General features: G+C 39.5%; 2 protein-coding genes across 3 annotated transcripts; one reads left to right on the plus strand and one right to left on the minus strand.

Annotated features, from left to right (window-relative positions):
• Positions 1-56940: 56940 nt before the first annotated feature.
• Positions 56941-59585, plus strand: LOC146693744 (uncharacterized). 2 transcript variants are annotated; one of them, XM_085429597.1, is made up of 4 exons: positions 56941-56983; positions 57817-57972; positions 58206-58301; positions 58471-59585. In XM_085429597.1, the coding sequence occupies exons 2-4, from the start codon at positions 57901-57903 to the stop codon at positions 58708-58710; spliced, it is 408 nt and encodes a 135-aa protein (XP_085285723.1). In that variant the 5' UTR covers positions 56941-56983; positions 57817-57900; the 3' UTR covers positions 58711-59585. The 2 variants fall into 2 exon arrangements, with proteins under 2 accessions (XP_085285723.1, XP_085285722.1); XM_085429596.1 differs by lacking the exon at positions 56941-56983 and having other exon boundaries at positions 57846-57972.
• Positions 59586-67848: 8263 nt separating this feature from the next.
• On the minus strand, positions 67849-114298 carry LOC146693745 (uncharacterized). Its single transcript, XM_085478807.1, has 7 exons — positions 114243-114298; positions 89925-90121; positions 89702-89810; positions 89008-89425; positions 88181-88340; positions 85951-86004; positions 67849-68051 (listed from the first exon to the last, which is right to left on the minus strand). The coding sequence occupies exons 1-7, from the start codon at positions 114296-114298 to the stop codon at positions 67915-67917; spliced, it is 1131 nt and encodes a 376-aa protein (XP_085334933.1). The 3' UTR covers positions 67849-67914.
• Between the last annotated feature and the right edge of the window lie 29881 nt (positions 114299-144179).

Consider the following 144179-nt stretch of genomic DNA (forward strand, 5'->3'; position numbering starts at 1 on the left):
ACCATTCAGCTGACTCCTCAGGACTTGCCTGACCCTCTGCAGGTACTTGGTGGTTGCAGCTTTTCTAGCGGCCTCTTCATGGTTCCCATTCGCCTGTGGGATCCCCAAGTACTTGTAACTGTCCTCTATGTCTGCAATGTTGCCTTCTGGTAGTTCAATCCCCTCAGTTCTGACTACCTTCCCTCTCTTTGTTACCATCCGACTACACTTCTCCAGTCCGAACGACATTCCAATGTCATTGCTGTATAGCCTGGTAGTGTGGATCAGTGAATCGATGTCTCGTTCACTCTTGGCATACAGCTTGATGTCATCCATGTACAGGAGGTGGCTGACAACTGCTCCGTTCCGTAGTCGGTATCCGTAGCCAGTCTTGTTAATGATCTCACTGAGGGGGTTCAGGCCTATGCAGAACAGCAGTGGGGACAGAGCATCTCCTTGGTAGATCCCGCACTTGATGGTGACTTGTGCTATGGGCTTGGAGTTGGCCTCTAGTGTTGTACGCCACATCCCCATTGAGTTCCTGATGAAGGCTCTTAGGGTCCCATTGATCTTGTACAATTCTAGGCATTCCAGTATCCAGCTGTGGGGCATTGAGTCATAGGCCTTCTTGTAATCAATCCAGGCAGTGCACAGGTTGGTCAGTCTGGTCTTGCAGTCTCGGCTGATTGTTCTGTCTACCAGTAGCTGGTGTTTTGCGCCTCTGGTATTCTTGCCAATTCCTTTCTGTGTCCCGCTCATGTATTGACCCATGTGCCTGTTCATCTTAGCCGATATGATGCCTGACAGGAGCTTCCATGTAGTACTGAGGCAGGTTATTGGTCGGTAGTTGGAGGGGACCGGTCCCTTCTTGGGGTCCTTGGGGATCAGGACCGTCCGGCCTTCAGTTAGCCATTCCGGGTGTCTCTCGTTAACTAGCAGCTGGTTCATTTGTGCTGCCAGACGCTCGTGGAGTGCAGTCAGCTTCTTCAGCCAGTAGGCGTGAACCATGTCGGGCCCTGGTGCTGTCCAACTCTTCATACTGGAGACCCTTTCTTGGATATCTGCCACTGTGATGGTTACTGGACCCTGTTCAGGGAGGTCGCTGTGGTCTGCCCTCAGATCCTCTAGCCACTGAGCATTGCCGTTATATATATATATATATATATATATATATATATATATATATATATATGTGAAGGATTTCTATCTCTGCGCCCCGCTATTTCTTAAACGTCAGACATTGCAGACTATTTGAATATAAAAGAAACGATAACACAAAAATGAAATAATCAGATACAAAATGGCTCAGCAATCGTTCCAGTGTTCTCAGAAGAGAGAAATATCTTTTATCATTTCAAGAAAAAACAGTTAAAACCATCATGACCAGTTTTTCTGAATCAGTTTATCAGCACATAGATTTGCATATAAAATTTCTTGGTAAAACATGAAAGATAGGAACATTACTTATCACAGACATTTGGCTTACACCTACACTTCCATGGTGGAAGCTTAAGCAAAATCCTGAGTTCATCATTACTATATTTGCCACCTGAAACTTTCTCATTTTTGACATACTGTAAGTGCACCACAGTATATAACAAGCTCTAAAAAAAAGAAGATATTTTAATGTCATTAGAACACAAGTAGAATTTATGGACGGAGATCATTCCTGATGATGAGACCCAAATGCCTAACTTTGGTCACCATATTTAAAACGTTTTGTCCCAAACTGAATGAGGTAAGAGGCTGAAGATGTGGGCCAGATCGCTCTCTCGGGCTGACTCTGCTGGGTACAATGACGTTCTGTCAATGTTTGCTGTGCGGCAGGCAGGATGCAGGACCCAAACGCACGACTCATACACGGGAAATTTGATTGCAAGCAGCAGCTTTATTGCTCGAAATCACTACTACAAATACAAAATAAATCTTAAAACTAGAAACAAGAAAACCCAAACTAAAACACACCAGAAAATAAACCAGGAAAAGAGACCTAGGAATTATGGAGGGAAGAAACACGACATAGTGAGGGTACGACGCCACAGTGACACTGAGACATGACTGACTCGGGAACAGAGAGAGCATAGAGACAAGGGTGACTAGACATGAGTCGAGGGACCAGGACGGGCACCGAGAAAACATGGGAGCAGAGGCTAAACACAGGCTAAGAAAAATACAAAGAAAAGAAGAACTAAGATCACTAAGCACAAACGAAAGATAAGCAAAACCAGGAATATAAATAATCAAAGAATATTAAACCAAGATTTAAAACACAAATACTGGGTTGCAGACCCAGTACCGTGACACACCTGACTAATACTGTGATGGTCTCCCTTTTGCTGCCAAAACAGTCGTTACCCAGAAAGTTCGACACACCTGAAGGCATCCTCGGCACCAAGAAGTTGGCAACAACCCCCCTTAAGTCATCTAAGTTTCGAGTTGAGGTCACCATGGATCTGACTCGTTTGTTACATGCAGACTGCAGGACACAAGGTTTCCCAACAGCATATTGCCTAAACTACAACACTGACTCCACTGGCATGGGCTCTATAGTGTGTCCAGGTGCCAGGTGTTCCCCAGGTAAGTGACACACACACCTGGCCATCATGTGATGTAAAAAAAAAAAAAGGGATTCGTCAGACCAGGTCATTGTCTCCATTGCTCCTATGTCCAGTTCTGATGCGTCCATTGTTGGTGCTTTCAGTGGTGGACAAGGGTCAACATGGGCCCCCTCTGTATGGTTTGTGGCTGTGCAACAAACTGCTAGATCTGAGGGTGTTTCTATCAGAACCAGCATTAGCTTTGTTGACTAAGTGAGAAACTAATCTACTGGATGGGTTCAAACCAGCCAGTCGTCTAGCTCTCACAATCTGGCTCTTGTAGGACTTGCACAAATTCTCACGCTTGCCCATATTTTCTACTTCTAACACATCAACTTTGAGGACAAAATGTTTACTTGCTCCCGACTAAATCCCACTAACAGGTACCATGATGAAGAGATGGTCATAATGTTATGCTTGATCGTTGTAAAGTCTTGTCTCCTGTTCTTGGAAACCTCTTTCAGAGCACTGATGCACAAATCATTGTTGTGCTTACTTTTAAAATCTAATTGCCGTGGTTGTTATATATTATCAAAGCCAAACCCAAATAATTTGTTCTAATATTATTGACAGTATGTAAGCCAAAGCAACTGGCCTGTAAAAACACTTAGTTTTCAATGCTGAATATTTTACCAGTTTTGCCTTTGACTGGAGGCACCAACAGAGCATTTAACACAGTTCAATAGGATGCCATCTTTAATAATCCAGGAAAGCACAATGCAAGTGATACTGAGATTCTTCTCCAGGCAAATGGCAGACGTTTAACTGTTATTCCATAATGGCCATGTGTTTGGTTACTGCCAAGTTCTCAGCAGTGCAGCTCACTTCCTCCAGCCTAATAACAACACAGATATTGTTTGAAACCTGAACAACATTGAACTTATCGCTTAACACAGTTGAAAAGACCCCTGTAATGCTTTCTTCACCTTTAAACAATATTTTCAGTGACCCCATCGATACTGGATGGCAAAGGCATTGTTACGATTTGCTTCTTTCCAAAATTCATTAAAAAATGTCTGCAGCAGCTATTTGGCCATGGACTTAGCCCTCATGGTCTGCCCATTTCTTTTAATAAACCACACAGATTATTTAAATCTTGCATTTCCCTGGGGGAAATTATTTTTTGTTACAGTGCTCCATTTTAAACCAACATTAAGACAAGACAGACAATACGCTAACTAAGAATAGTACAATATATACATATATATACATACATACATACATAAGTCACTTATAAATAAATATTTGGAAAAGAAACATGTGTAGTTGTAGCAGTAACCAGTGTGTTAAGTGGATGCGTTGTACAGGGAGATGGCCACAGGCAGGAATGATTTCCTGTGTCGTTCAGTGGTGCTTTTCGGTAATCTCAGTCTCTCGCTGAACGAGCTCCTGTGACTGACCAACATGTCATGGAGTGGGTGGGAGGTGTTATCCAACATTGTCTTTATCTTGGACAGCATCCGCCTCTCCGACACCACCTTGAGGGAGTCCAGCTCCATCCCCACAACATTGCTGGCCTTACGGATCAGTTTATTAAGTCTGTTGGCATCTGCGACCCTCAGCCTGCTCCCCCAGCATGCAACAGCATAGAGGATCGCACTGGCCACCACAGACTCATAGAAAATCCTCAGCATTTTCTGGCAGATGTTGAAGGACCTCAGTCGCCTCAAAAAATAGAGACGACTCTGGCCCTTCCTGTAAAGTGCTGTGGTGTTTTTAGCCCAGTCCAGTTTATTGTCAATGTGTACTCCAAGGTATTTATAGTCCTCCACAATGTCAACACTGACCCCCTGGATTGAAACAGGGGTCAAGTGTTTCCTGGTCTTCCTGAAGTCCACGATCAGTTCCTTGGTCTTTGCCACGTTGAGCTGCAGATGATTCTGCTCACACCACGTGACAAAGGAGTCGACCACAGCCCGGTACTCTGTCTCATCATCCCTGCTGATGCATCCAACCACCGCAGAGTCATCAGAAAACTTCTGAAGATGGCAGGTCTCTGTGCAGTGGCTGAAGTCTGTGGTGTAGAGGGTGAAGAGGAAGGGGGAGAGGACAGTCCCCTGTGGTGCCCCTGTGTTGCTAATCACCTTGTCAGACACACACTGTGGGAGACGTACATATTGTGGTCTTCCTGTCAGGTAATCAACAATCCAGGACACCAGAGAAGCATATAGAGTTTGTATATAGAGTTCAAAAGCATATTTATTCCACTCTGGATTGGGATTAACTGTTTTACGGAAGAGTGCTTCATTGGCATTATTTAAACATTTTAAAATATAGATCATTATTATGGCTGGTTCTTACCATTAAAGTTTTCACACATAATATCTAATATCTATCTAATATCTAATGGTATATTGCTATTACTTAAGCTCTTATCAATCAGTAAATTGTAAAGCCATAGATCATTTTCTTGTAGAGTTTGTTCTGAACACTTCCTGTTCATTACATGAAATGTAAATGTATTCACGCATCAAGGATTTAATCTCTGGATGCCTTCATATTCTCTGTCTTTTTCTCTTTGCATGTACATATGTGCATGTGTGTGCCATCTGCCCTAAGGAGTTACACTCAAAGAAGGAATTTCATGTTTCCATCCTTTCTCAAAGCACCCGCTCACACTTGGTTGACAGTTGCTTTGAGGTATTTGCCGCTTCACACAAGCTCACAAGCCAGACCAGACCGATTTCCAGACCTCACACACATGAACACACGAATACACAAATGCACACAAATAGATGCCAACACACACTAATCCTAGCTGGGATGTTGAAATTGCAGTAATACAATTCTATAGAATTGCTCAAGATGGCAAAATTGCATAAATGCAACTTGGGAGAAAACCTTTTCACCGTTCCGGGGATTAAATCTTCCCTCTAAGCCCAGATCAAATATCTGATTGTTCAGCCTGCTGCTGCTTCAAGGTGAAGCCCAATACACATACACACATAAATGCATACACACATTTTGATGATATAGATTAATCCATTAGATTTTTTTTGGCCTCATATTCCATATTCTCAACTTCCATTGCAATATATTTCTCTCACTGCAACAAGAAAGCTTTAATTGCACCTGCAATTAAACGTAAGCCAATATCTCTGAACAAAATCCTCTTTAGTTGGTATAATACAGGTATCTTAATGCCTGTATAGAGGAGGAGGAGGTGGAGAAAAGTAGGATTTAATGAGGCAGAGATGATTAGAGTTATTTCTCATGAAAAAACCTCATAGATTTAACACTTGTCTCTTTGTCCGTCTCTCCAAGTCTCCCTTTTCATGGCTTCTTTTGTCTGTATTTCTATTGCTGATTTTTTTCTCCCCATATAATTGTATCTTTGCTTTCTGCATTGTCTAACTGCTACACAAATCCTTATATTTGGTATATAATAATGAACATTTATTGGAACAACAGACACTACCATTCTTGGGCAGGAGACAAAATGTGTAGTCTTCCTGTTCCATATTTTATTACCCTGAGAAGTTAATGCACTAACATACATGTGCCCTCCATAATAATGTTAAGTGTTCAGTTAATTCTACAAGACTAAGAAGAAGAAGAGTTCTGGCTAAGAAGGCTAGACAGCAATTTCCAATTCTGTAACTCTCATTATTCAGGCTTAATAGAAATATATATATATTTTTCCCATTTTCATATCAGCACCAAGCTAAATTACACCACAGATTAAACCCAGAACAGAGTATGAGGTCATAAGAAATAGGTCAGCTCTGTTTACCCTATTAAACCAATAGGCAATTGCATCATTGATTTTAGATTTTTAACTTCTGCTGGGGGGGATGTGACTGTCACAGGGCAATAAACTACTGTACTCAAAAAGGGACTAAATTAAATATTAGACAAAAATAACGCAAGTAAACACACAAAAAAAAAACAGTTTCTAAGTGAAGGTGTTTTTCTTATTAAGGGGGAAAAATCCAACCCTACATGTCCCTGTGTGAAAAAGCAATTGCCCTCTGGACCAACTGACTGGTTGGACCACCCTTAGCAGCAACAACTGCAATCAAGTATTTGCAATAACTGGCAATGATAAAAAATAAAAATAAAAATAAAAAAAAATTAAAAAACAGCAGTACTGGAAGAGATTCAGGGTCCAGTAAAGCAGAAATTGGTGAAATGTAAATTAGTTACATGTAGTTACAATATGGGTGTCTAAAGGAGTCTATGCATTCAAAATCAATACAACTAAGTCTTACTAACAGCACGTATCCTCTAAGGTACACTTGTACTTGCACATATTTTTTCAAGTCATTAGCAGTTAGGTTTTTCAGAAATCTAAGAGAAGTTGCCTCTTTCTCTTTTTTTCTACAGGACTGAATTTGTCTCAGTCTTAATGTAAATCCACATCAATTTAGGTGAAGTCAAGTCTTTTTTTTTATCTCTTTCTAGACTAGTAATTCTCTTTTTCTCTGAAGATAGTTCTTCGAGTCCCTAGTTATATGTTTTGGGTCGGTGACTTTTTTGGGGAATGACTGGACATCATCTGCTTGTCAAACGATGCCATGTTGATAAGCTCCTATAGTGTGCATTAATCCTGTTGTATTTTTAAAGTGTCGCATTGCTGTGTATCTTGTTTTATTTCATATAAACAATCCCCTAAAATCCCCTAAAACTGATCATTATTGTATTCTCTATCTTTTTATTACCACTATTCCTCTGCAGCACACCTTTAAGCTTAGTTCTTAAATTCTTACAGTGTAGCTACAGCCCATGGGTTCATGGTTTGCCAGAAACCAAATATTTGAAAGGTTTAGAAAAGAGTCACTCCAAGGCTAACTAAGATCTCAATGGTAACATGAAGCTTGGGATCTGGAATTTCTTAAATTGAGTCATCCAAACCACAAAGCAGCATATTAATGACTAACCTTGTGTTTTGGATGAATCATCTCAGATTTCTCTTGATTGATGTTAAGTCCGTTGTCAGTGTCCTTTCCCTGCCATATGACTACATTTGTTTCTGCCCAGTCTCGTGTTGACTTTTATTAAGAGGAAAAAAGTTTATCCTTATCCTCCATCTTCGCTCTGCTAAAGTCTTTATATTAACCTAACCATAGCTCTGTAGGTAGCCATGGGGTTCCACACCATTATATGCCTACTGATCGTCTTTACCATGTTTCATTATTGTCCACAGACCACTTATTGTTGTTAAGTCCTTCAGCTAATATATTACCTTCCTTAAAGGGCAACCTGGATTTTATTCAGTTTTTTTTTTTATTCATATATAATATATATATAATATTTCTTGGAAATGAATGTTTGAAAAGCTGATGGATGATTTATGTTTAAGAGAAGAAGGCTAAAATTCAGATGACAAATTGAATTGCGGCTCTCTTAAAAACACAATACACATCACACTGTGTTAAGTAACTGAGAAGACTCTATGCTCTCTGTCTCTGTCCAGTAGTAGATGGTAGTGAGTTTGAGTCCTGTTTTCTTTTTTTTTTCAAGTATCTGTAAGTAATTGTGAGTAATAATTCATCACAATGAATTACTGTGTGTCCCAGTAGCACAAACTTGGGCCTTACAGAGCATTAAGTCTACAGCTTTTCATGACAGGAAGAAGAAGTTGTTTTTTTTCATGCCCGGGTGAATTTTGTGCATGTGAGGTGATGGGACACTGCTGCATCTGCCACAAACAAAACATGCGTGGTGCTCATTTTAGAAAGAAGGATTATGTTAGAGATATGATTGAGTTCTGGATGGGATCTCGGAGCAAGGACTGTGCAGCATTGATAGCTGGTGCTGTTTCTTCTCCTTCACTCATAATTGTAAAGCTGTGTGTCGTATGCATACTGATTTTTCAATCATCTTCAACGTCAAAGCTACTGTTTGCCTCTATATTTCTACTATGTAACATTGACCTTGCACAGTTTCACTTTCTTTATGTAACCAGGTTCTAGGTTTTTGAGCAGGGGCTTTAACTTTGTCAGAAATACAGCTTTTATCTTGTTTAGATTAGATTAAAAAGAAAAACTTAATTGAGGAAAATTCACTTAGGATCTAACTAACTAAGATCTAAATAACTCCAGATTTTGAATTTTCAGTCCAAAGCAGCTGGTCCCATTTTCCACAACACGATTTGTGTGTGTTTCTTGGTTTTGCTGCCGTTGGTTATTAGGCTGCACAAAAGTCCTTTGTTAACCTCACTTCTCCAGACTTTATATAGTCCTAAACTGGATTTCCACAATTTACCCAACTCCAAGGACCGCTATCTAGCAAGTGGCCTGTTATCTTGCTGCTTCTTCAACAACAGAGCATATTTCACGATTTGCAAACAACAGTGCAATCCAAAATATTTTTGCTTACTGACAGAAAAGGTATGCAAATAACACACATATAGCAACAAATTTAAATACATCTACACAGCCATGATGCACAGTACGAATGTGGGTGTAACAACATGGAGAGTGGCAGGAAACTAAGTTCCCTACTGAGAGAAATAATGAACAGGTGTCCAATGTACAAGCTTCAATTAGTGTGTGTGCATGCGTGTTGGCATGTCTGCTTGTGTCTCTTCATATGGATGCTTTTTTAGTGTCCCAGCATTTGCTAACAAATTCTCCTCTCAAGTCTGAGGGAGTGCAGGCCTGTTGTATTGTTCTTGACAATGAGGCAGGGTGACCTAAACTTCCCATTCACATTCCAAACATGATTAGTATGCAGTCAAAACAAAGGCTATAAAGACTGTCACAGAGTCAGAATTAACAACCAGTATGACAGAGCAGTCACCTAACAGTGGAAAGATTGACAGCCTTTGATTGCATTATTATGCATCAATCACATATTCATCTCCATACACAACTTATTCCAATGAAAAAGAGAGATATACATTCATACAAACACAAATGCTACACAACCTGGCACATGCACATACAATAAAAAGGACACTAAGCATCCACGTAACGTCAAATGCAAACACAATTATGCAGACTCAGTTGCTTTCATACTTCTGTGTCTCTGCCTTCTGCCTCTTGTACCTCCACCTATATTCTGTGATCAGCTAAGTTCTGATGCCAGAGTACTAGTAGTGGCAAAGTTCCCCAGTGCATCAGGCTAGAATTTAGCCAAATACTGACACCTGACAAATTGTTGTTGGCACTGGTACCAAGAGACTAAAAGAGAAAACTAATAGTGTCTGTAAATCAGTTTTTTGTGGGCCATTTTTGTGTATACACTTCAGTTTCTGTTAAATCTGCCAATATATGGTCTTTGAGTTTATATCTAAAGGTAAAAAACATGGAGGTGTATTTATGTAAGTCGTATAGGATGCAGGCATCATTATTACTGCTTCAGTCTGTATCTCTATAGCAATACATTTTTAATACCTATCCAGCTCTCAACAGGGATAAGATATGTAGGAAAGAGGATTATGAAATGGTGGTAAATTATAAATCAGGGATGTTCAAAGTCATCACATTACATTTTGTAATTACCTCTTTAATTATTTATTAAATCCAAGATTGTCCACACACACATGGACGAAACTGAACATGGGGGCGTTTTTGAAGTACTTAGCAAAGGGACAAATTGAGGTGACACGTTTTAAAAACACACTCAAACAGGCACATGGAGGCTCCTCTGGTCAAATTGAGATGTTGAACTATCTTGACAGAGAAAATAAATTGAAGAAGACTCAGAAATTATTTTGGAAAAAGTTTGTTGCAGGTCTCCATTTAATTACTCTCCCTTGGGATAATCTTGATAACCCATAACAAAATTAAATTACTTTTTCCAATTGACTTTGCCAGTTTGGATCTGGGGACTGATGTCCAGCAGTGAAAATGCATATTTAGTACAGAGTCTATTCAGTACCAGCTTAGGGGACTTCCTTGGTCTTGCTAAACTCCTGCAGTCGGCAGGTCTTCTTATATTAAAGGAAAGTTAATGTATGACTCTTTGCAACTGTGTGAACAGCTGTTCAGAGAGATTGCTTTTTTTGGCCTATATTGGACCTCGTGAAAAAATTCACTGAATTCCGATATAAAATGTATTGTGATCCAAGTTACCGTGTACTCTGTGTCTGCTTCCCATTAAACCCACAAGTTTTATTCTTTTAACCACCAGGATCCGACATTTTACACATTTCACTGGTTTACTCCTCTCATTAAGTTTTATAGCAATCATTTCAGTTAATAAGCTGTAAATCATGAAGCAATTTTCTGCTCCAATAGAAGAAAAAACAGAAAAAGGAGTGTGTTCCTCTCGTATCACAATGACGTTATGGGTGATGTCAAATTATCCGCATTATGTAGGTGTGTTGGAACAGACTTGATGGACTTTCATGAACTTTTGATTAAGAGCTTGAAAGTTCAGGTTACTGTATCTCCTTTTCTGAGCTATAGAGCATATCACTAATTCAGATTTTCCAGATACATATAAGGCATGGAATAAATTAAGACATGGGTCGTTAAAGAGGTGGATGTACTGTAGTTGGAAAGAGTCAAAGGTTTAATGGGTAAAGCGCTTAAGAAATGATAAAGTAAACCCAGGCTGGCTTTAATACATCCCAAAATGGAAGGCATCAAAAATGATAAAAATGTCACTTAATCAAGGTTTTCAGATGTTGCTCACCTTTAAGTTTTTCTTAAATCTTACTCCATTTATGGGGAATTAAAGAGTAAAAGTAACTGAGTATGTTAAAAGAGAAAAAAAACTGTATGAAACCATTTGGATTTCTAAAGGAAGCTGCACAAATTCCAACAAATTGCCGGCCCCTAGGGAGTCACGGTTGGTTGAGACTGAAGAATACAAGTTGAAAAATGAATGAGAAATTTGGATGTGGAGTGAGAAAGAGGTGAGCTTACAAGCACACTCCAGCCTACTCCTCATCTCTGCTTGAGGCCAACAGCTTCAGGCAACATTAGCCGCTACAAGCAGAAAAGCCCCAAATCTCTGACTCAAGTAGGATTGTGGGTAATGTACGTGGGATGTTTAGACAAGAAAAAATAATTAATGGTATGAAAAGATTTTTTATTTTATTTTGTCAGTCAGTTTTGATTTTTTATGCACAGTGTCACTGCTTCTTACACTACATATGGCACTGATATAGAGCAATGCAAAATATTTTGTAATACACTGAATGAAATAGTTACAAAAGCACAATACAAAAACAATTCTGATTTCCAGTCTACTTAGTAAAGGTCTATATCTCCTATTTATTGATAACAACAGCATCACTAGTAGATGTACATTTACGTTTAAATAAAAAACAGGCATTACTTCTGCACACACAAAATAGTACTTTTGTTATTGGAGGGCAAATAGAGAAAAAACCCTAATAAGGAAAAAATACTATATGTTTTGCTATTGCAGCTAAAGTAGAATTACTAAAACAAGTCCAGAAGGACTTGAACAGCACTTTTCTTTTTTGTTGTTTTTAATACCAATTCCTAATGCAGTGCAGTACATTATTAGTTGGGCTATCATATTATCATGTTATGGGCGATCTGGCAGCATCCAAAATCCCATTTAATTTAATGAATTATGAGACAGATAACAACGTAACCAGTAGCTTCAAAACATCGTTAAAAATACCCTCAAATCAGTTATTATTCAAAACAGTCTCTAACATATTTATTCATCTTCCTCTCTTGCCTCCTTTTTTACTGTCAATTTCTAGGAGTGAAATTATCTTTCCCATGTTGCTGTCTGTGTTTATTGTGCTATGGTGTGTTGATATCTGTGCATTCCCGTATTATCCTTCTGTGTTACACATTTCGATGTTTGTTTTTTTTCCTCGCTAGCCTGACCTGTCTCCCCAATGTGATGTTTGTGTATTGTATGTACGGTCGGCAAGGTCTGTCATCTCGGTTGTGGGCAAAAGACCTGCAACTGACAAATAAAGGCTATCTTATCTCATCATCCATTAACACATTCAATAATATACTCTACAGAAATACTGTACTTTGAAATGGCATCAGGTAAGCAGAAGTGTAGCACATGTTGGCACATGAAACCTAAACAAGAGCGTGAAGAATCTGCAACCGATGTCTCGAAGCATTCACTTCCAGAGAATAGACCCAGTTATTACTATCTTACAGTCTGAGGCTCATTTTCACCTCATTTTGTTTCAGCTTGTCACTCCACATGTACAGTCAAAACATAGGGTTTTCGGAGCTCATAATTTGTGGCAGATAACAGCTAGTGGCAGGTGGCTATTAGTCCTAATAAATTATGAATCAGCTTTATCACACTTACTGTCTGTCTCCCGCAGGAAATATTTCATTCTTGGGTGGCTGCGCCTTTAGACTGTACACATTTGTGTATGTAAAAGGTAATTTTTTATTCACTGAGTGATGGTATAATTGTGCATGTTTTTCCTGTCTGTTTGAATTCCTTTAAATCTTAAAGTGTGTTTGAAAAGTTGTCATTGTGAATGTTGGTGTTACACGTGTCATGAATCTAAACTGAAGGTTGCAGCTTGACCCGGCTGAAATTGCACGTGTATATCTGCATGCCTTTGTTAGGCTGAGAACCTAGACGGCAATGGCTGTCTCCTTGAGGGAAATTCTGATTGTGTATGATAAAGACAAATGAGCTGACAGCAAAGAGCTTTTCTCAAACCACTAGACAATATACACGCCTCCATCTATTCTCTAATACAGACACACACATTATATATACACAAACACACACAAATGACACATTTACCTTGTGCTAACCAGAGTCCATGAGAGAAGAGCAAGGTGGGCTCATATAAAGGTCTAATTAGAAGACACAGTTAAAAGCACGGGGGGAAAGTACTAGCACTGAATGTTAAACTTGTTTTCCACTGAGACCTTACTCCGTTTACTTTGTTTTTTTCCCTCAATGCCATTTTCATTTTTAATCAAAGTCAAAACAATATTTGTGGCATTGTAAATGCAGTGAAATGGTCTGTACAGATGTTTGTGCCTGCTGCATTTAATCTCAGAGACCTGACTTTGATATGTTCCATCAAATTTCATTTCGATGATCTGATACTTGCTCACATTCAGAAAACCACAGATGAACAAACAGGACAAGAAATATAATAACCAAAATGGGCATCAGCATGTTGGCATACACAGTGGAATTGCTGTATTATTAGAACAAAGTCAAAAGCATTAGTCAGATTCAAACACTGGCATAGGTGCCTCTACCTTTTTCTCCTCGATTCTACAATTTAATTTTTGAATAGATGTATTCTTTTCACCATCAAAGGTATTCTGGGGGTCCACAGGCCCACAGCTGTATTTTCACAGCTATAGTAGTTGGATAGAGGCTATTATGAGCTGAGAAAGAGGCAAATGGGAATTATGGAGATACATAAGAGTTCCCTCATGTAGGATGGAGCACATATGATGGCAGCAACAAAAAAAAGGCAATAGTGAAAGAGAGACAATGGCATCCCAGTCTTCTAAATATGCAGTCAGATTTTCTCTGGTACTGACTACGCTCAGCAGCGCTCAAACCTATGTCCATCACTCCTCTGTCCATTTGCCCGTTTGCCATTCTGTTTATTTTCTGATACACTGTGGGGAAAAATGTAGGTATCGAGTGGCATCAGATGATAATTCTACAGTTCAATGGCAAATGCTATCTGTCGGCTAAATTGATATCATCACTGGGGGGAAATTGCTATGGGAAGGTAGATACAGCTGCACAAAAATCGCCTCACAGAAATACGCACACACACATGGATTGAAGTGATTGCTCACTCAGCTCAACCCTGACCTCCGCAGTAATATCTGGTCCTCCTGCCGCCCACTTTCTCACCATGGAGACGTCAATCACAGGGTTGCATGGCGAGAAGGTTAGAGACTGTCTGTCAGTTCCACAACTTTAACTGCCTACAGGCACCAAGCGTGTACAGACATGCAATGTCGCTCACACCACCCAGCATGCTCACGTTGGCTTTTCCAGGGCCCAAATGCAAAATGTGCAGATTCCCAACTAAGACAGTGTATACAGTGCATGATTTTAACTCGCTACACCACCGTAGTGGCTTTCACATTAAACATTTATTGTATGGTTGAGTGCAGATTTTCAGCTTTAATTCAAGGGCTTTAACAAAAACATTTTATTTTGCTGTTTAGGAGTTAAAGCAGCAGGTTCAAAATTAATAAAACGAATAATATAATTTTATTGTATGGTTAAGTATGGTTTTTAATACATGGATGAAAATCCTTTGCAGTCAACGATTGCCTGAATATCACATTTCTTTATCTTGAGAAATTCTTGGGTTGCTTTTGCTGTATCCTTTGGGTCATTAACCTGCATTTGCCTGAATCTGAAAAGAGAGTATAGCCCTGTGTACATCAGATTTCTATCTGGAGCCACGTCATGAGTAAACACTAATGATTCAGTTCCTCAGGCTATTCATGCCACAACATTGTCTCCATTTTTGACAGATAATGTTTTGTCTGTCATGAGCTGTTCCTTTCTATCTCCCTATTTTGTTTCCCTCACCAATCTGTTAATCTTGTTACAGTTACTCTTTTCATCTATCCAAAAATTTTATTTTAAACTGGACACACTCCTTAGATGTTTTCTGACTTTTGGTAATGATATGCCTTCCTTCTTGAGAGTTTTCTTGACTTGGCTTTGTGTTGCGGAGGGTTTTTATTAAATACTTCTCAGTTATCCGTGCTAATTGTCTTGTATGGTCTTTGGTGCATTTTGGTGCTGCTGAGCTGCACAATGCATTGTTTCTTCTGACTTAAAAGAACTATATGTATACTTAGAACTCATATTCTCATATTGCACGCTCTTCTGGTATAAATACCAGTTTATGTGTATAATGAATTCAGGCTTTTTGAGTGCACACATTATTTTTCTGTCTGGTGCTTGGTGTCCATGGTATGATTTTTCTGTCAGAAACAATTACAGAACTTCATAAAAAACTACATTACATACAAATAGCACTGAAACTACAAAACACTAAACTAAAGCTAAACATTTTCAAACTAAAAAAAAAGCTAAATTGAAACACGAAACTCCACTCTGGAAACCAACTGAAACTAAACTAAATTAACAACGTGCAAAAAAAGTCCAAAAAATAATAATAATAATAATTACAAAATACAAAACTCTAAATACCCATACAAACAAATGGAGATATTTCCTAATGTACAGAAAACGTTTGGGGCATTAAAAACAATTTTTAACTTTGAGTAATAAAGATTTTTTGTTTTTGCTTATTAAAAAGACATTGCAGTAACAATAAATATCTCATATCACACTTTGGAGACAGTATGGGTTCTTCTAGGTACACTTGAGGTACTCTTGCACACAGGTTTTCAACTTAGTTTGGTAGGTGCTATAACTCCCCCCCCCCCCCCCCCCCCATATCCCTTTCTGGTATTAGGTCCTTGAGTTTACCTCTTTCCCTTCATAGAATCCCACACTGACTTCACAATGTTGAAATCAAGGCTTTTTGGAGACAGTATTTTACTTGTTTTGTTATGTTTTTTGCTGAACTCACTGACATGAGCTATATGACTCACCTCCCTCACTGTATTGCTGACTGATAAGAATTTAAACACCGACAAGGACAAATTCAACACAGCTGCATAAATACTTGAAATCATGCACACAGAGTTTCTTTAACCATTTTTTTTTAAAAAAACTATTAGCATTTCTCTCAACCCCTCTGATATTTGCATGACTAACTAGTTATCCTCCCTCCACTTGTTCATTGTATCATGAGGATAATGGTGTTGTTATTATCTGCATCTTCACATCCTCTCATTTACTATGGACAGTCTTCTCTGTAGTTTGCACAGGAAAGTACTAAAATGGAAGAGAGCTTGCCAGAGGCAGTGTAGCTTTTGCAATTAACCCCCAGAACTGCAAAGTAAGTGAAATGAGACTTTACTTCAGCTTTAATTACAAAACAGCAGGAACTTCTGCATGCACGTGCTGATAATACACACATATTATACAAACAATGTGCACACATGGACAGGAAACACAAACGCTAATGCATTTATGCTGTGTTCATGTTGGCAAAAAAATAGTATGGCAAATATCCTATAAATAATTAAGCAGCTTTAATGCACAACATAGAAACACATTCCACCAAATCACTGTAATGTTTAATTTAAAATAATTTCTAATTTTTTTTTCAACAAATTACTCAAAAATGGTGCTTCGGTGTAAAGTCCCAGATAAATTTGCACAGACACATAATATATTCATTCTGAAATATTTCAGCTCCAAATGAGACACTGCAGTTTTAACAAATATTGGTATGCATATTTCATGTTTTGATTAAGGTCTTGGCAAGCTATATCTCAGCATCTTTCAAAGTCCTAAAATGCATAAATATTAATAAATGTAAGCCCACTGTCTTCGCTTTGCTCTTTTTGCATTGTGAATGACATCACATAACATTAGGTTGCTGGGTAATGATAAGAGAACAGCGGTGCTGGTTTGATGAGTTATGCATGAAAGGACTTCTTTCAACCCTCCCTAGTTTCAGTCTCAGCAAAGCTCGTTTGCTTAAAGCTATTTTGATGTGGGCCTTTGTGAGACCTTTGTGTGGGCCTTTTTGACTTTCCAAACTTCAATCTCACAAATTTGGAATGCATTTACTTAGAGCTTATTTTTGCTTGTGCCACGTCACTTCTGCTTAAGGATGCCATTCAGTGGTTTTGCATAGTACAGTGTTTTGCTTTGTTTGTTCGTTTGTTATGAATCTGTGAATTGGCACTCACTATCTTACTACTTTATATACGAATACATTCATATGGTAATGCTGAAGATGCTGAACACAAAGAATAGGACAATGTGGCTGTTTATACTAAAAGCACGTGGTGATGTGTGTGGTTGTTTGCCGACAGTTTTATTTTTGGCAGTGTGAAAAAGAAAGGGTCTGAGGAAGCATTCAGTTCACCACATAAACACTACAATTAAAGCCTTATGCCTAAATGCATTGGCAAACCCATCATATTATCAATCAATAAAACGAATTCTGATATAATGCCATGTTCTCTACATGACAGTGCAATGATTCAAATTTTCAAATATGAATATTTGTGCCAAGAAACTATGAATGCTAAAATCTTAGCACAGAAGGTCTATTACAGTCCCCGCATTTGCAAGGCTGGCATCAGTGATTACTACTACTAAATTAGTATCTAAACTCATGTGGAATCCATTCACAAGATATTTCTGAATAAAGGTCCAAATTACATTATAAAACATTATGATAGTGCAGTAAAGATCATTTTTAACCTTTTAAATATAATCATGAATTTATTCTGTTAGACATTTCCATGATTATAAGGGCCTAGCATGCCTGTAACATGTTTTTCTTACAGAGAAAACAGCTACCTCGACACTTGACTGCATGTTTGAATCCATAGGTGAATGTTGGTTTGAGCTGTATTACAGTATATTACCTTCAATTACGAGGGTAATTGTACTGTCAAAGTGTCAGGAATACACAGTAAATTGCAAAGCAAATGCAATATCTATAATGGAAGAATAAGCAGAAATAAAATATTCATTCAATTTTAGTAATATTTTAGTCATTTAATCTGTTCTCTGATTTGCTTCCCCCTGCTGTGTGCCATGTCTGAATTTGTTCTTCTTCACTCCAAGTTAGTTAACTTCCTTTCAATACCCTAATTGATTTGATATACGCCACCATGAGTCATGAGGTAGTGATTCTGGATAAATGATATTCGTGGGGGAATCCATTTAAAGTGCCTGCATGTTTAGATAAATATTCTATCAATAACTGGTGCCAGTTTACCAATAATGTGTTACAAAAGGAAGCTCGCATGATATATTGTTGTGTTGATATTTCGCACCACCTGTAATCACAAAGAGTCGTTTCTCCAATTTCTTCATCAACAGAGGCCTTAATTCACATCCTTTTGACTAATTATTATGATAAAATTACTCTCCTGCGTTTATTAATTGAGTCACAAATTAGAAAACTGATGGCAGAGAAAAAAAGTGCCTGATCACAATGTAACAAAATGAACATGCAAACAAAGAACATCTAATAGTGTGTTAGAATGTTTTTGTCTTTTATATATTGACAAGGATTTGACAAAGTTCATTATTCTGAGACAAAAATGCCATATCCTGAATTTGACATATCCTTCTTTAACCCTGTTTTAATTAAATTTGTATTATTATTATAGCAGTAGTAGCAGTCGTAGTAATACCAGTAGTGGTATCCTAGTAAAATAGTAATAATAATGGAAAGGCGGACTTTCTTGTGTCTATGAAATGCTGGTCCTCAGTCTCATGACCTTTAGATCACAATTTATTTCTGCCACCACAATAAGGGTCAACGTAGAGATTCTCTGTCTTCTCTAATTCACTCCTCTCTGTCTTCCTTCCTTCATTTACTACGACCTCAAATCCCAGACAGCTTATTCTATCCCTTTCTCTCTGTGTGCATCCGTCTGTCCTTCTCTTCTTCAGCCTTTCTTTCTGACCTCTGACCCTGACTTCTCAAAAGTTGTTAGAAGTTTCAACTCTCCACTTCCCTTGTCTTGTCAAAGATAAGGACTCGGTGTAATTTTCTCTTAATCTCTTCATCCCATCCTCTCCGGAAAAGAGCTCTGTTACCTGCAGACGAAGAAGGAGAGGGGATGGAGGGAGTAGGAGGGGTGGGGGACGCGGAGAAGAAGGCAGGTAGAGGGACAGGAGGGTGGCCTGTGACTGCCCCTAATCAGGTTTCCCTTTCCGTTCTGTCTTTATGTTCTTTTTTCCATCCTTTGCTCTTTTGCTCCATCTTTCTCTTTTTATCTTGTTCTCTGGATTTGGAGACTTTGCTTGGTCTTTGATTTGAAGTGCAGGGAAGATGCATTAGACATAAGAAACAGAAATTAAATGACATAAAACAGCTGCGGTTCATTAACGAGAGTCCTAGAAAGATTGATCTTCACCTTTTTAACTACATGTCAAATTAACTCCACTCTTTTCTTCTTCTTTTAACTTCAGATTAGCAACACTACCAAGTCTGACGAGGAGAAAATGAATATATATATAAGAACTGAGAGAGAAGAGAGAGTCAATATGATGGACATTAGCTGAAAAGTCTGGCCTTTCAGTAATTGTGCCTGCTGCGGAGCAGAGGTTAGAGGTAAATGCCACACATGAGTATGTCCTACTATAATGAGTGGAAGAGGGTATGACACATTCACAAACACATTACAGACACACACTCACACACGTGTCATTTTGTAGAGGTATTAGCATGCAAATGTATTCAACTACAAGCGCACAAACATGTTTTGCAACACACAGGACTGCCGAGGTTATTTTAGAGGTGCACACTATCACGGATACTAGTTACCTTATCAGGGCTGTAATCATTAATTTCCTCCAACACTGATAATATATTTTGATATCTGCCAGATATATATTGTGTATATTTGACTTTCTCTAATAAGTTCAAGTTATTGACTTACCTGAGCAATATGAAAGAGCAGTTTGTTATTAAAGACGGGATTTTTCTCAAATAGAGTAAACATGACAAAAGCAGGAATAGTTGTTCGTCTATGCGTATATGTTCTCATAAATTATCAGCACAGGTTCAAAAATGGAAAAAGAAAACAAAAAGTCGCAGGAATTATATCACTGGTTTACACAGAGCATTCATTTCTGCCAGATTTTCTAAATTGATCAGCTCATAAGCTTAACCCTTGTGTGGTGTTCGTATTTTTGTTACTCAGCCAGTGTTCATGGGTCTGGTGGACCCACTAGAGTTTTGGCTTTCCAAATTAACACTATCAAACAATTTTATGTTAAATTACTCAACAGATGTTTACTTCATCCCAATTACAAGACATATGAACAGCAAACATGGTTAATTTTTTCCCTTTACCTTTGTTAGATCATATTTATGAATTAATGTGCTTCTCATTTTTCTTTTATATAAAATGTTATAAATAAATCAGTTATAATCAAGTGGAGTGAGTGGAAAGACACAACACATTTACACGTGAAAAAATAATTAATTGTTTAATTTTTCTTTTGAAAAAAACTGAACACGGGTCTCACAGACCCGAACACCATACAAGGGTTAAAGAATGAGTAATTCTTGGTTTTGTCTTTGTCTATCATTTTACTATGTTACTCCAGTCATTCTTAGTTGACCTTTATGTTGCAGAAATACATTGTACAGAAATAAAAGTCAATTTCTCTTCAAAATAAAGTATATATTGTGACTGTGCAGGTCTAGGATATGATAAAGCCCAAAATCAACATGTTGTATTGGGTTTTTAAGTATGGGACCAACAGCATATGCTTTAAATGTTTTCTCTCACACACGTCATGTGTTTACACATGCAGATTTTTTTTTTACTTCACATGATCACATTCCCAATTTCTCTGTATTTTTGTCTGTAATGATTAGAACAGAACACATTTTTTTTTATTTGTTTGCTTTGCAGAACAAATAAATAAACATATAATGAAAAGCTGCATTCAGAGCACAGCAAGCATTACAGTGATGCAGAGTGATGCCTAATAATCTCTGACTTCCAAATGCAGCTGCACTTACTGCTACAGTATGTATATTATTCCATATTAATGAAGGTCAGATGAAAAAAATAATGCTGCTCACTGTCGATATTCATGCTGCACCACACATTCACCAACAATAAAGCTGGGAAATAACAGCAGACAAAATAAGGAAATTGTGTCTTTGACCACCAGACTGTTTAATAATGCATCCTGTCAATAGTAAGTCATATACATGCACTGATTCTTTATTTATGTGAGGGTCCAACCAGGAATCAAGCCAGAAGAATAACTAGGAGATAGGCTGAGAGAACAGTCAGGGAACTGCAAAAGAGTGATGAGATCATAGTAACTGAGCCTGATTACTCCCACACAGGCGTCAACAATCTGGAGGAGAATGGAGGTTCCAGCCGGTCCTTAAATCCAGAGAAGTAATGAGTAGAGAGGAACAGGTGTACCCACTGGACCCATGAGGCAGGAGCAGCCTCACCCACTGTAAACCAGAGCCAGAGCCTCTCCCAAATGCCAACTGAAAAAAAGATAAAAAGTGAAAGAGACAGAGACAGAAAGATAAAAAAACAAGCGCAAGAGGGAGAGAGAAGCAACATCTGCCAGGACCATGACATGCTGACACGTTTTTTGATGAGGAAAAGCTAAATCACATCAGCAGTCTCTCTAGCCATGACTTTATTTTCAATTCCTCCTAATGCAAAATAACCGTCTTACAGTTCCTGTCGTCAACTCTGGTTGATGTAAACACTACTAGTATACAAACACATAGATGTAAACACAAATACCAGTTTAAACTGCAGCTGCAAAAGTCAGTAAGCTTAATCAGCATTTTGTTAGCTTGTCTGGCAAGCCACTGGCTGTAACAGACATTTATTGATATTTTTAAAAATTTCTTCAGTGCAGCGTAATAAAAAAAAAGAACTCGCACAGCAGTGACATGAACTGTTTGTCCACCCTCCAACTCTGAGTTTTTAGCTGACAGTCAAAAGCCCTCTCACTCTCTTTTCATGCTTTCTGCCTTTTATTGTGAAAATGCCAACTAGACTCAGGAGGTAGAGGTTGATGGGTCGAGTGACCCCAGTGGAAATGGCAGTTTCACAGATGCCAATGTGTTGTGGCAGGTTTAAAAATATGCATATTAGCATGCATGCGTGCCTGTCCACAGCATGTTTAGGGTTGCTTTGCCCCATTTTTGTTGTACCTATATAACTTCATATACAAATTTTAAAATCAGGTGCCAACATGAGCATTCATCTGTGCTTGGACTTTGTGTGTGGTCCAAACCCCCTGTTATTTTGCCAGATGCTACCTCCTCTTTATCCAATATGTTTCCTCCTTGGTGTCTTTTTTGTCACTCAGCTGCTACTTGTCATTTTTGTCTTTATATATATATGAAGACATTTATGAAAGCGATATATAAATATATAGGCAACCGTTCTACCCACTGAACATGATTGACATATAGTATGGTTATTTTCCGGGTTTGTTTTATTTGTGATGCTCCCTGCACATTGTGTAATGTAAAGGATGGATGGGTGTGTGCTATAATCAATCAATCCATGAACCATGGTTTATATTGCAAACCCTCCTGTTTCTGTGTGTTTTCATGTCAGAGCTCAGTGTTGCATATCCCGATGTTAGTAATTTAATTATACCCTGTGCACAGTTCATTCAGCAAATATTTAATTCAGCAGCAAGTATATAGAAGTATATTGTCTCACCATACCATTTCATAGTTGTAATGATTATGTAGTACCAACTGTTCTCTGGCCCACACGGACTGAATCTTTGTTGCTATCAGACACAAAATGGCTACTCTCATATGGAGGTCAACTGATATGAGGGTAAGCATTCAGGCACAAAATGACCACTGTTGAAATGTGGATAAGTAGGCTGACCTTAGATAAATTTGCTCCCGGGCACTAGCTTTCTTAGAATATTTATCTGAGGATTGTGGAGGACACAAAACCTTGGTACAAAAACTCAGAGGCACCCAGCATAAGTGAAAACATTCAAATACCCATCCTACTAAACGTGTATAGGATGTATTACAACTGCTATTGTTATTCTGCCTGGCTCAGTTGGTATTTTTCAGTCATCCGTGGCAGCAATAGTTGGGGTTGGTACCCCACTGAGGACAACCTCAGTTCTCCAACCTGAATGACAAAATAAGCTGTCATTTCCTTCCAAAATGACCCATATGACCCATAATAACCAGTGCTGTCAAGTTTATTGTGTCCTCACCTGGGGAGTTAAATTGTAACCTTACTAAACAAGTGTCAACAGCTGCAGTTTGACTCAGGGGGATTGCAAATAAGTGCACTGATATACACTGGCAGGGAATTTATCCCCAGAACTAACTTGATCTGAGTCTGCATTTTTGTGCTGGCACACTTTTCCTGAAGTACTTCTTAGATTATGGTCCCGGAAGTCCACTTTTACTGAAATGACCTGAAATATGATGTCTTATTAGATGCCAAACCACTGCGGAATAAAGTTCACGTTACAAATATAACACAAGTGGTAGTTATATTTGATTGACCAACACAGCATGTTGGCAGATTACAGTGAATTTTGCAATGCACTGCTGCATGACAGACCAGATTCTACACAGCCAATGTGGTGGCTAATGAGAGGGCTGTGTCATGCAGTGCTGTTGTGTGAATCTAGCAAAAAACTGTTTTATTTATTTGGGTGTCAAAATAGTTTTTCTTGCCCTGGTGACAACAGTAGCTGGAGACATGTTTTTAGTTGGGTTGAGTCAGTGCTTCGAAGATTTCAGATTTTACTTTGAAAGTTGGGCGCTTGTTCAGTCAGTATTGCTACAGCTACTTTTCTTTTGGTTCACTGATGAAAGGCGGAAGGATACTCAACATGGTTTTGTGAAAGTATGGGAATGTTTTGGTAAGTGACCATGCAGACAGGTGATAAAATTATAATAGTCGGCCATTAATTGTCAGGATATGCTGAAGTTTAAGGGTAAAAGCTAAAATGCTGTGCACCAGTTTTACTGCCAAAGGAAATACAAGCCTGGTTCCTGCAAAGATAAGACTGTGTCTGTCTTTGGTTCGCCTTCATTACTACATAGTGAACCTAAACAGTAAAGGTTACTAATGAGCTAATGAGCAAGGCTAAGGAAGATTATGCAGAATTATGAAGTGTTGAAGAATTTTAGAAAGGTTACTGTAAATGCAAACTCTGTGAAGAAGAAGTAGATTATGATTCAACAACAACAAATAACAAATATTGAAAATTACTGAAAATGTGTAAGTTGAACAAAATTTTTTTGAGAATTGTATGAATCTCAGCTGATTTTTTAAAATTATTATTATATTATTTTTTAGCCTTTATCGAGAGAGGACAGTGTAGAAAGGAGAGTGAGAGAGAACAACAGGGGGAAGACATGCAGTAAAAAGCCTCAGGGCTGACTCAAACCCAGAACTTGTAATACAATATCCTACTCAATCCAGTACACTATACCATCACATTAGTGAAGCTAACTTTCACATATATCAGCCCACATGCACTAAAGCGAGCCATGCTGTGTAGAGTTTGCATGTTCTCCCCATGTATGCATGGATTGTCTCCAGCTACTCCAGCTTCTTAACCCAGTCCAAATACATGCATGGGGTTAGATTAATAGCTGATTTTAAATTGGGTGTGAATTTGAGCATGAACCATTGTCACTTTGTGTTAGCACAATGATAGACTGGTAACCTGTCCAGGGTGGCCTGTGACTGATGGGATAGGTTCCAGCCCCCCTGCGACCTTGAGTTAGATAAGTGGATGAAGATGGTTGGATGAAAACGTGATATATGTGGTGTATACTACTGTATTGTGATCCACTGTGGAATTCCTACACCAGTTTATGAATTTGTTTCCCCCATGGTCATTAAAGTTGTTACATAAAGTGTAGAAATGAATCCTTGCTTTTTGAAATTTTTTTTAGATCTTACACTGATAATCTGTTAAACCTGTTTTACAACCTTTCATTCAGTTTCATCACTTAGTGAATGAGTCTTTCTGTATTCTCTCTTTTTGTTGGTTGGTTGATTGTTTGGCTGGTTTGCAGGAATGGAAAATAACTGGCATACATGTTGACGAAATGTGAGATAGATAGCATTTAATTTAATCTTCATCCGTTTTCTTCCGGTTAATTTTATCGATGCAATAAAATATCAGTTTCATCTAATTCCTAAGTTATCACTTGCGTCCAAATTAACCATTAAGCCTTATAAGTAAATATTTCATTTTTAGGCACGTGTATCGCCTTTGTTTGCAACATGATCAGATAAACTAACTGTGAAAAGAAGCAGACTTATTGATGTGAAAGAGTAATAAAGACTCTAAATGCCAATCATAGCTACAGATTACATCAACATCTGTTGTCTTTGGTCTGCTCTATAGTTGCACTCAATATAAGAAAAAACCTTCTGTTGCAACACTCTGAATGACCACTTCGTGTCATGTTCATAATCCAGTGAATTAGATTTAGCAAAAAGTATGTAAGATCAACCGGATAAAAGAGAAATATAAAATTAGAGTTTGGCTCAATAAATCAATTAAACAATAATAATAATAAATTGATCACTGATAAATCACAAATTGAATTTATAAATGTTACATGTTTTGTGTCACGTGTCCACAACAGGACCTCACTGTCACTCATGTGTATAGGAAAATAACGTGTACAATATCATCAATCCCATGTGCATTTTTTTCCCCGTTACTTTCAAGAAAAACAAAAGGAAGCACATCTCTGACTTTCAATCAAATCAACTTTTAATGAAACTGTAAAGTTCAAAAGAAACAAGGGATTTTTTTAAAGAGCAACTACATATCCATATCGTCTCGGAGCCGACTTAAACTCTATGCATGACTGCTCTTCTAAAATCTCAGAGGAGATATGGGTGAATGGGAACAAGTCTGGCTGACAGAATGGCACAGTGTAAAGGAAAAGTGAAGTGTGTGTGTGTGTGTGACAGGGTAATGTAATTTGCTTTTGTTTAACCCTGAGCTGTAGGGTCTCTTGTTTTAATAGAGTAGTAGATTAGTTTTGCAAACTCACATAATTAGGTAAGTGATAAAGCATACTCTGGTATTTCTGTTCTGCCATTATAGTGCTGTCTCCCTCTCTCTGTCTTTCTCTCTCTCCCTCTCTCTGGCAGAAACACACAGATATTCATACTCTCGAAACACGTATATATTATATATATTCAGGAGATTATGGGAATAAATATATATTGTTCTTGCTTTGAGCCAAAATATCATCCTTTATCTCCCCCAGTATCCCATGATAAAGGCTGGGTGTTGTTTCTTGCTCATTAGTTTTCTTTGCTTCTTCCTGTACGTCCTTCTGCTCCATTCCTACATCAGTAAACAGTCTGGGCATAAATCCATCGTCCACAATGTCTACCGTTCACAGGCAGACAAATTCACATCTGCTTTTTTTAAAAGGAAATTGCAATTCTGAGAACATGCAAGTCTATCACACTTAAATTAAATACACATGCTATGCCTTGCATTAAATTCATTGAGGAGTAATGAGATTTGCCAAGTAATCAAATAAATGCTTATGTTGCAAATTTACCATAAGAAATGCACTCAAACAGACACAAATATGCTGTATGAGAGCGTTTAAGCATTTTATTCTACATTATTCATAGTACTGAAAAAGGTAATCACTTTAGAGAGAAAAGAAAATAAAAGAAAATGAAAGAGAGAGAGAAACAGAGATAACATTGCTATGGTTATTGCTGGTATTGCCCACAAGCACCATCTGCTAGAACACAGGGTCACAGCACACCTCCGCTTAGGTAGGCTCCCAAGGTGAAGTGTGTGTGTGTGTTCCCTTATATATTCACCTTGTGCATGTTTGGGCATCAGGGTTTACTTTACAAATCACTATGAAATTCATAAATATTGAGTTATTTAGTGCAGTGTTTCTCCATAATAAACAAAAATTAGCCAATGTAACTCTTCTAAAAAGAAGAAAGGTTAAGGTAAGGTTAAGGTAAGGTTAATTTCCCTAAATAGACCCAGATAGACATTAGTTTGATAACAATCAGGGATAACTTCAGAACTTACATTTACCAGTACCACAGAAGAAATTTCACTTGAATTTGTTTCAGATACCAGTATGGCAAGGTCATTTGCTAGTGTCATTGGCCATGTCATTTCCAGGCTTGCAATGTTGTCTGAAGTCCAACATAGTATTGGTAGTTATGTGGCTGCATCCATGTACGGAGAACGGGTACCGAGTAGGAACAGTTATGAGTAGCACAAACGGTTAATACCATAAGAGGCAGACAGTGAGAAAAGAAGAAAAAACAAAAGAACACAGTTTTGTCTTGTTAATACATAACTGACCTCTTTTCTTCCTGTTTGTGGCTCCATGCAGAACGAGGGTAGAGGGAAAATAACGGAAGAGAAGCAATGTATGATTAAAAATGGAAGTAAGATTTTTTTTTTTTTTTAAAAACAGTGAAAAAAAGAACTGAGTGTGAAAAAGGGAGACCAACCAGGCTGGCAATCAGATAAAATGATGCAGGCTGCAAAATGACCGGTTTCAGATATATTCATAGTTCATCCAGTATATGGCATGCTTTCCAAGTTAAGTATAAACACAGCTGCAGAGATACGTATGTGCGCGCTTGTGTCTACATTTTTATGTGTCTGCGTGTCGCGTCGATGTGACAAGGTAAGCTGGGACATGAGAGACATGAGAGTCAGCAAGCTCAGCGGGGGTGTGTCAAGACATCCCTACTCAAAAATCAAATCTGTGTTTTAAAGGCATCAAGTACAAATGAGTTTGATGGAGGGGTCACAGCTGCATGAGCACATATGCATTCCTATACATGCCAGCACACAAAAACTGCACATTGATACAAACACACACATAGAGCTCATCTGCTGAAAGCTCGTGCAGCTGCACTCCAGACAGCAGTTTGCTGGAGAACAAGATCGGAGAAAACTTTATCTTATGTAAGTTGTCTGTGTTACTACACATTCATGGGCACACAAACCCTCGAGCTGAACTTGAAAATCATAAAATGCACTTGAAATGCTGTCAGTGTTAACAAAACAACATAATATCATAAAAAAGTTGGCTTTGGAAATTTGGCTTCAGAAAATCCCTAATCCATACTCTGCTGGCATTCTTTTCAAGTCATTTTAGAAGAGATATGCACCAGTGTGCCATGCCAACACATAGAAACGCAAGGACTTGGGGAAAAAAGCAACAACAAAGGAAAACAACCAATCCTATTTCTCACCTCATTTCTCACTATAATGCACCATGAAGATAACCTTGCAAGTTGCAAGCAATTGATGTTCATGTGAATAAGAGTGCCGTTCAAAGAGCAATTAATTTTCTCATGAGAAAATGGTTCATAATTAGACTAGCAGTGTGTAGGCTTGGGTTATATAAAATTAACTTCACAAATATATTTCACTTTGCTAAAATAAAGTACTTTTAGCTAAACTATTGCTGAAGTATACTAAAGTAGGCCAGTGTTTCTTAGTCTACTTCTTGTCTCTTTTAGCCTCTAACTAGCTGTCTACCCATTTCTTATAAGGCTGTTATGTAGTTTTTCACTCTGGTTTCATTTCTTTCTCAGTTTGCTGAAGTAGCTAAAAAAAAGCACTTAAAGTTTTCACTGAGTGAAAATAGCCACTTATTGACAATTTCATCCAGCTAGCTGCTGCCTCGTGTCTTTCACATCCTTTTTAACAAATCCATGTTATTTTATTTCTGCTTCTCCTTAATGCATAGCCCCCAGTTGTCACTTTTAATTTTGTCTTTTATCCTACTTTTGTCTTTTTCTTTTCTTTCACCGTCCGCATTGAACAGGAAACATGACTGTCCAGTGTTTCCAGAATTTCTTTCACGGTATTACAAGAGCGGCGTACCCTGACTTCAGTGTTAAATCCAGCTGAAAAAGAAGCGTAATCATATCAGTGCTGAGCAGCAAAGTGGGTTATTTGACAGCAGAAAGAGAGACTGAAAGGGACAAGAGCCAGCCTCATTGCTGCTACAGGGAAAAGCTAATTCTGCTCTTTCAAAGGGCATGAAAAGAACGACACAGGAGAAGAGAAGAGAGTCGGTGAACAGATCTGTTCAATTCCATCTTACAGTCTACACCGGACATGTGCAAGAGGGATTAACCAGGATAATAAAGGGTTGTAATGGTGGAAATTTTAGAGAATCAAAGCATGGGGCTGAGTGTGCCACAGAGGACAAATAGACTGAAAGGACAGGGAAGACAGATGGTTAAGAGTTTGACTATCCAGCTCAATCTTCTCTGCAACTCTTATTAAAAAGCTTGAGTAGGAAAGATTCTGGAGAGTAGAGCCCATTCTTCATTTTGCTGCAGTCTCAACTGAACGGCCTTCAGTACAACTGTGCCTCTAAGCCCTGATCCTTTGGTGAATAGACTGAATTTACAACAGCAGACATAATTAATACCCAGTTGAACTGACAGGAAAAAAATATTCTTGAAAGAAAAATAATAAAGGTAAGTAGAACGACATGAAGGATATAAGGTTGAAAAGTTGCATTCCAGTATGTTCTGCTGAGTTGCACACAGTCAGTGCAGTCTATTGATGGAAGGAGGAACGCTAACTAGCTCCATATCATCACTTTTTTAAATTTGAGGTCAGATACCTAGAGTTTGGGAAAATTGAGAAAAAAAAGTTGAACTACTGATTAGTGAGTCATATGTATAATTGAAAAAAAAAACATGAGAATCCCAGTTCTAATTAATAGCATTAGCTGAAAATGTAAATAGATAGAACTAATCAATGGACAGAAAAATTGTTTAAAACAGCCTTGCATTGCGAATTTGGGAGCACAGATTGTTTATAAAAAATGGATGTTGCCTCAGGGCCTTGGAAGTAAAGCCAATGTGAAAAGTGTTGAATTGTATAAAACCCTATGAGAAAATTACTCTACTATTCAATTGATCTATGGCCCAGGTAACTTTTTGCTGATAAGTTTCAATTTTTTGTTTACTAGTTTGAACACAACTTGATCCTTTGTTCACTTATAAATTATCCCAATTGGAGTAAATTAGATAACAAAGCAGGAAATGATTATGACTGACAACCTTTTGGCATCCTGTTGTAACAGTAAAACAGGTGACACTCCAGACCTGTCACACACAAACACTGTGTCAACAGATTTTAAAAAAATTTATATGCACCTTTTTTTCTGTTTTACTGTAGTAAGAAACACTACAAGAAGATATTTGACACCGTCAAAATTATTTTTTAATCACTTTTAACCTTTGTTTTAACAACATTTCACCAAATTTACCTGTAAAGTAAGCACTCCTTAGATAATATATATCGTGTAATTGGATTCAGCGCTGTTAAATTTTCTGCCCCAACAGAACCCCTGAGCTGGGAAGAACTTGATGGGAAAGGCTGGAAGGGTTTCAGGGTTTGATATAATAAATCTACCACAAATTATCATTAGGGCTGGAAGGTTTTGCTTCAACACATGTTTTATTTACAAACACAGATGATGTAAATGAGCACATCTGCCAATGAATTAATTTGACTGACTGCAGACTGCCAATTAAGTCCTGATGGTGGACTATGTAAAACATTGCACATGTCTGGAAAGCCAAAGACTTCTTGGGATATATATATTTTTTTACTTGTTTTGTGGTTCTGTGTAGCTAAACTGTAAAGAGCATGTTTAATTCTTGCTCTCTGTGGTTTTAGTGTCATAACACTACAGAGGTTTCTTAAATTTCAGTGCCTGAACTCTAACTCTTGCCTTCTCTGTCTTTTTGTCTGATATAATGAAACAGTTATGTATACACAAACAGCTCCCCCCCACCCCCCACTAAAATCTCTTGGATTTCTGTCAGATAGTGTTGGCAACCCTAACTCCACCACACTAACAATGTCTGCTATGAATAGAAATAATTGCCATGCCTACAACAGTGCCACAAATTCTACACCTGCTTCTCCCACACCTTAAATCACAGATGCAATTACCTGTGCTACGGTGGTCGGTCAGCAAAGATATATCACTTTTAGCAGCCATGCATGCAAGTTTTGGTTTTCTTCTTCTATTTTTCACACAGGCACATCTAAAGCTAAAATGTTATGCATCTTTTGTTGGTTGTCTGTCATTTTTGGGTAATGTTTAACTTCACTATTAGGCTGCTATTTAATCAGATTTTATCATTTTATAGCTAGGCCTGAATCTACAGCAAAAAGAGATCAATAGATTTTTTTTTCATCTTCAAAGCAGGCAGGAGAATCTTTACAATGGTGTATCATCAACTTTTCAAAATATGACTATATGAAACTTGCATCATTTCATACTCATTACTGTTGAAAGAAGATATGAGAAGATGGATAGACTAAATTGGACAGGACACAAAGAAGATGTGATTTTTAACTATATTAGAAGTGACTTCAGAATAAATCTGAAACAAAAGGGGGAACTAATGCTATTTCTCAAAGAAGTCAACAGCGGGATGGATATTTCAGTAGTAATTATTTTACACATCTTTGCAGCTGATTCAGACACACAGAACAGAACACCATTACTGCACAAAATCTTTCACAAACCTGGGACAGAAGTTAATGACTTGCTTCTGGAAGAAGAGAGGGTTGGGTCTTTTCCTGAGACGGAGACATAAAGTGAGGAATGAGAATTATTAGGAAGGACAGATTGAGCGAAACTGAAATGGCAGCAAGAAGGTGAAGCAGGGACACGAAAAAAGAAGAGGAACAGTGATAAACACATGAATTGTGGGAAAGAGACAGGAGAGACAGTCAAAGAGAATGATTATATATAGATGCAGTGAAGGGGCAGACAGGTTGGCAAAGGAAAAGACAAGAAAAGGAGACACAGTGAATGAGCGGTATGCCTTCTCCATGACAGAAATAAATATGTGGTGAAGAAAGCAGATGAACAGCAGACATCAAAAAGCTAGTTATGCAGGTGAAGATCTCTACTAATCATTAGAGTGCAGTCACTCTCACACACACAAAACAGCATCTCTATAACAAGCCCTGTATCTACAAATCATTAGCATGTGTAAAATGGAAGAGAACGGGCGTTTAGGACAGAGAGAAAATACAGACGTGCATGTCAGGTCAGCTGTTTCATCATGCTCAGTGTTTAGTTTGAAAGCAAAAGAAACTAAAACTAAAACATTTGTTTTTATTACAGACAAAAGGACTGTACAGTAGCAGTCCCAATCTCACATGCTAGAACTTACTATTATTTATTTTTCATTTTGTTTTGTAGGCTTATATTTTCTTTGAATGTTGAACATTTAACTCGTAAAAAAATGACAAGGCTAATGCAGTGCTTATGTTATACTTTTGTGAGCTATTTGCAATGTTGTCCTTTCTGTTCTATTAGGTTCTCTGTTAAGCTCACGTGGAAGGTGCCCCCTAGTGTTACCAGTCAGTTTTCAGAGAACCATTTTGAGGACGCTCCTCATTTGGTTAAATCAAATAAATGAATAGATGAATAAATAGGGTCTATAGAACAAACTATTTTATCTTTCCTATGGGATTGTTAAAAAAGAGTGGGACATAACTTTAATTTTAAGGAATGGAGGCAGTATGTTTTCATATTTATATCCTGTATATGATAGTTGATTAGCATTCTGCAGTTTAATTATCCATTATCATTTATGTAATACATCAGACATCAATTCAATTCAGTTCAGTTCAATTTTATTTATATAGCACCAAGTCACAACAACAGTTGCCAAAAAGTGCACATCAATACACACAGACATATTTGCCACAAGACAAATGAGTACAGCATGTCTCAAAGCCATATGAATCTTGTCTTTTGACCATGAGACAAGGCCTTGGCACTTGTTCACAAAAGTTAATGAGCTTTAACCCACACTTCGTCAGGGCTTCATCAGCTAAATTTGTATGTATTTTCAGGCTGTTTTTCTTCTCTAGCACCAAGGCTGACCTGTTCAAATAATTACTTAAGTGGTCATAGCACACCAACAGTCCAAAGACAATTCCCTTTTCAATTGTAAGAACAAAAGCTACAGGGACACACCAGAAAAAGTGTACAGTCTGGAATAGCCAAGCAATATAATCTTGTGATTAGTTTGATAATGTACTGTAGATGAATGAATTTTAAACTTTCCTAACAGTCCAATTCTGCAACAGAAACATATGTGAAATAGAAATAATTTCATTTTATATTAAAAAACAAATGATTAAAATTTAACTAAAACAGTTCGCATGAAATTCTCTCCAGTACTTGTCAGAGTTAGTACATGCACTACTCTTGTGCATGTTTGCATCAGACTGTATATGACTGTTTAATCAACATATTCCTACTGGTTTGCTTTCTAGACATGAATCATAATGTTTTTAAGTGACCTGGATTAAGGATTTTAGTTAGAAGGAATGATTTTAATTAATGCTAGTAAGAACTTCTGAACTTCTATAACAAGTGATAAGATTGATGAAGATCCTAAAAGAGTATGAATGTTGAAAATCCGGTTGCAACTACAACTAAGGAGAAACAAATATACAAATAGCTCAAACTGAGTGTTCATTCCAGTACCACTATTTCAGCCTCACTGTCTTGCCTGATTGTAACTCCATGCTCTACTTACCCATACAATTAAATCAGGATCAGTTCTCACCATTAAAAGCAAATAAACCTAAACCTAATTTAGTTTTTCCTGCACAGACAGTCTCCAGCAATTTAAATGTAACTGTACTGGACTGAAGCAGTGTGCAGGTTTAAAAATGTCACTGTAAAATATATCTACATTGTTAAGGCTCAAGGTCATTGCACAGACTCCCACGTGTCTATTTTGCAATCTAATTATTCTGTGTAGCCTGTTGCCTCAATTGACGCCTGTACTTGTCCTTCACCCTGAATTTCACCCCTGGATTGCTCCTCCTTTGCCCCACCGTTAGATACAATCAGTTGGACACATCTCCAGTTGTTTGCACCAACCAGCGTGCAACATTTTTTACCACAGCTGTTATGGTGATGAATGTCAATTTGTTATTTTTAGAATGACCAGCTCCCTGCTGTTTCTCTTCCTTGTGTTTTTCTGCCTAAAAGAAATAGCATTAATTGTGTTTGGCCTGTGACCTGGCTGGTTCACTCATGTTCATTTATTTAGACTTTGGTATTCGTGTAACAAACCTGTGACAAACAAGAGGTGCTTGTCTAAGTCTGGAGGCAAGTATAACTCACTGCACACACCGACTTTTGCAAAAACTTTAGGCTGTGACTAGATTTAGTAGCGCTACTCTTCTTTTCTTTGTTTTCTTTTTTTCTTATTTTCATGAAACATCAAAAAGTAATATTTCTAACTCTAATGGCATGTTTTATGTAATGTGTTTACTGGCTATGACTTCCAAAAAATAATCAGCATCCGCCCTTGACATGTGAAGTAAAAGTTCTTGTATTTATAACATATTTATTAATGTGGTGTAGCTACAAATCCCCTGGGGGTTGCTTTAGGATGGACATTCATTGAAAAAAGCTACCAAATCAAACATACAGAGCTACCCACTGTGGGGACGCTTTTGGAATAAGTGACCAGCTAAAAGCACCTTACTTTTTTCATTTAAGTTTTGTTAAGTTTTACAATTGTTCAGTTTCTGTTATTTTACATGATTACTAACTAAATGCTTGCACGATCTATACTGTTTCAAAATAGTCAATTTACATGAAGTCAAAACGAGTGAGCTCTCCCATCTACTTTACATTTGTACAAACTACACATTAATTAGTATGAGGAACCAAACCCTTTAAATGCTTTTAGATTCTACATACAGGGGCTACATTCATTAAGTTTCATAAGAAACAGTAAATCATAATTAATGTCAGGCTTATTTTGACTGCTTTATAACATATTCCTTAGTTCTGTTGGCAATATGCTGCACTAGGGATGGCACAAACGGTAGTAACCAGACCGAAAAGCAGCGCACATTTCGGTGCTTTATTTCGGTGCTTTTTTTTCCTGAGCTGTGATACACTTTAGATTCTAGCCAATCATTTTACGTTTCCGAGAATAGTAGGCGGGTCCAGGTACGTACGTTCTTTTAGAGCAGAGCTACAGATTAAAATGCCCAAGGCGAAGCGGTCAAAAGTCTGGCTGTACTTCACAGCAAAATATGCAAACTCAGCAGCCTGCAACAAGTGCTTTAAGCTGATACTGTGATTGTCACAGTTTGCCGGGGCAAGCCGTGTGGAGGTGGAGAAAGGACCCAAAAGGCGGCAGCTCTGGTGCAGGTGAGTATTTATTTACAGGAGTGGGTACAAACAGCAACGGGGTGTGAACATGAAACCGAAAACCTAAACTGGGTAAACTAACAACACAAACCAGGAATGACGGTGCAGGGAGATCCGGGGAAATACACATGAAGAGACGCAGGGAGACCGAGGGGAAACAACACAGACGAACCAGCAACTACCATGACAGAAGACAAACTTAAATACACTCAGAGAACACAGGGAGATTACACACAGGTGAGGAACACAGCTGAGAGTGATTACGTGACGAGAGTAGGGAGACAAACTGAAAACACTCACATAAGACGCAGACCTTCACAATAAAACAGGAAACACATACTAGCAATGACATAACACACCAACTTAACACAGACTGGGGGACACAGAACATATGAACATGAACTATGAAACAGAAGAGTATAAACACCCAAGGTGACCAAAACCACAGAATACTAATAAACTAAACATAAACACGGAGTCGCAGACTCCGGATCATGACAGTGATACTGTCAAAGGAGGTAACACCTCAAATCCGATGAAACACCTGGCGACGTATAGCATTTTTTTTAAAAGCCAAGAAATGCGCCGTATTTGATAGCTTGCTGTGAGACCTCACACCGAGCGCATCTACTGCGGGTGGGTTGCCTGTTATCGGACCCGGAGTTAGCAACATCCCCAAAAACCCGAAGAGTAGAGTCCTGGCCCCTAGCCCTGCCAGTGTAGCAGAAATGATGACGGATGATGATGGCAGCAGCAGCCGTTCTTCTCTGCATGAGTAGCTTAATGTTGTTCGTGTGTAATTTACGTTGAGTAGGCTAACCACGTTATTACATTAATGCATGTAAGGTGAACTAGCAAACATCATCATAACTACATGCAGCTGTCTTCTTGTTTGATGACAGATACTCCCTTCACTCTGGCCAAAAAGGCTAAAATGACCAAAGAAAAAGTGGAAAACAGTTAAACATGAGAGGTTTTGGACAAAGTTTGTGTTTTTTCCATTGTTTAAGCACTGCTTCCAGCCAAGAGTGATACCATATATGCCCCATAGCGGCAGAAAAGGCTAACATTGTTATCTTTTTACAAAAAAACAGCTGAACATGAGAGGTTTTTGGACCAATTTTGTGTTCTCCATTCTTTAATCACCGGTTTGAGCACCGTTTAAGCACCGGCACCGTTTCAAAAGTACCGGTTTGGCACCAGTATCGGATAAAACCTAAACGATACCCATCCCTATGCTGCACTGATTACAATGAGAGAAAAACTGAAACAGTATCCCAGTACTGTGCTTTAATCAGTGCTAACTGCTCCAAATCTGACCCTGTTGACACTAAAACAATTCATCAACTTATTAACAGATGTATTTATAACCAGTAAGAAGGAAAATACAGTTTTCTCACATGACCTTAAAAACATACCATTATACAATATATGCTACCTCTAGTCCTCCTTTAAAACTGATTGTCAGTTGATCCGTGATGGACTGGCGACCTGCTTAGTGTGTCCTCTGCCTTTGGCCCGCTGTCAGTCCCCATGTAACTTTAACTGGATAAGCAGAAAATCCAGTTCAGAAAAGAAATTGATGGATGGGCGACTACTACTCTCAATATATGTATAGTATGTGTGGGTGTGTGAAGGTTCATGTGCATACGGACGATTCTAGAAGTATTTTATGGGCTTCATCCAACACAGCGAGTTCACTGTATAGGTTACTGAGGTTCAAGCTTATATCCTTGTTAAATGTTTTATGAGAAAGGCCGAGAAGTCACGCGTATCACCTTCACAATTCTGTGAGTAAGAAAGACTTAGCCATCTATTCAGCTGAAGATGGGTTCCAGTTTCTCTGGCTGCTTCTTCATTAGCCAGAATAACCTAAAAGACTATGCATTATTTGACTTTGCTTGTATCCATATTTTTTCATGTTTCAATTAATTGATAGGTTTGATAAAAAAAACAAAACAATCTTTTTATACCATTTTATCTACAGTTTCTACCGTAACAGAAAATACTGCACAAATGCATCAGCTGTAATGTTGGTAGTCCATCCATCCAGCCATCGTCCAGTATTCTGAATGCATAAATATAATGAATGTACTTGTTACTTTTTTAATTTTTTTAATTTAAATTTTTGTAAAACTTTTTTTGGGTTAGGGTGCTTTCTGTTCCATTAGCCCTGTGGGAGCCTAAGAGTTCAAATGCTTCTTTTATGTCCTGAAGAGTATAAATTTATTTTATTTCAAATTAAGGAAAAGTTGGAAAAAAGAAATTTTATTTTGATATTTTATTTAAAATGTATGAATTTTACTTTATTGTTTACAGAGACCCCAAGGTCCAGCAGGAGTTATACTGATCATGCCTCAAGTCTGCTGCAATTAAAATACCACCAAACCATTTACACAGTGAACATCACATGACTGCCCGTGCGCTTCTGCTAGTGACTCTGCTTACTCTTAAAGCACAGTGAGTGTTTTAGTATGCCAGATGCAGCCTATAGTCAGCCCACAGCCCTACAAACCTTTAAAACAAGTGAATGGCAAAAGAGCAAAAAGGAAATGGTTTTGTGAACAGTGAAATAGACCCGTATGAACAGAGTACTTGTCCCTCTCCCTGAAAGCTAACAAACACTGGTGTTGCTGTGTACCCAAACAGAGTCGAGTATACAGACATCAGTGCTCTTTTCCAAATCAGAAGAAATGTGATGCATCTCTTTGTGCAATTTTGACAGAAACTTAGTGAATCCTGATGAAGTTGGATTAAATAGATATCAAACAGCATTTACTGACTGTAACTAAAATTACTGCCTTGCATGAAACTGAAAAAAACATTCAGAACCAACTAAGTCTAAACAGAGAAAATGTACACAAAAAATTAAAGACTTGTACATATTATACTTCGTTTAGAAAAGAAATCAAGAATCAATATCCCTTGGATATATTGATTTGTGTGTTTTCACTGCATTCTGCTACCAAGCTGGCCATTTACACTTGTTGTGGTCTACAGTGCACCATTTAGTAACACTCCTGGAGAGGTGCACGTCAGGCTAATTTGATTGGCACAGAATCAAATACATCTGAGACTGATTGATCTGCCACCGGTCATGGCCAATCACCTGAAAGCTGTCGGAGTGCAGTCACAAGCCAATTGATCTATATATGTCAATTTTATTTATTTATTTATTTATTAGCATGGCTTCAATCCAGCTAACCCCGCAAAACATAAGCTAAACGATTATAAACACAAAGTAACATTATATAAAATAAGAATAAAATGATGACAATAAAAGTTAATGTATATGGATACATCCACAATGAAATGGAGAAAATGATGTGAAACATTTAAAGCGGAACATAAGAGAGAGTGAGACGGCTAGATTTTTTTTTTTTTTTTTGCAATAAGACCCATATGAGAAATTTCTTTTCTTGCCCTGTGTCCTTGGCTCATTAAAACATATCACTACTCTTGTCGTGGCGACCCAGTAGGAACACGTCTGTGGCCTATTCAGGTTAGTGACCATTAAAAATATTAAGCTAGAAGAAAGGACAGAAGAGGCAGAAGGGATGTTGAGGCAGACATGCATTGGATGAGAAAGAAGTCTGCATTTTATTGCCGAGCCTCATCTATCTGCCTCCTTCAGTCTCCTCGATTCTTCTCCTCGTTTGCTGCCATAGGGGGTAATGTAGCATGAAATATGTACTTAAAGCCAAGCTCAGGTGCTGCCATAAAAAGAATAAGAGACTGTCTGGGTCCACGTGTCTGTGTCTGTGTGCGTGTGTGTGTGTGTAAGCAACTCTACTGTGTGTGTATATGCATATGTGTAAGCACTGTAGCATGTATCTAATTTCCTCACATGATTTGCATAAAGCCTGTGTGAACGTACTGCAGAGGATTCAGATGTAAGAAACAGCAGCAGTAGTTTTGCGTCTGTGTTTGCATATGCGCATGTATGTGTCCGAAAGCATATGAGAAAAAGACTCCCCCACCATTTCTCATCCACACGTTACTCCTCTGTGTTAACGAAAGATGTGAAGGCATTAACATAAACTGAAACACACATACTCGGGTGTGAAATTACCTGTTTTTATTGCAATTCAGTGAGGAAGGTGAAGACAGGCATTGGCACAAATTTATGTTCTGTCACCTTCTGTGAATAAATTGAATAAAGGTTTTTGCACTGCAATTGCAGCAAGTGTCAACCTTCTAAAATTAAGCCAAAATGGGTGTGCCAAAAACTGTAGTTCCTCAAACGGCCACTTGAGGCTGAGTGTAAAAGTGAGCAATCTACAAAGACACCAGTGTTAAAATGTAGTCATTATTTGGTACAAAAAGGTCTCTACATCTATTTTTTTTCTATTGTTAACTCTACTACCTTATTTTGTTTTTCTTTCTGAATACTTCTTCTTTCAGCGACTCCCTTTAGGGGATGCCACAGAGGATCAACTGTCTCCATCTTTCTATCCTTAGCATCCTCATCTGTCACACCGCCCCTGTACATGTGTTCTCTGTGGTCTTCATGTTTTCCTCCTGCTTGGTAGCTCCATATTCAACACCTTTTGTCCAATATATCCTCTGCAAGTGTTCAAATAATCTAAGCCTTTCCTTTCCAACTTTGTCTCCAAGCTGCTCAACCTGAGCTATCTCGCTGATGAACTTTTTTCTAATGCTGTCCCTCTTGGTCACTCCCGATGAAATTCTTACCGTCTTCACCTCTTCCTACTCTTTTTGTTAGTGCCACTTTCTCTAAACCATGTATAACCATCTTATAAACGTTCCTTTTCACTCTTGATGCTATCCTTCAGTCTACAATAACTCCTAACACTTGTCTCCACCTGCTTCACCTGTCCTCTCTTTGTCACTGCACTGCACTGTCCGCTGTCTTGGATGATCCCAGGTATTTAAATTTATTTGTTTTTAACTAACTCACCTATTTAAGGTTTGCATTATTATATTCATTGACACTTTGACTGACAAACAGATGCTGACATAGGCAGTTATAGCCAGGATATCTCTGTTAAGGGGCGTCCACAGAGGAAGTGATTCCCTCAGATGTATTTATTTACACCACTGTAATGTATCAGCACCTTTCACTCTCATTGATCACATTCCTTCCTGTTGAGAATAGTGTAACTCGGGACCTACCCACTTTGCATCGCCAGTCTGTCGTCACTTGAAATTGCTGAATGTTATTGACTTTCTAGACTTTGCCTCAAGCTTACTGGAGCCACTAAACTGAACCTTTTAACTTTTGGAGAATCCATCCATCTAGGGAGTTTAGAAACCATTGAATCTTACAACACGCCTTTGAAGTGCAGGAAAAAGTCAGATTACCTGAAGGAAGGAGACACGGAGAGAACAAATTCTACACAGAAAGGCCTTTGGTATGAGGTGACAGCACTCTATTTTTGGTACATTCATCTTTATATTTGAACAAATATTTGCAGCTATCTGTGTCTGCCCATGCACACATAGAGTCTATATATCTGCCTTGTTAACCAAGCATGCTAACGTTAGCTGATAATTTGACAATCCACCCCTTTGTCCAGATTCAGTTATTTCTACTGTACATTACAAAAAAAGATGGCAGTGGTTAAAATGATGATGGTTTGAGGCTTCAAAAACACACCATTACAAACGTGTGGGTGATGTCACGGCGACACACTAAACCTGAATGATCACTTTTAGCATCTTAACATTCACTCTGGATTGTGTTCCAATTTATATTTGACTTAAACAGATTTGTGAAAACAAAATTTTACCTTTTGTGGGGGGTTACATGTAACTATTATTGCTTGGCAACTACACTGTAATGACAAGATTTCCTAGTATTTCTGTTGGTTGCCTGGCAACTTCATAGAGGTAACTAGCTCCAGGATGTCAGTAGACATAGAGTGAAGAAAATATAGCACATAACTCCAGATAAAACCACAACATGTCATTTTCAGAGGTTTAGAGCTGCTTGCAGGCATATTTTTTTTAGCTCTGCTGTGAGCCAGACTAGTTGTTTGTAACTGCTTTAAGACTGAAGCAAACTTAAGCTAATGATCTGCTAGTTCCACAAACATAACAGCGGTAAGCTTATTTATGTTCTCGTCTGTCTGGGCCAAAACAAGAAAGACTTATTGCCAAAAAAATATCAAAGTTTACTTCACAAAAGAGTGTTCAGATACCTATACATAATCTAAAATAATCTTAGACGTGACAAATGTTTTTTTTTTTAATGTCCTCCTTTGGAAAGGCAAACAACCCATTCTTATGTAGAAATAACAGCACCTGTTGCAGCAAAACCATGCTCTGTGAAACTTTCTGTGAGAAAGTAAAGACTGACTCAGAATGACCCTAATTGAAGGTCAAATTCTCCAAGACATAGGTACACCTCCAATTCGCCCATCACCTTCCCACACCGCCACCCTACTTTGTCCTCCTCCCACATCCAGTTCCAGGAACTTCCTTTTAATAAACTGCTGCTGTCATTTATCTTTTCAGTTATCCATCCATCTATCCACTAATTTATCCAGTCCTCTTCTCCATCCTTGCTATCTGATTTCCAGATAGCCTACCTCTTAGATTGCTCAGACTTGACTCATTCCAGCTACAAAGAGAAAAATCCAAATCACTATTGATTCCACTCTCATGAAAAATAAATTTTGCGCATTAGGATTCAGTCTCGGCCCCCTCTTTCTGTATGCCCACTGCGTCTGGTCATATCCTAATCTCCACCCTCTATTCCTCCGCCCCTCCTATGCCCTCTTCACAGTAGGTGAGAGGTATATTTTCCTTCCATACATCTGCCGAGACTTCTGTCTTCTGATCGATCTCTAGCTTCAGCTCTCCAGGTCCATTAGGACGAGTGTTTATGCTGGAAATATCAATACTTTTACTCCTCTGTCTCCGTCTCTGTCTATCCCCCTATCCTTTTTATACTCAACTCTTTCCCTCCCACTTCTAAGTTCCCTACCCTCCCTGGTTATACCCCTCACCATCATGATTTAATTTTCCCACTTTGACACTCAGAATTTTATTTCGTCAAAATAGCTTTGCCTCTATTTCCCTATTTTTTCTTAATATTACTGTCTGTTTGTTTTCTCTGCTCTCATTCAGCCTAAATTGTCTAAAACTGTTAGTACTGAAATTGCTTTTCCCCACAAGGGGCTGAAAAAATAGATAGTGTAGCTTTTGTCACAAACTTTAACTCTTTCTATTGTAATCGAAGACTGACCAAACATTCATAAAAACACAAGCACAATACATATGCAGTTTTCTGTATCCCAGCAGCTGTTTAGGATGTATTTAGCCTGTCATTTCCATTGGATAAGCTTGTTTCTGTTTGCTAGCCAATTTGTCCTGGCTTTTGGTAGCTACATCCTGTCTCTATATCTTTATGACACTTCAATTTGCAGTGTTTTTCCAATTCCTGCATGACTCCTTCCAGAATACAGTCATACTGACTATTGCCTTTATAAATTCCACCTGCAAGCTCACCTATGACGAAGTAAAATCACATATTAAACATGAGAAGGAAGAGCAGTATAAGGAAAGAATACATATGAGCTCATATTAGAAATCTGCACATCCACACACAAAATTGCTGTCCACCAGTTTTTCATCGTCAGCATGTTCTTCCTCTAACATTCAGCTACTATTGCAGTCTTCAGGGTATAAAAAAGCAGTTTGTTAAGATAAAGATAGCTCCAAAAAAGACACAGAAAAAGAGCTACCAAAAAATTACAATAAATAAATAAAAATGGATGAATAGTACCTGAAAGTAATTTTGTAAAACTGTTCACTGAAGCCTCATCAGATATGGTCTCAGTGGTAGGATGGCTGTCAAGAAGCCATTCTTAAGGAAGGATAACAGAAAAGGCTGAGATGTGTGTAAAAACTGGACTGTCTTGGTTGGGGCTGCATTTCAGCCAGTTATATTGGAGATCTTGTTATAATTGATGGAATTATAAACTCAGAAAACTACTGTCAGATTTTGATCCACCATGCAGTACCATCTAAAAAACATCTGACTGGCAACAGCTTCATTTTTCAGCATGACAATAATTAGAAACACACTCCCAGTGCAGTAAAAGCGTGCCATATACAAACACACGATGGACTAGACTCCCCAGAGCCCGGACCTCAACATTACTGAAGCAGCGTGGCATCATCTTGTGAAATTGTTCCTTTATACGCTTTGTAGATTTATCCAAATTCTGTTTGCACATTTTCAATAAATCACTGCATCCATTTCCCATTTTCCAAGAAAAACATAAAGACATGGGGATGGCTCAAAACTTTTGCACAGTGCTATAAATTGCAGTATGAAAACAATGATTAGTACAGTTTGCTCTAAATGTGGTTTAGGTAATAAATGTGACTTTTATGAAGCGACTATAATATCGCGTAAGAGCCAAGACGGAAAACATTAACAGAAACGTTCCTCAGTGTGTAAAGAGGTTCTTGTGGGATGTACTTGAAAGAAACTTTTGTTTGTTTGTTTGCTTGATTGTTTGTATATTTGTTTCTTTAGTTTGAGCCCTTGTAGCCTGCAATTTAAGGATAAGTGATAAGTGCCACAGATGGTTTAGACATGCACGTATTCTCCCAAACATACAATGGCCAACAACATTTATCTCTGTCAGAGTTTCTAATTGCAGTATTTATCATCTAATCACAGCAGGACATCAGGAAGTGACAGGGCTAGAAGCACAACAAAAAGCCCTCTTCTTTTGGCTCTCTGTGTTTGCAGTCACACGTGATTTTGTTTGTACCGAGTGAGCAAATGCCGTAACAGCGCCTTCATTAAATATAATCGAAATGATCAGAGAACAGATTGAAAAAATTTACATGCAACCATAGGTGCCAAATATCATCTGAATGTAGATCATCTGGAGCTGTGGTGATGGAAAGGTTAAGAAGCCTGCTGGAATATCTAATCCAGCCCTTCCATTTTCTACCTATAAGTTTATGTTTCCAGTGCTTATCATGACATACATAAGGCTCCCCAATCCATCTATCGCTGCTGATATCGGCACACCATTTTACTATACAGAGATAGGATCAAGTCTTTTCTTTATATGTGTCCACATGTGCACAGACATGTGTTTTTGTGTTTTCCTGTTTACAACACATTTGGCTCCTCCAGTGTCAGACCTGTCCTTATCACTGACTGGAAAAACAACTCTACAATCCTTACAGTGTAATAGAAAGACAGACATCAGGCAATGCACAGGGAATAGTAAAGGGAAAAGACAAAGACTGAGAAGTAAAGAGACAAAATGAAGTTATTTCATTATGTCTCTGAAAGATTGCAGGGTATTTTTTTTTTCTTGTTTCTTTTCTGTTTTTGTTTTGTTTGCCATTATCCTTTTCCTATCTAGCTCGCTGTGGATATTAAGGGCGGCTCTAAACCCCTGGACATGAATAAGGACATAATGTAACCCTGCTGTGGAAAATACATATTCTGTTGTAAATTGGCTATATATGAACATTTTCGTGGAAACATAGCTGCACAGGGAGCAAGTAAGAGAATGTGTGTTCTGCTGGCTGTGTGTGTGTGTGTGTGTGTGTGTGTGTGTGTGTGTGTGTGACTTCAGAAAAAGAGCGAGAGAGAAAAAGAGAGATATAGAGTAGCTTTGTGACAAGGACAAATGCATCTACGTGGACTGACTTTTTTCACCTTTTTCTCGTTCCATTTATGACAATACAATACAATTTTATTTATATAGCACATTTAAAAAAACACAGGTATGCCAAAGTGCTTCACAGAACGCTGTGCATTGCCTGATGTCTGTCTGGTTTATATTGTTGATTGTCATTTATGCTTAGAAATATCTACTCATATATGCTTAGAAGTATATAATCATTTGTAGATTGAAAGAATGTCTCATCCTAGGAGGTCTGTAACAACCCTGTGTAGCATGAAGAGGGGGGTGCGTTCACTCCTCTCCAGAGTGTTCTGGCATAGATCACACACCTCTTGGGATCATGAGCAAGGTTGTATCTTTTCTTGCTGATATATGGTAAAGCAAACACATCTATATCTATTTTACGCTAAGTGCCATTTGTTTAGATGAACTGCTGGACTCCCCCCCCCACACACACACACACACACACACATACTTACACAACGCACAGGCAAGGTACTCTTTGTGTGTATGTATACGTCATATGTTAATGAACCTATGTATATTCATGTAACCTCAATAAAAGAGCAGTGTTACGGGGGAGCGGATGAGAGCAACTGGGGTCAAGCGAAGGAACGGCGTTTGTCCAGTTCTCTCCCGTGCACGAGAAACATAAAGAACTTTGCCTACTCATGTCTTGCTTTGCTGTGTTGTTAAATTGTCTTGAACGTTCCAACAAATAGGTTTATGATACAAACCTATCAATAATATTCAATATCTATAAATTTAATGGGAAACGTCATTTTTGTCTCTATTTCCTAAGATCTCACAATCCTCCCCCCAGCTCCCTCCAAGGTTCTCTATCAAAATTCATCACCGACTACCGTCTACCTTTTCTACCTTCTCCCTGTAGATCTCCTTCTCCCTCCCCACAATCTGTTCTTGTGCTCTGTATCCACTCCCCCTCCCCTTCTGTTCTCCCAGTCTATAAGGCATAACCAGCCTCTTGTGTCAGGGTTGGCTTGGCTTTGGTGTTCTGTTACTTGTTTCTCCTCTTCCTTCTCCCACCGCCTGGGTTTTGTTCCCTCAGCCTCTAATCGGCTTTTCTGGGTTTGGGTTTGTCTCTTCCTAACTTTACCCTCTCTCGTTGCCACAGGATTATCCCTGTCAAAGTGGCTGGAGTTCCTGGCTTGACGAGTGAGTCTATCTGCGTGTGAGGGATATTCCTGCATGTGTATGTCCACACGCATATGCATCTTTGTTCTTCTTTTTTGTTGTTCTTGTTTGTGGGGGGATTTCCCCCCCCCCCCCCTTTTGCAACCCTGATCCTCTGTAATCACTGTGAGACAATCCTGTAATACCCCATAGGTTCAAAGGCTCATCTGTAAGTGTGTGAGAAATAGACTATGTGTGACAGAGATGTTTACTCTTTTAACTCTTTTGACTTTGAAGCACCCTTCAAACATATATTCCATTAAAAAGAAAGTATGCAGCCATGCTAGTGGCATCATGTCATAACCATCCTCATGTGGCGATGCTTTGAGATAAACACTAACGTAAACACCACTAAACTCTGGCAAACTCAGTTTACTAAGTTGGCTTACTATTTCCAAATTAGCACTGAACATAAAGTAAAGCTGGAGAGATAGAATGTCTACAGCCTTGCCGTCATTTAGGCATAAAACACAGCTTTAATTAAAACACTGACTTAGTGATGGCTGTAGATGAGAAGTTGGAGGATCATCAAATTTATTCCAATTAATCATCCAGGGAACAAGGCAACCATGATGCCCCTGCACTGTTGACACCATAATCAAAAGGTAATGCTTAAACTGAACAGACAAAGGGGTGGTCAAATAATTGTAGCAGTTTGATCTATGCAGCTGATCAACCACATGGCACTACAACTCTGAGCCGGAAGAAAACAGAAGGGTTGGCAGCCATTTGGGGACTGGCATTTAGTCTCCGCGTCTCCCTTCTTCTTTTGTTCCTCTCTTTCAGCTCATTTCCATCCCTCCATCCCCTCTTTATTTAACTGGCTGTCTGTAAAGGTCCTGCTGTCAGCCTCCACCTGTCCCTGTCACCATAAACAAAGACAACCAAGAGACACAGCACTCTCCCTGTTCTCTCTGGTGTCTGCTACCTTTTCTTCCCTGTCTTCTTCTCTAACTTTTATTTTCTCCTCTCTTGATTTTCTCTTCCCCTTCTCCCCTTCTTTGCCTTGCACCGCCCCTTACTCTTTATTACTGTCCCCTTGTTTCTCACTCATAAAAATATCATTTTTGGTTTTTCCTTCATCTTGGCCTTATGACAAATATATATATATATATATATATATATATATATATATATATATATATATATATATATACACACACACACACACACACCCTGTCAACTGGCTGCTTTCAATATATAGGAAAAGCCGTTTCTGTTCACCTCCTTCTGTCCTGTTTATCTGTCTCTATTTGCAGTTACCAGACCACCTGAATAATTCAACAAGTCCTTTTCTGTCCTTATAAGTTGTGAAACTGACCAAAAATATAATGAGCTTATATGTGCATAAAAGAAGACAACAGTGCATTCATCTCAGTCGTGCCCTTTTTCTGCTGTTAAGTCCAGATTTTTATATTCTGGCCTCCTTTACCACGTACAGAGCCTCAGCAGACTGCAAATGTCTGCATTATGCAAATCACTTCCTGCCCGCACAAACAAGCCGGGACCAATCAATGTCAATCCCCATTCCCTCGGCCAATCAATGTCATTCCCTCTCCTACAAAACTGGGTCTAATCGAAAGGCATTGTTCCTCAGGTCCTGCATGCTAAATTAGGAGGGCCAGCGTGTCTAAAATTCTCACATTCCACACTGTACCACATAACTTCAAGAGCCATCAGTGTATAACAGGAGCAGATGAGGGAGAACATGATGCCTTAAGACTCTGAGACAAGAGACAGCAATCCAGTTTTGGAACCTTTTTCAAATACTGGCAAGTAGGAAATTATACAAGGACATCCAGGGGACAACCTTTTTCCCTAGGGTGTTAATGACACTAGCACTGGTGTCAATCAAATCTATACTCCCAGCTCTATTGCATATATCACACAACTTTTGTAGTCAGGTGTTGATTTTGTGTATCAAAGTGCATTACGATTCATTACAGGCAATTCGTGTCTTACTCATCATTGCATCTTCTGTTTAAAGGTGTATCCTTCCAATTGAATCAAAGAGAGAAGACATATATGGTGTCTATTTACAAAACTCTACCACAAAGATTGCTTACTAACTTACAGTGTCAGGTCACCGGACATATTAACATTAGCTATACCTCGTTATTCACACTCGACTTGAAAAAAACTGTATATAAGTACACTGCTGCCAATGAAAGAGAATGAAAGAGAGATCTCAATGTCAGTGAGATTACCTGTTTAGATTATGGATGTAATGTGATAATAAAAACTAATCATAATAACAAAAACAACCAAACATAATTTCTCCTTAAGCACAGATCCAGAAAATGCTGCTCAGACCCAAAGACACTATCAAAGAAGTAGGGAGAAATTATTAAATAAATTATTTTATGTATTATTGTTTCCCCTTGAACGTCCCATTTGTTTGTTTGTTTGCTTGCTTTGTTGTTAATGCCAGAAGGAAAATACGCAAAGGTTATGACAAACAAGGTCCCCTTTGCTAAAAGTCCAGCAAGGACATCCAAATACTGTTCTTAATGAATATCCATACGTTAAGAAAGTTGGAAATACTTTAATCTTTACTTTTATTTATCATCCGTATCTGTAACCGGAAGGTCGCCGGTTCGATTCCCGGGCTCTCTGTCCTGGTCGTTGTGTCCTTGGGCAAGACACTTTACCCTGCCGCCTACTGGTGTGGGCCAGAGGGGCCGATGGCGCGATATGGCAGCCTCGCTTCTGTCAGTCTGCCCCAGGGCAGCTGTGGCTACAACCGTAGCTGCCTCCACCAGTGTGTGAATGTGAGAGTGAATGAATAGTGGTGCTGTAAAGCGCTTTGGGTGACTTGAAAAGCGCTATATAAATGCAATCCATTATTATTATTATTATTATTATTATCTTCTTTTCTGCTTTTAATCAAAAAATATAGAACTGGATAAGATGAGTTTTCTTTAGACACTTAACTCTGAGGGTAAGACAGTGTATTAGACCATCCAAAGAGCAGCTACGTATATTAATTTAGAACATCTCTACTGGATTTTTTGACGGGCACAACTTTACTGGGAACGCAAGCCATTGCCATGTCACACACATATGTCTTACTAAGGCACTAATATTCCAACAACGGACAACATGGAAGTGACAAACACCGCAGTTCCTTAAATAGTTAGAAACAATCTTGAGAAATACCCACAGGCCCCTGTGCTAAATTGCCCAAATGTACAGCAGGAACATGTTTACAGCTTGGTACAAGAAACAGCTCTGGGCCCCATAGTTAGTTTCATTTGCAGTGCATTGCTTAAGTTACTGCCTATCTTGTAACAGCATATAATGAAGTATATTGCACAAGAACACTATTATATCCTTTTCCTTTCAATCAACCCAAGCATGGCTTTGCTCTAATTGGCTTCACGTTACGCAGTGTGCACAGACAATACATTATTTTGCAAGAAACATACCACCAAGCATGTACTGTACTCACCCTCAAAGCTCTCTCCCTTCTAAAACCTCATCTCACTTTCCATATTTTCTTTAATAGTCTTGGGGTCCTTTTATCTTGTAAAGTGGTGGAGCTCATGCAGTCTGTGTGGTGTCATTAAAGTCAGTGAAGCTGGTCTTAATTGTTGGCGAATTGGTCTTTTATGACTAATGAAACCTCTAGTATAGGCTGCTTGTACTATTTAATCAGTCATCATGTACTCTGTACCACCTACACACTCTGCACTGAGATAATGGGAGTGAGGGAGAAAGTGTGAACTGAAGTATGGGAAGGGGGATGGAGAGAGAGAAGCAGACAGAAGATAGATAGACAGATGGTCCTTTGGTACCTCTGACACACAGAGCTGCAGATTCACTCTGTTTCAGTGCAACTTACATTTTTAGCTTCAGAGGCTTATAAAAAGCTACTGAGACTCTCTGGCACCATGTTGTACCAGGTGTTGTGAATAAATAAGTTCCTAATACAGAAGAAAATAAAACAGTGTATATTCTTTTAACTGCATTGCATAGATGATCATTAATGACATAAAAATGTGTCGATCTCCTGGCCCACTGGCATAGTTCTTGTCCGAAAGGGGACTTTTTCCACTAAGGCATTTGTTTGTTTGTGTTTTAACTTATAATAATAATTTGAATTATTTCCTACCAAAGCTGTACATAAAATAACTGTTATTTTTTTTAATTTTATTATTAGGTGATGCAAAACTCACATACTGATTTCTTTTAGTGTAAACTCTCCAGCAAAACAACTAGTAACAATTCACTTCTTGCTTACAGTGTGTGTCGCTTTTTTGTCTTTATTTTCCATATTTTCCATCTCCATCTGCTGCATAATATACAGGAAAATGGAAATGTCATAAAAATGATTTTACAGTTTCAAATGAATAAAATTCAAAACTCTTGGGGCAGACGGTCACCTATATGGCAGTTCAGCATTTGCAGATCACTTCAGTGCACTTTATTGTTCTTATGGGAAGATACGATTACAGCAGTAATATAACTTCTGATTTTATAATTGCCTAACAAAAGTCAGGTCTTATTTGTTGAAAGTGTATCTCACATATTTTATAATGAATGAAAATTAGTCTGTTTTCACTCCTTGTGCACCCTAATTTGGTTTTGTTAAAGTCAATGGTGTCCTTTAGGCTGAGTTCTGTAATGGCCTGTATGCCACAGTAAGTCACTCCCAGCTCATCATATAAAATTATGAAGACCTTTTTCAGCCGGCTGCTTTGCCAGCCGTGGACAGCTGGCAAGCTTCTACTGCAGTTTGCCTACAAACATTTGTGTACACACTACATTTTAATGTATTTGAACACTCAACAATAAATAAGGCATAAAAAATTGATATGTGGCTGCTTATTTCGCAGTATTTTACCTTCTTATCTCTGAGTCACCTCATCTATCCTAAGTGTAAACTGTCAGTCTGCTGTTTACCTCACCTGTCAAAGTGCCAGATGTGAAGCATCCATGTGTATTTATTCTTGAAGAGGCTGTAAAAATTTGTGAAAGGGGTCTCATAGAGGTTGTTGAGTCAATGAAGCTCACTTCTGCCTGCTGACGGTGATCGTAATGTGACTTGTTGAGGATATCCTGAACTTTTCTGTCAATAAGCAGTGTTGTTTTTACAAGCAGACAATGGCGCACATTAAACCATGTGATAGTTCATGCTGACAAAGTGATGACGATTATTCCGACATAGGAAGTGCTTTGATTAGCTGATTAGGTTGACGAAGCATGTGTCTGGATTATAACGTTTTTGTTGTTGCATGTGCTTTGTACATGACTTCTGCAAACCCTTTACTGAAAGGAAACTGCGGACTGGGACCTGTTCAATACATTATATGCAAGTGGATCTCCTTCTTTGCAAAACTAATTATTGATATAAGTTATTAGGTTGCAATCCTACAGGGATTTAAAAACACAAACTGCAAAGGGACTGCATTCAGGCCTAGTTGGATGAATATTAGAAATATCCTGTCTCAGAGTGACGCTGAAAAACTAGTTCATGCATTTATTACTTCCAGGCTGGACTACTGTAATTCATTATTATCAGGATGTCCAAAAAACTCACTGAAAAGCCTTCAGCTAATCCAAAATGCTGCAGCAAGAGTACTGACAGGGACTAGAAAGAGAGAGCATATTTCTCCTGTTTTGGCTTCCCTTCATTGGCTTCCTGTTAAATCCAGAATTGAATTCAAAATCCTGCTCCTCACATACAAGGTCTTAAATAATCAGGCCCCATCTTATCTCAATGACCTTGTAGTACCATATCACCCTATTAGAGCACTTCGCTCTCGCACTGCATGCCTACTTGTTGTTCCTAGAGTATTTAAAAGTAGAATGGGAGGGAGACCCTTCAGTTTTCAGGCCCCTCTTCTGTGGAACCAGCTTCCAGTTTGGATTCGGGAGACAGACACTATCTCTGCTTTTAAGATTAGGCTTAAAACTTTCCTTTTTGCTAAAGCATATAGTTAGGGCTGGACCAGGTGACCCTGAATCCTCCCTTAGTTATGCTGCAATAGACATAGGCTGCCGGGGGATTCCCATGATGCATTGAGTTTTTCCTTTCCAGTCACCTTTCTCACTCACTATGTATTAACAGACCTCTCTGCATTGAATCATATCTGTTATTAACCTGTCTCTCTTCCACAGCATGTCTTTTATCCTGTCTTCCCAACCGGTCGCAGCAGATGGCCGCCCCTCCCTGAGCCTGGTTCTGCCAGAGGTTTCCTCCTGTTAAAAGGGAGTTTTTCCTTCCCACTGTTGCCAAAGTGCTTGCTCATAGGGGGTCATATGATTGTTGGGTTTTTCTCTGTATCTATGAAGCGCCTTGAGGCGACTTATGTTGTGATTTGGCGCTATATAAATAAAATTGAATTGAATATGGACTATTTTGGATTTGGATTCAGAGTCATACAGCACTACCTGTACATCCATCCATTATTCCAGACCTTCCCAAAGTGTGGTGCCCGCCCCCATTGCAGGGGGGCGTGGTATGAAAAAGGGGGGGGGGGGGGACAAAACGCTTGGACACTGCTAGCACAGGGCGCCCACAGAAACGCAAAGCAGGAGATGAAGCATAGCTGAATATGTTTCCAAACCAACTTCATTCTAAGCCAAAGACTAGAAAATATGGTGAAGCATATCTTCCCTTTGGCTTCACCTGCACAAGTGCCAAGGTAGGTCTCCCCTGCAGAATTGGTTTTCGCTGGGCTCTTCAAATCACGGACAAACAGTATCCCACATTCTTGATTTTTAGTTCAAACACTTGTTTAATGACTAACTACTCCTGACATTTTGGAGATGTTAGCTCTTTATACAGTAAAGTTACAGTGGGATACAAATAACATCAGGCTGATCCTGCCATGATTTGTTCCCCCTGTCTAAATCACGGACTAACAGTATCTCACAGTTGTTTCATGTTTTTAAACCTATTTTGCACAGAGAGGCATTTTTTGAAAATGAATTGATAGCAATGCTGAATATTATTACACAGGAAAAAAAAAAACAACTACACGTAAAATAATCGCACCGTGACGCCTCAGCCTTTCTAGAGGGACAGTAGCTGCGTGTGTGTATGTAAGCCTGTAAAAACCGTAGATAGTCAGATTAACAGTATTTTGTCTCTATCTGCCATTCTGCAATTCATCTCATGTAAACAATAATGTGGCAGACAGCGTGACATGGAAAAAGGCACATACCTTTGACGTTGCATGACGAACTCTGTATTCCTCGTCCACACGTAAACGTAAAAAAGGAGTTTTAAAAAATCTCTGTTTTTGGTGATTCGAAACACCGTTTACGTGTGGACGAAACAGCTGCGTTGTCAAAAATACTTGTGTAGATGTGGATGTAGCATAAAAGAGTTAGTAGTTTATTTTATTACTACCTGTAATTTATTGCAGATTACTTGTATTTGCTTAATTGTATTCTAAATGTTTGAGTTGTGAAATAAACAGCAATGGAGCAAAATAAGGGTGTGTGTGGTTGGAGGATGTGTTTGTGCGTGTGCATGTGTGCGTGCACGTGTGTGGGGGGGGGGGGGGGGGGCATTTTTCTTGTAAAACAAAGGGGGCCTAGCAAAAAAAGTTTGGGAACCACTGCATTAATCCATCTTCTATTGCTTATCCAGGGCCGAGTTGCTGGAGCAGTGGCCTAAACAGAGAAGCCCAGCCCTCCCTCTCCCTAACCAATTACTTCAGCTCATACACAAGAATACAGAGGTATTCCCAGTCAGCTGAGAGACATAATCTCTCTAGCGTGTACAGGGTTTACCCTAGGGCCTCCTCCTAGTAGGATATGCTCAGAACACCTTGCCCAGGAGGCTCCCTAATCAGATTCCTGAACCCTGTCAACTGGCTGCTTTCAATGCAGGAGAGTAGCAGCTCTACTCTGAGTCCCTCTGAATGACTGAACTTCTCATTGTGTATTGAGGCTGTCCTTCTCCCTGGAGTGGGCACTCCACCCTTTTCCTACTAAGAACCATTATCTCAGATTTGGAGGTGCTTATTCTCATTCCTGCTGCTTCACACTCATATATGAACCACTTCAGTTCAAGCTGGTGACCACCACCATGTGTAAAAAGCAGAGACAAGATCCTGAGGACACCTACTTACACCACCTGCCTCTAGTTAGAAATTCTGTCCATAAATATTATAAACAGAATTAATGACAGGGAAACTCTTGCGAAATTCAACACAATAAGCCAGATACCCCATGACATTGTAGAGGTGTGTCAACCAAGACAGCCCTACACTGAAAAAAGTGATATTGTCTCCTTTTAAATATAGCATATTATATTTTGGTATATCTTTTCAATTCAAATGAGTAATTCCTGTCTACATATATAATTCGAGTAACTCCAGAATACATTCCCTGCGTTTTAATCCAATTAATTTTAGTTAATTAAATGTAGCTCAAAATGCTTAAGTATGTTTTTCATAGCCTCCTGCTGGGCCATTTTGCGCATGCGTTAGGACAGGCCACCATTTTGCACGCGGACTGAAGAAGCGGACTCTTTGTGTGCTGCAAGCGGGCTCAAGTTAATCGCACAACTTCATATAAAGGTGGTCTAGCTTCGGTAAGTAAACCTTTTACGGTCGTTTTTGTTTTATTTTTTTACCTCAGTCAAAGCATGTTGACTCTTTAAGACGTGTGCACATGGAGAAAGAAGTCTAAGTAGTTGTACACCTCTGAACTTTGTCATGAATTTGACTTAAGCTAGCTATGTGCTCTATTAGCTACTGCTCTATTAAAAGAGTAATTGTATTGATGCGTTAAAATGTCATATGTTTTTAGCTTAGTTCTTGTGGCACACTTTGTACTAACAAATTATGGAACGAGGCAATTTCTCTGTAGTTAGCTGTAAAGTTCACTGTACAGTCGCCTGCAGTTTTAAGTGGAGAAATCGTCCCTCCCGCCACAACATTGGCATTAAGGAATAGTCGGGCGGGGGAGGGGGCTTCTGAACGCACCTGCACAGTCAGGGGTGCAGTAGGAAATAAGTAGGATTGGCGTTGCACAACGTCTTTTGTGCAGAAAAAAATAATGGTTGTAAACTGTGGAGGAGAATAACTCAGTGGTTGCCAAAAATGTGAGATCAAAAGGCACTGAGAGTGATGTTTGTCAGAACTGAAATTAACTCAGAAAAGAAGTTGCTTCACTTGATAGAGCTGTTGAGTGCAAGACCTGTCAGCGGTCTGGTTTAGCATTTAAAGCCTCGCTACGTGCTTCCAAACCGCTGCATTTAATCTCAGAGAAAACTAACACAGAGAAGTAAAGCAAGTGTGTAAGTTCATCTCTTTATGTTTGCATAGTATTTCCATGTTGAGCTTAACAACCGATGTATGGAGCCACAGCTGGACTGGCTGTCGGAGTTTTGTATTGAGGGGGAAAGGAAGCGATTTGTTTTATACTTCAGCTAGAATGAAAAAAGACACAAAGCTGGAGTTATTCGGTGTCTTCATGCTGAACAGCTAAAACTTCTTCCCTCATTCTCCCCCCTCCCTCTCCTGTTGCTACTTCAATCATGAAACTGATCGATTATCAGGTGATCGGCTTTTCTGTCGCTAGTCTCTCTCATTTGTTAGTCACCCAGTTTGCGCTAGAAAGAGGAAAACGGCAGATAAACAACAGCAGCACGTTTAAGCTTGATAAGCTGTTGCTAGAATTTTTTTAATATTACTTCTAGTATCCGCTTATGTTTTCTGGAGCCACAGCCGTAATAGCTGCTGGTCATGATAGTTTGGATATGTGGTGAGAAGGAAACATGAAGGTGAAACCAGGAGAAGTTTTTACTGAATCATTAGAGCTGAACAGGTAATGAAGAAACAGGTTTACATTTTAGGTCACATGAATGAGTTGAAGGGAAGTTATGAACTGTTTATGAGAGACAAATAACACCAGGATCCTTTTCTATGTAGCTGACATCTGGTAACTGTGCAGGGGCGGATCTAGCAAAGTTTTGCCAGGGGGCCAGGTAGGGCATTAACAGGGAAAGGGAGACACAACGACATAATTTTCTTTCTTATTCTCATTTAAAATGTCTAGCTTTTAATAAATAATTATTCTAAATCTTACTACCAAAGTGGTGATCTGGTTAAATGTATAGAGATCCATTATTGTATGTAGTAAATATTAAGTCTAATATATGCCCTAGTAATAGTAGTACATATAGCACTTTTTCCTTTGGGAAGGTACGCTGTCTGCGCTGTCTGCAACTGTATTGAAGAAAAATGTTGAATCAAATTATTATAGAAAAATAATTGATTTCTGTGCATTAAAGTAGATTACGTCAATTAAGCATTATCAGGCGAAGGGTGCGGGGTGGTTTCCTAATATTTTTGCTGGGAGTTGGCAGTCCTATTAGTTAGTTTAATATTTCTATGTACTGTTTAGAATACCTGAATAAGGAGGATGGTGTAAGTTTTTTAGGTTGATCAGTATTGCTGAAGTATAAAATATTTTGGGTGCAGTGTATTTTTTGCATACAGGTATAACAGAATAGCTTTAATGTTTTGTTTTTAAAACTGAGTATGAACTTATACAAAATGCAGCAAAATATTTATAAAAACAGTTTTATTTATTATAAAATACACTATATCGGATTCATATCGGCATCGGCAGATAATCAAATTTATGATATCGGTATCGGACATAAAAAAGTGGTATCGTGCCATCTGTAGTTTGCACAGAGGCACAAGTAAGATTTGTTTTGTTACAAGGGAGTATCATGAAGTAATGCACTAATGGCTTGGAAACGGTAATTGTTTGTCTTTCTAAAGTTTATTTTTTTTTATTTGTCTTCCTTTTCTGGCAGATTTTCTTCCCCTTATGTGTTACTGTTTATTCAAGAAGATGGTGTTATTTTGGTAAGTACATGCAAATTCCTTACATATTTATCACAACAGTATTTGTCACAGTATTGCAGGGACAAGTTTATCTATCTCATCTTAAGGGTTCTTGTGATTATTAATATTGATATTAATTAATATCAATTAATATATATGATTAAATTTCTTTTATCCAGGACAAAAGAAAAAAAAAACTTGCGAAAGTGAAATGAAAAACAGGAATTTAGTTCTTGTGAGTTAAGAGGATGCAGAGCATAGGGTTAGATGGAGGTGGATCATTCACTGTGGTGATCCCTGAAGGAAACAGCCAAGAGAAAAAGGATCAGATTGCAAAAAAAAATGTGGTTTGTTTGCATACATGAGTCTTTACGGTACCCACAGGACTCCTGAAGTATAAGTACTCTGAAGTTTGCAGAGCAATTTCAGAGATGTTTGGGGCTTACATGGCAAGCATGTTTTTAGTTGCACATCTAAATTTTCTCTGCTCTCTGTTGCTGATGGCAGAGTTCTGCCCCGCTGACCTCACAGGTGAGACACTCCCACCAGTGGACAAAGAGCACAGGAAAATGTGTTGCCAACCACCTGAAACAGACAAATATCTGCTTTTTAAAACCCTTTAAACCCGTTAAATGGACTGATGCCATTCATTTCTTCTTTGATTAACAGTAGTAACATCCTTCATGCACTGTATACTAACCCATATGATAATCATGCTTTATGAAGTGATGGCAATTGCATTGTAGCATTTAATGAAGAAATAACAAAATAATCATACCAATGATTAAGCACCAGTCTTCTTTTTTTCTGTGTGTGTGTGTGTGTGTGTGTGTGTGTGTGTGTGTGAGATACAGGTAAATGCTGAATTCCAGTGTATTACAACACTTCAACTGGAGATAACCTTCGCGGCACAGTTAGACAGAATTACACCTCAGTTGATGACAGTTTTCCAGAAGAAGGGCGGTGTTTCTGGGCAGAAACTTGCCCACCACTTGCAGATCATGCAAGAGGTAAATCTGAATATTGCAAATTCTATTTGGATTTCTTTTGTCTTAAGTGGCAGGTCACTGGTGAGTCCAATAAGCCGTTTTAGGTGACCAGCCAAGCAATCTAAATTTTGAAATTTCATATATAAATTTTATTTACTATGTTTGAACTGACATATGATAAAATTTACTTATTGCGAATGTCAGACATTGTTCTTTTTTCCAAATTGGTTTAATCAGCAACTCTCTTTAAACAGGCTGAAAGTGATGTTAAAGTGAAAAGGGAAGCAGTTCTCAGGGCACTTTGCCTCTACCTTGGTGAAGAGGACGGAAGCCTTATTCGGGAGTTCTTTGTAAGTCATTTAAGTCATTGTAAGCAAGTCATCTATACACACACTTTTTAGATAGATATCTGTGTGTGTGTGTATTACACACACACACACACACACACACAAACGACTAGATTGGAATTTAATTGTAGAGTTAATTGTTTTTTCTTTTACCTTTTTATTAAATGTTTAGGACATTGAAGGAGATGATATCCAGAGAGACCTGAAGAAGCACACCATGGGCATTTATGTCATCAACAGGGAGGATGGACAAAATGGACATTATGATGACATTGGAATATTTGTTGAAGGGGAGATAGTCATGGACAACATTGGATCTCTGGCGCAAGCTTGTGCATTGATGCTTGGAGTAATCTATGCACTAAACCTAGCCTTCCCCAAGGAATTGAAGGACTATTATGAATTCATTTAGAAAGTGTTGATGGGATTCGATGGTGAAAAGCTCTCCCCCAAAGTCTTTGGGCTGAAGAACAAAATTGCTACTGGATAGGAAGATTTCTAAAATAACACATCAAGAGAATGCTGTTATGTAAATTACCAATGACTGGTGCTCTTGTGAATAGGAGTGAAACTCTTGTACAACCATCATTTGTTCTGTGTTATGTTTCGATTGAACATTTTAACTTTCAATAATGAATGTTTCACGTGTGGTACATTTGAGTAGCTTGAAGAGCAACTTTGTAATTATTCAGTTATAGCTGCTGCCCTGCGTATAATCAGTGTTAACTCAACCGGATAAAAAAAACAAAAAAAACCATTCATGATTACCACACTGCAGCACACTGGTAACACTTTAAAGACTATTAATTGTTTTGAAGCGAGTATGTTAGGTCAGAAAATATGTAAAACATTCAGAATCTTCAAGGAAGGACTAGAATGGAAAGACAGTGGTCAATAAGCAGTAAGGAAAACACAAGTTTAATTTTAAGTCTAATTACCTTATTAAAATGCAATTTCTAAATATGGATCGCAGAACAGCAAGTCTGAAACTGGTTAGTTTGTGGATGCATCAGTTTCTAATTGTGATACATTATACTGCTGGTAGTGTTTTATTCTTTTATGTAAGGAGTTTGGTTTTTTTTTTTCTTTTTTAGAGGAAGAGAAACATTGGTTAACATTTCTCTTGTCTGTTGTTTCTGTTTTGTTTGAATACAGCTTTTTAAAGCTACTAGTTCATAGGCAAAAGTTTTGTAATTTGTATTATACAAATTGCAGCAATTTCCCTTAGAGATGTGGATTCTTATTCTGTTTGCAACAAATTTTGCATTAATAAATGATGTGAAAGAATGTTGTAGTTTTCATTATTGACGTTTTTAAAAACTACAAATCAGGGTAAGCAATATTTTTTAAGTAAACTTAACTTAATTGAAATAGAGAGAAATTAACAATTTGATTGATTTGAATATAAGTTTGGGACATAAGTGTAAAGGAAACAAATTATTCTGGTACATTTAACACGACCTTAGTTGGACTTACTAATAATATTTGACTAAGACGTATCCACAACAGTTAAGTTAAAGTAGCTTAAAAATATATGTTGGTTTTACTCGCTTAAATTAAATTCAGTGTACTTAAAAAATATTTCTGGATTCAAACAAATTTATTTCGTGCAACCACTTGTCATAAAAAAATTGAGTAAATTGAACAAAACATTTTTTTCAGTGTACAACTTCTAAAGCAAATCATCCACCCAAGGGGGCCTGTCACTGAGAAGTTTTAAGTACCTGACCTCATTCCCAGTGATGGCCGAGTTATCCCCTTCATCACCAGACTCTGAAAGGCATATAAGTGGGATTGAAGAGATCCTCAAAGTATTGAAGAGATTCCCAAAGGATGTGAGCTTCCCCTACAGTCCCACAAGCTAACCAAGCCCAATAGGACTCCTTCTTCAGCTACATGGCTCCCTTCATTTCCAGTGTCCATCATTCGGTTCGGTGCAACCACCTTGCAGTTCTGTGCAGCTGGTTCAACAATGACGGTGCATAACATGGTCCATTCATCGTCAGCGTCCTCAGAATGCTGTCAAAGACCTACTGGAGGTGGAAATGGATGATCTCACAGACTGGGGCAGCCCACTATCACTATACGTTTGGATGTTCCAGGCCTGTCCAGTGTCTTTCCCACCACCCAATCTAACTACCAGGTAATAGTCAGTGGACTCTTCTTCACCCAAGTATCCAAAACATATGACCAAAGATTTGATGATACAACTACAAAATGGATCAGCTTGCTACATAGGTTGTCTCAGTGCCAGGAGCCCAAAAGAACTCACTTATGCTTGAAGAAGGTGTTCTTTATGGATAGACTGTGGTTGACACAAAAGTCCAAAAACAGAACACCACTCAGATTAAGATCAGGTAGGCCATTCCTACTGATGACGCCACTCCAGGTCTCACTGCCATTGCCCATGTTGAAGTCTCCGACCAGTGACAATGGAGTCACAAGGTGGGGCACCCTCCAGCACCATAAGTAGTGACTCCAAGAAAGCTTAGTACTCTGAACTTTCATCTGGCACAAAAGTGCAGACAAACCTCTTGCCCAGTGGAAGAAACCCCAACATATAGGCAGTGACTGTGGGAATACAACAATCCACAGAAGGGTGGACCCATGTCACTTCTGGTTTGACCCCAGGCTGGCTCCCTCGAGCTAGAGCTCAGCAAACTGACACTCTCCCTCAAGCACTCTCCTGAAGCCAAGTTCAGTGGCAGGGCATAAGTAACTGTCCTGGGCAGAGTAAAAATGGTCTCTAGATGTTTTTCATTTTCCCATACGTGTAATGTGAATTGCCCTTTGTCTGGCTTATCACCACTTTGCCTTGTGAAACCCTACCTTAGGCATAAGCCCCCAGCAACATAACCCCAGGGATTATTGGGACACACACAAAAAAAACATGACAAGGTGGTGATTCACAGAAGGAAGCTCACAGACAGAAGGTGCCAGTTATTAGTTGCCACTTAAAACATCACAGCAAATAATGATGAACATGAGGTGTATCGAGGGCCATTAATGTCAGTAATGTCAAGGGTACATAGAATGGTGAAATGTATGTCTGGGGATTATGAGATTAAACCAAACCAAAGTGCAGAAATATTGATCCCAGGAGGGAGAGAAGGACTTGTTTGACCAGCTTTGCTTAAATTTATAGTAAAGTCATATGTAGGTGTGCACAAATCAAACTAGGAATTCATCTGGACTTATCATCACACAAAACAGCATGCTGTAAGGAGTTAAACCCATTCTTATTTTAACCAATTAAAACAACAATTAAAATATTTCCTTGGAACATTTTATAAATGTCACATGTACAGAACTGCTTAATGAAAGCAAGACTTATAGGCAAGCCCTTTATACAACATTTTATAATTGTATAATGAATACCCTGTATAAATGGAATTTACTTTGAGCTGATAAGTTAAAGAAAAAAGAAAAAGTTACCATGTTAGTTATAGAGTTTTTTGGCCACTTGGGGCTCAGCACATTACCCCATTACAACAACATATGACACGTGTGTCATCATCAGTTGTCATCATGAAATTACAGTAATCTTCAGGGTAACAAATACAGGTGTTTAATTTGCACTGACCTTTTGTGTATGTGCATACACCATCATCGCCTACCTGTGTTCATACTGCTTCAAAGTACACATTGATGGATTCACCTCTTCTCATAGAAAATCAATCAGTTACTGAGTGGAACCTAAACAAATAGAGCTGTTATGACTGAGTTTCCCATTACGGTCCTGTCTACAAATTCTAGCCTTGCTACACCTTGTTACACCTACACACAAAGACACACAGTAAACCATGACTGGTGAACCAACTAGGAAGTGGTTTCTACATTTGATAGAATGGGATAAAAAAGCAGAGCAAGGTCAAAGGGGAAGCTGAACACTAAAGCTGGTTACAGACCAATATAATTTCAGGTTAATTAACAGTAAGGTGTCACACACACACAGACACGCACACACGCATACTCAAACACTATGATGCTGAACATTAAAGGGAAAAAAAAGCCTTAAAAAAGCACAAGTTAATTTTGCTCAGATAGTTAATCTCTTTCTTTCTCCTTCTCTGAGACACACACACACACACACACACACAGTAGGCTCTCATACAGAAACCGTAAGACACTCTATCACAAGTCTCTCATCTTAGTAGGTACCGCTGTGTCTTTTTTCCATCTTGGTGTCCCTGCCTGTCTCTGTATTGCTCTCTTTGCCTCCCTTTCTGTTTCTCAGCAATTTCTGCTGTATCCTCTTTCACACCTTCATCCTCTCCCACTCACTCTGCACCTCTTTTTTTGCCTCTCATTCCCTCTAAGCAGTCTTTCCTAAAAACCCCTTTCATGCTTTCACCGCTCTCTCTCTCTGCACATTTTCCTCACTCTCTAAAGCCCGTTTTGATTCCCTCTCTCTCTCTCCCCCCCCCCCCCCCCCCCCCATCTCTGTCATATTCTTTTCTCTGCACCTGGCCATGACTCTTCCCCCATCACTGTGGTTTCCCCTCTCCACCTCTCTGACAGCTTCACATTAATCATTCCTATATCCCCAGGAAGACTCGCCTTCTTCAACTCTAGCTCTTTCTCTCCTTTTTCTTCTGCATGTATCTTTGTCTCACTCGCTCTCCCGCTGTCACGTTTTCCCTACAAACTGCTTCTTTCATTCTTTTTTATCACTTCTCATCAAATCCCTATTTATGTACGTGCAACAAAAACGCTAGCACCCATCTCCCAGTTGTATTAACTTATCACATGTGGAATACGCTTCCCAAGTTTTGCATTCGCTGAAGCAGCAGCGGAATGGCAGTGTGTGTGTGGCAGAATGATTTATTCGAAGTAAGAGAATATTATGGGAAAGTCTTCAGACCAAAAATAGCACTGAGTTTAAAAAAAACAAAAAGAGAACACAAGTGGCTGCTTTGGTGTGGGTGTGTTGCCTCAAGTATTGGTGAGACAATGAAATATTATCCTTTTTAACTGGTGTGAGTGAAACATCCACAAGTTTTATGGCTCTTTGAGATGGCAGGACACTACACAGCTCTTTTTAAGACTCTGAAGACATAACAAGAGAACTTGTTACTGCGTTTCAAGATGGCACCTCATTAATTTCCAGTAAAAGTTGCTCAGCCAGCACATGCTGGCTTTCAGGCATTTTAACCCACTTAGCATGTGCAATGTTGTTCCTCTCCACCTGAGACAGTTGAGAACTGGTGTTTGGCATTCATGTGTTTTTAAGAAAAGTGTATCATTTGACTTTGCCAGTACCAAGTTGGGCTACTGTGCAAAAAACATTTGAAACATTTTTTCGTGAATGCATTTTAAAGACTATACTCAATCATTCTTGTTGCAAAGTAATTCACTGGAAATTTTCACTTGCTTGTAGCTGATTGACCGTTGCAGTTGGTTGCTTTACTACAATTTCATGTACACTACTTTTTTGACTTTAAACTGTGCTCTCATAAAAATGGATACAGCAGCCATACTGATAAAACAGCAGATACCATTCTCTGAAGCCAGTTCTCAATGCTGTGAACCCATTTATTGAATCAGTCGCTCCCTTTGGCAAACCTTGACAGCTTTCATCTAGTTAGATGCAATTTGCAGATCTAATTTACTCTTTCTGCAAAACTTTAAACAAAGTCTCACTCGCTAAAACACATTTTCACTGTGCCACACTTGTGATGCACATTGGTAACCACAGGTGGCATAAGTTAAACACAATTACAGCACAGCTGTCACTGCTTACACAAAATGATGCAAAAGTGTTCACACCTGTTGGCAATGATGCAATTAAACCAATATATACTAGTTCAGAGTGCACAGGCAGCACCAGAAAGTTGAAGTTTAGTACAAAAATGGATGGAAACCATCTGGGGGACAGGAGGATGATGAGATTAATATAAGCATGTAGGAGTGCATGTGAATTTTGATGAGGAGAAAGAGGGCAACAAGAAGAGCAAGACCAATAATAGTAATTGCAGATAAAATTCAAGCAACTGTGATAGATAACGATCTCATCCATGGAATGGCAATGAGGTAAGAAGGACAAAGAGTACAACCCAGTCACAGCACACTCTCTGCGGCTACCATAATCAGAAGATTGAGAGAGAAAAAAACCTTTCTGTGTTCTTCTAACAGCAAATCAGTTGATGAAATAGTTACTGAGGACAATGTTAGTTTTGGAGGACTCGACCGTTCACTACGCAACAACACTGACTACCCTTGAGGAAGAGTCAAATAAAAGTTTACGTTATCCATTTAAATCAATTGAGGTAAATGCTTTTCATTTGCATTATATCTGTGCAATGCGTTATTTCTTACAATAATTAAAGTGTGCATTGTCTAATTGCCACTGTCAGTTTTTCAAGCAGTCTCTAATAAATGGCAGTATTGTTTTTCTTTAAGTTTCTTTGATCTGATGACATTGTTTGATGTTCATAAACATGTAGTTTAAAAAAAGGTGAGAGTTATCAAAAAAATTCTTTGCTTTACTATTTTCTTTTTCGTTTGTTTCAAAACACTTATGCAACGTTTCTGATGGTCACTGGCTGAAACGAATAGTCAAAATTAGGGCTGAACGATTATGGAAAATAATCTAATTGCGATTTTTTTGCCCCAATATTGCGATTGCGATGCGATTATTTTTTAAGGTCTTTGTCTTCTGTATTATTAAACAAAGACAAGCAATACATCATATAGTATGGCCAATACTATATTACATTAATTTTAAACTGTTCTTTCCTGGAAGACAGACCTCTGTTATGATGACATGAGGTGATGCATGAATTGATGACTGACATTTTTATTTAACTTCTTCAATCACAACAGTATATTTGAACATACACAATAGTTTATTTTTAGCTTACAAACATCTGAGCATAAAGTGCTGACAAGGAACCCTGGTGTAAACATTAAAATGAAAGTCAGTACAATGTGCAGATTGCAGAAATATACATAAAAAAAAATCAGTGGCTTTACCACACTCAGTTTTTCGACATCTGTGAACTACTAGACAGTCATTCAATTAAAAAATAATATTAAATAAATAAAACTAATAAATAAAAAATACACACATCTTACTGATCTCTGCAGTCAGTAACATTACACATAAAGTGCAAACATAATAGCAATTGTATAAACACACACACAAACACGCCTTTAAAATTTAAAGGCGTGAAATTGGACGGTCTAGTTCTGATTAGCGTCACCGCTGTCTCGGTGGAGTTTAATAAACTCGGCCGTCTGCTCCTTGCTATCTAAAATATAACCAGACACTGGTGTAAATTCTCGACTGTCTCATACTTCTGTTTAATAAGTTTTCTGTTTGACGTTTAGTCAGCTGTGTGAAAACCAAGGAGGAACCCACCCGGGGGATTAATAAAGTTTTATTTTATCTAATCTAATAACTTTAATCTCAGCCAAACCGATTTACTCACGAACAAACAAAACACTGAAAAAAGCCCAACAATAACATTTTTAGGTTGTCTAAGTGACTTATATATTACGTTTAACCCGAGCAGCGAAACTCCGCGGTGATCTGAAAATGATGTGCCGGGAGTTGTGCCGTTCTCGGCCGCATCAGTAACCCTCGAGCTCCCGGCTAGCTGTCGAGCTGGTGGGTAGCAGACGCCTCTGAAAACGTCGAAGCACTTTTGCAAATATGGGATATCTTGATAAACCGAGCAGATATTTGATGTTTACACAACTACTTTCTCGCCTGAAAATATTTTAAAAGTTTATTTTGTGACCCAGAAAGATTAGTATGAGTAATTTTAAAACTTAGTAGCGGCCGCCATTGCTGGAAACTGGAGTTTGGCTGGGCCGCGCTATGAATTCTGGGATATGGTAGTAATTTGGACAGCCTTCGGCGCGTCGCTGTGACGTAATCGGTCTACAAATGCGGCCTCAGGAGGATGCAGCCCATGAATTTGGACATGTCCAGAGTATAATCGCAGCCTTTGCGGTTAGAAAATTGCACTTGATCATGTCGCGATATTATCGCAAATGCGATATATCGTTCAGCCCTAGTCAAAATGGAAATGAAACTCGTAATAACTGAGAAATTGCAGGAAATCAAACACTGGCACTATCAAATGCCTAAGACAAAACATCAGACAGCCATTCATTTCCTTTCCTCATAGGCGTTTTCAACAGTCTCTTTCACACACTCATTTGTTTTATGGTTCTCTCTTATGCTCTTTAACACTGTCTAATCCCTGATTAGTAGAGGAAGAGGGCGTTTAATGCTTGTCTCCACTTGTCTGCTGCTGAACTGTGACACATAAAAATGCTTACAACTGCACAGGCATACACTCGACACACAGACTTGCTCTTGCACAAAAGGAAAACCAGGTTCACACGCACACAAACCTACTCTGCTCCTCACTAATGTTTCACGTCTCTTTCTCTCTTTTTGCCAAAACAGGTACTTGAAAAGAATTTAACAGTATCCAGTGAGTGCAACCCAACATTCAAACAATGCGTTTACCCAAGAGAGAAAACGCATGTTAAAAGAGAAGTCATCCCAACATAATTGTACTAATTCTTCCAGGGATGCTTTTGTCAAAGTTAAAATACGCTATAAACAAGCAGTGTAATTATGTTTAGTAGAATTACTGTGATGTGGAAATTCCCTCACCATGGGAGAAAATGGGATGAAGAAAGGCAGGGAGCAAGGCTATTGCCCAGAGCCTGAATTTGGCAAGGGATCATGCTTATAGAGTAGTGGCGCTTACGTTTTTTTTGCCCAACCTCACAGTCTTGCTTCACTTCCTAAAAATGTTCAAAAATTTGCAGCTGATCTTTCCTGAGAGGAGCGATAGAGTTCTTCCCAACTTGCTGGGGAAGAGCCAAGTCTAAAACAATCTGCTGGTAAATGGTCTACCATCAGGGAAGACAGAACAGAGACAGTGCCAGTTGGACTCACTTAAGGGTTGTTTTCACTGAGGAGGCCAACTATTTAGAGGAAAAGTGGGGGATTAACCCATGAAAAATCACTTCTCTCAGCATTTAGTCTGTTCTGAAACTGCATGACAGGCAGGCAGAACACATTAGCAATAAACGTGGTACATATACAGCAAAAACAGAAAAACGGATTGTTGAGAAGTACCAAACTGACATACAAAAAAAAGTTACACGTATTGAGCAAAGTAAAAACAGCGCTTGAAATGTCACTTGATGAGCAGTGATATTTTTCATTTCCCATATTGAATAAAGTAATTACAGTGGCGTCCAATCAGCAGAAGTGGTGGAGCACTGGAGAGCTGACAGATTGCTATCTGTTTGACAGAGGCAAGTCAACAACACCTCTATCTTCACTCACATTTCCCCTGATGCCACAACACTTTATCTCTTCATTAACAACTGATAGGAGATGGGCCATGACAGTTAATTGCATCACTGGGATATGTGAGTGTGCACGCGTATGTGTGTGAGTGTGTGTGCTTTAACAGGTCATCACCATCAACTGCTGTGGCGTGCAATTTTGTGCTACTGTATACATTTGGGATTTAGGATCAGATGTGCACGTTGCATGTGCAGGGCTTACCTGTGAGGATGAAATGTTTCTACCGGACTGTCTCCTCTCTTTTTCCTTTTATCAGTCCTCTTCCTCCCCTCATTATATCATTTCCACACCTCTCTCCTCCCCTCCAGTCCCTTTCGTCACTGCTATCGTAACCTGAGGGTGTCTACGTCCCACGATGCATTGCAATCCGTCGGCTCGCCTGGTGGGTGATGGAACTGCAGTGACATCTACTGAGAGGAGAGAAGAGGAGAGGAGAAAAGAGGAGAGATAAAAATGGACAGATGAGCCACTGTATTATTGAAAATCCAAGAGAAGTCACAACTAAGCAACTCCCCCTTGAACCTTTACTGCCAAGTATTCAACTCGGTTATTTAATATCAGCACCTTTCTAAAAAAGGGGGGGAAACCAATTGAAATTTCCCCTCCTTTTTCCAGATTTTTGTTCCTCAGCCTACTTTTGTGTGCAGATAATTGCTTCTCTTTAGTAACAGCAGCTCAGAGATGATTTTTATTCTAGTCAGCACGCTTTGATACAGGCTGTCTGTGTGTTGTGTAATTATTGTCTTAAGCCACTGGCTGTCAAACCCCATTACGTGAGGTCAAGCTTAAATGACTATCCTGAGCTGATGACAATAATTTGATGACAGACACACACACATTAGTGAGCAATGTACTTACCAAAGCACGCACAGATATGTTTATGCACAAAAACACACACTGACCAAATTCACGCTGAGCAACACAGACAAATGAACATGTACCCATGTGTGCTCGTTAATACAAATGAATGCACAGTGGGAAATTTACCTTTTGACAGGAACCTATACCATGAATAATTCAAGATGTAGTTTAAATAAACTATTTTATTGTCTACTGAGTCATACGTGAATTTGAAATACATTTGTATGTGCAGGCAGCCATCATGTAATTATAAGGGCAGAGTGCTATCCATACAAAGATACAGCTTGGGTGAAGTCTGTTTTAATTCTCATCCCCTTTTTGCAGATTAAATCCCAAAGGTTTTATGCAGTTTAAAACACGAAGTCAAAGGAGCTTGCAAAGAAAAGCGTCTGGACTTCTTTAAGTTACTTGAAGACGTTTCACCTCTCATTCGAGAAGCTTCTTCAGTTCTAAGGTCAAATGGTGGAGAGTCCCAGATATAAACCTAGTGGGAGTATCCCCCCACAGAGGGACAAAAGGACCCCTGATGATCCTCTAATCACCTGAGCCAAGGTGTGAAACTGGGTGTGGGTCCCAATCAGCCAGAGTTTCGGGTGTGTTCATTGTGAAACCTGGCCCCACCTTATCATGCGAATTCCTGAGATCAGATGGTCCAGGATGTGAGTGGGCGTTAAGGCGTCTGGGAAGGGATCTCAAAACTGGATTATAGATGGCAGACAGTTGGTGTCGTAAACCACCGCCTCTGTTCAAAGATGGTCGCTCACAGTGGAGATAGATGGCTTCTTTCACTCCTCTTTCAAACCATCTGTCCTCTCTGTCCAAAATGTGAACATTGGCATCCTTGAAAGAGTGTCCTTTATCCTTAAGATGCAGATGGACTGCTGAGTCTTGTCCTGTGGAGGTGGCTCTTCTGTGTTGTGCCATGCGCTTGTGAAGTGGCTGTTTGGTCTCTCCAATGTAGAGGTCTGGGCATTCCTCGCTGCACTGTACAGGATACACTGTACAGCATACACCACATTGTTAAGTCTGTGTTTTGGCGTTTTGTCTTTCGGGTGAACCAGTTTTTGTCTGAGCGTGTTGCTGGGTCTGAAATGCACCGGGATGTCATGCTTGTAGTGATGGGTCGTTCGCGAACGAAATGGCTCTTAGAGCCGGCTCTTTGACGTGAACGATGCGAGCCGGCTCCTTATCGCGAGCCGTCACGTGGGTTTTTTTTTTTCTCTCACCCTCTCTCTCTCTCTCTCTCTCTCGCACTTTTTTCCCACTTCACTCCGCACGTGAGCCTTGTGCTTTACGCTGGGCAGAGGGGGGAGGGGCGGTAGTTACACTCAGTAGCACAGGAACAGAGCCAGAGGGAGAGAGAGAGAAAGAGAGCCAGGGACAACAACATCACATTAGAAAGGTATAGTAATCATCCACAACTATTTTCGGTTGCAGATGATAAAGGATTCAGAAAGTTTATTCATGCAGGCCCATATGACAGAGAATATGCATCTTCTTTATGTTTTCATATTATAATTTATATTTAATTGTGTTGTGGTTTGCAGTGTTTTGTGTTGTTTTCACTTTAAATTTGTAAAAGGAAAAAGCTGAAAATTTAAATAGTTAAAAGTTGAAATGTGAATAGTTGATTTTTGTATTATATGATTTATTTATTACATTTTATGTGGAGTGAATAAATAAAAGTATATTTTTGGTGGCCCCTAGAGACAAAGCACATACAAACTTCAAATCACGTACGAACTCTGAAGTATGTACAAACTCCAAAACACGTAAAAACTCCAAAACACGTAAAAACTCCAAAACACGTAAAAACTCCAAAACACGTAAAAACTCCAAAACACGTAAAAACTCATAAGCACGTAAAAACTTAGAAGCATATAAAAACTCAAAACACGTACAAAAGACAACAGAAGTGCTCCAGGATGCTGGGCGCAGTGTTGAGCTTTTGTTATCTTGTGGCTACACAAGCCAGCAAGTACCAACGACCGGATTTGATGTGTGGTAGTAACAGGTAAATGAACTTTTTTTTTAAATTATTTGAATATATATGAGTGCTTGTGTATGAATACACATACAATACATACATGCTTTCAATTGTGTAATTTAAGTGATCTAGTAGCTCTGCTTTGGAAGTTCAGTTCATGCTAGAAATGTGTTTTGGAGTTTGTACGTGTTTTGTCTCTAGGAGCCACTGCATATATTTATATATAAACATATATAAATAAAACCACTTTTTTTACGTTAGTAATTCCTTTTGTGCATAATTTTATATTATTGTTAATAATAAATTAATTAAAGCAACAAAACAATCTGAAGAGCCGGTTCGAAGCCGAAAGAGCCGGCTCTTTTTAGTGAGCCGAACCGAAAGAGCCGGATCTCTAAAAAGAGCCGGAAATCCCATCACTACATGCTTGGAGAAGCTTCTCGGATGAGAGGTGAAACGTCTTCAAGTAACTTAAAGAAGTCCAGACGCTTTTCTTTGCAAGCTCCTTTAACTACGATGACCTGGATGACTGAGAACCTTCACAGACATATTTAAAAACACGAAACACTTTCTTGTCACTGTCTTGTCCTTTTGTGTGGCATGTGAGACTCTTAACTCCGTATTCAAGAGCAATCAGAAACATAAATGGTGAGAAGAAAAATGAAACAAAAATGTGTACTAATAGGTTAAAGATAAAAAAAAAAAAAAAAAAAAAAGCAAAAAAAAAAAAAAAAGCAAATTGTCGAAGACATCAGCGGGAAGTACTGAATCTTGTGAATTCAACTATTTAAACTAACAGGTTTAGCGTAGTGAGACATATTAAATAAATACAAATCACAGTCAGTATAAAATGATCTGGCAATGAGCACTTAACATCAGAAAACACACACACACACATCCTGAAAGAGACTGAAGTCGCCAGAATAGTCAACAGGTTTTGAAATTTTGATATTTTTTTTTTTCCCCCAAAACTGCTTTGTTAAAAAATTTCATATGCAAAGCAAAAATTCCATATGAGTCTCACAAATAATTTCTTTGCTGATTAACTGAATGTATAAAGAAGTGTAACATACATCCAGGTCCATTTCTGGACAATGACCATTTTCATATATTGCCTTAGTGGATCCACATGAGTGGATTTTAAATTACCCAAGATGTGATGTCAAGCACAGACTTTAAGATTTAATTCAAGGAGGTTAACAAAAATACTGCATTAAGATTTTAGGAATTAAAGCCATTCTTATTCATAGTCCCACATTTCCAGAGCCTTAATTTTTATTGAAAAATTGACTGAGCAAAAGGTGCAAGGCCAGGTAAGGTCTGTTCATTCACTATTCCACTTGGGAATAAGCAGAGAAAAGATCTGTAGATGTGTTAAACTGGCATTTGGTAGCTGTTTACTGGAACTCTCAATATGAGGTCTAAAGAGAAGTCAGTGCAAGCGAAGGAGGCCATCATTAGGCTGACAAACCAAAATAAACCTATCAGAGGGAGAAAGTGAAAATACAGTACTTTCGGAGGGGCCAAATCAACAATCTGGTAAATTCTTAAAAAAGAGGAATGCACTGGGCAACTCAGCAACACTAAAAGGTCTAAAAGACCACAGAAAACAACCGAAGTGGATCATTACAAATTCATAACAAGAACACTTGAGGAGGTTGTCAGAATGTACAATCAAGAGCCACCTTCATGAAAAAGAGTAAGTAGGCCAGATTACACTTTAGCAGTAAACAATGAATCTGCAGTATTCTTTAAAACATATATTTTGACAAATTTAACCACGATTAATTTGCACTAGATTGATGGGAAGAGAAAAGTATTGAAAGGAGAGAAACAGCTTATGACCTGTATCACAGCACCACATCATCTGTCAAACATAGTGCAGGCAATGTGCAGGCAATGGGGATGCATGGTTGTCAGTAGAATCGGGTCAACATATTTATTGATGATGTGACAGCTGATAGAAGCAGCAGGATGGATTTTGGCGTTTACAAGGCTGTTCTCTCTGTTTAGTGAAATACTGCAAAATTGATTAGACAGCAATTCACTGTGCAAATTGATAATTACCCAAAGCCAACTGCGAAAAGCACTCAAGAGTTTCTCAAGGCAAATAAATGCATATTCTTTAATGGGCAACCAATTTACCTGACCTAAACCCGACAGACCATGCTTTTCAGATACTGCAAAAAAAACTGAATGCAGAGAGACCCATAAACAAGCAGCAATAGAAGGAAGCTCCAGTAAAGGGCTTGCAGAGTATCTCAAGGGAGAAAACACAGCATTTGGTGATGGCATTGGTTCTTGACTTCAGGCAGGCATTGACTGCAATCCCTAAACAGTTAATGAAATATTTAAAAAAACAAAACAAAAAACTAAATAACAGCCAAAGAAAAAGGGAAAATTCAAAAGCTTTACTAGGAGGTGAATCTCCAAAATGCTATACTAATCCTCATTAACAATATTAATATGTAAACATTGAAGCAGAAAGAATGCAGTTTTGCCATGATTTTCACGCAGTCTAAGTTATAGCTAGCATGCCTATTCAATCTCGCATTTGCCACCAGGTTAAGATCCATAGAAACCTTAGCTGTGGTGAGTAACATTTCCATAGTACAAATGCTATTCTGAGTGCATCCACACCTATAGTACTCTGTGCATTAGGAGTTTATAGCATGCAATATAACAACAGTCTGATCTATATGTTAATATCTATTTCCGTCCTGAGGGGCCTGTTCATTTTACAAAGTGTCTGTAGCAGGTGTAGCCCTGTCTATCTGTGACCAATGACACCAGGACACATGTCAAATAAAACTATATTACCTTTGATATATTGGCAGGATTATAAGACACGGAGCAGAGATGGACAACCATGTCAGAGGTGGAATAAAAGGTAGGAAAGAGAGAGTCAGAGAGGAACATGTTGGTGTTGCACTGAGAGGGGAACAAAAAGGCATGACAGGAGAGGGGCAAACACAACAGTGGCAGTTGTAAAAGGGGAATGTCTTAATTTAAAAAGAATTCTGATGGATAATAGAGGACAATGTTGAGGTAGAATGAGAAGCAAAAAATTACATAGGAGATGTGAGAGAAAAACAACTTAGAAAGGGAAGAGTGTTTTTCATATAACAGAGAAGAGTGGACAGTAGCTGTTGGACCAGAATAGTCCATCATGTTGCCTTTTTATTCAGATACACACACACACACACACACACAGGAAAACACCCTGAGTACTTAAGGTCAAAGACTAAGTTAGACTTCTTGCATATACAATTATTTATGATTATGTCTTTAAAGAAAAGAAAAAAAAGGTATTGTCCAGCAATATATTAATTCCAATTTCAGAAAGTCGGAAGGAAAAACTCCTTTTTAACAGGAAGAAACCTACAGCAGAACCAGGCTCAGGGAGGGGCACCCATTTGCATATTATATTCATTATATTCAGCAAAATGAGTGTCAGAAAAAGTAAATCTATTCTCTCAGTGGTCTTCAGTCTTTTTTTCCAAGTAACGAGTAAAGTAAGGGGTTGCAAAAACGGTAATTAGATTACCGTTACTTTCCCGTAAGCACACTGCGTTACCGCGTTACTAAAACCGTGATTTTTTTGCGAGAATGTCTCACGACAGTGACGTAAGCGAGTGCGATTTTAGTGACAAGAGCTGTGTGCAGATCAACAATGGATCAACAATATCGAGTGCGGGAGAGAGTATGAGCCTGCAGCGTTTAAAGCGTGGAAGTACTGACCTTACTTTGAGTTTGATTCCATAAAAAGTGACAAAAACATTAGTGTCCGTTGTGCGTGGGAAGAAAACTTCTTTTTACAGCAAAAAAACCCCTAAACTTCCAAGCAAGCACCGAGTGCGCTATGACCTAATGGAAAATTCACCTAGAAACTCCCGGATTCTTCCACTGACCACTGCGGCACACCTGCACCAGGGCAAACCTCCTATGGCGTTATTTTTGTGCCACTATTCTGAGCGCACGTAAAGAAAAATTGAGCGCACGTAAAAATAATTTGCAGTTGCAAGTGTTGCATTTTGAGGCGAAATTTATTTTGAGCAAAGAAAAGCTAAATTTGAGTGAACAAACTTCATTGCTGCGTGCAAAAAATGTATTTCAGTGTTTGCTATTATCCATACACACGCACAATAGCAGCCCCACTCGCTCAGTTTTTGCATTTGCGCTTGCTGGCAATGTGTTGCTTGCGCTCTCAACATTTCTGCCCGTGCGCGCTCAACTCTTTCTCTACCCCGTTATATTTGTGCCACAAAACCAGCCAATCACAGACTTGGATTCAAAAAAATCTGATTGGCTGTTTTGGTCTCCAATCAGCTCGAAGTGACGAAATGCAATATTGCAGAATCTATTTCGTCCAAAACTCAAATGAGGCAGTGGCAGAGGAACACAGAGTGGCGGAGTTTGAAATATTACTCTTTCTGGGTCACAAAATAAACTTTTAAGATATTTTCATGCGTGAATGTTGCTTTGTAGTGATGGCCAAATGAAGCTTTCTGAAGCATTGAAGCTTGTATTGAAAAACGGTTCATTACTTGAAGCTTTTCAACACAGTCTTCTCTGGTGACATCTGGTGGCCAAAAAAAAGAAGAGCAGCTTGAATCCACAATTAAAACCAACTGCTTCGTAATGATTTCCCACTCTACAGAATGGAATTCTGTCTGATATTGGGCCACCGTTGTGTTGCTTTAAACGTGTATTTTTTGGGGTGACAAAAATGTTATTTATTTCTTTAATAAATAATTTTGACCAGTAAACTTTCCTTGTTTAAACATGCACCATGGTGTGGTCTTTCTTTGCTTGTGACGTCTTGATGTTGGTAAATACAATAAATGAAAAATACCACGTTACATATAATAATGTACAACACATTGGTCGTGTCCAAATTCATGGGCTGCATCCTCCTGAGTCCGCATTTGTAGACCGATTACGTCACAGCAACGCGCCGAAGGCTGTCCAAATTTATAGACTCCTCTGAATGCAGCCGACAAATGCGTCCTCCTTTTCCCCGAATTTGAAGGATGGGTTGGGTGTGTCCTTCGTGGCCTACCATATCCCAGAATTCATAGCGCGGCCCAGCCAAACTCCAGTTTCCAACAATGGCGGCCGCTACTAAGTTTTAAAATTACTCATACTAATTTTTCTGGGTCACAAAATAAACTTTTAACATATTTTCAAGCGAGAAAGTAGTTGTGTAAACATCAAATATCTGCTCGGTTTATCAAGATATCGCATATTTGCAAAAGTGCTTCGACGTTTTCGGAGACGTCTGCTACCCACCAGCTCCATAGCTAGCCGGGAGCTCGAGGATTACTGATGCGGCCAAGAACGGCACAACTCCCGGCACATCATTTTCAGATCACCGCGGACTGAGTTTATTAAACTCCACCGAGACAGCGGTGACGCTAATCAGAAGGCTAGACCGTCCAATTTCACGGTCGTTTACTTCCGGCCTACCCGACCTTCTGAGGTCCCGGCCCACGTAGACCGTGAAGGCCGGGTCCTCAGGAGGATGCAGCTCATGAATTTGGACACAACCATTATGGAGTATGCTTCTGCTGTGAGGTCCCGCCTCCATGTAGTTATGCAGTTAATTGCTAGATGGGTATTTTTATAAATAATATTACATTAGGGAAATTTTCCTATACATATTTTTGACCTGGGGGTAGAATTGATTGTGAACTGGAAAGGGAAAATGTTTATGAACTTGCAAATTAAAAACATGCATTTAAGGTAACCCTTTTCCATTTGTATTTAACAAGAAAATTTGTTCCACTGTGCGATGGCCGAACCTGTTCCTTTTATATTTAGATAATTTCTCCTGCCTTAAGGAAAATCCCTTCACATGGAACAGAAGAGGCTGGAGTGCAGAGAAACTGGTAGAGATGCAGTTATACAGTTTAACTGGGCCCCACAAACTATCAGCTAAAGAGAATAAATAAATTAAATTGCTGCACATTTTGCAGACTAACAGTTTAAGATTATTTAAAACATAAAATGTATCTTTTTATAACATTAAATGTAAAGAGTCAAATAGAAGTCTTTCTAAAGTTATTTAATGATATTTATATTATGAAAAGCAGATTTTTGACATTTTAAGTTTTTCCCGTTGTCAGATAAAATAAACACGCACAAAACAAAAGCAAACAACAAGAACACAAAGCTGGAAAACCAAGCCGATTGACCAAAATCAACTCAAAGTACTTCCACACAGCAGAAACTCCTCTATTCCTCGCTTGCTCCAAATCTCTTAGTAAAAATATCAGTAGTTTGCTATCTGTCACCATCAAACACTCCACAAATCCCGCGAATGATTCGCTTCCTTATAAACCATTGAATCAGATACCAAAGCAGTTAGGTTCTAAATGAAGCTTCGGACGTCACTGATCACCTGACTCTGGCCAAACGAATCAAGCTTCGACACAGTGCTTCTGAAGCAGTGTGTTGATTTTTTTGACACACGCACCAGAGCGTCAGCTTCAAGCAGGCCATCACTATTGCTGTGTAAACTTCAAATATCTGCTTGATTCATCAAGACATCACATGTTTGCACAAGTGCTCTAAACATTTTCAGAGATGCCTGTTACCCACCAGCTGACCGGGTGGTCACTCGGGTTAAACATAATATATAGTATATAATATATATAAGGCTGAACTGACAAAAGATCACCGACTACACCACCAGGTATTATAGGAAAAACCATAAAGCCTTTGAACTAAAACAAACGCTGTTGTGACAGTGACGTACACTGGCTTTATGGTATATATGTATGATTTGTATCACCTTCATGTTTCCTTCTCACCTCATATCCAAACCGATATCATGAGCAGCAGCTTTTACAGCTGTGGCTCCAGCAAACATCAGCTGATACTAGAAATAAATTTTAAATAAATTTTAACAACAGCTTATCAAGCTTAAACGTGCTGCTGTTGTTTAGCGCAACATCCACTGGTTTCCTCTTTCTGGCACAAAGTGGGCGATAAACAAACAAGAGAGATGATCAGCTGATCATTGATCAGTTTCATGATTGAAGTAGCAACAGGAGAGAGAGGGAGAGAAAGAGAAGAAGAGGCAGCTGTGCAGCAAAGACAGAATAACTCCAGTTTTGTGTCTTTTTCATTGTAGCTGAAGTACAGGACTAATCGCGTTCCTTTCCCCCTCAATACGGATGTATTGTAATTGGTCCAGCCCACAGTTGATCATGACCAATTGGCTAATCCACCACCTTTCATTGTTTATACCGTTGCAAAATCCAAAACACGTACAAAATTCAAAACACGTACAAAATCCAAAACCCATTCAAACTCCAAAACACGTACGAACTCCAAAACATGTACGAACTCCAAAACACGTACAAACTCCAAAACACGTACAAAATCCAAAACACATGCAAACTCCAAAACACATGAAAAATCCAAAACACGTACAAACTCCAAAACACATGCAAACTCCAAAACACATGCAAATTCCAAAACACATGCAAAATCCAAACACGTACAAAATCCAAAACACATGCAAACTCCAAAACACGTGCAGAATCCAAAACACATGCAAACTCCAAAACACATGCAAAATCCAAAACACATGCAAACTCCAAATCACAACGGAAGTGCTCCAGGACGCTAGGGGCAGTGTTGAGCTCGATTTGCAAAATAAACGGCAAGTTTGTTGCAAACACATGGGCTGTATGGGACAGTCTAGTCTCCATCGCGCTTCCCAGGTTGCCTAGCAACCATGATACTAACCGCTGGAAACGTGTCATACAACTTTGTTTGACAGAAATGAAGAAGAACATATTTTGTTCATTTGTTTGTTTGTTTCTACAAGAGCTTTGTGAGATTTAATAAGTATCTGAGGCTGAGACCACAGGACAGTAAAACATGATTGTTGGGCTTCATTTCTGTACTGAACAGTCATTTAAGATTAGCTAGTAAATAACAATTAGCTAATGTTTTTCATGAGACTAAAGTCATATCACTTTGGTAATGTAATGTAATGTAATGTAATGTAATGCTTCTTCCCGCAGGCGATACGGTCTCTCAATCACACCACCACACAGTACTGACCCACACATACAGTTCTTACACACACTGGACATTCTGGACATTGTTTTCACTTCATTACTTAAATCACGCTGCTGTTATTGTGTATATGCTGCTGTTATTGTGTATATATTTATTTATATTTCTTCATACATTCTTATATAGTTCTATATTGTGTATTTTGTTGTACAGTTATTTTATTTTCAACTTTAATTTATATATTTTACCTTATTCTCCCAGTCAAATTTACCCTTCATTCTAATTTGTGTTGTACAGTTATTTCATTTTTAACCTTAATTTATATTTTATTCCTTCCTAGTTAAATTTACCCTTTTTAATTTTTCATATTTATTTCCTATCTTATTCATAGCCTTTTCCTTTTTTTGTTTTCTTTAGGTCACGAGCAGTTGTCCAAGCATTTCACTACATATCGTACTGTGTATGACTGTGTACGTGACAAATAAAATTTGAATTTGAATTTTTAAATATAATATGGCCAATATTATAGTTAATACATGAACATGAACTCTGTGTCAAATACTGAGCCTCAGTACAGATTCAAGTTGCAGTTATTTACATGTCTTCTCACCTAATTAAGTGTGCCTCTTGGCAGAGGCGCACTTAGTTAACTTTTGGCCCCCTAAAAACAGATTTCAAACTTCATTTGTGGTGTGTTGGCTCTCTCTAGTGGTATGTCGGGAGTGGTATGGCCTGTCTACCCGTATTTGGATTACCGTAATGACGAGAATATCAACGGCGCGCACAGCGTCGCTGCTTTAAGGAACCATTGGAATTTTTAAGGTTGCGCGAACCGTTGAATAGTTACGGTAACCGCAAGGGTGTATGCTTGGTGGAACACTCCATATCCCACAAGTCATGGCACGCCTCTACCGACTCAAACAATGGCGGCCACCATTTCGTTTTAATATGTATTTTATTAGTGTTTCTAGGTCGCAAAATAAACTTTTAAGATATTTTCAGGCGAGGATGTAGGTGTGTAAACTTCAAATATCTGCTCGTTTTATCAAGAGATCCCATATTAGCAACAGTTCTCAATTGTGGATCAGGGAAACCGAAGGCAGGAGAAGCAGGCGGCTGCCGGTCGGAGCGTGAGGTGAACTGAATTTCAGGTAAGAAGTTATGAACTGCGCACTCTATTTGTGTCAGATATAAACCGAGTTTAGGTGTAGTTTATTTTCGTTGTGTTGACTTTTTACAATAACTCGTACTGCGTGCTAGCTAGCACGACGGAGTTTCTATACAGCTGTGTGCGCGCTAAGTTACTGATGTTGAACTTTATGACATGCTCCCATGTCATTCTCTCGCCTGTTGAAACTTCAATCATGAAACTGATCAATGATCGGCTTTTCTCTCGTTTGTTTATTGTGCTAAACAACAGCAGCACGTTTAAGCTTGATCAGCTGTTGTTAGAATTCATTTGATTTTAATTTCTAGTATCAGCTGATGTTTGCTGGAGCCACAGCTGTAAAAAAGGGCTGGTCGAAACCAGGAGATGTCCTTACTGAATCATCAGAGCTGAACTGGTGATGGAGAAACAGGTTTACCTTTTAGGTGACATGAATGAGTTGAAGGGAAGTTATGAACTGTTTCTGAGAGACAAATAACACCAAGCTCCTTTTTTTGTGTAGCTGACAGCTGGTAACTGTGCAGGGGCGGATCTAGCAAAGCTTTTGCCAGGGGGCCAGGTAGGGCATTAACAGGGAAAGGGGGACACGAAGATATACTTTTCTTTCTTGCTCTCATATAAAATATTTAGCTTTTATTAAATAGTTATCTGAATCTTACAACCAAAGCTTGTATAATAATACACAAGATTGGCTGTAGACCATTGTTAATCATTCAGAACACTGTGTAAAATAACAAAAAACAAAAAGTGAATATAAAAGTGCATAAATATTTATTTTACCTGTTTGATGTGTGTGGCAGGGCGTGGTCTGCAGTGCTGCTGCAGGGGAGGTGGACCCACGGGCGTAAAGTCTGTGCTCTCTCGGCTGTTTTTTTGGTGTGTGTTGGGCTGTGCGTTGAAAAGCTACAGCTGGCTGTGTGGGTACACCAACCATGTGTGAAAAGTGGTCCATAACGTAATGCTTCAAAGCATGTTCATGCAAACATTGTCGGGTCTGCCGTGGTACAATGCGACTTCTGCTCATGAACCTCTGTGCACAGCGTCTGCAAATCGGGGCTGTACGAAGTCCCCTCATCGTTACACAAAACTGTAAGCTGTCATCTGTGAGGCGCGAGAGGTGTTTGTTTTTACCATAGTTCATGGTGGAGAATGGCTGCTCTGCTGAGTTTTGCTCTCTGTAGCCGTATGAAAGGCAAACTACACTGATTAGCAGCGGCATAGGCACTAGTGATGGGTCGTTCGCGAACGAAATGGCTCTTAGAGCCGACTCTTTGACGTGAACGACGCGAGCCGGCTCCTTATCGCGAGCCGTCACGTGGGGTTTTTTTTTCTTTTTCTTTCTCTCACCCTCTCTCTCTCGCCTGCACGTGAGCCTTGTGCTTTACGCTGGGCAGAGGGGGGAGGGGCGGTAGTTACACTCAGTAGCAGGAACAGAGCCAGAGGGAGAGAGAGAGAAAGAGAGCCAGGGACAAAAACGTGACATTAGAAAGGTATAGTAATCATCCACAACTATTTTCGGTTGCAGATGATAAAGGATTCAGAAAGTTTATTCATCCAGGCCCATATGACAGAGAATATGCATGTTCTTTTTGTTTTGATATTTTAATTTATATTTAATTGGGTTGTGGTTTGCAGTGTTTTGTGTTGTTTTCACTTTAAATTTGCAAAAGGAAAAAGCTGAAAATTTAAATAGTTAAAAGTTGAAATGTGAATAGTTGATTTTTGTATTATATGATTTATTTATTACATTTTATGTGGAGTGAATAAATAAAAGTATATTTACGGTGGCCCCTACAGACAAAGCACATACAAACTTCAAATCACGTACGAACTCTGATGCATGTGCAAACTCCAAAACACGTACAAACTCCGAAGCATGTAAAAACTCAGAAGCACATAAAAACTCAAAACACGTACAAAAGACAACAGAAGTGCTCCAGGATGCTGGGCGCAGTGTGGAGCTTTTGGTATCTTGTGGCTACACAAGCCAGCAAGTACCAACAACCGGATTTGGTGTGTGGTAGTAACAGGTAAATGAACTTTTTTTTAAATTATTTGAATATATATGAGTGCCTGTGTATAAATACACAAACAATACACACATGCTTTCAATTGTGTAATTTAAGTGATCTAGTAGCTCTGCTTTGGAAGTTCAGTTCATGCTAGAAATGTTTTTCGGAGTTTGTACGTGTTTTGTCTCTAGGGGCCACCGCATATATTTATATATAAACATACCGGTATATAAATAAAACCACTTTGTTTTACGTTAGTAATTCTTTTTGTGCATAATTTTATATTATTGTTAATAATAAATTAATTAAAGCAACAGAACAACCTGAAGAGCCGGTTCGGAGCCGAAAGAGCCGGCTCTTTTTAGTGAGCCGAACCGAAAGAGCCGGATCTCTAAAAAGAGCCGGAAATCCCATCACTAATAGGCACACTTAAAATTTCTTCTGAAATTTTCGCTTTCTAGTATATATATATACACACACAATTTAACACATATTATACATGATTCTTTAAGAAAGGAAATAAAGGCCGTGTGCCCTGTGCTTCTGTCAGGGCTCTGTGTGCGGGCAGGCGGAGAGGAGGATCCAAACGCAGGACTCAGACACTAACGTGAAACTCAAAAACCTCAGCTTTATTGCTGGTATGAAAACAAAACATGAAGTGACCACTGAAATCGGAGAACAGGAACACAGGCATAATCTGAGGGTACGACGCGACACCGAGCATGGGAAAACACAGGGCTTATATACACAGGGTAGTAACGGGGGAATCGGCAATAGCAGTTTCACGTACTTTGATAACGAGTCGGCATGCAAAGTAGAACAGTGCAACCACCCTGCCCCAGTTAAATATTCCATCTGAGAAGATCTCAGAGGCCACTCTCATAAAAACCTTTCTTGTGGGACAAAGCGAAGAGTTATTTATCATTCTAGGGAAAAAGATTGAATAATGGTAAGCAAATAATTTAGTTATTACAGTTATAGTTGAACAAACATGCATATCATAATACTCCACGCCTTTAAAGTTGCCTGAAGAGGCACACAGACAAGTTACCAACCTTTGGAGCTCTACATTTCCATCCAGCTCGTCTCCAATATGCTGCAGGCACTGAGCAAGCTTCTTATGTTTTGGGTCAGTCAGCTGGCTTCCATCAAGCTGTTCTCTCGTCACTGCACTATTGCCATCTCTTTGCCTCTGAACTCGCTCATAGATAAAACTATACAGCACAAATACACAACAGTAAGCCATCTTACACTTTCTCTAGTTCAACAGCAAGAAACCAAAGTGAAGGGGTTAAGATGACCTGGTTACCTAAGCTGGTTGTCATCATTGAACCTTGGCACATTAGCACTTTCAAAATGGACTGTTACTTATATATAGCACTTTACTACTCTCTTTGAGTGTCGAATGTGTTTTCTTACAACAAGCCTCGTTCACATATGATACATATTTTCTCTGTGCCAAAGCACTTTTAACCCAGCATTAGGACACTAGCACTCTGACGGATGTGCCAAGGTCAACATGAGATTCACTATTTATGTTGACATGCAACCTAGAAGATCAAACAAACAGCTTTGCAATTGGTAGGTGATCAGCTCTTCCTTCTGAAACAAGTCAACAAAGGCACTCAAACTCCTTACACCCAACCCCTTATATATCAAGTTGATTTCCTTCACAAAAATGATATATTCCACATATAACTGCTACCCAAGAGTGTAGTGTGTACTCACTCCTGTAACAAAATAGTTCCGACTTCCAGTATCTGATCTCCGGAATTCCATGAAAGACAAAGGTAGACACTCATTAGATGACTCAAATGCTGATAAATAAGCATTGCGCCAAATTATTATGAGATCACTTTAGATGACAGAAAAATTATACGTCAATTCTCAGTTTCATCGTACGTATTTTTTTTTTCGTAACAATTAGTTTAAACACGTTTTTAAAACTATTGTTTTTGTAAATTATTTATATCTCCTGTTGAACTCAACTCTAGACACCTGTTTGTCCGTAACATATACAAAGGCAATACATCAAATCTGGTGTTAGTTATTTAGTTGATAGTATTAATTTAAGTTAATTCACGTTAAAAACTGCCGTAACTGCCCAGTCAAGACACATATGTGGGGCCCAAATAGGGAGCAGCAGGGCTAATATTTGGGGCCCACTTGGGAAACCCAACTGGGGTCCAGCTAATTTTGTCCTCAGTTTCCATGGTGGCCCCAAATGTGTTTGCCCACATAGGTTAATGACGGGCCCTGGATGGGCCCCAAATCCGGCCCAGCGAATAAACAAGTGTGGGACCCAGATGGGTAGAAGTGGGTCTGATAGCACTTGGGTTACCCACCTGGGACCCAGCTACTTTTTCCTCAGTTTTCATGGTGGCCCCAAGTGTGTTTGCCCAGATGGGTTAATGATGGGCCCCGGATGGGTCCCAAATCAGGCCCAGCCAACAAACGAGTGTGAGGCCCAGATGGGTAGAAGCGGGTCTGATATTTGGGGCCCACCTGGGTTACCCACCTGGGACCCAGCTACTTTTGTCCGGCCCCAAGTGTGTTTGCCCAGATGGGTTAATGGCGGGCCCTGGATGGGCCCCAAATCAGGCCCAGCCAATAAACAAGTGTGGGACCCAGATGGGTAGAAGCGGGTCTGATATTTGGGGCCCACCTGGGTTACCCACCTGGGACCCAGCTACTTTTTCCTCAGTTTCCATGGTGGCCCCAAATGTGTTTGCCCAGATGGGTTAATGATGGGCCCCAAATCAGATCCAACCAAAAAAACATGTGTGGGGCCCATATGCATAGAAGCGGGTCTGATATTTGGGGCCCACCTGGGACCCAGCTACCTTTGTCCTCAGCTTCCATGGTGGCCCCAAATGTGTTTGCCCAGATGGGTTAATGATGGGCCCCAAATCAGATCCAACCAAAAAAACATGTGTGGGGCCCATATGCATAGAAGCGGGTCTGATATTTGGGGCCCCCCTGGGTTACCCACCTGGGACCCAGCTACTTTTGTCCTCAGTTTCCATGGTGACCCCAAATGTGTTTGCCCAGATGGGTTAATAATGGGCCCCAAACCAGATCCAATCAAAAAAACATGTGTGGGGCCCATATGCATAGAAGCGGGTCTGATATTTGGGGCCCACACGGGTTACCCACCTGGGACCCAGCTATTTTTGTCCTCCATTTCCATGGTGGCCCCAAGTGTGCTTGCCCAGATGGGATTTTGGATAATACAGTAAGCTAAAATTTAAATCACCTGTACAACAAAGTCAGTTTATCTTTTTTATTAATACTGATTAATATGAAATTTTAAAACAGTATGCAGTATAACAGTAATTTTTTATATACTATACAAATATTTTTTTTTGTTTAGAGAACATGTTGACAAAAAAGGTCCCTAGTATACACAAAACAATAACAAATCAATGTTATACAGTTTAAAAGAAAAAGAAATGCACTGAAACACAGCTTCTCACTCATTCACTGATCCATTGGTCCTGAAAAAAAGTGCACTTTTTCACAAATAACATCAGATTTGCAATACTACTGGAGTTGTTTTGAAAGTTGTGCTGAACAAGTTGTTTGACCTCCTACATTGAACTCTTTGAAGACCATGAGTATCCATGGTAACAGAAAAGCTATTTACAAAAGGATTAACCAAGTAGGCACTCAAAAATCAAATTAAAAGACATCTACATAGTTACATTGATAAGTGTTGTGGGGTGTCTCAGTGATGGACAAAGCTTAGAACAGGCACGTGGTTAACCAGTTGCATGGTGCAGAAACAATCACCTCATAGTAAACACAAAACAGAATGGATGATTGTGGATTTCAGGGGGAACAGGAGTAAACAAAGCACGGTTTACATGCTGAGAGACGAGGGAGAAGACTGGAAATGTAACAACGACTACATCTACCAAGGAGAGAACAGATTCTACTTCTTGAGGTGTGTGCTGGATGGGCACCGAAGATTTTCATGTAAAACAAAAATAGGGCCATCAGATAAAGTTTGGGAACTACTACTTTAATGTCTGCACCAAGATGTGGAATATCTTCTACAAGTCTCTTGTGGAAATTCCAATCTGCTTCCCAGCCATTTGTTAGGGCAGCAGTATCAGAGTCTGTGAGTTTGAAGTCACACTGGTGACACACTGGTAAAGAAGGCTGGCGCTGGAGTTCCTGGAGCTGATTGTGCAAAGAAGAATATTGCACAAACTGCTAAACATAACTGGAAATTGTTCACATACCGTAACACAGTGAGGAACCAAAAAATGGTTTAGTGAGAGCCGTCTTCAAGTATGCTGCAAACCAGAGAGAAATATGTGGTCATTCCTGGCAGCAGCCATCACCCTCCAGAACAACCTGAGCTGATGAGCCCCCCCCCCAAAAAAAAACAACCCAAACATAATTTCCCTCAATAATAAAGTATTTCTAATTAATTTCATCTCCACAGTCTATCTAAACCGAGTCACTAAGGTATACCTCTCTTGCACGCGACACTGTGCCCTTGCTAGGGCTGCTCGATTATGGCAAAAATGATAATCACGATTATTTTCACTGGAATTGAGATCTCGATTATTTGACGATATTTATTTAACCCTTTAAGACCTACTATAGAACCAAGTCCGCCAGAGCTTATATTATTTTTTTACATGTTGTAGTGCCATTTGTGGGAGCATTTTAATTTGCTATGCAACTGTTATAGCCCATATTTTAATAATATGTATGCATTAAGTCCATAGTAACTACATTAATTGCAAAAAAGTGCAATAAACTACAAAAAAAATTGAAAATCATTTTTGCTTTTTTTACATATATTTCTACTTGGAGAAATTTAAGAGGCTTATCCCTCAAAACTTTAAATACAAAAAAGTTGCAAAAAATAGTTTACAACAACAGGAAATTTATTTTGAGTGTCTTCATAGTTTTATTTTGGAGATACAGCAATTTTTATATACTGCAGGAAAAACGAAAAAACAATCCTATGATGCAAATTTGCAAAGAAAACAGCATGTGCATCAAAATAAACTATTTCCAGCAGTGCAATTCGAGTTCTAAGCATCTCAGAAACTATTCAGAAAAGTCAAACATGACCAGTATAGGCTTTTAAGGCCTACGAGTAAAAAATGACGTCACTTCCGGTTTCGGGCAGGAAATGGTAAATGGCCTGTATTTATATAGCGCTTTACTAGTCCCTAAGGACCCCAAAGCGCTTTACATATCCAGTCATCCACCCATTCACACACACATTCACACACTGGCGATAGCAAGCTACATTGTAGCCACAGCCACCCTGGGGCGCACTGACAGAGGCGAGGCTGCCGGACACTGGCGCCACCGGGCCCTCTGACCACCACCAGTAGGCAACGGGTGAAGTGTCTTGCCCAAGGACACAACGACCGAGACTGTCCAAGCCGGGGCTCGAACCGGCAACCTTCCGATTACAAGGCGAACTCCCAACTCTTGAGCCACAATCGCCACAATGGCGGATATGCGGTAGTTCGCGCTGACCTCTGTTTCAATGTGGGAAGTGTTACGAATAGCTGATCGGATCGGCAAAGCGTGTTTCTGGAATATTGTGTTTTTGTTGCTGCAAGCGCTTTTTATGCAGTTTTTGCAAAGCTTTATGTGGAAGGAAACCGTGACCGAGGACAAGCTGATGGCATCAGATGTAAGTACAACTCCTCCGGGTTATTGCGCTAGCTTACACGGTTCCGGTCCTACAGGGATTTAAAAATAGTTACACAAAACGGAGCGTGCTGCTCGACCGGCTTTAAAGGGTTAACAATGACTTTAAAAAATAATATAAAATAGTGTGCAACACCACTGAAGTTTTTTTTTTACCTCTCTTTTCAGCCAACGGCAGTCACTCTCTCCTCTCCAAATAACTTCTGCTTAGCTTTCCGAGCTTCCCTCGGGTCCTCTTAATCAGCGGTCTCCAACCTTTTTTGCGCCACGGACCAGTTTATGCCCGACAATATTTTCACGGACCGGCCTTTAAGGTGTCGCGGATAAATGAGGGAGGGGCTAATAATCGGCTCCGTCATTTTTAATGATCGTTGAAAGCCCAGATCGTAATCGTGATTAAAATTCGATTAATTGAGCAGCCCTAGCCCTTGCCATGCGATTTCCTCCTCTATCTCTTGTACCAATAAACCACTTAGATGCTGCCTTTTCTGCCTCTTTTCTGGTAATCTGGCTTGTAAGAGCATTTTTTTTCAAGCTGCCTGTAAAGCACAGATATTGACCACAAGAAAGTGAGACTTTATTACTGAATCTAGACACAGCTGTAATTCTCTTTTTTTTGTTACATACTTATATTTATACTGTGACACAGCATAAGATGTCACATAAATGTTGAACCAAAGTATAAAAACCTTAAGTCAGTGATTAAATTGATTGGAAGACTGACTACAGCTGAAGTGAGCATCTGTTATTCAAACATCAACAAAATATCTTACAAACTAATGAGCTTACCATATAGCACTTCAAAAATTTTAAGCCCTCGAAATTCCCGCTTTCCATGGTGCCCAACGAAGTTATATTGCCTGGATAGAGCATTGTCCATAATGAAAGCCATCATTCTTCTGGTGGCTTCATCAACAGTGCTCCCTCCGATCTCTGCCACAACAGCAACCTTAGGACACACAAGGACAATAATTTTACTGACAGTAGTACCATCAGTCACACCTAAAAGAAAACCTGCATAGCTACACAGTAATTAGGCTTAAATGCAAAGAGCTAAATGACTGATCCACCAAAAGTATTTTCTTAAGGTTTGGCGTGGCACAACTTGTAAAGTACAACTTATTTTATTTTCAAAAACAGCAACTTTTGTGAAGCTCACCTTCCACTACTTCATTGAACTGACCATGTTTGAACAAACACCAACTTTCCTTGATCATGGTAAATGGCCTGTATTTATATAGCGCTTTACTAGTCCCTAAGGACCCCAAAGCGCTTTACATATCCAGTCATCCACCCATTCACACACGCATTCACACACTGGTGATGGCAAGCTACATTGTAGCCACAGCCACCCTGGGGCGCACTGACAGAGGCGAGGCTGCCGGACACTGGCGCCACTGGGCCCTCTGACCACCACCAGTAGGCAACGGGTTAAGTGTCTTACCCAAGGACACAATGACCGAGACTGTCCAAGACGGGGCTCGAACCGGCAACCTTCCGATTACAAGGCGAACTCCCAACTCTTGAGCCACGATCGCCCGTCATAACTGCTAGCATAAAACGCAGATTGAGGCATTAATGACAATGACTATTGTTATTACATCATTATTATTTACCACTTCTTTCAGGAAGACAGGGTCTATCAGTTTTTGCTCCACTACTTCCACGTCTGCGACTGTCCGGAGAGGAAAAACAGCACCCTCGGGTAATACTGCAGCAACTGGTCCATCACGTTGTTTGAGGAGAGACTGTAGCATTCGACTTTGGATCCTCTGAGTCTCCTTAATGTCTTCCAGGAGGGTTAGAACACGTACAAACATGCTGGTATTGGTGGCTTGTACAAGTTGTCTTGGAACTGGTTGTGAAACCACAGGTGAAGGAGTTGAGGGTGGTGGTAGCTGAACAAATGGATGAGTGATGTTCTGGTGGGGAGTTTCACTTGAATGTCTATTCTCCATTGCTGATGGTGATGAGGTCTCTGGCTGTTCCGCAGCGTTGTCCCAATCCTCATCCGAGCTTGACTGGATCACTGGCCTTAAAATGAATTTTAAAAAATATTAAAAAACCCCACAAACAATTTAGTTACTGGTTAGTCCTACAAACTAAAAACATTAATGTATAGTCCGGCATCAAAAGGAGTCTAAAACTGATTTTTAAAAGTCAAAAAGTTACAAAGTGCTATTTTAAGATCATATCTAAATCTGGTGAGCAGCAATGGTCTGCTAAAGACACTGTCAATTTTTTTTTGTTTTTCTTATAATCACCACGATAAATTGTTGCTTTTAAGGCGTTTTTAAGAAACATAATTACCTCCTTTTCCGCTTCCCTTTTCCCAATCTGCTTCCAGAATCCGACTCAGTCTGCAGATCAGAGGTTGCTTCAGACCTCCGCAGTTTCACCCTGGCATTTTCATAGTTTTCTGTAAATTTTTGACATACATCAACAAAATGTTGTTAGTGAAATTACAGGGAAATTTTTTGTTCTGTCTTTAATGACAGAATATTTGGTAGCAATAAATAAAAATGCTTCTTACCAGCTTTCCCCAAGATGTGAACTCTGTACTGTGACCAGTTTGTATCTGGAGTAACTCCATCCTTTACAGCCTTATTGATATTGACTCTCCCTGGTGGCCAGAAACAAGAATCTTCCGCTGGTCCTGTAAACCACTTGCAAGGAATTATGGATACACCTCCACCATCCAGAAAATCAACAACTGCAAATGGTAGCATGCTGGTGAGAAAGCAAAAAGAAGCCAACTAGTACAGCAGTGGCAATGCCATATATCCAGACTTCACTGGCAAAAGCACCATTTTCTGTTTTAATTCATCAAGTAATACAAGATGCATTTGTTTAGACAGATTTGAAACAAAGTAAATTCCAAGGCATGTTGAGTCCAATGGATAGCTGAAAAAGGCATTACAGTTTTCAAAGATAGATATTTTTCTTTAGATATTTAGAAGTCAATGTGGGCAAAGATCTACTTCTATATAATAAGCTCTAGTACATCAATCTTTATTATTTTCAGCTCATGATTTATTTCCATTTTTCAGCAAAGCAGCCTTTGAACTATACACAGCACCTGCAAAGGGAGTTTTTCCTTCCCATTGTCACCAAAGTGCTTGCTCATAGGGGGTCATATGATTGTTGGATTTTTCTCTGTATGTATTATTGTAGGGTCTACCTTACAGTATAAAACACCTTGAGGCGACTGATGTTGTGATTTAGTGCCGTATAAATAAAACTGAATTGAATTGAACCATCTCACAAGCTTACTCACAATTAGGGGTAGGTTTCAATAACTGATTTTCCGATTAAAATCGATTTTAGTTTGAATTAAGTGCTATGGATTCATTAAAATCCTGAATTGACTTTTAAATTTAAATGTACTTTGCCAGAAACGCCAGAATCTCAGGCTACGTCCACACGAACACGGGTATTTTTGAAAACGCAGATAGTTTCTATGCGTTTGGGCCTTTCCTCCACATGTAAACGGCGTTTTGGGTCACTGAAAACAGAGATTTTTAAAAACTCCTGCCAGGGTGGAGATTTTCGAAAACTCAGTTTTTGTGTTTAAGTATGGATGAGGAAAACGCAGATTTAGTCACGCAACGTCAAAGATGTGTGCCGTTTTTGTCGTCACGCTGTGCGCCACGTTATTGTTTACATGAGATTAATTTCTACAATAAATAAATACTGTTGCTGTTAATCTTACCATCTGCAGTGTTTACACGCTTACATATACACATGCAGTTACTGTCCCTGCATTTAGAAAGACAGAGGCGTCAGAGTGAACTTCTACATTGAACACAGACGCTCTCACAACCCAAAATCCCGACATCAGTTTTGAATAAATGTTTTTTTTTTTAAATTAAACTACTTATGCTGTATGCATTTTGTTCATTCCTAAGTTGCGAGTCTACATCAGCCAAAATATTGTCTTTAGCTAATAACATTTGAAATGATGAAGGCACTTGAAAAGTAACACAAAATTAGCTGCCTTTTCAGAAAAATACAAAAACTTTTCAGAAGTACTTAAAGTTTTGTGAGGGCACAAAACCCTGTTTACTCTTTCCCTCCTAGGCTTCTAGACTTCTGATTGGCCAACATTTAGTTTTTAGCGTTTACATGTGGACGGAGATATTTGTTCAAAACTGCACGTGTGGACTGGACTTTTTGTTTGTTTGTTTGTTTTTAAACAAAAAGGTAAAATCTCTGTTTTCAAAAAGACCCCTGTACGTGTGGACATACAGTGGGGTAAAAAAGTATTTAGTCATCCACCGATTGTGCAAGTTCCCCCACTTAAAATGATGACAGAGGTCAGTAATTTGCACCAGAGGTACACTTCAACTGTGAGAGACAGAATGTGGAAAAAAAAATCCATGAATTCACATGGTAGGATTTGTAAAGAATTTATTCGTAAATCAGGGTGGAAAATAAGTATTTGGTCAATAATAAAAATACAACTCAATACTTTGTAACATAACCTTTGTTGGCAATAACAGAGGTCAAATGTTTACTATAGGTCTTTACCAGGTTTGCACACACAGTAGCTGGTATTTTGGCCCATTCCTCCATGCAGATCTTCCCGAGAGCAGTGATGTTTTGGGGCTGTCGCCGAGCAACACGGACTTTCAACTCCCACCACAGATTTTCTATGGGGTTGAGGTCTGGAGACTGGCTAGGCCACTCCAGGACTTTCAAATGCTTCTTATGGAGCCACTCCTTTGTTGCCTGGGCGGTGTGTTTTGGATCATTGTCATGTTGGAAGACCCAGCCTCGTTTCATCTTCAAAGTTCTCACTGATGGAAGGAGGTTTTGGCTCAAAATCTCACGATACATGGCCCCATTCATTCTGTCCTTAACACGGATCAGTCGTCCTGTCCCCTTGGCAGAAAAACAGCCCCATAGCATGATGTTTCCACCCCCATGCTTCACAGTAGGTATGGTGTTCTTGGGATGCAACTCAGTATTCTTCTTCCTCCAAACACGACGAGTTGAGTTTATACCAAAAAGTTCTACTTTGGTTTCATCTGACCACATGACATTCTCCCAATCCTCTGCTGTATCATCCATGTGCTCTCTGGCAAACTTCAGACGGGCCTGGACATGCACTGGCTTCAGCAGCGGAACACGTCTGGCACTGCGGGATTTGATTCCCTGCCGTTGTAGTGTGTTACTGATGGTGACCTTTGTTACTTTGGTCCCAGCTCTCTGCAGGTCATTCACCAGGTCCCCCCGTGTGGTTCTGGGATCTTTGCTCACCGTTCTCATGATCATTTTGACCCCACGGGATGAGATCTTGCGTGGAGCCCCAGATCGAGGGAGATTATCAGTGGTCTTTCTGATGATTGCTCCCACAGTTGATTTTTTCACACCAAGCTGCTTGCCTATTGTAGATTCACTCTTCCCAGTCTGGAACAAATCAACAACACCTCAAATCAAGAACACCTATATTTTATTTGCTTTTTCTGGAAAAATGAGAACAATGGCAAGAAAAATGATGATGTCTTCTACAGAAATAGAGTGCTCACTGATCTGCCTCTCTGACTGCTGTGCATGCTCCTAACACAGGGACAAAAGCTGAGGAATGAAGCTAATAAAGACAACACCAAAGCAGTTTTGGTTGCTCTGATAGTGAAAATACCCTCCCGTATTCCTCTTAAAAAATTAGAACTTTGTTAATTTGGTCTAATACAGTCCTTTATTAATACTAATCATAGAGAAAAACCAAGATAATGTTTAAGTACAACTTGATGTTAAGTACACGCAGTAATTAATTTTGGTGCTAGTTAAGCAGTATACAGGACACCAGACAATGCTTTCAAACTGTGAAAATTGGCTAAATCCAACATTACGTAAAAATTTCAACTAGCTTAGCCTTGCTTGAGTGCTAGGAAAAAGTTCGCCAGCACTTGTGCCATACATTACTTTGCAGCATCATAACTTTGTAAACATTTCATTTATACTCATTCAAATTAAGTCAAAAAAGTTCTTACCCTTAGTGCAGATAAGTCCGTAGCTCAAAGATTAGTGATGTGCGATACCACTGATTTCCTTTCCGATCCGATACCAAGTAATATTCAGGGTGGTATCGACGATACTGATCCGATACCGAAATTATAGCATCATAATGATTACAGGACATCAGATTACTTGTTCTTATCACTTAATACATTCATAATACATTCATAATCTTCATACATTCTTATATATTTCTATACTGTGTATTTTGTTGTACAGTTATTTTATTTTCAACTTTAATTTATATATTTTATCTTGTTCTTTCCCAGTTAAATTTACCCTTCATTCTAATTTGTTGTTGTACAGTTATTTCATTTTTAACTTTCATTTTTATATTTTATTTTATTCCTTCCTAGTTAAATTGACCCTTTTTAATTTTCATATTTATTTCCTATCTTATTCATAGCCTTTTTTTTTTCTTTAGGTCACGAGCAGTTGTGTAAGCATTTCACTGCATATCATACTGTGTATGACTGTGTATGTGACAAATAAAATTTGAATTTAATAATGTAGGATTCATCATATAGAAATTAAAAAAAAAATGAAGTTGTGCGCTATTTGAAATGTTGCCTGCCTGCAGCACTAAAGGACCCGTGAGAGACGTCTGTCTCGCCCTAGCAGCACCTGTCCCTCTCCTCCTCTTCAGTTCATCTCAACATACTGTAACAGCCGTTATGGTGTGGTGTCCCTTTAAGACACCCAAGTCGAGGGTTGATGGTGTCATCAGTGTGTGCCACTGCTCTCTCGCTCTCTCTCTCTGTGATTATGAGGACACGTGCCTTCACGCTCGTGCTTAACGAGGGACGGACTTATGTTTTCTTTTCGAGACCCTTTTTTTTGTTTTGTTTGCAGCGCTTGGGTTGTATGAACGCTGGGCATTTTGTTGTTGAGCCGCAGCCGTTCAGCCGATCTTTTATACGGTTGCTGAAGAATGCGTATTAAAGAACCACCGTGGATTACTGATACCAGTGTGGGTGTGTATCCTTCCGCCTAGCCTGCTAGGTGTTTTGCCGCCTCTTCTCAACCACACAACACAACCCAACGTTACAATACGCTCGTCATATTCTGTGATATGGTTTACTCTGAGGTGTTTGACAAGGTTAGTGATTTTGCCACAATTGTGGCATACATGCCAACCCTCCCAATTTTTCCGGGAGAATCCCAAATTTCAGTGCCCCTCCCGAAAATCTCCCTTAGCCACCATTCTCCCGGATTTCTCCCGATTTTCCACCCGGACAACAAAATTGAAAAACCATATCGCAGAATTCATAGCGCGGCCCAGCCAATTCCAGTTTCCAACAACGGCGGCAGCGACTTAGTTTTAATATTACTCTTATTTGTCTTTCTGGGTCGCAAAAAAACTTTTGACATGTTTTCAGGTGAGAATGTAGCTGTGTAAACTTCAAATATCTGAGCTGACTCACACATTGTTTTCAAACCCCCGTGGTCTTTCACTACTCGGGTTAAACATAAGTCACTTTGATAACTTAAAAATGTTATTGTTTGGCTTTTTCAGTGTTTTATTTGTTCGTGAGTAAATCGGTTTGGATGAGATTAAAGTTATTAGATTAGATTAAATAAAATTTAACTTTATTAATCCCTCGGGAGGGTTCCTCCGGGGTTTTCACACAGCTGAATAAACGCCAAACAGAAAACTAATTAAACAAAGTGAAACGGTCGAGAGTTTACGTCAGTGCCCAGTTATATTTTAGATAGCAAGGAGCAGACGGCAGAGTTTCACTCCACCGAGGGAGCTCGTGACCTACTACCCAGCTTTCTTTAGACCGTGAAGGCCGGGTCCTCAGGTAGAAGCAGCCTCTGAATTTGGACACCCCGCTGTTTCCGGACATTTAACGTATTTTATCCGATAAATAAACACTGTAAAATGTATTTATCCCCCCCAACAGCCCTTTTGAATATCTCCATAGTGTGGCCACAACACCTCATGTTTTTGCCACATGTATCGCAAACCACGTCTCAGCTTTTGTGGAGGTAAAATACGTTCGCACATGACTCCAATTATGCTCAGCCATTGTTGTGAGTGCGCGCGCCAAGGGGCTGCGAGACATTTATACAGCCGTATTACGCACATGACTATGAAAGGCGGAAGAGAAAGTAGTTCTTTTGAATGTAGACAATCCGAATGTTATAGTTTCTTTCCACTGTGTTCCTGTTAATGATAAACTACAAATTTACTCTAAATTACTAAAATATCGATATTCTAATGTGAGAATCGATTCTAGAACATAAATGATTGGTATCGGAGGAATCGATATTTCAGGATCGATCCGCACATCACTATCAAAGATGCACTTAATCCAAAAATTGCCAGCTTAACTGTCAGCTTTGTCCAAGGGCGCGAAATGAAGAATGTTCCAGAATGGGGGTGACGGGTTTAAGAAAACCTGGTGATATTTCATTAAATAACGCGAGATTTCGAAAAGCACTCCTACATAGAGTGAATTTTTTTTCCCATTTAAATGTAAAACCATTTATTTTATTTTATTAAGCGTCTTTATTAAGTCACATCTGTTCTTTGTGTTTCACTTATATTAATATGTTTTATATGTATATTTTGTTATTAATTAAATATACATATGCTGCCTCTGGCATAATTTATTATCAGTTATTTCATCTTAATTCATGTTTATATTTACACATGACTAATAATTATACTTACCTAAGGTCGTTAAACTCAGTTGCCTGTTCATGCAACTTCCCATATATTACCCATATGGTGCCCATAGAACATAGCCCATCTGGGCTGTCTCAGATGGGTCCTACTTGGTTAACCCAGGTGGGTCCCAGGTGGATGCCCATTGTAAGCCCATCCCCACTTGGAACCCCCATAGCCCATGTGGGGCCCACATACTGGTGTTTACTGGGTGAGGAAATTTGCCATTTTTTTAATGTCAAACGGATGCTGTTTCCAAATGTGTACCTTTCGCTTTTGGTCAAACGCGTTTGCTTACTCTTTGTAACGCGAACATCTACACAACGCAGTGCTAACGCAAAGCTAACGTTTAGTTACTTTTGCTAAGCTAAGCCCTATCCATGTTAACGATACACTTAGCAAGCAATAAAGCAGCAAACTGAATGTTAACTGTTAAAGCGCCACATTATCTGTGTCTATTGGACTCCCACCGACTCTGTCAGAGTCGAAATATATGTATTTTATTTGTTGACGATAGCTGCTACTACCTTGATCGCATCCTCCTGGGTGTGATGCCATCTTGTTTTCTGTTTGGGTCGTTTCTGGTTCCCGTGCAATCACGTGATAACAGTTATTTGTTCGTACCAGTGGGCGGCACTTGTCACCCTCACTTTTTCACCCTCTAGTTTAATTTACAAATATACAAATAGAACTATAGGCAACAGAAATAGGGAAAAACTATAATGTCCCCTACCGAACGTAAAGTGGTACGATAACTCTGTAATTTTAGTCCAAAAAAAGTCTGTTATATCTTTTTTTAGCCTCGCCTAAATGAACGTCATTTCCCGTACCTCGGTGTCTTCCGTCCGTCGCGCGCATACACAGGCCTCTTTACGACTCGGCTGGCAAAGATGGCGGATGCACAAGTATGTTCGGCAAAACGGCGTGGTGACTTTAAATCGACATATTTACACTTTAATAAACCTTTTACTCATCTAGAATTAAGTATATGTCATTATAGTGTTCTTATATTTGTTCCTGAGTCACTTCAAACTACATTTACGCGCTTATAGTCAACATTTTTTGCTCCTCTGTACTCCCTCGTGCAGCACTCAAGTAGCCGGAATGGTAGCTTGGTTAGCTTAGCGTGCTATTACTTACCATTCCCTGTTGATACGGCTTCCACTCTTTGCATGTTGTGCGTGTTAAGTCTTAGCGTGTAGGCACGTCTTCTGTAACTTGTTAGGCTGCATGTCATATTAACCACATATATTTATATATAAACATATATAAATAAAACCACTTTTTTTTTACGTTAGTAATTCCTTTTGTGCATAATTTTATATTACTGTTAATAATAAATTAATTAAAGCAACAAAACAACCTGAAGAGCCGGTTCGGAGCAGAAAGAGCCGGCTCTTTTTAGTGAGACAAACCGAAAGAGCCGGATCTCTAAAAAGAGCCGGAAATCCCATCACTAGTCCTAAGCATCCCAGAAACGATACAGAAAGTCATAAAGTCAAACATAACTATTATAAACACCAGTGTAGGCTCATGAGGCCCTGATGGTAAAAAACTACATTTCCACGAAAATGACGTCACTTCCGGTTTCGGGCAGGTCATGGTGGACATGCGAGAGTTCGCGCTGACGTCTATTCCAACGTAGGAAGTGTTATGAACAGCTGATCGGATCGGCAAAGTGTGTTTCTGGAATATTATGTTTTTGTTATTTTTGAAATACACCAATTTTTATATACTGCAGGAAAAACGAAAATAAATATTATAATGCAAATTTGCAAAAAAAACAACATATGCATCAAAATAAACTATTTCTTCCACGGTTTTTTTAGTGCACTCTCTGAACACCTTGATTGCACACTCATTCTTGGCGGTGACCTCAACCTTGGACTAAATGAAGAAATGGATAGGCTCAACACAACAGGAACTCAGCGTAATTGGCAGTCCACAAATATAATCAAACAGTATATGAACGACTTTGGTCTTTGCGATGCATGGCGCTCTCTTCACCCCACCAGTAAGGAATATACTTTTTTCTCGCATGTTCATCACTCTTACTCTCGTCTGGATTATTTTTTGGTCAGCAGCTCACTGCTGTGTGACATTTCAGACACTGAGATTCATCCTATAGCTGTCAGCGATCATGCTCCTGTATCTTTAACACTAATGCACAAGAATAATACTACGCCAAGTAAAAACTGGAGATTTAATATATCACTACTTAAAGATGAAGACTTTATTAAATACTTTAAAAAGGAATGGACTTCATATTTAGACTTTAATGACACTCCCGGAATATCTGCTTCTGTTCTATGGGAAGCAGGGAAAGCTGTGATGAGAGGTAAAATAATTTCTTTCTCATCACACAAAAAGAAAGAAGAAAACAAAAATATTCAGGAATTAGAAAAGAACATCAAATCACTAGAAGAAGCCTACGCGTCCCACCAAGATCAGGAAACATTGAACAAAATATGCAAAACAAAACTAGAATTAAATGAAACTATTAATAAAAAAACACAATTCCTTATACAAAGACTTCGCTTGCAGAATTTTGAACACAGTAACAAATCAGGTCGATTTCTAGCTAACCAGCTAAAAATAAATAAAGAAAAAACAACTATATGTGCTGCTAAAGATTTATCGGGGAACACAATATATGATCCTGGAAGAATAAACAACATTTTTAGGGATTTCTATGAAACTTTATACTCACCACAAATAAACCCATCTAAAAATGAAATTGATCTGTTTCTTGACAACGTAACTCTTCCAAAATTACTAGACAATCAAGCAATGGAACTGGATTCGCCACTGACGCCAAATGAACTCCAGGAAGCCCTGATAAGTATGCCCAATAATAAGGCTCCAGGTCCAGACGGCTTCCCTGCAGAATTCTACAAAGAATTCTGGACAATTTTGGCACCAGTATTCCACAGCATGTTGCAGGAAATCGAGGAAAAGGGCAGACTACCACCAAATATGAATTCTGCCAACATTAGTCTCCTGCTAAAACCAGGCAAAGACCCTTTATTTCCCTCAAGCTATCGTCCAATTTCTCTTTTAAATGTAGACCTTAAAATAATCTGCAAAGCTCTCTCAAAGAGATTAGAGAAAATGACCCCCCTCTTAATTCATCCTGACCAAACTGGTTTCATAAAAGGTCGGCACTCCTCAACAAACACTCGTAGATTACTTAATTTAATAGACTACTCATACGATAAAAACATCGAAGCCATAATATTATCTCTAGATGCAGAAAAAGCATTTGACAGAGTTAATTGGAAATTTTTATTCGCAACTTTACACAAATTTGGTTTTGGAAACTCTTTCATAAACTGGATAAGAATATTATACAATTCCCCAACGGCTCGTATCAGAACAAATGACCAGACATCCTCCAGCTTCTGTCTCCTGAGGGGCACCAGACAGGGATGCCCACTCTCCCCCTCACTTTTTGCAATTTTTATCGAACCTCTAGCAGCAGCATTTAGACAGGCTACAACAATTAAGGGCATAAAATGTAAGAACATAGAACATAAAATCAGTCTCTATGCGGATGATGTGTTGCTTTTTCTGCAAAACACACAAACCAACCTCTCTGAGGTAATTACTTTAATAAACTGGTTTTCAAGAGTTTCAGATTATTCAATTAACTGGCCAAAATCTACAGTTCTCCCCATTAACTGCTCCTTCCATAATTCTTCCTCTGCCCCACTGCAATCCGGAAATATTAAATATTTAGGTATTAATATCTCTCCTAAGCTTTCAGACTTAACTAAACTAAACCACATCCCACTTCTAAAGAAAGTAGAAGGCGATCTGACTAGATGGAAATCTTTACCCATATCACTCATGGGAAGGGTCGCCACTATAAAAATGATGATCTTGCCAAAAATAAATTACTTATTTTTGATGATCCCTAACAAACCATCACAAGATTGGTTCAGATCTCTGGATTCATATATTTCCAAATTCCTTTGGAAAGATAAACCCCCGCGTATTAGCTTAAAAACGCTACAAAGAACCAAGGATAGAGGAGGATTAGATCTGCCTAATTTTCACCAATACTTCTTAGCCAACAGGCTTCAGTTCATCTCAGAATGGTTAAAACATACCTTCTTAGTTGAGCCCTGGCTAGATGTTGAACAGGCACTATGCAAGGATCTAGAGATTTCAGACCTACCATTTATTAGCTCAAACATCAAAAGACATGAATGCTTTAAAAGTATCAACATCAGCTTTTCTCTAACAGCATGGTGGGAGTTTCTAAAAATAACGGAGTCTTCATTAATCCCATGCAAACGTACACCTATCTGGAATAACCCTGACATATTACAAAACAATAATATGATTAATTTCCCAGAATGGAGTTGTAAAGGAATTAAATACTTAGAACATATATTAGAGGGAACAGAATTTATTCCATTTGACAGACTAGTTGAACAATATGGGATCAACAAGACAAGGTTTTTAGAATATCAACAAATTAAATCCATAGTAAAAAAGAAATTTAACCTCAGTCAAGTTGAATTACAAACACCACTAAGTGCGGCACATTTTCTTACTCTTAAATCCCCCAAATTATTATCTAAAATATACAGAACACTTTCTAAATTAGATGAATCAATATCCCTTCCTACTGCAAAGTGGGAAGCAGATTTATCAGTCAACCTAGACCAAAACTTCTGGTCTCAGATTTGCTTAAAAACTTTTAAATTAATTAAAAATCCCAGTCTGCAATTAATACAATACAAAATACTTCATAGAGTGCACTATACAGGTCATCGGATGTTCAAGATGGGCTTTACATCTTCCAACAACTGCTCACACTGTCAAGGCAATACACCAGACAATTACATCCACGCTCTTTGGTTCTGTCCACCAGTGCAAAAGTTTTGGCGCGAGATATGTGAAGACTTATCAAAATGTCTGAAATGTAACATTCCAACCTCCCCCTTAGTGTGTTTGTTGGGCAGCTTAGATAATGTCACTTCAGAAAAGAATATAGCCCATATGATCTTCACTGCCCTATGCATAGCCAAGAAAACAGTCCTCATGAACTGGAAAAATAAAAATAATCTTAATTCTAACCAATATAGAAATTATCTATTAGATTACATTAGTCTTGACACAGCCTCTGCCACCACATTAGATCAATTGCTCTGGGCCCCTTTTATCAGCTCCATCACCTAGTGGGGGTGGGGGGTCATAGTTTGGTCCCGCCTTCACTGTTGTGATTGGTGAGGGGGTAGGGACAGGCTTAGGGCGTCGGGGGGTTCCCCGGAGGCATCTTCCTTGGGGGGCTCAACCCGGGGTAGCGGTCACGTCCGGTTGAGGGCTCTGTTGGCTCTCAGGTGACTGTTTCCTCGCGGCTGCGTGCAGCGGGGCTAGGGGAGGGTCTGTGCTGACGGACGTGGGTTACTGACCTGGCAACCTGGCTGCCCCTGGGTGGGTCCGGGATGGGCGTGAGGTTCTGGGGGCGCTCCGTCTCTGGGCTGGGGCCCGGGCCGGGCCTCCGGGGCTCGGGTCCTGGTTGGTGTGTTGCCGGGGTTGTGGGCGGGTGGGTGCATGGGGGCCCGGCCCTGGAGCAGGGTGCCGCCGGTGCATCGAGCCGCCTGGGGGGCTCTTCAACTGGTGGGGGGGATGGTCACATCTTGCAGGAGCTTTCTTCTCTCAGGAACTCTCTGCAGGAGGGGGAGATACAGGAGAGGTGGAGGAAGATCTCAGCCTGGGCGTTTACCGTCTTATGTAGTCTGGAAGATGTGTGGTTGGTGGGGTGGGTGCAGTTTTCTCTGTGGTGGGGTTGGGTGGACTGTCCAGGGATCTGTGGAGCCGGGGGGCGCTACTGCACTGGGCCCCGGTCTGATGGGCCTGGGCCCCCCTTCCCTGGCGGGTCGCGGAGGGTGGGAGTGCCTACTGGGGTCAGCGGGGGAGCTGGCCCCAGGGAGGGGTTACCTGCCCCTCCCTTCCTTCCCTCCCCATCTCCAGCTGCCTCCCTCTTCCCGCTCCTCCACAACCACCCACACATGCAGGGCCTTGGAGTGGGGGTATGTCACCAGGGTGCAGAGGAGGCTACCCCCCCCCCCCCCCCTGTCCCCTTCTGGCTGCCTCTGCCTCAATTTTATCCCACAACTTAGACATTCACATTATTCACACTCTCATTACACATACATATAGGATCTTGGGGGTGGGCACAATCACGGAGTCCAAATCACCATCAGGGTGTATACCTCACCCCTGACGTCGTTGCCCACCTCTCAATTTTAAATACACTTAGTCATTGAGGGTTAGCAGGAGGGACTATGCGCTTACCTGCTGCTCCTTGGCAGGTAGCTCCATGCCCTCCTGGGTTTTAATTGCACCTTAGAACACACATGCATCAACACTACAATGAGCGGGTGGAGGGAGGTTTGGAGTCTTCTCCCACCCCCGTTCTCTGCGGCCTGCTGGAGCGGGAGGGCTAGTAGGAGGAGTTGGCCGTCCGACTGCGGTCTGGGGTGTGGGGCCTCCCTGCTGCTGCGGAGTCGGGGTGGTCTGCCTCTCCCCACTGCAGGGAAAAGGGTAACACCACCTGGGTCTGGGTGCAATTCCCCCCTCCAGGGGCAAGGGTACCTAGACCCGGTTTGTAGAGTACGCTTGGGGAGTGTGATTGTGTGTACAGCGTCTCTTTATGTCTGTCTCCACGTTGGTTGAGTGTGGAGTAAGTGCATATGAGAGCATGAGGGTGGGAATGGATGTTTGTGTCTGTGTGTGCCTGTATGTCTGTGTCTATATGTCAGGTTGGGTATCAGACGCCACCTCTCTGGGGACACCTCAGGCCCTCCAAGGTTTGGAGGCCTATCTCCACCCACCACCACTTCCCCTGCCGGTGGCGGACTCCCTCAGGTGTCGGTGTGTTGGTGGTTCTTTGTGTCTGGGGGTGGGCGTCCGGGTACACACCGGCTCACTCCTTGGCGGCCGCTTGTCGGGGCCTGGGGCCTGGGGCTCGCTCGGGCCCCTTTGGAGGTGGGGTGCCCCCGGCCTCTCGGCCTAGGGCTCGGTCACTCAGGCGCAGCTGGGGGCCGGCGGAGCTCACGGGCGCGTCACTGCAACTCCCCCTGACTTCTGCTCCGCGGCTGCTGGGCGAGCCCTCATCTGGGACTCTCCTCAGCTCTTACTGGGACAGTGGCGCGGCTGCCCCTCTGTTGGTCTTCCATGGTCTCTTGTGTTTCTGGGGGCCTCTGGATGTCTGGAGTTTTGATCTCCTCCATACCCGCTTCACACCCTGGAGGACGGGGCTGTGGCCCCCCCACACTCCCTAGCAGATCATTACATGGAGAAACCTTTGGAATGCAAGCATGCTGATCCACACAGGTATGCACACATGGGTATTCACAGACGCGGACTAAAGCTTTCTTGGCTGCTGCCTCAAAGCACACTGTGCGCTGTCTATCTTGCGTGCTGCACAATATCGTTTATTACTTAGTAAATACTGATATCTATGACTAGCTAGTTTATTGTGATGGTGCTTTGTTTTCTCTATTATTATGTTGCTCTTTGTTGTTTGCTGTCTCCTCTGTTTGTTTTTGTTTGTTTGTTTGTTTGTTTTTTCTCCATACAGGTGACCCAGGAGTTTATTTTTTTTTTCTCTCTCTTCCCCCCCCTTCTCACCGTCTTTTCTCCCCTTTGGTTTTCTTTCTTTCTCTCCCCCTCTCTCTCTCATTCATTCCCCCTGTCCTATTTATTAAAAAAAAAAAAAAAAAAAAAAATGACAAAGGATGAACTGAAGCTCTGCCATCACGTAATGTCGCATACTGCTGTTTCTGATGTCATTTAAAAAAGAAAAAAATAAATAAATAAATAAATAAATAAATAAACTATTTCCAGCAGTGCAATATGAGTCCTAAGCATCCCAGAAACGACACAGAAAGTCATAAACTCAAACATAACTTTTAAAAACACCACTATAGGCTCATAAGGCCCTGATGGTAAAATACTATATTTCCGTAAAATGACGTCACTTCCGGTTTCGGGCAGGACATGGAGGACATGCGATAGTTCGCGCTGGAAGTGTTACAAACAGCTGATCGGATCGGCAAAGCGCGTTTCTGGAATATTATGTTTTTGTTGCTGCAAGTGCTTTTTATCCAGTTTTTGCAAAGCTATATGTGGAAGGAAACTGTGACTTAGGACAAGCTGATGGCATAAGATGTAAGTACAACTCCTCCGGTTTCATATGCAAAAAAAATTATTGCGCTAGCTCACGTGGTTGCAATGCTACCGGGATTTAAAAATAGTTGCGCAAAACAGAGCGTGCCTGCTCCCACCGGCTTTAAAGGGTTAAAGTCCGTTTGGCTCGACACCACCGAACAGAGGCAGCAATATAACATATCTAACATTAACAGTGCAGTGAATCCTGCTTGTGCCGTGATATTCAGGACTGCAAACCGAGCAGCATCACTGACTTTCAGTTTGTTGTGTTTGTGAAATATATGACTGACTTTAATTATTCACAAAATCATCACATTCTCTGTAAGATTAAAGTCAACTATTGAACGGGCGTATATTTTGAAGTAAAGGCCTTAAAACCAAGTTAGTACAAACATCACTAATGTCACATAACTTTCCCGACATGTGGCCAACAGTAATGTTTTAATATTCTTCATTATAAAAACATTTGCGCATAAATAAGTGACATAATATTCAGTACTTACTTCTGAAAGTTTACTCTTCGTCCGCTCCACTTCCGCCGTTTTTTTTGGGTTTTTTTCGACAAAATTATCCACACCACTGCCGCGCTATGAAGTCTGGGATATGTCGGGCCATGAAGGCTACACCGACCCATCCTTAAAATTCAGGGAAATTAAGGACGCATTTGAGGGACGCATTTCGAGCAGCCTTTGAATTGGGACAGCCTTTGTTGTATCGCTGTGACGTAATCGGCTTAAAATGAAGACCCCAAATCTGGTCATTGGTACTTCCTGGCTTGTGTAGTTACTGGGTAACAAAAGCTCAACACTGCCCCTAGTGTCCTGGAGCACTTCTGTTGTGTTTTGGAATTTGCATGTGTTTTAGATTTTCCATGTGTTTTGGAGTTTGCATATGTTTTGGATTCTGCACGTGTTTTGGAGTTTGCATGTGTTTTGGATTTTGTACGTGTTTGGATTTTGCATGTGTTTTGGAATTTGCATGTGTTTTGGAGTTTGCATGTGTTTTGGAGTTTGTACGTGCTTTGTCTCTAGGGGCCACCGTAAATATGTGACGTCTTGATGAATCGAGCAGATATTTGAAGTTTACACAGCACCATTCACGCATGAAAATATCTTAAAAGTTTATTTTGTGACCCAGAAAGAGTAATATTTCAAACTCCGCCACTCTGTGTTCCTCCACCACTGCCTCCTTTAGTGATGCGAGAATCATGAACGAATCGTTCAATACTCGAGAATCACTTTACTGACTCATGAATCACGATTCACGAGCCCAACTGACTCACTGACTCATCCCTGTTGATAATATATCTAGCTAATAATTAAAATTGTGGAGAAAAACACAACATCCAGTATCTTAACAAAAACATTTCTGCTCTGAACTGGAAGAAAAAACCCTGAGTAGAAGCTCACATCAAGACAATAGCTCCTCAGTTCACAGTAGCATCGATCTGCTAACATGCTAACAGCACATTTCAGACCGCTAGTCTTTGATTTTATTTATTTTCTGCTGTGTTTTACTTGCATCTATTTGAAGGAGTGAGTGTAAACACAAAATATTTTTTTATTTTATGTGCTGGAATGTGCAGGTTTAAATAGGTTTAAATGTTAAACAAATTTCTTCCAGTCAGAGAATGTTGCATATAATTACATTTTTTAAAAGATTAAAACTAATAAAACAAGTTTTATCACCTATTCAGGTTGTAATTCGTGTTTGTAAAAAGTAACTAAGTAATTAATTACTTTTGAAAATAAGTAATCAGTAAAGTAACTGGATTACTTTTTGGGGGAAGTAATTAGTTACTGATTACTTTTTTCAAGTAACTTGACCAACACTGGTGGTCTTAATGCATCATACACAAGTATAGATGAAAGTATACTTTGGAACTGACAGAAGAACAGACGTTGATCTTATAAGCACAAGAACATTTGTGGCTGGAACTTTGTACATGTCTGATGCTAGTTTACAGACATTAAAGAAAATCGTATTTTCACATTTTTATCCAAGTGGATTGATAAGTAAGCATGAAGGAAATAATACATTGAATCCATTTGCTTTGTTTTCAGTTGTGAAAAAATAGCCTGAAGTGCAGCTGCTGAGACACTCCTTCATATCAAAGCCTTGCCAAGTTCACATTTGGCTATTTTGACCCCATTTAGCCTATACATTGATTATTTTCTTCCCAAGGATAGATAATCCCAGAATCAATTCACTGCACCTTCACTAAGAAGAATACTGTATACCTTAAGAGGTCACATGCATTAAAAAATAAACTAAGAATGCATTATCCTTCTAGCATGTAAATGTTATTAATTCCCATAGCCTTGCCCCTTGGAGTGATTGAGGTGTTTACTCCGGTGCATATGTTTTATAAATCAGCAGTGGGTGAGCACCTGCTTAGTGTCCCATTCTTCCTTATTATGCCTGGCAGGGTGATAGAGCACATAGCAATAGATCAATATTCACCCTCACACACGCACACACACACCAAACAGGACACTCAGGCTCAAACAATGTGGATGCCACACCTTCCCACAGCTATGCATGGGGGGATGCACGTGAACATTAATAAACATGCACAAATAAATGCACAAGCACATTTGCATAAGGGGTTGTGCCTATTTGCCCATTTTCCAGGTTATGAGATGATTACCATCCCATTAACAACAGTTTTCCTGCCCTGCACAAACCCTCTTTATGCCATAGGTGCTATGGGGATGATGAAGCATTGTTATCAGGGGCCATGAATCATCCTCTTCCACAAATTAAACATGCAACGTCATAAACACATTATGGCAAACCTGCAGTTCAGGATAGATGTGTAGACAGGATTATGTGTGAAGGTGTCTGGGTGTATGTGTGAGTGTGGGTGTGTTTGACTGAGTGCCTAGTGTCCCAGTTAAGTGTAATAAAGCACAGGGCTAAAATAATGTGATGAGTTAAATGAGCAGACCATCCATGCATTCAAATCCCTCAATTCCCCACCCGCCATCCACCGTCTCCCTCTGTCTCTGGCTCACGGACCCTCTCTCTCGCTCTCACTTTCTCTCACACATGTATGTGTGTGTTGGGCGGGGAGTTTGGAGTTGGGCTTGGAGGTAATGTGATTCGACTGGAACGATTAATCTTGCTCAGGTGAGAGTGCGTTGGGAGAAACAGGGAGGGCAATAGGGAAAAGAGAGATGGGCAGCGATGGTAGTTTAAATATAAGTGGGGAAAGAAAAGAGAAGAGAGGGAAGCAGATGACGTATGGCTGGTGATTTCTTGTCTCCCACTCCCTTTCTGCCTCTATCTTTCTTCATAAGTTTACTACTCTTTTTTTACTCAGATCTAATCATTTCCTCCATCCTTTGATTCCATGTTACCTTTTTTCATATGCTTTTGTACAAAGGCCTGCAGTAATCAGTAGACCAACCAAATGGCAGCAACAAAATCATTTCACCTGGTAGACCTGCATACAATGCGCAGGCTTGTGCAAATACTGTAAAAGCACATTCAGGTGCACTTTATTCAAACTTTGAAGAATTTATGTGTTCAAATGCACAAAGACGCGCCATACATAGGTTTGTAAAGGCCACACTAATGTAGGGAAAGTAGAGATGTTTCAATAGGTTTAACAATGAAATCAAAAAGAGGCATTTTTATTGCTTTTCTGATTTTATTCAAGGGCAGTTTCAGTCTGTGATTTTAATTCATTTTCAGTCAAACAAGAACTTTAATTATGGCTGCTGGAAGCATTGCAAGTCCATCACTATGCATTCACCCTTTATTATTAAAGCAGGACTTCCAAAACAATTAGTATTTGAGGTTGAATAGAGAGGGGGGGAAATTAGAACTCAAAAGGGAAGAGGCACTGACACACTGACCAGTTTAACAAGATTCTTTAGGTAAAAGTTCTTTTTTTTTTTTTTTATTTAATCAAAACTTAAGAGTTTACTTACATTTGGCAAAGTTAAGGTAATCCATGAGTATTAGAATCCCTGAGCTTAGTGGATGGAATGAAGATGAAATCTAAACTAAGAGCTAATGGTATTACTGGCTAGGGTACAGTGTTGGATCTGTGCTAATTTCTTAATTTGATTTCCCTCCTCAAATAGAGCGAGTAATTTGTTTAGGCGACCAGAATTAGCCTAATTTAGCTGGTAAGCTCCTTGGCAGCAGTAATGGGGATAAACAGCTAGAAGAAACTGCAGCCTAATCATAGTGCGTCTGTCTAAATCTTTCATTTGCACACACACATACACACACCGACACACACAAATAAACTCATGTATATTTTTTTAGTTCCTCCCCTGTCTCTACATTCCACCATAATTATCTAGTTTAAAAATTACAGCTTCATAAGGCTCAATAGCTTGCCAACTAACCTGTTAGCCAAGTCAATTTGTACAGACAAACTCACACTATGGAATTATTGGCTTTTCAAGTTTTGCAACCCATACCAATACGATATCAGTTTGATATAATGAAATCATGTAGTAGTGCTCAATCAGCCAGATAGAGTTCTTCTAGAAAAGTACAGAAAAAAAAATCTCTTTCCTCACATAAGACAATGGCCGTTATCCAACAGCTATAATAACTTTGGTGTGTCAAGAGATAATCTCTATTAATACTGTAGCCGATGCTTTCTAAGAGGGCAAGTACACAGAGTGCACGGCATCCAATTTCGGAGCAAAGCCAGGCGATTTGAAATTGAAAGAGAAGCGGTATGTACTTTATAATGGAATACAAATGAAGGCGAATGGAAACAAGCTACAGATATAGTCCTCATAGTGATTTTATAGTTGGGATAGTACAAACACACACACACACACACACCTATACGCCCACATCACTTACTCGTGTGTGGATTGATTATACACTTACAATGGGTGAAAACATATGTAGCTATATGATGAGGCAGTTTAATGTGAGTGCAGAAACATTTAATGCATTCCAGCCTCATAAACACACAAGGGTTTCTAACTGGTTGCTTGGACTCTACACACAAACACACACAGACACACAAACTCTCTCCTGTACTGCACCAGAATGTTTCTGAGCATGTTTCCCAAGATAGAGATGTGTTATATAAATACAGGCATGCTGCTAAAATCAACATTCAATAGCGCACACACGCATGCACACACTCCAACCTGCTCTCCACATTTGTGTACACATTTGCACAAACAATCAATCCCTGTATCCAGGGAGAGGAAATGCGTGTATTAAATTTAGAGATCTCCCATATGGAAAAGAAATAGTAAAAACTTATATGTGATTACTCATGAAAGTGGCCACTTTCACATTACTTTCATACATTGTTTTAGTAAGTATCCAAAACATACAAGTTTCATTATATAATTTTTCAAGGGATCTTATATCTGTTTTCACTCTTATATGCTTTTCATACAAGTTTCACACAAGACAGATACAAACTTTATAAGATTTATATATATCTTTTCCATATGGGCTGCATCAAGGCAGTATATGGTTAATAAGCTAGTTCCCCATTACAATGTGTAAGTAAAGCACTTTGAGGCATCTCTTGTTGTAATTTGGTACTGTATAAAATAAAACTTGATTGAATTGCATTGAACTGATTGTCTAAATGTGTGTTTATACTCGCTCTGCTCTGTGCTCAGGTGCTTATGTTTTCTTAGGGGAATGCCGAGCTTTCTCTCAATTACCATCCTATATCTTTCTCATCCCTCTGCTCTTCTCTGCTTCCTACCCCAATGGATTCTCCCTTTTCCTGAAGCTCCTCCATCCTTCTCTCTAGCTCCTAATACTTTTCAATAAGTGCGCTATTTTAGCTGTTAGCACGCTGATTCACCTTCATCTATACAAGCAACATGCCCAGCAGGATGTTCACACACGTATGTGGCACTTCGTGTTTTGCATCTCACAGACAAAAAGTGTGGGCGGGATGACTGACATCTAAGTTTGATTGACATATACTGTAGCCCCAAGACAGAGCAAGCCAAAGAATCCTTTCATCCTTGGTAGGCCATTCTCAGAGTTTCTGCTTTTTATCTCCATGTTCACTCTGTGCTTTCATCAAATAATGAACTCTTTCACGTTCCCTTCACTTCTCTCTCAACTGCCTGTTATTTATAGCCTTTTGTTATCTGACTTGGTGCTCTCATTTACTCTCACATATGATTTTGCTCTACACAAACTTTTCCGTCACTGTTTTAGCCTCAACACCCCCCCCCCCCCCCCACACACACACACACACACACACACTCACACACACTTTCCCTCCTACGCCAGGTTCACGACCATACTGTTCCTCTCGAACGTTCCCTCTGTCATCTATTCATCATTATCACAAGTGATGGGTAAGCTGCAGCGGTACAATTCATAGTTGCAGAGCTGAGTGACAGCGTGTTGGCACTATTTGTGACATTCACACGTGCAAGCGGTTGATAACACGTTGCCTACCCCTTTATTTAACTGGCCACGGTTGAATGAGAAGTGGGGTTTCATTTTCACAGCGGTAACACTAAGTGGAGTTGTGGAGGAGGGAGGGCGTGTACACAAACACACACACATTACACACACGTGCGCAAACATAAATGCATGCATGAGCGAAAACTCACACATTCAATTAAACTTACATGTGCACATTTCTGGGGAGCTGTGACGCACCTGTCTTCTAGTGAGTGTATTAGTGCACACTACCTCAAAGTTAAAGGAGAGATTGCTGCTGAAAAGAATGAAACTGAACAAAGCTGGGATTTTAACAGCATTGTTCTTGTCTGAACCCCCCTAAAGAAACCTCTGGCTCTTCCTGACATGGATTTTGCTTAAAGCAAAAAGTCAAATGTTTTTGAACTCCGGTTGAACTTTGGAACTGAGTTTCCCTTAGCTTCCGTAACCCCAAAGGTAAGGAAAATAGCTCTGTGTTGCTTTAATGTCATAAATATTCAATGAGTCTTTTTTTTCCTTCATCTGCAGATCTCTGACTTTCATGTGACTTTTTCCTTTGTGTATTTCACAGGGGAGAGTTTTCAATTCTCAGCCAAAACCCGTTTGCTAAGGACATTTCTAGTGTAGAGGAAGATCAGCACCATGGATAGTTCCACACTCGCAAACAACTACAAGTACTCGATTTGCTTCATGGTTTGCGACTCGTTTCTGGCACCTGACATATTGGGAATGAAAGAATTTTGCATCACATGGATTTCATTTTTTTAGACCTCTTACAGGTGATTATTTGAAGTGAGTTTGTCTGCATACTTTGTTTTATTGGTCATATATTTTCTCCTGCTGTCTTTTGTTTTCATGCCCCTTTTTCAGACCTCTCCTGCCTATTAATTTACCTTCCAGCATTTGAGCTCAATGTTGCCCCTGTGTTTCATCACTGATTTGATTAAAGTTTTTAGGCAGGTATAAAGAAGAGCTTATGCTTCAGTCACACTGAGTAAAAACAGGACGGCACCTCTTTGCAGCTAGGAAAAACCAGCGGTTGCTCCGTGATTACACTGATTTTTTTCATGCTTGATGACAAATTGCAAGTAGCTGCGACATCCAGTTCGTCACCCAGAGGTTGAGCATGCAAACACTATCTACCTCTGGGTGAACATTTTCAGTCGCAAGGGAACTGCACAGGTTGCCTGGTGGGAGGCAACGTGTCTCCAACAATCTCCTACTTGGACTGACTGAAGTCACTCTCAGACAGAACCTGCCCACGGTGTGTCCCTTTGCAGCTCAGCTGTTTGGTATCTGGCTGTGTTCTGGTTATATTCCTGCATAAAAGCAGAGCTGGCGAGCCCCTATGTTATGTTAAACTGTCATCCTACAGCAATTACGTGACTGTTTATGGGGGTCAGAATTTCTAATTCAAACCTATGAGGTTCTGACTGGAGTCTGGTCCCCATCTTCGAAGCAATAAAGGGAATGAGATCGCAAATTCAGTGCACACGGTTGCTGTCTCCAACCACTGTTTTCCCTAGTGAGACTGTAGCTTTATACAAACCTTTGTGCATGTGCATGACTAGCACAGCTGTGTGTGTTCGTGTGTAAATGTGACACCAGAAGAGTTTTTATGGCTTCAAATGATTAATTTGAAAAGCCCCCACCCACCCCCACCCTCCATCAATTCAGAGCCCATGTCACAAGTGAAAATGATACAAATTAACGGATGAAAAGGACCTTGACAAAAGCGCTACAGTTGGTGGCCATATTTTTCTATGCGTGATGTAGACTGATTGAGGTGAAAAAGAGCAACAGCGATTGATGAGGGATGACAAGAAATGACAGATGTTGAGCTACTTGTTTATTTTTGTCATTTTATTTTGGGGCTTAATTTAAAGGTCTGTGTCAATGCAGCATTATAATATTTGGGGGGGTTTTTTCTTTTCAAAAGACGAAGTTTTACCCAACTCCTAAAACATCACACGATGTGTTTTAGGACTAATGTTACTTGGGTGCACAAACTCACTGCCATCTGATTCACTGAGCACCCGACGGATATGTTTATGTGTGTAAGAGTAAGAAGCTAAGCAGTTTCAGTATGATTTATGATAAGGCAGGGACTTGAGTTTCCCCTGATTTGTTTACTTTCTAACATGCCCGATCTGCCAAAACACACACACACGGTCGGACACACATGCAAATTAACACTGTCACTTTCAGAAATGAGATTGATGCGCAAGTAAACTTATTCTGAGTTGCCAACTAAATACTCTCACTGAGGATTTCAGTTAGTCTGTGGAGAAACGGAATTTATGGCTTCTTGTTAAATGCTACATGTATGAACACATGCACACTATGACTAGGCACCCTCTAACTGTAATCTTTCACCCTTTAACCTTTGAACTCAGCCAAAGTTCTCATTAGACTCAGGCAATGTTACTTTTATTAGCTCCTCTTTTCCACATATCCTCGTGAGTCATGGTGAATGCACATGAATTCTAAGAGTGAAAAAAGATCAGCGGCGAGGAAACACACACACACACAGCGAGACATCATGTTTAAAGCCATCTGGTTGTGCCAGCAGGACACAGAAGCCGCTCCTGTGTTTTCTCTCAAAGACAGACTATCTGTTTTTAAACCAGGCAATTGCCGGTCATTCTTGACAACTGCGTTATATCTTTCTAGTGTGTCTCAAATTCTCAGTAGGCATCCTTGTCTTCAATGACTTGCGTTAACCCTTTAAAACATATATGTAAAAAATATTTTAAAAAAATACAGAAAAGACTAACAGCAGGAACTAGTAGAATGAGATTTCACTGATGTTTATTCACACTTTTCAAGGTATTTCTGCTTTATTCGTTTCTATAGCTTGAAAGATAGTAAAAACCAGAGGAGAGATGATGGATTGCACAATATTAATTATCGACTGCAACAATAATAGGAGTAATAAACATAAAATGTGGCTACTAAAGTCACAGGTCTTCCTGTAAAATGAAAGATATTGACTTAATTTTTATTGCTTTTCATGCGTGTGCACTATTTTGTTACTAAGCACCACGTATAAGACAGGTTTTAGTTATTCAGCTGCATCTGTATTGGGCCCTAACACTCCTCCTTTACCACCTGCTCGCCTTAATCCAAACTGCTGCTACTCTGCTGCTGAACTGCTCCACATATTGTAAATCATTCTGGATCTGAGCACCTGCTAAATTTCCCCTGTGTTATTGTTAAACAGGTTGTGAAAGACAATGCCAAGTCTTATTTTTGTGCATCTCATATACTTGAAGTTGTGCAGTCGGTGAAAAACTTTGGAGAGTCACTCTGACAGATCTTCTAAAGAAATGATTACATTCGACACCAGAGCCCCTGTAAGATTATTATCATGAATAAATCATTTGAAAATATAAAATATTACACTATGTTAATCGTTTTTTGGGGGATAGAAAAGACAGAAAATCCAGAGTACATGGAACACAAAGGATTTAATGTTACAATCCTTTGTGCAATCATCCAGACACTGCATTCACATACTGAATCCTAATTCAGATTTTCAGGGAATGATGTACTTACTCCCAGATGGTGACTATAGAGGACATCACACAGCCACTATAAATCCACAAGACCATCAGGAAGCCCTATTCACCAGACGTCTTATCTGAATGTTACAGCACTGAGTGTGTTAAGTCCCACACTTAAGCTCCTACACACCAGGGTTATAGGGCTGGCACTTCCCGTCACATGTTGTGTTAAATTAGACCCATGACACCTGCAGGAGGTTCTGCAGTGGCTTCTGGCATCCCAGACCGAAACTTACAGTTAAAGGGTAAAAACTGGTCAGGGTATTTCAGGAAGATTAAATTTTATTTTAAGCCTTAAAATGTTTTGTGCTTTATTTTAGGTCTGAATCTACAGTACTAATAATTATAATAAAGAGGTTTATGGATTATATTGCGTGGGTGTGTAAAAATATGAAGATGATTATGACAGGGTAATACTGCTTCAAAGTTAACCTCTTCTGTTAACTCTTTTATATTCCTGTCCCTGTAGATACATCTTGATTTAGATAGCATATATACCAGTGAATAAAAGGTGTCAGAAGATATATAGTGAAAGAGAATGATGAGAAGCAACAGCGGAGCTTTTTATTTCTGGCTTAAATGTTATGTTTATAGTTCTGTCAGGACCACTTTATTCAAAACAGGAGCGTGAGTTCATCTACAGTAATTTTATATTTGACTGTTTAGCTCTGATTTGGGATCTACCAATGCACTAAAAGGCAGCAAGACCCCTTGTACAGAGCAGAGCAGGCCTCAATACAAACTGTGGTAGAGGTAGTTTTGCAGAGGGGCTTGCAGAGTCAGCTGTAGCTGTTCTGAGGCTAGACTGTGCCCCATGCAGCATTTGTCAATAGGATGTGCACAAGGTTATCAGCTGATGTGGCACTGAGATGAGCTTGGATCGACTTTATGGACTGCTTTAACAGTGTGCTCAATTCGTTTAGAGAAATCATACAGTCATGGTCATTGTTTTATGATGTTATGTTAATTCCTCCTTCAAACTTTGCTCTTAAAAGCTAACTTTAAGGTCATGATATCGTCCAGTTGTCTAACAGTATTGGTTCCAAGAAATGCCCCTCTTACCTAAAGGATAATGACAGACAACATAAACATAAGGGAAGCACCCGTCACAATATAACCTTGGAGATATCACCTCTCATCTGGGCATGCTCCATCAGATCCAATTACAGAGACCAGGGATTAGACAGTCGGTGTGTCCTAGCTTAACATATGACGCCGAAAAGGACGCGTACAACCTGTGGCAAAGAAAAAAGGGGCAGAGGGTGAAATGTAAGGAAACAACTATTAGAAGAAGAACAAGCAGTAGCTCGGCTGAGCAAAGAGCCTCTAAAAGTCGAGTGGGTCACAAAAATAAAGAATAATTTATTTCAAGACATTTAGAGGACATTTGTGTTTAAAAAAAAACTGTTTTACAAGTTGGATTCAGGTGGGAATGAGAAGCTGAGTGAGTTTTTCTTCAGGTAAGAAATCATAATTAATGGATCTACTCATTGTTGAATTATTCTTAAAATGCTTTATTAATTGTCCTCTCTGCTAAAGACAAAAATAATTTAAAATAAATCAACTATGGTTTTATTTAAGTTCCATTTTTTATGAATCATTCTTCGTCAGGAGTTAGCTTCTTTGATGTCCCCAGATGGCCCGACTGTATTAATATTACACTGGTCTCAACTAAAAATCTGAGGACAGGCTGTGCAGCTTGTTTCCACTCTCATTCCACTCCAGTCACAGTTACGTTCATACTCGAGTGTGATTGTGGCAACTGAGATTGTGACAAATATCAGGCCCACACTCTCTGAACCAGTTTTCCTTTCTGTGTTTACTTCTCCTTCATGCCATCTTTTTCAACCTCTTTTCATTCACTAAACATCCCTATATTTCTTCAATCTGTCCTCATTCCCTTGCCTCCTTCTTTCCTGCTTTCACATTACCCCCCTTTCTACCATCTAGCCATCCATCTTCCCTCTGCCTTTGCACCTACCTCTATACTTTACACCCCACCCCCCAAAATGTCCTCGGTCTAGCTGTTTACCAAGCATCCACTCTGTCATCTGCACTGTGACTGATGCTGTTCCAGTGCAATCTCTCTGCACAGTGTCACCACTCTGCTTTCAAAATTCAATCATTTAGTGAAACTGCAGTCGTGAACCATCTCTCATCTCCACCATTCTGGCTCTGACTGAGAGGCACCATTGGCAGTGCCCACTGATGCCCTGCCTAGATATTAAACTCTTTGGACACTTCAAGCATTTTAACTCTGATGTGTTTTGATGGCTTCCACTGGTCTCTTGGGGATGATAGCAGTCACAGTCCTATTTTGGGATATGGTGGGGGGAAGTTTTCCGTTGGGCCAAACTCAAGCAGATCTAGGCCAAGCTGTGACACCTGCAACTAGACATTTACTACTTCCTGAGCTGTTGAATGGATAATGGTATGAACAGATCGCAGTATATTTAAAGGGGATTTGGCCAGTGGCAGATACACATAACACATAAACTCAAGGTCTAGAATTGACAGCAAAGACATGGTAAAGTCTGGGAGGTCTGGGCCTCTTTGCTTAGGCTGCTGCCCCCGCGACCTGGTAAAGTCTTCACTGTCTAAAATGTACATGTTGGCATTTATGATTACTTTATGAATACTGGTCAATTATTTATCTAAGGTAAACTCATTTATAGTTAACAGATTTCTTTCTTTCCTGCTGCATGAGGATTCACGCTCCAGATCCTGCATGCCTATTTTCCTACTAAACTTACCTGCTGGTGTTTCTTCCCCTCCTGGTGATCGGTCAGTCCTCACATTCCTTCCTAATTTTTATCATTTTCTCTCTGAATTTTTCAAACCCACCTGCCAACCAGATTCTCTCATTTTCCTTTCCTCCACTTTTACCATCGGCATTGGGTAACACTTCAGTTGTCTTCTTTTTCTTTTTTTAGGATGATTGTGTTTCATGCCAGAGCACATTAGCAAATCCCTGGACTCAAGCAAGCCAGCCCACATGCGAGATGATCCACCCTGGCTAATACTGGGCTCAGATGTTCATTTGGGCGTAGTGCAGACAAACCGCTTGTTTCATCGGCAAAGCCCCACTCCAGAGTTTAATCCAGACTTTTTTGCATCAACAGTGTCAGATGCAGATTGCTTTTTTAAATGATAAGAGACACCATAAAAACATAGTTTTTCTTTTCTGTAGTGGTTGACAAGCTTTTCTGAAACCTCTCTCTTCCTTTCTTTCTTTGCCTTATTCTAGACATCTTAGATCCAGATCACAAGAGACCAGACAGGAACAGTTCGTCTGTGTTTGTATAGTCTGGCCTCCTGCTATCTCTGTGCTTTATATTGATATTCTAATTTGAGACTTTCCTCTTTCGGGATGTGTGCTAACCTTTAGTTACATTTTAAAGCTAAGGGACCTCAGCACCACAGTAAAGCAGTTTTTAAAGCGGCTTTCATGGGTAATTTTAGATGGTAGAAACAAATTTCCAATGTGATCATTTCCTTAGAGCACTTCTTGTTGTGACTCTTCCCTAATTTGGACAGCCTTCCTGAACTGTACATCAGACCTGCTTGGAGATGGATGAAGCTCAGGGGCACAGTTAGAAGGGTAAGGATTTTAGAAGTCATTTTACTCTCAATCCATCCAGTAGATTTCATGTAAACCTCTTACAGTCAGTTTAACAAAGAGAATGCATTATAGCCAAAAGTTCAAGCACAACTGAGTTAACTGAGCTGTATTTGTAAAAGCCGTCAGATATACCAGTTTATCAGTTTACAAGTTACTTAAAGTCAATCTCATTCTGTCTTTCGCACATCAGATTTTTTTATCATGCTCTGATTAAATCCATCCATCCTCATCTATCGTCTTTGCCCCTTTAGCCCTACCTCTCTGCATGCCTATGTCAAGACTGCACAGTACAACAACCTGACATTGCTTATACACTGCTATCCAAGCAAAGCAAAGCAAATCATATTGCCTCCTCGAGCATTTGTCCCATAGCTCTCTCTAATGTAGATAGCGGCAAACACAGATAGCAGCAATCTGCAGAAAGCACTGGGTTCCCCCCCTCCACTTCTCTAATCCACAATCTGTCAATAATAGGCTGATGCCTGACAAGATGTGGCGGAAAGAAATAGGAAGCCCATTGAAATGTTACAAAGGTTTGATGTGTGATGTCAGGTAGTCCCCCCCCTTAAACATGACACCCTCTTCAAGCTCGGACTGCCGAGCGGGGAAATGCAATCTCTTATCTTGTCACTCTTATTGCGGGTGAGGTGGGGGCCGTGGGAGCCTAGTAAAACGAGAGAGAAGGGGAGCAGACACAGGAGGACAGAATGCATGAAGATGGAGTTTTATAAGATAAGTGTATTGTGGAAGCAGAAATAAAGGCAAGAAGGATGGCAAAACTAGGAGAGATGAAGTCAAGAAAGGTGGAAGGTGAAGGAAGTGAAGAGCGATTTTTTTAGTAAATCTGACAGGAGCAAAAATCCTATTCTACACAGTTCAGTGTGAACATCTAGAGCACGGGAGCAGGACGAGAAGGAAGGCGGTCGAGATGATGCATAATATAGAAGGATGGGGAGGAGAAGGGATGTAGGTTTAGGAGAGGGATGAAAGCAGATGAAAGCAGAGGTGGAAATAAATGAAGAGGGGGGGAAAAAAACACAAGCGCTTGACATACACAAGTTTTGCTTCCTGGCCAGAAAGGCTTCTTGTCACAGACAAGAAAAAATGAGAGCCCGCACCGTGCCGCATCTCATAACTCATAATGTGCTACACATTCAATGCTGGCCTGGCTGACGCTGCTCCAGGTCTAGATCCAAATTGGGAAACAGGCAAGAAAAGCAATATGTTTTAATGAGCTTGGGAAACTACAGGGAGAGACTACATTTCAGTCCCCAGCTGAAAATATTTACAAACCCCTGCTAACAGCCCTCGTCTGACACTTGAATTACATGGAGCCCTCAGAAATTAATGCGCTAAGCAAACAGACACCGTGTTACCTATTGCTCAGTATTTCCATGGTGGGAAGCTGCGGCGCGAACATAAAGCCTTTGGCAGGCAGCTCCGAATGATGCACTGCCTTGTAATGAATTTGATTTCATCCTGCCATTTCAGGCAATAAACATACAAGCTTAAGATGCACGGGGTTGTAAATTTTAGCTGGAACACTCTTTTTTCGTTTGGGGTGTGAAGATTGGTTAGCGAGCAGTCTGACAGGGTTGGACAAGAGGTTTGCTGTATATTAACATAAGGCAATGCATATTTGAAATTATAAAATGGGAGAGGATCTCTTAAAAACCTAAAGGCTAACTTACAGACTTGAGGTGAAGGGCTTATATTATGACGCTAAACTGAATTTCTTTAATGAACAGGCGTTTGGTATAGTAGAGATGTTAGCAAATTGAAAAGGAGGAAGGAAGATGACAAAATAGAGAAGAAGACGAAGGTGTAGCGCGGAGAAAAGTGGATTAACGATGTCACTCACTGGAACAGGTTCTGAAGAAAGGCAAATGTGCACGTGAGCGTGTGTGGAGGTTCGTTACGTAGGGCGCAGCAACAGAGGCTAACCTGTCCTGTCAATTCCGAAATTAGCAGCACTCTTCTTGGGTCTCAAAGAGTCGGCGGGAAGATTTTCCAATCAAATTCAATAATTTCTACGTCAAATAATAAAATCCTTTTTCATGCAGCATTTTATAACTTTGGTGGATTTTCCAGCATCTATAAATTATTCACACACAGCAGTTGCACTAAGCCAGACTTTTACGACTCCAATTCAAAAGAAATCCATATTAGTCTCACTGCACTGCACACATTTTTTTCTATTTTAGTGAATAACCATAAAACAAAGGCGCAAACTAAATTGCTGCTGATCCCTGGTCTTGTTTCACTGTTTCAGAATTTAAAAATCACTTAGCAGACCTGTTACGGCAGATGATACATAAAAGCCCAAAAGCTGGCTGTAGATCTTCTACTGATGCAGATGAGAGTGAACATGAACAAGAGACAACATCATAAATTAGCAGGATAGATTATAGATCAGTATAAATGTGATGCCTATTTGTGTTGTTTTATTTTTTTTAACATAGCTATATAGAGGAAACAACAACACAGCTTTAAGCGATGCCGTGTGCCAGTTGTCCACATATACTGCAGCTACAACACTGCTAGGGGTGTGTATGTATCTGTTCAACAGAAGACTAAATCTGCTCTCTTTTTGTACTTGCTTGCCAGCTGAAGGTGTTATGAGTTGATAAGATTAGGATTTCACTCAAGGATTCTTACTTTAACTCTCTAGCCAAGGTTAACATGTGCACCTGAATGTGTGTTTCCCACAGACAAGTGTATTAGTGTGTGTTTAGCTCCTTGTAATTGCCAGTAAGTTGAAACGTGCATGTGAATTTTGAGCATCTCTGCACAACTGTGTGTATTTTCTACAGTGTCTACTACAATTTTCTAGTAGATGTTTTAAATTTTCATAGCCTCGGGGTCCTTGCTCTCTGATTAAATGTCTGTCCTTCGTATCCATTAATGCTTTGCTCTGTGTTCACTTAAACACATACAGGGAGAGCAGAATTATTAGGCAAGTTGTATTTTTGAGGAATAATTTTATTATTGAACAACAACCATGTTCTCAATGAACCCAAAAAACTCATTAATATCAAAGTTGAATGTTTTTGGAAGTAGTTTTTAGTTTGTTTTTAGTTTTAGCTATTTTAGGGGGATATATGTGTGTGCAGGTGACTATTACTGTGCATAATTATTAGGCAACTTAACAAAAAACAAATATATACCCATTTCAATTATTTATTTTTACCAGTGAAACCAATATAACATCTCCACATTCACAAATATACATTTCTGACATTCAAAAACAAAACAAAAACAAATCAGCGACCAATATAGCCACCTTTCTTTGCAAGGACACTCAAAAGCCTGCCATCCATGGATTCTGTCAGTGTTTTGATCTGTTCACCATCAACATTGCGTGCAGCAGCAAACACAGCCTCCCAGACACTGTTCAGAGAGGTGTACTGTTTTCCCTCCTTGTAAATCTCACATTTGATGATGGACCACATGATGGGGTTCAGATCAGGTGAACAAGGAGGCCATGTCATTAGTTTTTCTTCTTTTATACCCTTTCTTGCCAGCCACGCTGTGGAGTACTTGGACGCGTGTGATGGAGCATTGTCCTGCATGAAAATCATGTTTTTCTTGAAGGATGCAGACTTCTTCCTGTACCACTGCTTGAAGAAGGTGTCTTCCAGAAACTGGCAGTAGGACTGGGAGTTGAGCTTGACTCCATCCTCAACCTGAAAAGGCCCCACAAGCTCATCTTTGATGATACCAGCCCAAACCAGTACTCCACCTCCACCTTGCTGGCGTCTGAGTCGGACTGGAGCTCTCTGCCCTTTACCAATCCAGCCACGGGCCCATCCATCTGGCCCATCAAGACTCACTCTCATTTCATCAGTCCATAAAACCTTAGAAAAATCAGTCTTGAGATATTTCTTGGCCCAGTCTTGACGTTTCAGCTTGTGTGTCTTGTTCAGTGGTGGTCGTCTTTCAGCCTTTCTTACCTTGGCCATGTTTTTCCACACGCTTCTTGCGACCCTGTTGACTATTTTGAATGAAACGCTTGATTGTTCGATGATCACGCTTCAGAAGCTTTGCAATTTTGAGACTGCTGCATCCCTCTGCAAGATATCTCACTATTTTTGACTTTTCTGAGCCTGTCAAGTCCTTCTTTTGACCCATTTTGCCAAAGGAAAGGACGTTGCCTAATAATTATGCACACCTGATATAGGGTGTTGATGTCATTAGACCACACCCCTTCTCATTACAGAGATGCGCATCAGCTAATATGCTTAATTGGTAGTAGGCTTTCGAGCCTATACAGCTTGGAGTAAGACAACATGCATGAAGAGGATGATGTGGACAAAATACTCATTTGCCTAATAATTCTGCACTCCCTGTACTGTATTACAGGAGCAGCCATAATCAAATCTGCATGAAGGCACTAGAATATATACAAATGTGCTATCACACACCAGCATCTGAGCTCACTGATGCACATCCCTATGTGCAAATGCATCTCCACTCAGAGAGACACATACAAACATGTTCAAAATTAAAAAAAACAAACAAACAAAAAATTACCCATCCAGACCGAGTGAGCTAAATCCAAAAGGAACTTTACTATGTAATTTTGGTTGAATAGCAGCAAGCCTCTGTGGTATAATGGCCACAATTCGGCTGAAGGCTGCTTCATTTCAGTATCAAAGTGGCTGTAATGAAGGCTGAATGACACTGGGGAAGGGCACAATAGCTCAGATATTGCTTCCAATTAATGTAGCTGATGTTAGAAGAAACATGAATTAGATCTTTCTAAGCTGAGCAATAGATGTAATTAAGTCCAATGACTGCTACATACTCTGTTTCTTTCCTTTTTAACCTGTCTTTCTTTGCACATTTCTGTTTTATGCCATCTGTTATTATATATCTCTGTGTCATCTACCCTCACCTTGCCATCTCCCCATACAGATAATACCACAGTATCTGTCTTGTTATGAGGATTTTAATATTCTGCTCATTTTCCTCTCCCTAGTTCAATCCGTGCCTTTGCCCATCACTTGGCATGCCTCTCTAACGATGAGCATAATGATCTACCTGTCTATCTTTGCTTCTTGTGAGGAAGTCTGTCCATCTGACTCGCTCCTTCTTGTCTCCTCTTGACTTCAGAAAATAAAAGCTTAGCCTGTTTGACACCAACAGGATTACCTAAGCAGACATGATCCTCTCACCTTTGTTCTCTGCAGCACCAACACTCCATATTAACATTCCAAAGGAAGTGGAGGAAGGCCTCTGATTTATGAACTAGGCTGTGTGTAAAAAAAGAAGGAAAGAAAAACAGTGGAACAGCAGGCACATATTAATTCTGCCTGCCAGAAGCAAAACCTACCACTGTCCAAAGGTACCCGCAGCTTTGTTCTTAATATGCTCTTCTGCATGTGCCATTTGTTTAAAAATGAAAGAATCAAAAGTCTAAAATAAACACACATTTTATGGACGGCTACATGCCTGGGAGCAATGACTTCCTGTGGTCTCTTTTTGTTGCTTGGCAACCTCATGACGACAAAGGTCAAGAAGTTACAGTAAAACGACCTGTACTTCATTCTGGGTGAGAGAAATTCTAATATTTTCATTTCTGTGTTAACTCTAAGTATCTGTGTGTGAGTGTTACACCCAAGCAGTGTGTGGATGCACCTTGCTGACCTTGCTTACTATGATTAGCTGTGTTTATTTTATTTTAATGGTTAGCCACAGTTCTGTGTTCTCGAATAGTCCAGAACACAACACCTTTTTTGTATTTGCTTTTGTTGCAATTAGAAACAAGAAATACAATACAATAAAATATAACTTTATTTATATAGCACATTTAAAAACCAACAGTATACCAAAGTGCTTCACAATAAAACAGCAGGTTAAAACATGAATAATATAAGACCATTAACAAACTACTGAATATGCTAACAGGTCAATGGCACTAATTACACAAAAATAAAAGTGAATATCAAATCAAGCTTGCTAAAAACAAAGGTTTTAAGTAGAAGATATATAATAAAGGCGTTAACTAACCGGGAAAGAAAGATTAAATAAGTGAGTTTTTAATCGTGATTTAAATAATTGGATGGAGTCACGCGAATAGTAATGGGAAGGTTGTTCCACGGGTTGGGTGCAACCAGGTCAAACGCACAGTCACCTCTGGTCTTAAGCCGAGATCTAGGCTGCACCAAGAGTAACTGGTCAGAAAAAACAGAGAACAATCCTTCTGACTTAAATACATAAAACAAATTCCTATTTCTCCCGAAGAAAGTCATTTTTATAGTGTAGCATCTATGTGCCAACACAGAGGGTTGTAGCTGAAGTGCAGACTTTAATTTAAGGGATTTAGCTGCTGAAAATCGATTACCAGCAGGGGGAGATAATATATTTAAAGCCACAAAGTCAGTAGTGAGCAAAAACCGCATTGAGTACATTCCAGGGTCCTTAATCGCCGGAAACGATTAAGTTGGCGGATAATATTTATATACATGTAAATGTGTTAATAATGTCTGTTTAAACACTTTCCCGTGATTATTTTCATGTTAGCTTGAAATAAAATATTTGCTCCCTCTGTTGTTAATGCAGCTTACTGCAACTTCGGTGTACATTTTTTTTTGGAGAAGCAAAGTGTGAAATGGACACGGTGCACCGGCGTGTTCATTACAAGCTTTGCCGTGATATTGGGTTGCTAGAAACTATAGGCATTCCTATATAGTGCATTTTCTTTGAGGCTTTTGGACAAATCTTTCAGAAGAAGCTTCAAACTGATCAGGAGTCTGAGGGACTATTGGGATATTGATTGGATTGAACTCAGTTACTCTGCCATCTATTTTTATCTTCGTTGCTTGTGGGCATGCTCCATGGTCACGGTCAAGAACATACAGGCTCATTTTTGTACTAAAAACTTGGCCTTCTCAAATGAACATAAACAGATGGTATTTGCTGTTGCAAATGTAATATATCTTTGATACGAATTGATGGCCATAATGTGTAGTTTGTAAGCTCCTGTGAGAACCTCCCTGGAAAAATTGCCTTAAATATTTAAAATTTCGCCAAAGTAATGTTTTACTTTCAGAAGCAGTCTAAATTATTGAACATATATGATACACAAACTGAAATGTGATGGAGTACCAGTTTATCAGTTCCTGGAACCAGGAGCTCAGAAAAATCACTTTTTATTGTTTTAACACATTCACATTATATTTATTTGAATGAAGTTTTGGATCAGTTTTTAATGTATGATACTATATTAACAGTTTCAAAAAATACACATCCAGTATTTGGTCAGACAATGTTAAACGTTTTCAGTTGACTTTGCTGTGCTTCAACAGTTTTATAAGCATCTTCTTTAATAAGTCAGTTAGCCTGCACTCCCTCCCCCCTTTAACTAACTAGGTGGTATATTGCCAGCACATACGCTGCAACAAATCTAGATAAATTGCTGTGTTCAGTAACATTATTTACATATTTGTTGGGTAATGAGAATTTCTATCATCGTGGACATCATGGTGTGTTCCAGTAAACAATATAGTGCAGAGAAACAAACGAAGGAAGCCATTTGGAGCTCTTGAATTTCATCATATCATCTGATAATTAGATTTCTTAATATAGTTTTTACCTTTAATTACTTGTTTACTGCCATGGGTGGTAGTTTCTACATATAGTGTATGGCAATAGGGCGAGTAATAGTCATAGAAGCCTGTTAAAACTAATTTAATATTTTATGATGCAATTTGGTGTGTGCTTGTATTTTATGCATGGGAAGAGTGCTTGTTCCAAGCCACATTGTTCTTTTTAAAATAAAAGTGTACTTTGAACAAAGGTAAAGGAGTACTTTTCAAAAAACACAAAAGTCTGGGTTACTGTATTTGGTACCCCAAAAAGTTGATTCTGTTCACTTGGACGTAGCATTTTCAGTGGTAGAAACATTTTGTCGCTCACCTGAGTGACTTCTACAGAATTCATGACATACAGTTGTGATCCCCCACTACTCCCACACCAACATTCACAACACTGAAACTAAGAATCTGAAGTTGATTAAATGTTAATATTATACAGATGAACACAACATTTGAACACCCCATTCACTATTGCAAGTGATGATAAGCCAATTTATGCATTCAATTTGTTAATAAGCCATAGACAAGTTTGTCTGACTATGGCTTATTAACAACATCTGTTTTGCTCTTAATAACACATAATGCTGCTCAGTAGTGCGTGGTCCAGTGAGTTGTGATCCAGAGAGAAAAGCTAGAAATGAAGAAATACGTGTGACAGGTCAAACAGAAAAGCTTCCAACATGAGATAGGACATCAAAAACAAGCCATGTGAATTGAATGAGGGGATTAAAGTTGTTTACCAGGGATGCATACATGTCATGGTGCTAAGTGCAATGCTGAAGGTCAACAGTGACCCCTGATGCATGCCCCCTCGCCAGATAGTCTTATCATGGCCAGCACCATGTTTTCACAGCCATCTTTGTGGACGACTTCTTCACTAGCCCGGAGACGGTAACTGCAAGGTACATGGGAATAGCCAGGCACGTGAGAATACGCCAACTTCTACTCAGAAGTCACAAATGATGATTGGACAAAATACTAATTCTACCAGTTCTGCTATGAAACCAAGAGGAAGGTTCAAGTGAGCTGCCCTCTTGTCATCAGGTTGTTTCTCCTACAGTCTAATTTACTTTATGTTTATTAATGATGTCACAGTGGGATTTAATGATGTACTAAACTGCATTAAAGTTGTTCCTATTTTGTCAGACCACTGAAATTCACGAGGGAGCAGAGTATTAGAAGTTTTCAGATATTTAAATGTACAAAGCACAATGACCTCAGGGTTAAAGATAAGTAGCACTGTCATCATTTTGACAATGCCAAAAACAACAGAAAATGTAGCAGCTTTGTAAAGCAAAAATCGACAAGAAAGCTCTATTAGGTTTCACAAGTACTGGATTAGATTTAACACAGCACATCAAGCGGTATATACTGATTTTAATACATGAGACAAAATGGGAAATCTGCCCTCATTTTCTTGTTCTTACATCACAACTGTCTGCATAGTTTCCGTACAAAAATACAGACTTTATTAGCAGAAAGTATCATTTGTTTCAGTGTTTTCTTCAAAGCATCCACCCACTTGTTGTTCTGTAGTCATGTCTAGTTCTGTTTGAAATCTTTTAATCAGCAGGCAGCACATGTACCCGTGCTTGACTATTTAGAGGACAAATTGAAAGGACACAGCTCTGCAAAGGCAAATCTGAATATCATGAGCTCATCATGCCATTTTGGTATTAAAAATGAATCATGAAAGCATTTTTAAAATGATCAATAGATACCGATTTGGGTGTGCATGGTTAAGATTTAATGGAAATAAGTTTGCCGTGGCAAACGTAGGCATAGTTTTTAGAATATTTCAGTTTATTGTGAAATAAAACACTTTATACATTGATTCAGATACCAGCTAAGGGAAGGTGCAAAGACAATAACACTGTTAATATAACTCATCACAAAACTTAATATTGAATATTGAGGTTTTGCCATATTTTCCATTCTTGTTTATAGTCATAGACATGTGACATATGATTTTACCAGGTTTCTGGTCTCATACTCAAGTTAGAAAGAGAAAAATATATACGCAACGTAAATCGACTTAGGCTCTCTGTGGACCTCTGGGGTCAAATTTCTATTTATGGAGCCATCAACCGCCTATACAAATCACCTGCACATATACTGAAACGTAGCTTGTGTTTTGTCCAAAGGTAAAAGCACTGCTTAATGGATGATTGCATGAATGTCGTGGTACGCACTTCTTTCACATACACTGATGTTTAAATAAAGGAAGGATCAGACAGGTCACTTACAGAAACCACTCCATCCATTAGTGCTATTGTTTATGCTCTTAAGGGGTTTAGGCAGCTGCAATTGAATCCACTGGGGAAGAGATCTACACCCTGAAACAGTCAAATACACGGTGGACACAGAGAGCGATAACCATTAATGCTGACATTCATAATTAGGAAAGTTAACCTCTCCTGCATGTCTTCAGATGGTGCAAAGAAACCTGATATAGCATAACAAAACAAGGTCTGCTCCATTGCAGGAGGGGGGTGTGGCGCCATTGCTGTTCCTGGCTGCTGCAATGTTTAATATCCAGTTCATTATCTTAATCGGGTGTGTTGGAGCAGGGATTTAAGTCCCCAGGAGAACCTGTATAGATTAACATTTCAAGACCACTGACTGCTGGGGTATTAGATAAACAGAAAAGGATGGATGGAATATATAAATAATCAAACCTTCCACTCATGTGAACTTGTACTAACTTCCAGGAAATGGACAAAAAACTTTTAGGAAGAAAGAACATGATTGGACCATAAGGATGTTCTGTTTTTGCCCAGAATCTGGTCCGAGGAACATTTAGGAGTCAAGAGGTCAGTTCAGGGTCAAAAATATTGGATATGTGTTTATGTAAGTGTTCATATCTGTCCACGTGCATGCTTGTGTGCATGTATCTCGGGAGCATGGAGAGTACTTTGAGACATTCTAATGGAGTAACCGGATGAAATAGCAGTCCAAAATTTGAATGCCAGAAATGTGATGTCCTCCTCTGTTTCACATTCATGTTAGAACTGTACACACCTTGTTTCTACCTTGCATATTGTATTTCCATGTATGTTTGCACATGCTTCAATAAATCACTGCATTTCGCATTTTCTGAGCAAAACATGCAGCAGGGCAGTGGTTCATAACATTTTCACAGAAAATCATGTAATTTTGGTATTCTTGTAGCACATTGTTGACTTGAGGCAACAATCCCATTTCTGGTGGTGATGTTGGTGTTGGTGAGGGTTCACTGCTGACAGGGAGGCCCAAACTCCAACGCTGCCGGGTGATTATTTTTTTTTTTTTCAAAAACTAAAAATTCATGTCCCTGAGGACTCTCAGTAAGAAATGAAACAGTCATCAGAGGCTTCCAGCAAAGAATATGGGACAAAGGGAAAATACTAATACTAGCCCTAAAAGAGGTACATGAGGTGGGTTGAGAGAAAGTGAGACAAAAGACAAACAAACCGGTGGAATAAAAGTGTAAAACAAAAACAGCTGGTGAAAAAGGTGGACCTAGTGAAGTTTAGTCGGCACTGCTGAAATAGAAAGGGTATCATAAAGAAGTACAGTGAGATGAGGAAATATGAGAGGAGACAAAGTGACAAAGTGAAAGAGAATTGTGGCCGTAAAAATGTTTTTATATCTGTCTTCACTAGTATAGGAAGATGAATAAAATACCTTAAAAACATTTTTCCAAGGTTGATTGATTTAAAAGACAGTGGTTGGGCTGGAGCATGAGATCAAATGAGGCTTAGGAAAGAATAGGATGTATTGGTTCTACACATAGGTGACCTGCAAGAAGATGCCGATTGCCTCTTTCATCATATTAGTTAATTTTCAGTATATGTCTATGTGGCGGGCAGTGTTGGGGAGTAACGGAATACATGGACCGCCGTTACGTATTTAAAATACAAAATATGAATAACTGTATTCCGTTACAGTTACCGTTTAAAAAGGTGGTGTTCAGAATACAGTTACTTTGTTGAAATAAACGGATTACACGGCGGTCTTTTCCCAAGGTTCAAGGTTCTTTATTTGTCACATGCATAGTTATACAAGTATAACATACAGTGAAATGTAGCCGTTTCATATGTTAGGCTATGCCCTCTCTATTTTTGGTAATTCCACGCCGATGGAAACCCAAACAAAACATGCATTAAGAGGCTAAATGCCCGTGTCTCAATCTCATGTCTCATAATGACGTGAAGAAATATGTTTAAAAATGATTTCATATGAAGGCAATAGGCAGAGTGTTACAGGTATCGCCCTAAAGAATGTAGCCTCATGGGCAGTGTAGTCTGTGCTGCAGAGAGAATGGACTGCCATACCCGTTATGTGTCTGTGAGCGACAGGGAGGGAGAAAAAGGAGAGTCAAAGTACAAAGCAAAGTATGAGCTGTCACCGAGCAGAAACGGGAGCTGGAAGCATGTAAATATAATAATAACCACTGCAGCCAAAAAGAGTGCCTGACGAGCCCAGTTGTAAGTAAGCTATTAAGACTCGACTGTACACCGTGTTCGTGTTTTCCTCTGAAACAATATGTTCCGTTGGAGCAGCCTTTCAACGCCTCTCTCTGTCTCTCGCTAGCAAAGTTGACCCAGACAACAAAGTAAAGCTAGTTTTCGGCTACCAGCCCGACACAGAACATAACATATTGGCCAGAGGTCCCTTTACTACGGTTCGGAGCCGCGGACCTGTTTTATATACGCGCGGAATAGTTTTCTATATGAGATCGCTGCAAAAAGTGCAGCCTAATGTCTACCCTACCTACTGTTACTCATTTTATATTAAGATGTAAACATCTAGTTGGTATTGGCATGGCGAGTAGCCTTCAGTAATACTAATAAATCACACAGCAATAGTACATTCATGTAGTTGTAAAAAGCATGATAATATATTAAGTAATCCAAAGTATTCAGAATACGTTACTGTCACTGAGTAACGTAACGGAATACGTTCCAAAATACATTTTGGGGCATGTATTCTGTAATCTGTAGTGGAATACATTTTAAAAGTAACCTTCCCAACGCTGGTGGCGGGTGTGGTTGGTGACCCGGGGCTCACTGGTGGCTGGACAGGCGCCTGCCGTCCAGGACCACGCAGCACTTCAACGCTCTGTTACAAGGCTGGTTGGAGGCCGGTTTGGCCAGCACGCCGACCTCCGGCTTCACAGTACTGTCGCACGCCTCCTCCTCCCCCTCCGATTGGCGAGGTGCCTCGCACCCCATAGCCTACAGCTCCACCTCCGGGTGGCGAATTCCCTCAGGCGCCTCCACACCCACCTCCGGCTGGTGAGTTCTGTTGCGCGCCTAAATCTCCAGCAATGGCATGGCAGGTTCCTCCCACGTACTCTGCGCACTGACCTCCGGCTCGAGCTGAGCAGGTGAGTGGGCTGGTGGTGGGCCTGGCATTTGCTCCGCGGCCCTCCTTTGGGGAGCAGCACAGTCAGCACAGACAGACTTTTGATTGCGGTTGCCGCTCAGGTGCGTCGGCCTTCTCTGCAGCGGCACCGCAAACCATGCCCCTCTGCAGTGTCTCTACATGGATATTTAAGGGTTAGCACAGCAACAGCGCCTGAAATTTTAATCACTGCCATAGTTTCATTTTTTACATGAATCAGTTTGACTTTAAGTGAAGCTTTTCAGTTTGGTTTAATTCATAGTTCCAGTCATTCATTAATGTGACAGCTTTACAAGCTAAATTTATACCTGCTTGATAAGACATACATGATGATAAATCAGTGACGAGTACTCACATGTGAAATATAAGTTACTGTCCTTCTAGTAAATGGGGGGTAAAAGGAACACTTTCCACTTTCATTATACTGGCAGGGGTCTAAGCCATCAGACGTACGACAGGACTGTTGAAAGAAAGAATGAAATGAACTGAGTGGAGAGATAAGTGCAGAGAGATAGAGGTTAACCTTTTTAAATCTTCTCTTGCTCATTTCATGGTCTCGGCTCGCCGAATCTGCCTCATCCTTAAAATAAGGTTTCGGTTCTTGCTGATTTTCTTTTTGGCTGTCTTTTCCAAAAGCATTCTAAGAAAAAAAGTAGACAGAGCTTTGACCTTTACATTTTCAAAATGTTTATTAGTGAAAACAAAATAGATGGGTTTTCTGCAGCATCTGCAAAGCTAGAGCACACAAAAAAACATACTTGCAGCCTCACTGTAAGCTTCACTTATTATTTTAGGAAATTATTATTGTTCATAATGATTTTTCATTTATTGCCCAGTGATTTGGACCCAACAGTAAAAGCTGTCACCCTTAAATCTACAGAAAGCTAATGTATAAAAACTTTGCACATATAAAGAGAGCTGTAGGAAATTGTTTAAGTCCTGCTCTAAACAGAAATTAGAACATTTCCTCGTTGTGTGTGTCTGCATGTGTGCCAGTGTTTAGTGGATGCCTTTTTGACAGCTCGAACAGCTTTTGGCCTTTTGGCTGACCACTGCAATCTGACCTCAGTGGCAGTTAATCAAAGCCTCATGCATGCTACCATTCATCATACTAACACACACAAATTATCTGGATTACATCTGCAGTGACATGTTTGCAACAGCCTACACACATATAAAAAAATAAAAAATAAAACCAGATCGACTGTGCCTTTGGGTGTGCCTAACAGCAAAGCCCAGCCTCAGTGTACTAGGAGATTTATTAGAGGCTCCAAAACTACAGTATGTGGGGGTTACAGATATACATGAGTCAGCATATCTGTGTGTGTGTGTGTGTGTGTGTGTGTGTGTGTGTGTGTGTGTGTGTGTGTGTGTGTGTGTGTTATTTTTTTAATGGCTCAGTCACACAAGAGTGAAAATAGGATGGCAACCTGCTTGCAAGTAGGAAGGATCAGTGTTTCAATGTTTTGTTGTTGTTGTTGTCAGAGCAACTGCAAGTAGTTGTAGTAGTTGTGATACTCAACTGTTCAGCCAGAGGCTGAGTATCCAACATCCTCAACCTCTGGGCATCCAACTTCATTTGTGGGGCACTCGCAACATGCAGTTTCCACAGATTTATCACAGTTAATCACTGTATTGTCACAAACAGATTGCATGTTATGGCCAACTCAGTTATGAATGCACAAATTGCTGATTATTTTCAGCGTGGTTTCACAAATGATGAAATCCTTGTGTTATTAGCTGAATCACATGGCCCTACTATCAGCAAACGTACTCTCGAAAGCGCCAATTGCTTAATGCCGTTTTGATGCATCAAAGTTGCTTTGAAAGTGACAGTCACAGACCTGGACCCCATCTTTGAAGCAATGATTACAAAGGCAGCAAGATCACAAGCTCATTGCATATGGTCATAGTATTTTTTTTTTCTGTGGTCTCCAGCTAGTAGTTCCGGTAGACAGTTTATTTAGTATGCATATATAGCTTGGAGTTTAAAACTTTAAAGTTTGAGAGGTGAACGATAGAAGCAGGATGCACACTAGAGCATGGTCATATGTGTTCTGTGCAAGAATTTTGCTGTATTTTTGAAATGAACAGTAAATCAATTTGAAACATATTTTACTAACAGGTAAATCCATACCCCGCTTTCATTTACTCCTTTGTGCCATAAGGCTTCACTGGTGAAAAAACATATATACATCAATGAACCACACTGTTGCACAGGTTATACAGCTATACAGACTAATAGAGGATATCACTTGTAACAGTCTCTGGAGAGACTTTCCTGCGAGGGCCAGGTTTATGGTCCCTCAGAAGTAGTTCCTAAGATGTTGTGCAGACATCAAAAATCAAACGTGTTTATAGTTGTTTCAAAGAGCCACACAGGAAGGGAGCCACAGAGGAAAAGGGGACGATAAGTTCTTTTTAAAAAAAAAAGGGATAACTGCACACATTTTCAGTAATTTCTTTAGGGAGTCACTGATAGTTTCACTTTGGATTATACACATGAAAAGTGTAGTTGAAGAACTATTGCAAGAAAGATATAGAAAGAGGACTAGAATTTCTTACAACCACCTTAACTCTGTAGAGCCAGCCAATCACAGCATGGAGTCTGTGCAAATGCCAGATCATATGTCTTTAAAAAAAAAGTTAATACTCCTTAGCAGCACCATAACATTGTAGATCTGTATCTGTAACTGTTACACATTATTTTATCTCAAATTATTTTTATCTCAGATTGTGGTTTAAAAATAAGATATCCGTGACATATTTGTACACACTTTGTTTAATTCCCTGATGTAACAGATTCAGACCTCCTCGGGGAGAATAACCTTTGAAAATGGTCACGTTTTTAGATGCATATTATGCTGTCATAGATAATAGTGGAACACTACTTAATATATTTAGATTATTAAAAGAGATCAAAATTATTGATAGTTATAAGTTATATTTGAATAATATTACAGGGCACAATGCAGAACCTTGCAGACTATGCAGCACTATGGGAGACACTATTTTATACTGAAAACAGTCTTATAGTCTATTTATCAACCTGGCATTATATCTTACTGTAAAAACAAGTAAAATAGATTTTCTTATAGTAATTCTGCACCATGTTGGCCTAACTGGAAAAGGTGTGGTTAAAAATACAAAGTGTATCACCACAAATGAATCTTTGGCAATTAAGATTAACAGCAAGCATGAAAGTCACCAAAAGTCACTGGCACTGGGATGATAACAAGCAGGAATCATGACAGAGGTGTTTGTATACATGTTAATCCTTTCTTCATCATGGTGTGGTTCGCTGATATTTTACTAATACTTTTGGGACAACAGCAAATATTCTAAACTGGTCTTTGGATACTCCAATTGTGACAGCGTGAGAATCACAGTGCTGTTATTTGAATTTAGGACAGGTGTTTGTTAGTTTACTCGTCTGTGGACAGATTTAGTCCAAATGATAGAATCACAACCACGAAGTAACAAAATTCAAAGAGAAGCAACTGACATCAAAGTGAAAAGATTAAAGGCAGTTGTGCTCTCTACAACTGCTCATCTGTTGAGTGTGCACTGAAATGTCTTTGGACAGCTTTAGCCCCTCTGTCGCTTGAAGGCAAAATCTCACCTGCACCATCGAAAAGCATCATGAACATTATTTATTTTTATTCAGTCAAATTTATTTCTTCCATTCATTAATTTTGGATTTCATTTTCATTCATTTGCTGTTGTATTTTATTATTGTTATCAAGTGATAACCAAAACCCAAGCATCTGGTAACAGGAAGAGACCTCTGGTAGAATCAAGCTTAGGGAAGGCCATGGATCTATTGTGATAATCTGGGGGAGGGGAAAGAGAAGAATTAAAAGGAATAAAAGGCGTAGAAAGATAAAAATAAAACACAAAATGTGGAGGAAAGAAGAACCACAGGTTAGCTTTCACTCTCAGAGCAAAATATGACAATATGATTGCAAAAATTTGTCGAAATTGGAGGTCCTAAATTTGTTATAACATAGTAGAGAGGCTCCTTTGCTGTCCACATTTAAAACACATCTTAAAACTCATGTTTATTCTTTGGCTTTTGGCCTAAATGAGACTCAGTTTTCTTTTAGTATTTCTCTTAGTTTTTATAAAAACATACTTTTTTGTTTTATTTGGTTTTTATTTATATTTTATGTGTTTTTATTATTTAATTCCAATGCACAGCACTTTGTGTCAGCTGTGGTTGTTTTAAAGTGCTTTATAAATAAAGATGATGATGATGATGATGATAGTTGGGAACTTAAGAGCCTAGAAAAACACTAATTTTCAAGGGGATAGGAGGGGGGCAATATTATTGTATTTTTTAAATGTTGCTGCAATTTAAAATGCAGTGTAAAAAATGACTAAACCCTTGTAGAGTTAATTTGCATTTTGCAGTGTGGGAAGTCACTTAATGATTCAACTCATGCACCTTGCATGAGTTGAAAATAAAGATTTGAAAATAAAGACACCAATAAAGAAAAAGTGTATCATTAAAGTGAAATTGTATTGGAACATGCTGGGAGCTCATAGTGGCAATCACTGAGGCAGAGAGATGATCATGGGTTCCAATGCAATTTCCTGTGTACCACACAGTTCTAAGAAATGATGCTGAGCAGCAACAATGTACACAGGAAAATGCTATGTCTCCAAGGAGGGTTACTAACATAACTTTACTCTTACAGTGCAACATGCCTTCTTTCAGAAATATTGAATCATGACAGTGGATATCTGTGATGATCAAGAAAATTATTGACCTATTAAACCTATGTAAAAAGATACATAATGTACCTACATGCAAAATGTGGCCCTTGTATTCAATACAGGTATTACAATTAATTCATTAAATAAAATAACAACATAACTAACAATGTCAACTGCCACTGCAATTTCAATACATCTTTATCAAAGAACACATCTAAAAGTTACGTCGGAATATTAACCATTCTACAGTGTCAGCAATAAGGGGTGATTACGTCACAATTAATGAAATTTGAGCAAGGACAAAAAAGAACATAAATACAGTGGGGCAAAAAAGTATTTAGTCAGCCACCGATTGTGCAAGTTCCCCCACCTAAAATGATGACAGAGGTCAGTAATTTGCACCAGAGGTACACTTCAACTGTGAGAGACAGAATGTGAAAAAAAAATCCATGAATCCACATGGTAGGATTTGTAAAGAATTTATTCATAAATTAGGGTGTATGGTATGGTATGAGTTGTCTACTTAAGGTTTTTTTTGGTTTGTTTTATTTGTTAATATGGTCAGTTTTCACCAGTAGAGCTTTGGTATTTTTAAATATAAACATATTCCTGTTTGTCAGTTGTATTTTCATAAACTTATCAAACAGAGTCGTCAATACTGCAGACCGATCAACACACATCCCATTATCACTTGAACTGCAGTCTGAAAAATAATGTGTTTGCATTAAAAGCAAATAAACAGACATACATCCCCACATCTTTAGTCTGAGAATGGTGTGCTACACTTCACTATAATTTCCAGGCTGAATGAGTTTAAGTGAAATGGGTGTGAAATGGTGGTTAATGGGCTATATTTTGTATTTGGTGAGTGTGTCAGTAGTTTTAAGACGTTAAATTATACATTAGAACCCCATAAAGTGGTCAAATTAAGGTGCATACATTTTTCTCTTTTCAATGTTAAACGATATTAGAAAATTACATAGCAGACTAAATCAGGGCTGTATAAAAAGCACTTTTAAATGAATTTGTTTAGACACCTGTTAGCTGTGCTAACACATGTACCTGATACAGAAACATTAATTAACTCAGTCCATCAACACTAATGCGCTTCAGTTTGCAGTTGCACTGTTTAATGTATTATACTTCTATTTATGTGTACGACTTCCTCTTCATGTTTACAAGTTTCAGTAGCCAATTTAAGCCATTTGCCTGACATTTTCAATAATATTTAATGCTACAGTGTGAATGCTTCATCAAATGCATGTAGCCTGTGCCTATTTAAGATAATGCAATTAGGTCAAAAACTTTTTTGTAGTTGCAAATCAGAAAACCAATCAATATGTGAGTAAAAGGTAACTGGTGTTAAGGTTCAAAATATTGGGGATGGAGACAAGAGAAAAACCACAATAACAACACTGGTCCGGTCGGGTTGAGTCAAACGATGATTTAATGATCACACACGTGGGAGATGGGCACTGATGCAGACAGCCTCAAAATCTCAAAATGGTGGAGCATTGCTCAAACTTTTATAGCCTCTGGTGCCTCCACCTTATCATACAAAGCCTAAACATTCACATGCTTTCTCTCACACAGCGCCTAAGCTACGACCTTGGCTCCCTGTTTATCTGCTCCTGCTGAAATGGGGCAGAAAACTCCAGCACACTCTGTTCTCTTCTACTCAGACAAATTAGATTTCTTATAACTCAGCAGTATAATGCATCATAAAACAATATCATTCATTCACAACAAGTCAGCAGTTTAATGTAATGCAAATCAGTTTAACTAATGCAATAGTTATCAGCTTCTTCTAATTCAGGAGAATAATGCAAACTAAAACTACATATTAATTCACAATCTTTAATTAGGGGTATAACATGGCATAAAATAATATTATAATCTAACACTGGACAAACTAATATAACTTTAAATTTATGATTGTTTTTAATACTTGAATAAAACTGCTTTGCAGTAAGTATACAAACCTTCGACATCACCAGATGCTGTGTTTGTTCCCTTGAGAAGCTCTGCTTGGCAGGCCTTTGACAGGGCAGTGACCCCCTGGAAACAACCTGTGGCTAGAGAAAAATATGTATTACTGGCTAGCTAGCAAGTGTTTGCTTTTGATGGTAGCATATTGCTGTGGTGATCATTGAAGTAGTAGTGATGGATGGATTTGTCAACAAACACTGGCCCACTATTCTCTGAGGTCTAGTGAAAACGTCAAAAGGTGTGGTGAAAACTGAAAAATGGAAACCATTTGCCTTCAAAGTAAAAGTTATGCCATTAGAAATGTGTTAGATGCAATTTTTATTTTGAAGGCAAACCTTTTCCATTTCTGCTTTGTGTCACACCTTTTCAGGTCTCACAACCACTTGGTTATAGTAGTTAGCGAGTATTTGCCAATAACCATGAAAAACTACAGGCAATCTCCTAGCAACCAAAGCAATCACAGGAAGGATTTTGTCATTCAACAGCCAGAAACCTCCACGAACCAATGCCAACCAGTCAGGAAAGACACACTTTCCCCTAGCAACTGGTGATTGTGTCGCACCCAATACAATGTTAAGCAATGTGCGCGCAATGTCACATTTGAAACAGAAGTACAAAACAAGCTGACACACATTGCTTTAAAAGGAATGAGGCGATTGAGGAACCAGCAGCTACTAATAATTTCTTAGGTTGGGATTTCAGAGCGCATGCAAAGTGTTTCTGCACAGCAGAAAGAAAGCACAATGTAAAAATTGAACAGCATTCTGTAGTAGTGCTGCAACGTTAATGTAGAGATAAAATGACTGAACCTGCTTACAGTGAGCTCAGGCAGTGCTGGGCTGAACGAACAGAGTAGTTTCCCACAGACTGTAAAACAGTTACTGTCTTGACAGCAGGGTTTTCACATTTGTATGCTTCATATTTCCCCCTTTAGTTCCTGCCTCTTTATTCTTTCATCAGGCTTTTCACAGTTTTTATCCTCCCCTTTATGTGTGCATCCTCCCCTGACTCTCTTTTTCTTTCCATCCTTTCTCTCTCTTTGTCCAAATGTTTTGGAGAGTTGTTGTTCGCTGATGAATGTATTAGATTTTTACTATCCCCATCTCTCCCACTCTCTGTTTCCATTTCTCTCTCTCAGCAGGAGAAGAGGGGTACTCTTCTTAATCAAAGCATCTGCCCCTGAGCTAACCCGGCAAGCTACAAAGTCTCATCATCATCATCGTCATCATCATCCATGGGAACCGATCAATAATTCAGCATGCTGTCCAATGCATCACTATGCATGGAGATTTCAGCTCAGTCCTGGACAGTCAGAGCATTCTCATACATAGGAAATGGAGCTATTCACCGAAGACCAATAACAAGGAGTAAATGGCAAATGCAAGCCTATAATCCCCAGTTAGTATGACAATAGTTCTAGCCCTAAGGCTTTAGGGCTTGCAGAAGTAGTGTACTTTGTAGAGCAGCATTTGAAATGCACACACAGTAATGGAGGGGATTTAAAAGAGCAATGAAGCAATCACAAAGGTTTTCCCCCAAGGGGCACAAAGTATATTACAGGGGCATATCAAAATAGCGTTAGGTGATTTCTTCCTCTTCTTGTTTTTCCTTCCCTTAGTCGCTGTATTTTATTCCCCTCTGGCCAATTGAAAATATACAGCATTTTTGCTGCTGCTGGGTACGTTAACTGTTTTACTCCCTTCCAAAGCTGTCAAATCATTAGGACTCAATTTTTGAATCTCCAAAAAATAATAAAATGGTTTTCATAGTCCCTAAATCATAAGGCCTTTAGGTATATATCCTGCATGCACTGTTCTAATCCTATATGTCATTCACATTTCTTCAGCAGACAAGCAACACAAAACTTTACCTAACGATTTCAAGACTGTGGACAGTCACAGTCTGCTGCCTCTCACTTCCTCTAATGCTGACAATCATGAGGAGGAGAACCAGGAGAAAGACATGCTGCTGGGCAGCATCTAGGCTGTAATTTATTTACCACCATCTGCTGTCTTTGAAATGCTGTACTAGACCTACAGAAGTAGGTATGGGATTCCTTGACATAATATGGCATTCACTCATGACAAATGTCTGTGCGTGCAAAATATATGATACAGATTCCAAGTCTTGGAAACACAGTGGCCAACATCATATCCAGAGGGAAGCTTCCAGTGAACATGAGGTATCCAGCCAGGGTGAGTCCAATCTGTACACTGTTCAGAAAACATGGTCTGTTTGCCTCAAGGCAGAACAGCTACTGTTGCTCTCTCCATCACCCAGTAAGATTCACTATTTAGAGTTGATGCATTCATGTGCATTCTCAAGCTATGAGGAGCTGTACAAGAGCACAACGGGATTATGACCCAACCTGGAGCAGGTTCATGGTTGAAAGTAAAAGCATAAAAACATTTTCACTTGTGATATAAAGTATATATATAAAGTAGATGAAGAGGACCACTTCTATAAGTTGTAAAAAAAGATTGAAAAGAAAAGTAGGTTGTTTTTTTTTTGTTTGGTTTTTTTGTTTTGTTTTTTTTTTGGGGGGGGGGGGGGGGTTGGAGTTCACATACTACAGTAACCTGTGCATCACAGATACATATATATATATATATATATATATATATATATATATATATATATATATATACTTTGTCAACTGCAAAAGCACAGCTGAAGCTAGAGGACATGACACTTCTGTGAATAAGAAGCACTTGATTCTTAAGTTGAACAACTCTGCAGAGTCTGCTTGTATGGCTTCTGACATGTGGCACTGATGAAATGCAGTGGCAATATTTCACACATCTATTAAACAACTTCTCATGGTAGGTTTTTTTTTCGTCAGAGGAACACAAGAGGATAAGATCAACATGGGGCTTGAAAGAGTATCTTCAGCTGGAAAAATAAAATACCCAGGAAAATATCTGTTACTTTACCAGTGCGTCTTTTGAGCTGTCCTAGGTGGCCAAATGCTTTACTATACTATGTTTTGAATCAGATAATAGTTTTGTGTAGTATGTCCCTTGTACCATAATTACACTTTAAAGTGCAAGTTGCCAACCTTGAGCTAAGGAGCATTTAAGAAAATGGCAACAGCAAAACCTGCTACTACTTGTGAGAAGCATTAGAAAGCTAGCAGTAAAAGGGTATTTCTCTACCATATAGTTTGATTTTATTCTATAATTCTCGGGTGTCATCAGAATTATTGGGGTCACACTGCCCTCCACAGGCTAGGGATGAAGCCACATGTGGAGCCACACACGGAGGAGAAAAAGAAACTACTTTTTGAACCTTTTAGTTACTGACGTATTTTTTCAAGAACACATACTGTCCTTCAACTCTCCTGCTGCTTCATCTCTCACTGCGTGCATCACATGCACAGACACCAAACTGCTGTACACACAGCCCTGCTTGAAAAATGCTGCTCGCACATTCACGTCCGAACACACACATTGAAGCACACACTTGGAAGAAGGGACATTTTAACTCTCAATTCATCGGGGACTCATACCTGTGATATGATAAATGGAGTATGTTCCTTATCAGCGTCACAAGCACAAGGATACAAGCACACCCTTACAGCTGGACAGTGAGGAAAGTGTCAGGGGACCTAATTATGAACAGGAGTATGAGTTGTAACATTAGGATGAGGGAAGAGACAAGAGCTGAGAAGTCCATAAAGTGAAAGGATGAATAACGGGGAGATGCTTAGTAGGGGAGATGTAATGTGAAATTTCTGCTTATCTCTCCGGTTTTCCATTTTTGGTGGGCTTGCACACATCACCACCTATCAGGCAGGTTAATCTGTGAGCGTATCAACTGATATTAAGATATATGTACTCCCGAAAAAAAAGCTCCTGACTCCTCAATGTACAGAACTGTGCAAAAGTCTTGAGCTACCCCTTATTTCTATATATTTTGCTTCCAATGAACCAGATTTTATGGGCATTTTTTGAAAGTGGTCTTAAGCGGTAGTTCTCCAGGCTTTCTAAAGGTCTTCCAAAGTTTTTCTTTAGCTGTCTTTTCACTCATTTTCAGTCCAATCCTTGTACCGGAACATTTTCAGAGTGAGTCAACTTAACAAAGAAGCAATTTTAAAGATTGAATCTTTAAGCAGTTTCTTAATAGACATCTATCAAACACATACTTGGCTGCCATTTCTTTTGTTGATTTTATAAAAATTGCCAAAGATGACACGGTTTGACAGACGGAAAACAGTACTTTTATACAAACAAGGTGATTTACAAAGAGCTATTTGCTGAAAACTTACCATATATTGACATTGTGTGCAGTGTGTAGCTAGATGCATCTCTCAAGCTGCATCTACTGTTCACTGAAGCCTAAACAGAAATGATGTCAGCGAAAGTGTGGTTTTCAAAGAGGAATTCTTATGACATTTTAAACTGGGAGAAAAGGCTGAGGTATGCTAAATTACTCAAGAATCAGACTGAGAATCAGCAGTAACAGGTCTTATGGAGTGATAAATACGGTTTCACATTTTTTGTTTCATATCATTGTCAAGTTGAGGAGGTCAGGAGAGAGTTGCCACGCCATCTGTAAAACACGGTGGATGCTCTGTCATGGTTTGGTGTTGTATTTTAACCAGTGGTGTTCTTCTTGTCAGAAAGTGTCATTATGATCAACCATGCAGTACTATCTGGAAAGCATGTGATTAGCAACAGCTTAATTTTTCACCATGACAATGATCCCAAACACACTGTGAATGCAGTAAAATGGAAGACTATTAGTCATGGATTGGCCTCACCAGAGCCCAGAACATTTCATAGAGAAAAGAAAAAAAGGCAGCAAATGTCTGAAGAAGAGAAACCTGAGGAACTATTGACCCTGTGCACGAGAAAATGCTAACTTCCTGGTTTGAGACCGGATGTGGGGTTGTACATTTCCGGTAGCTTTACTTTGCGGTCAATCAAAGATATACTCCAAAATCATGTCCAAAACTCGAAAACGGAAAGATCGCGTTAAGTTACAAAGAGCAGAAGGTGGGAACACTCACCACTGTTGTGTCATAAAAAATCTAATGATCAATTTTGACATTTAAAGAGTTTAGATCGATCAGTTGTTTACATCACTCAACACAAGCAGAACTGCATCACTGCAGCAGAAGACACATCGTCCACATTCAGAAGCACATCTCCGTATAGTGACTGGTCTCATGATTTAAACAGGCAAATGTTCAGCATTCAAACTACAGGTGAAGAATAGTCAAAACAGATGTTTCCCCCATTATGTTGATATCAGCTAGTCAAGTACACACCTACACAGCATGTTAACAAACTGTGAAAAAAGCCACACAAAAAATGAATGATTGCTGGTAAGGGTTTCTATACATTAGTATGTACGAAGGGTATGTTGTGACTTACCTTAAAAATTACAGTGGTCCCTTGCTATAAATGGCCTGTATTTATATAGCGCTTTACTAGTCCCTAAGGACCCCAAAGCGCTTTACATATCCAGTCATCCACCCATTCACACACACATTCACACGCGGTTCACCTTTCACCTCGCTGTTTCGCGGATTTTTTAGTGCAAGTTTGCATGCTTATTTATTTTTTTTACGTCACATTGTGTCCTGCGTCCTCATCGCTAGCAGTGTGACTTTGAAGTGCAGTACTGTATGTCCACGATGTCCACGAAACATTTTGCACCGTCAAAAAATAAAATTGGCTACTTGATTTCACCTATCGCTGGTTATTTTTAGAACATAACACCCGCGATAAACGAGGGACAGCTGAGAAATATAAAGTCGATAAACATCATTTACAGACATATTGGGTAAATGCCCAAGACATCTATAGAAATGTTAATCGCCGCTTGATTCATTCATTTGCTTAACTTGTTTTGGACCGTAAACAGGGCGCGAATAGGACACCGGAAACAAAGCTCCCCACAGGAGTTTCCGCACCGGAAGTAGCATATGCTAACGTGCACACAGTCAATTCCTGAAGACTGATGAAGTCTACTTACTTCTGTTTTTGCCCTATACAGTGTATTTCCATTTCCATGTTTCAGTAAATCTTTTAGTAACTCATTGCAAATTCCCAATTTCCTAGAAAAACAGAAAGTTATGAGTGGTGCTTCAAAACATTTCCAAGGTAATGTTGAATTAACCAAGGTTGACCTTAGCAACCCTAGTAAGAACATTTAGCATTTATGTAACAGAATGTTAGAGCTAAGTTTTGCTCTTCCTCTTTAGACTCAGCAAAAGTATGAGGATAACACTGATACCTAAAAAACAGTATGTCCAGAAGGTAGCAGATAGATACGGATAGAGCAGTGACTATGGGTAAAAAAGATCAAAGTCATCATTTATAACATGACCACTGGAAAGTCTTGCGGCTGTGGGAGTTCAGTTCAAACTCACACAATGATCTTTTCTTCTTTTGTAGTTTTCTCCCTTTAACTTCCGGTAGGGCTGCTCAATTAATCGAATTTTAATCACGATTACGATCTGGGCTTTCAACGATCATTAAAAATGACTGAGCCGATTATTAGCCCCTCCCTCATGCTTTACTCTCGCGCTGCTCCATGTGGCAAATCAAGCGCACTGCTCTGCATTTCGAACACGCGTCACAACAATTAAGAGGACCCGAGGGAA

This window comes from Copadichromis virginalis, linkage group LG14, assembly GCF_057382275.1.
Source record: "Copadichromis virginalis isolate Kocher_CV1m ecotype Utaka linkage group LG14, C_Virginalis_male_GT1.1, whole genome shotgun sequence".
Taxonomy (NCBI): Eukaryota; Metazoa; Chordata; class Actinopteri; order Cichliformes; family Cichlidae; genus Copadichromis; species Copadichromis virginalis.

Bases quoted from the DNA above. Each gene is read 5' to 3' on its own strand.
- LOC146693744 (XM_085429597.1), top strand. From the start codon at position 57,901: ATGACAGTTTTCCAGAAGAAGGGCGGTGTTTCTGGGCAGAAACTTGCC. The intron at 57,973-58,205 runs GTAAATCTGAAT...CTCTTTAAACAG, and splicing joins ACTTGCAGATCATGCAAGAG to GCTGAAAGTGATGTTAAAGT. The intron at 58,302-58,470 runs GTAAGTCATTTA...TTAAATGTTTAG, and splicing joins GCCTTATTCGGGAGTTCTTT to GACATTGAAGGAGATGATAT.
- LOC146693745 (XM_085478807.1), bottom strand. From the start codon at position 114,298: ATGGTCTTGTGGATTTATAGTGGCTGTGTGATGTCCTCTATAGTCACC. The intron at 89,426-89,701 runs GTAATTATGTTT...ATTCATTTTAAG, and splicing joins AAAGGGAAGCGGAAAAGGAG to GCCAGTGATCCAGTCAAGCT. The intron at 88,341-89,007 runs GTAAATAATAAT...GTGTGTCCTAAG, and splicing joins CTGTCTTCCTGAAAGAAGTG to GTTGCTGTTGTGGCAGAGAT.